Source organism: Salminus brasiliensis, chromosome 20 (genome assembly GCF_030463535.1).
Source record: "Salminus brasiliensis chromosome 20, fSalBra1.hap2, whole genome shotgun sequence".
NCBI lineage: Eukaryota > Metazoa > Chordata > Actinopteri > Characiformes > Bryconidae > Salminus > Salminus brasiliensis.
In genome coordinates this window covers 16,123,543-16,267,721 of record NC_132897.1, presented here as the reverse complement: position 1 = coordinate 16,267,721, position 144,179 = coordinate 16,123,543, and the positions used below count along the sequence as shown (strand labels likewise).

At 40.4% G+C, this 144,179-nt stretch overlaps 2 protein-coding genes across 3 annotated transcripts; one reads left to right on the top strand and one right to left on the bottom strand.

Annotated features, from left to right (window-relative positions):
• Positions 1-25,006: 25,006 nt before the first annotated feature.
• On the bottom strand, positions 25,007-55,952 carry npr3 (natriuretic peptide receptor 3). Of its 2 annotated transcripts, none has more exons than XM_072664625.1 (8): positions 54,910-55,952; positions 40,345-40,467; positions 39,624-39,799; positions 30,861-30,996; positions 29,603-29,697; positions 29,106-29,217; positions 27,020-27,107; positions 25,007-26,381 (listed from the first exon to the last, which is right to left on the bottom strand). In XM_072664625.1, the coding sequence occupies exons 1-8, from the start codon at positions 55,571-55,573 to the stop codon at positions 26,273-26,275; spliced, it is 1,503 nt and encodes a 500-aa protein (XP_072520726.1). In that variant the 5' UTR covers positions 55,574-55,952; the 3' UTR covers positions 25,007-26,272. The 2 variants fall into 2 exon arrangements, with proteins under 2 accessions (XP_072520726.1, XP_072520727.1); XM_072664626.1 differs by having other exon boundaries at positions 27,020-27,104.
• Positions 55,953-67,262: 11,310 nt separating this feature from the next.
• arid3c (AT rich interactive domain 3C (BRIGHT-like)) lies at positions 67,263-137,998 on the top strand. The gene is made up of 8 exons (XM_072664805.1): positions 67,263-67,340; positions 67,932-68,645; positions 113,775-113,847; positions 128,686-128,869; positions 129,834-130,078; positions 132,777-133,067; positions 135,586-135,675; positions 137,244-137,998. Exons 1-8 carry the CDS (start codon positions 67,302-67,304, stop codon positions 137,423-137,425), a joined length of 1,818 nt encoding a protein of 605 aa, XP_072520906.1. The 5' UTR covers positions 67,263-67,301; the 3' UTR covers positions 137,426-137,998.
• Positions 137,999-144,179: the final 6,181 nt, after the last annotated feature.

The window sequence follows — 144,179 nt, the reverse complement described above, 5'->3', positions numbered from 1 at the left end:
CAAATTGTCCCAAACTTGTGAAATAATAAATGCATGAATTTCAAACAAGGGACATGGGGGTCAAAGTCACAACTGATAACGGTCTCCGACATCTCATTAGAGGATGCATTAAGGCCACACAGGTTGTGACCTGTTGGAGAAGACTTTCAAAGGAACTGGGAGACTGCAAATGTCACTGTTCATGCAAGCGCTGGTTCAAAGTGTTGCGATGTTTCTAACGACGCTGATGCTAATCTAGGAAATGTAATGGAGGCATTGCTCACAACATCCCGCCTGGATGATAATATTTACTCAACATCACATGCAATTGTGCAATAAGGCTGAGCAAGTTCATTATGGATTTCCTAATTGCATTACTGATTGCTGAAGTCTTGTGCTCCCAAAAATGTTATGTAAAAATAAGCAAGAGACACAGTTGGTCTAAACAAAAGTTTAACTTTGGAACAACATCAAAAAAGACAAGCTGATCTTTTGGATAAAGATAAAACTCCAGACCCTCTAATAGCCCATTCAGTAAAAACACTGATTCAAAAAGTGAGCTCTACCAGAAGACTCCAGGGGCATGCGTACGGGATGAAAACCTTTAATATGATATGATCATGTTAATAATAATAGGTTATAATAGGCTTAATAATAGGTTAATAATAGGCTGGAGTCAACCACCTGGATAACCAGGTGGGACCAAACTAGTGGAGGCAGGGAGGAAGGAGGGAAAGGGCAAAACATCCGCATTTGAAGGCAGCAAACTAGACATGTAAGTAAAAGTCTTTTAAAGACAGGTGGAAGCTGGGGATTGGTTGGGGTAAAGGTGATGTAGCATTAGAGCAAACGTGGACGCTACATCATGAACAGAGGCCACCATGAACACATTACCCTGACTGCAGCTGGCATTTAGAAATAGGAGGTGCTTTTAGAATAAGTGCTGAGGTAGCTGAAACAAAAGTAACAAAATGACAAAAGAAAAAAATGAAGTCGCAAAAATGCTGCTTGCTGTGGTGGCATTCGCAGGGGTTTGGCGGACAATGGCGAGGTGGAATAGCGACTTTAGCCCTTAATAAATGGGCCACTGCCTGCCCAACGCCAGAACCTGACAGAGAGCTGTCAAAACTGCTCTGCTGAGAGTTAATACATTTTTTAAACTTTCCATTGCATATGCCATCCATGGTGAGCGAGATTCTTGAATCCTTCCAGTGGAAACCCTGCCATTCATATATCTTCCAAAAGGCCTTGAGTGATATTTTGTCTCACAAATTATAAATTAAAAGACAATTACTTCCTAATTAGGCTGACAGTTCATTTGCAGTAAAGGGTCTTCAATCTAGCTTTTAATGGTGTAACCAATGGGAGAGCCAATTTAACTGTATCTACTAGAGTCACCATAGGGGGGAAGAACTGCCCAATTTTAGTTGTTCGAAAATTTTTTCCATCTTGGTTTCCAGCCAAAATGAAATAATAAGAATTATTTCTTTATATTTTTGTATTCTGGATTCTTAGTTGGGTGTTTCCCATGTCCAAGATTAGCAAGCTAGAGTTCCATAAGAATTACTTTATTACACATATGATATGTTACATACTAAACAGACCAGAGACATACAAAGACTATTAACACATATTTAACAATGAAAACATATACACATACTTAAGGTAAAAATACAACACAAAAGAGAAGACTGTATGACTAGATATTAAAAGAACCAAAGTAGAATTGGCCTATTCCCATTGCGTTAGTTTATCGGGGGACATCTGTAATAAAAATGAAAAAGATGCTCAGCAATAAAGCCCTCGCATCTGAACAGCAAAATTACCAGAGGATGAGTGAATTTCTAGCCTGAAGATTTGCATTTTACTGTCCCAGATCACTGGTCGCAATAAACCAATCAAGTCCAAGTTTAGTTTCCTCGCTCCACAAAACAGAATTCCAAAACTTGGAATTTTATGGGCATGGATGTATAGACACATGGACTCATGGTGGCTCAGCGGTTAGAGCGCCGTGATATCGATAACAGGGTTGTGGGTTCGATTCCCGGGCTTGGCAAGCTGCCACTGTTGGGTCCTTGAGCAAGGCCCTTTACCCTCTCTGCTCCCCAGGCGCTGGAGTTGGCTGCCCACCGCTCTGGGTGTGTGTGTACTCACTGCCCCTAACACGTGTGTGTGTGAGTGTGTGTTCACTACCAGATGGGTTAAATGCGGAGGACACATTTCGCTGTACAGTGTACACTGTACAGTGACAAATACGTGCACCTTTACCTTTACCATCATGGACCACCAGTGCTTAATATGCTACTGCTCAACCTGAAACCTCAATGTCGTTTACAGTCACTCAAGGCCTTCTGACAACCTGCTAGTCTTGTTGCAGCCAGATAGCTTCCCCTTTCTGTCATGTCCAGGTACTGTAGCCAATGTTGGAACTAGTAAACTATGCTTCCAACTGTACCTTTGCTTTCTTTATTGTATCCTTTTCCTTGTTTGTAAAGGCACTTATCTCTTCTCTGAACTGTTTGAACAACTATCTTGACTTATTATAATATGTGGTGCTCACTCTTGAACACTAGACAGTGATAGTAGGGTTACCAGCAACAGAGTTGCCTTTCTTAGGACACTAATAGGTGCAAAATCCAAATGGAGGCCACTATGTCAGTTATTTAGTTGTAATGTTACGAGAAAAAGCTATAAAAAACAATCACAACATATAACGGACGGGATCTTTATGTAGTGAAGAGGAGCGATTTTTCAGATGAATTAAAAGACTTGCCTGCTGTTGAGACAGTAGATATGAGCAACTACACAGTTAAAAACATACAAAACTATGAAGGCATACAACTTTTATGTTAGTGGTTGGGTCCGTGACCTTGGTGCCAAGGTGCTCCACAATGACTTCTGTTTGGTTTTTGCCAGGGTAAGTGGCTTTTCTTTTACTGTACTGTCGATTAACCTGGAACCTAGCTCCTAGATCTCGACATTAACGTTATGGTTGGTTACTTAATGCAGGATAGCTGCTCTCTAAGGGCTGGTGAAAGTTAGCTACTTAAACATAGGCATTACCAGACATCACCTTTGCACACTCAAGCATTCTGATTCCGCTCTTCTCGACTGCAGACCGAAGGCATTTCGCTCAAGCTATTTTGCCAAAACTTTTCAGTCGGTTTCTTGCATTTCCCCCTTATAAACAACTTTCAGTAATCAATTAAAAGAGACATTTTCAGAGACTGTAGTAGTGCTTTGTATGTAGACAGTCATTTCCTGTCATCATCTACATTGTGTGCCTCCGCAACGCAGTGATGTATCTTCATTTACTAGCTACTGAATGTGGCAAACCAAGAACTAGAGGACTGAGACTGAATCAGGATCAGGGTAAGGGCATCCTGATGGGGAAAAACAGCAGCCAGGACAGGTGCTAAAGCCGAATGTGTAAGGAGACTACACACACAGATAACACGGCAGTGATCAATAAGACAGACAGACCTGGAATCCGATAAAGCAAGCATGCATCTAAAAAGGATCCAGGGGCAAAGAGAGGGGCTAGTGTATGATGGAGTGAACGTTTAGGCTCCAGGGATATTATGAGCCAGAACATCAGTCAGTAAGGAAAATATGCCTAATATGGGAGCTTGGAATGGGCACCTAATAAAGGGCAGGACCAGAGCAGAAGCAGTAGCGTTCAATGGTAACTGATATCTGAGGCAAAGTGTGAGGAATTAAGTTGCAGGTGGGTGTCCGAGGCAGACAGGATGACAGACAGGGAGATTGGGAGAGAGATGGGAAGAAAGAAAAAGACAGGGAGGAAAATGAGTTTGAGCAGAGATGATGGTAGCACCTGACCTCCCAACAGCTGGTACAATTTGGCTCGGAGGGGAAGCGGAGCAGGATTGCATTAGGAGGCAGGAAAGAAGAATATTTGTCGGACAGGAACACGGAGAGACAAACTAGGGTCGCAGCTACAGACAGTACAGCAGGTATTTAATCAGTGGCAATGCTTTTGCCATAATTGCATAATGAAAACTGCACTGAAGGAATCATAACTGGAGTTATGACATAACTGAATTTTGGGAGAAGGACCACGTCCCAAACTCCTCCTCCTCCTCCTCCTCCTCCTTCTGGCCCTCAAGCCCCTTATGTAACCCCGTATCTTAGTCCAATTTTATGCCGAACACACGTCGCACCCAACTCCACCCTGTCTCCTCCCATTTTTCCACCACTCACCACACCAATATGGGCTTCCGGCTTCCCTTTCCATCTTACAGCGTGGTCCGGGCTAGCAAAATGGCTATTAAAACCTTTATAAATAAATGAATGTCTAAATAAAAATGAAAGGTTTTGTCTGTGTTAAAAACATATACACTCAACATTCACTACAATACTTGGTAGAGCCTCTCTTTGCTCTTGAAACAGCTTCAGTTCTTTATTCCATGGATTCCACAAGATGTTAAAAACATGTCTTTGAGATTCTGGTCCATGCTGATATGACTGCATCATGCAGTTCCAGTTGGACATGCTGGTGGAAAGCAACATGCAGCATGGAAAGCAACTGGGAAAACCCCTCATTTTCATGTCCATTAAACCAGTTTACTTATCATGCTGAAAGTAGAATTGTGGCCATGAAGGGATGCACATGGTCAACAACAATACTCACAAAATAGTTTGTGGCATTCATGCAATGATCGACTGGTATTAACACGCCCTAAACCTGCCAAGAAAACATTCCCGACACAATGATACCACCTCCACCAGCCTGAACTGTTGATACGAGTCCATGGATTCATGCTGTTGGTGCCACTGTCTTTGTGTATCTTTGTACATCTTCGACTGTTCAGTTTTGGTAAGCCTGTGCCCAGTGCAGCCATAGCTTTCTGTTATTTGTCCACAGGAGCCAGAACCCGGTGTAGACTTCGGCTGTTGTAGACCACCTACAGAGTGATCACCCCCTTTATTGTAGCCTTTTTTGTGCAGTTCTAATTAGTATTCGCCAACGTCCTCACTGGAGTCATCAACCATCAGAAGATCCTCCTTGCTTGCTGCATCAGAAGGTAGACTTGTAGGTCCCACAACAGAGACTGTAAGAGATGAGCTACCAAGATGGAAATCTGGTATTACATTAACGTTAACAATGCAAAGGTTGGATGGGGGAGCCATTATGGAACAGCAAAGCTGGCGGTTATCTGGGAGAAGATACCGGGACTAGTCACTAGTCACTTGGCTATAGAGAAGGACCAAACCCAGGACTGTGTGGTTGAGAAACACTTCTAAGTAGCACTGGCCTACATATCATTTGCTTTTGCGACAGATGCTAGGATCACTGCAATAGCTGAAGAACAGCAGACCCCATGAGAGATGAAGTATAGAGTTGGGGACTGTGCTTAATTTTCTTATACTCTATTAGAGTTTTATTAGAGTCAGGACTGGACTGCAGCTGGAAGCTAAAGCTAGTGTAGAAAAGGGGCTGTACAATTCACCAGTCTTTGTTCTACATCTCTTCTCTGAGAGTTTACTTTACCAACTTTACACAGCAAACACTTAAATCTATAATCCATGTCTTAAAAAAAGGAAGACACATCAGTGGGATCCAGGGGAACAGCACTCCAACATGATGAAAAGCAGGTCGCGTTTGAGGGGTGGGTCAGGAGGGGATTTATGTATCAACCATTAAAAAAGAAGGAGAAAGAGATTGAGAACCAATGCTACTTTTAACCTTGTTAACCGAGACTACAGTTATAGCAACTACATGATTTAAACTTTTAGACTCTGACGTTTTGACCGGAACATTAAAATAATTGATGAACTGTTAATAAAAATTGTTATTAGAAAAATCCATGAGATTTGTTTTAAATAATTTATTTTTAACAACTATTTTTTTATGTATTCTAGAGTTCACGAAAGGGCCTAAACAAATAAATTCTTCTTTTACAGTAAAGTTAGAGCAGTTAAAATAAACTGTTAATGTGTCAATAAATCGTAACAATTTTTGAAAAATGTACTCAAACTTCAAGAACAATTCTGAGAACAACTGGCTTCATGGCTGTAAACATTAATAAAATAAGCTTTAAATAACTTTAAATAATAAAATATCTACATTGGCAGTGTTAGACATGAAGGTCACTCTTTAAATCTCATGTCTTGTCTGTCTTGGATCCCTCCTCCTTACTACTAGATTTTATATCAGACTGGATTCAGTTTAATTTCTTTATTAACCACAAACCACAGTGTCATTTGTAATCCGTGGGATGATGGTCTCTTCTTCTATAGCCCTGGCCTGCCATCTTCTCTTGTTTTCTGATATCAAGCCACAGTTAACACATTTCCCACAATTTGTCTGTGTTGGCTAAATATTTGATTTATCACTTCTACTTTTTTTTTTATCACTGAAGGTTAATTTTTTTTTTTTTCATCCGCTGCTCAGAATTGAATCAAATATTGAAATACAGCAGTTATATCTTGCATATTTTATGGTAAGCTGTAAAATACTGAGTTAAAGCATATGTTACAAATGGTCTACATTAGAAAACAATGAAGTGTTTTAAGAAAATCTTAAGAATCGGATTAAGACTTTTTAAAGAGAAATTTCATTTTTGCCAATTGCTTTACAAACATTCTTATGAACATTTAGTGTTTAAATTTAACTCTTTATTCTTGTGTACAAGGTTTGTGTAAACCCCACCTCCAACAGCAGGTATGAGCACAATATTATCTTGGTACACCATATACAACATCAAGTGTGTACTTCTTCTTGAGACTGGTCCACAGACTTGGCTGCAAGATGTGGTACTATAGTTATAAAGGTCAATTAATCAGTAATCTGAAGCCACTGTAGGTGTAAGATTTTATAATACTGTTTCCTTCAAATAAAAGTTCTAAAACTTCCAAACCTTTATATTAACAATCATTGATGTGTGCATTTAAATTGGTATATCAATCTTTTACAAATTGTAGCCCACCAGATTTTATGCAAAACCTAACCTGCACACAAGCTAACCTGGGGTGAATGAAACACTCCATGTCCAAATAAAACTAATTGTAATATTCATAAATAATGTATATAATAAAAGTGTTAAGTTAATGTTAAGTTTACAATAAATTATTGATATAGTACTATGTGGACTTATAATGTGGCATAATCCACATATGGGATATTGTGCCAAACTTTAAATGACTGCAACCTACCACCTGGCCTGCTAACCTTCCCAACACAAGATCCCACAGAGATATTCAGGGCCTGGGCCTAGTGAACAGATTTAGCCACATACTATGCAGCCTTTTGATTAAGAAGAATTCAAGGAATTTTTTCCATTCAGTTTTCCATTTCCAGATGTGAAGTAAAAGGATGACTTTGTATCAAGTGTAATTTCACAGGCCTTAGATACTCTTTTGAAATGTGCTTGTAGCTAAGTAGACTTGCGCACCAGTGTAGACTCCTAACATCATTATTTTGAACTGTAAACATATTTCGTTTTCAGAACTGGGTAAACCTGGGATATAGTGGCAATGCAGATGTGTCATGCTGGAGTTAATCCTATTGCTGGGATTCAGATCATATTTGTATGATGTTGTGTGTGCCATTCTGTGTGTAAATGGCACATTTGTCTGGTGTTCAACCCAGACAAATCCGTTGTACAAGCAGTTGTACCTAGCCAATAAAGTGATTCTCATAATGATATGCAAGTGTTCAACCTTTAGAGATGCAGAACGCTTGTGCATGTGGGTGTGGAAGAGATATTTTTGGTATTTTCATGACCACCAGGGCAGGTGCCAACTTGGCACAGAGCAGTGCAATGGTCAAAAACAGCATACCACGGCCTTTGCAGAAAATAGATGTATTCCATTACTTCTATAAAGAGTGAAAAAATGGACATCTAATAGATTTGACATTGGCTTTTACAGTTGCAAGGATAAATAGATGACCCATTTGGATCCTTTTTACATTGATTACAAGTCCCAGCTATACTACTTACTAATATTACTAATTCACCCAAAACCTTTATAAAGTAATGTTATTTTGTTTCCATGACTTTTCTGTGACTTTAATAGCCTTCACTGAAATGAATGAAGCTGAATGATACGCTACAAACAGCTTGTCTAGTCCCTGTAGAGAAGTATTGCCAATACCCTCTGGAGCAGATAAACATGAACCTATTGGCACCATGCCTAATGCCAGGCGTGGGCTACAGGGGTATAAATCCCCCTCAGTGAAAAAGGCTGCTGTCATTGTTGTTTTTGTATTTGTAGTATGGTGGAGTATGATGTATGTTGCCATCTTTCGTGAAATGATATTCATGTCAGTTTGTCACTGTCATTTTTCTCTTTTGAATCCCAAAATGAATTAGTCATCAGCTTTGACACTAACTATCTGTAGGAAATATGCACTAGAGGATGTTACAATCTTGTGGAAATTAATTAATTAATTAATTAATTGTAATCGCAGTTTTGTTTTATTCCATTAATATCATAAATGTAACCTATGCAAAAGTCTGGACACCTTACACAGCCTGGACTTACCGTTCCTGAGTCCATATATATCTATATATCTATATCTATATCTATATATCTCTATATATATATCTCTATATATATATCTCTATATATATATATATATATATATATATATATATATATATCTACAGACTCTCTACAGTACTTCCAATAGACTCATTAATAATGACAGCTTTTTAAAGATTTTTAAATTTTGTAGTTTAACTATGTATTTATTTATAGTCTGAATTGGAGCTCATGTGTATTATCACTACAGTTAATACCAACTACACTTATTGGGTCTTAATTGTAGCAAGCAGAAAAGCCTCCGAACCTTGAGGTGGACATGCTTCCAGCAAGAGAAGACCCTGTCAGGTTTCACTTTTATCAATCAAGAATAGAAAGCTGAGGCCGCAGTGTGTACAGGCTAGCCAAATCTGGACAGCTGAGGACCGGAAAAGTCAAGAGCATGAATCCATGAACAGAACAAGGCTGGTGGAGGTGGTGTATTGCTATGGGAAACGTTTTCTTGCCACACTTTAAGCCTGTTAATATCAGTCGGTCATCGTTTGAACGTCACAGCCCATTTGAGTATTGTTACTGACCCTGTAAATCCTTTCCGTTTCCCTAGCTGCATCCACATAATCACGTTTTTACTTTAATAAAATCCCTAAATCCCTAAAACAGGAGTTTTTAGTTTGAGTGCCTTTTTTATTGTGGACGGGCACAAACAGAGACCTTTGGGGAAGGGGTTTTATCATGTGATCAAAACAAAGGCTTTAGCCTTGACTAGCAGTTGAGAACCCAACATGGACAACAAATTACCAGCAAACACACAATATACCACAATGCTTAGGAGCATTTGAATACACACAGTAAAAGAACCCAATGCCATTACCACACACTACATCAACAGAAAGTGACAGTCCTTAAAACATGCTTGTGAAATGGCTGGGTAATGAATGACATGACACATTCAAGGCACAGTGTGGCTTTAAGGAGTGTGGTGACATAAACATGAAGGACATTCCTTTTGTTATCTATGGTTGTTTTGTTCTGCACAGCTATTGTGAAGTTTATAAAGAACCTGTAAACAAACAGGACCTAAACGCTGCCCTGCACAGGGACTTCCAACCCCCCAGCAGAGTTAGTAATGTGGCGTGGACAACAATGAGCGAGACGTGTTGACAACATTTCTTGACCCACAGCTGTAGAACACAACAGTTAATTACCCTCAGCTTGCTCTCTTTAACAATTTTGAATAATTTGGTACGTTTACAAAATTGCATCTGGGTACAGCTCTCCAACAAGGTAGCTTAACAGTCTAATGGGAGAGGCTCCATTACTGTGGTATGAAGAAAGTAAGACCAGAGACGAGCACATCAGAGCAGTTTTATAAGGATGCACTAATTTCACTAGAGTTTTCAGTCCATATTTACTGAGTCTGTGCCGTTATCTGCAGATGAGAGCACACTGGCATCTCTTGGTAACTGGCACTTCTCCCCATGTCCTGCCTTTCTACTGTGTTTCATGTTATTCATATTATTACCCGACTGCTGTGCTGCCATGGCTATCCTTCTCCAACTCCACTGAGCTGGGTTTTAGCCCGCTCCAACCTTGCCGCTGCTGTTCCTCTTAGCATCGCCGATCCAACCCTGCTAGGCCCTGCCAATAGCATAGAGGTTATCTTGCCCCAAACTTCCAAACTTAACGCCACATCTTAGCATAAAGCTGCACTTTATCAGTAATGACAACTTCTGTTTACACTTCTCTGGTTGCAGAAGACCACACCTGAGAAAGTTCTGAGAGAGGAGAGGTGGGTGGCCCAAACAACTGACAGTGGGACCGACATTGTGGAGGCAGTCTACTTGATGGGTTGTAGAATAAATCAATAGGAATATTTGATTTAATTGATTTTTCATTTTTAGTATGTTTTTATTCATTTTGCAGGCTGTAATATTTCTGTAATTCCAAAAAAGTAAATAAAAAAAATGGAAAATGAAAAGGAACCTACCTGCCCATTGCTCAGGTGAAACCAGCTCACCATATGGATTCCTACTGGTTGAGGATCATGACAAAAGATGATCCTAAGACTGACTTGTCAGACAGAAACCTTGTCTTGTGAACGGTACTTAAGCGTCTCATACCTCGAGCCAGTCCTTCATCGCTATTCTTGCTGAGGGAGAGTATGCCACTTAACTGCCCAAGGACATTAAGACAACTATTCTAACCTACTAGGATGAAATGCACTCAGATCCTAGCATAGATGACGTGCTAGATTTTTTTTTTCCAAACTACCTACATCAAGAATGGGAAGGTGTATGGCATCAAAGCTGGAGCAGTAGAAGAGATCAAATCACTGTTGACTGGGCAGGCACCACTGGCACTTTATCAGCTTCCCCGGGTGCTCTAGCAGCAGCAGCTGAACCTGAGGTAAAAAAAAAAGACTTTGGCCAGATTTTTCAAATAGCAAGGTAGCAGAAGCACAGCTGAGAGCTAAGCAACTCTTTCAGATAAGGAGACTATTAAAGTGGAGCTGAGAAGCTACCTGAAGACCATGGAGGTCAGGAGTGACCATTTGGAGATGCCAGTGGAAATGCCATCAAACAAAATTTTTGACCATGTTGCAAAGCTAGCCAGAATGCATCTGAGAAAGGTCCCACTGATATCCAGGTCTCCACTAAAACCAGAAGCTGTAAACTGTGGTTTTCCAGGCACGATACTAGAAATGCCTTAACAAGGGTCAGTAAATAAAGCCTGGATTTGTGGTGGGAGATTTGTGAAGGTAAATGAAGAATCAATGGATTTGAGACTGATCAACAGACACTGAAATACCTGAACACCTTGGCATACAGAATGGCATATTGCGAAATTATATTAACCCCTCAACACAGCAAGGCTTATTACACACTAAGGTGTATTATTCATAGTCTTTTTAAGGGGTTAAGCATGTTGTGTGTGGGGAGCATTTCACTGTTAGAAGAAGGAATGCATTTAGTAATAATGCCAGCAAATTCTGCAAGCGAAAGTCACATTGTCGATGATGATGAAAAGAGGATGGCTTCTACAGCAGGATAATGATCCTAAACACAAAATCCACAATGAACTACCTCAGGAGGCACAAGATGAAGGTTTTGCCATGGTTAGCACAGTCCCCCGACCTAAACATTATAAAAAAAAAAGCCACATATGCAAGACGGCCTAAAAATCTCTCAGAACTAGAAGCCTTTTGCAAGGACAAATAGGCAGAAAACCCCCATAAAACCCCTTAAGAAGTGAAAGACTGGCTACAAAAACACATTTACAAGCTGTGATAACTGCCAATGCAGGCTGCTACCAAGAAATGACCATGCAGGGGGGCCAAACCTTTGCTTCAAACTCTTGTGCTTTTTTTTGTCAATTTCAAAGTGTAGAAGATATAATAATTTAGCTCAAAATATTACAGAAATGTTATATCTTTAACATGCCTTTTAGAAACCATGTCAGACGTCAGACTTTTTTCTCAGGGCTGCCCAGTGTTTTGCATACCACTGCATACCCATTCTAACAATTTATTAAATCACCTTTTCCCTTTGCCCCAAAAGTCATGGAAATACAGACAATATTTTTCCAGCTGGATTGCCAGTTGTGTTTGCCAATAGTTAAACTCTGTCCATCTCTAAACTTAAGCTCTAAGCTACAAACCTAACTAACCTTGTCTTCCCTGTTATAGAAAGAACATGAGTTCCAAGCTGGTCCGAGCTGATATATGTTGGATCAAACAAAACTTTTCTACTGGTTTGCACATCAGCTTTCCTTGCATATAAGCATTCAGAGCACAACAAAGCCTGGTCTATGCTGGTCAGCAGTGCTCAGAATACAATATAGGCTGGTTTATACTGATTCCACACTAAAAACACAGCATATGCTGGTGCATATATAAGCATGTTCACCTAATCTTTTCTAAAGCTTTCTTTCTAAATGTAGTTAAAATAAAGAAATCATGAAAATACATTGACTTCCGTTTAAAGTTGCTATTCTGGAAAGACAGTATAAGGTTTTTTCAATTACAGTGATGATATGTTGGTTTTAGCTGGTTAGCAAGGTTCAGAACACAACACATGCTGGTGTATGTTGGCAAACTATGTTGGCAAAACTGCTAGACGAAAAGATGAGCTGGTTAAAATTAGAAAAAGTACTTCAGGACATTCAGATACTACTTAGCTGGCTTCCACTTAACTGTTCTCTAGATGAGCTCATTTGCGGTTTGTCGCTGATCATGGGAGTTTGGCAGTCCTGTGTGCTGCTTCGCTGAACTCTGTGAGGAGACACAAAGTCACCGGGACTGTAGTTTGCAGGCTGAAAGCAGGACGACTCTGAACAATCTTTGTAAACGATGTCTTAGGCCGAAAGACCATAGGACTACACTCTTTTAGCTTCAGCTCTACTCCCTTCTCCTCAGTCTTCTCGCAGTCTGAGGTGTGTATCCTTGAGCTAGCCCCATTTTTAAGCCTTCCCCTACCTCTTATAGAGTTAGCCCCACCCCTGCATCACCTGAGCTGAACCATTCCACTCTGCAGGGGAGTTGCGGCCCCTTAAAGGAGTGGATTAAAAACCAGGGTAAATAAAATCATAATCACAAGGCCTTAACATGTAATATTACTGATGAAGATTACAGATGACTCCTCCACTGAGTACGCAGCCCAAGTAGGAAACCAAACCTCTTGCCAGGTGACACTCCTGCCAGGTGATACTCCTCCCAAGTCACACTGTCGTTTGCATCATCACAGCTTTACAGCAAGCTATCCTCTTCTTGCTAACACAGTAAGGTGAGCTACCCCCCTAGTTAACCCTGTGAAAAGGCACATGCCTTCCAAGTAGGTCACCACACGCTGCCGTCCACTGCTCAGCCAATGCGTCAGAGTGAGCCTGCAGCTCAATGGTCCGATGGCTTCCCTGAACCAAAAGAAGGATTCCCCCCGCTCCAGCCTGTAGGTGCATGATTTAATAGTGGAACTCCCACCCAATGTGAATTGCATGTATGGGTGTCATGTATAGCTTCTCTAGCCAGCATGGATAGTTGCGCTCTATACTTCCCACCCACCATTTCTGCCACTGACACGGCCGCAAACCCTCACAGCAGAAGGCTTGTCCAAGCTGGGCTGAAATGTAAATCAGAGGTTGAGGCCCCCATCTTGTCACTGTTCATGAAGTTAAACGATGCTGCATGAGGAGCCAGAGGATGATAAGGATAACGATGACATTCTACCATGGCCAGGCCTGCTAGTGCTCTAAGCGAGCCTTCCTCTCCTGGTGTTCATGATATGGGTGCGTGGTTGAGCTGCAGCTACATTCCACATTCACTGGCCCACTTTCCAAGGCTGCCTGGAAGTGGAGTACGGTATGTTTGATGGTAAAAGGCTGCCAGCTTGACCTCCGTTCACTAAGCAGCTCCATCTCCCTGTACCAGCAAGTGCGAAGGAGATGAAATTTCGGGACGGACCGTTTTCTCAACACGTGCCTGGCAGGACCTTTTCTAAGCTGGATATTAGTGGCATTGAAGCTCTTCAGCCCACCATAGGTGGAGTTTTCAGTAGCGTCTCACCTCTACCCAAACAGGAAAGCCACTTTCTTCACAGCCAATCTCTCCCTACCTGGAAAAGCAGAGTGCTTCAACACCTTCAACAAGATATTCAGGTCTTTAGCAAGTGGAGCTCCTGGAAGAGATCAGCTATGCTCAGGGACCCCCTGGCATCACTCTCTGGAAGAAGATCTTTGTGGTCACAGATCTCATACTGTGCATATCATACGGAGCCCAGGGTGCTGTAAGGTCCTAGCAGTGGTAGAAAAGAGGGGGCTTTGGCTTAATCGATCCTGGCTGAATTATAGGGAGATGAATTATATTGGATGCTCCTCTGGACCTAAAGGAATTCTTTGTTCCATTCATTGCAGCTGGAGAAGGGAAGGTGATGCGCTTCTCATCTGTCTGCCTTGTAAAACCCATATCTTGCCCAGCATGCATGGTGTGTCCAAAACCCCCACTGCCAGCAAGAAAGCCCATCAGGGAATTCAGAACTTCCAAGTCCAAGGTCTGGCTTAGGTTGCTACCCCGCAATTGGAGAGATCAGCTCACAAGCCTAGTGGCAAAAGGAGCTATGCCGCAGAGGTTGCAGCCAAGCTCCTTTTCCTGCAGTGTTCTTGAAATCACTTATAATAAATGCTTCTCTAGAGCAACCCAATAGTCAGCCGAGGGCACAGAGGGCACCTGCTTGCGTTCTGGGGGCTTACGACCCTTAGTAGCATGGGGTGACTCAACCTACATACTGGAACCAACATATTTTCATATAAACATCCATTATGCTCTTAGAAAGTATGTAAGGTTTCCCTTTAGGGGTGTGGCTTAAGAATTTCTTATGGCCCTATACGGGCTCAGCCTCACACCATGAGTTTTCACCAAGTGTGAGGAAGCTGCACTGGCCCATCTACGGGATTACCTGCACTGTTCTCCAGGTGCGGAATCAGGAAATCTTGTCTCTCAACTCACAAATTAGGGGTTTCACCAAAAGATCATTTATCTGGATCTCAGGATAAACTCGGTCCGACCCACACTATTGGACTGGTGAGCACTTTCTCTTAGGTGCTGCCTGTCTCTGTTTTGCAGAGCACTCTCTGAATTTCGGCACTGTATCTGTGCCCTCTTTGTCACTCACAATAGAAAGTTTGGCAACTCTGCAATAGTGGTGAGACCCTATGGCCCTCGAGTCACACTTGAGTGCAACCTTTGAGGAAGGTAATGATGACAAATGCGCCGCTTACAGATTGGGGTACAGTTTTTCAAGGGGCAGTTTTTCGAGGGGCAGATCTCTCTAGAGGGAATCCAGAGGCTCCGCTCTCAGGTGGTCAGCCAGATCTGGGTGGTCAGATCAGAGTGCGGTAGAGCTGCTGTAGATCTCTTCACCTCAGGCTCAAATTTCTCTATGCGTTTCTGCCATTGAGCCTTTTATCAGCAACCCCTGACAGAGTATGAGAAAACGGATTGTCCCTCCTGCTGTTCACTCCGTATTGTCTGGGGAGACTTTGGCCAGCAGAAATAACTCAGACTGCTCCAAATATGCAGAGACATGCTTTGCTCATAGACTTCACTTGCTTTAACTTGTGAAAGTTAAAACTGAGTGCGATGGATCTTCCTTCAGAGGACTAATTTCTTTCCAATGCTATGTTTTTTTTTTTAGTTTTTTTTTTTTACAAAGGCTGCTGATGGAGGTCGAGCCTTCTTCACCATCAAGGTATATTTGGCTGCTATTGCGGCATGCCACGTGGGGGTTTGACAGGACCACTGTTGGTAAAGATTCTTTAAAATGCCACTATATGAGAGTTTAATACAACGTCCAAACCTTTGGTTCTGTCATGGGATCTCTCCAGGGTCCTGGACAAGCAGCGTTCAAGCTGTTGCAGAGTGTAGAGATTCCCTCTGTTAAGACCATGCTGCTACTCACACTGATGTCCACTAAGTGAATAAGCAAGCTGTGTGCTTTATTGGTGCGCCTTGTCTACTCTCAAACCCTGCATTTATGCCAAAGGCCAGTGATCTTTCCTATACCTAAAGCACTGCTTTTGGGCTGAGCTTTTCAAGCTCCCCCTACTCCGATTGTTTCTCTACTGCAGCCAATCTTGACAGCTAGTTTGGAAAGCATGCAACATGGGAGTTGGCTATATTTTTCCCATAGTGAGATATCGAATGAATGAAGAATGAGACAGGGGTAAGGTGTGTCACCACACTTTCCTCCTAGCAGTTCACTTAGGAAAGAGCATGCTGGAGAATGGACGGACATGGGAGCCACCACAATTTCTAAGGGGTGTTGAGATCGGTCACTGCCAGATGTGGTACCACTGGTGCGTCTGTGGTCGGTCACACAGTGAGATACCTCACTTCTGCTTCAGAGAACCAGAGTTACACAAGTAACCATACATTTTGAGTTCATTTGTGTTGACTTTCTGTTGTTGTTGATAAACAACCTTAACTACTTTTACCTTAACTGTTGTGAGCGAAGAAGAAGAAACTCCATTGGGCACATGGGCTTTACAACAGAGCCAATGAGGAAAGGGAAATGTCCTCTCCAGATGTATTGAAAAACAGGGTCCTTGTGCATTGTGCTAAACTTGTTTGGTGTCATCAGAATAGACCAGTGGTGCAAGTATGATAGTGTGGGGAATATTCTTCTGGCCTATATTAGGGCCCCTGATACCCTTTGGAAAAATGGTATATGGTAAAAATGTGCTATAAATTGTTGCTGATCAAATTTATTCCATCATGGCTACACTTACAGGCAGATCATTTCACATATGCCTCATGTCTGCATCAGTTAAGCTTGTTTATGTTTTTAAACACCAATAGAGATTGTTTTCTATGAGACTCTACGAAACACTAAAGCTTTGCAGTCACTACTCACGGAGATTGGTTTAGAACTCATGCGATGTTGTATCAGGGCCCAAGGTTCCATCCCCAAGGTTTTGGTCGTGGATCTGCAAGCACATTTACATGCAAGCTTGTTGATGTATTTCATGCACATACGTGATTTGTTCAATTTCGCCAGCAGCTCACTTGTTTCCAGGATCGATTAGATAACCTAGATATTGGCTTTTAAATGTAAACATTGGCTTTTCTCATAGAGAGTTTTGGAAAAGGCTAGGCTAGCATGCTCATACATCAAATCTCTAGTCACGTGTACTGTTTCCAAATTAAAAAATTAGAAAATTATTGCACAGGTTTCTATGTCATTTTGTCATATTTAACTACTATTACAGTGACAGCCCTTATCCTGTTAAATCAGGGGTGTGTTGACCTCAACCATGTTAAGGGGGAATCTCACCTTATTTCACATTTGAGCCCACCTTGAGTACTTACTGTCTGATTTCTTGGCACCTCTGGTGGTACTTTTATATCATTTATTTAATTATTTAATTAATCAATGTGATGTTTGAGGCAAGGGCGAAGGATGCAAGTGTGGGTTCTATTTATAAGGTTCACTAATTAAAAACAAGGCACACATTAATAATCAAAACCAGAGCAGAACTACAAAGACCAAATTATAAACAAAAACAGCTCATGGAGCATGAAAACAAATGCAACTGAGACAAAAACAGGGGCAGGGCTGAGCTAAACAAGACAGCCATAATGCCTTTGTAAAAGTTCTGGTTCATAAAATACATTCCAGAAGGCTAGAATCACTCAGTAGTCATATCTAGCCTTTTGTTTTAGTTGAACTTTTTTCTTAGCATCCAGGATGGCTTGACTTTGACCATTCTACCATGTTTTGTGTGTGTGTGTGTGTGTGTGTGTGTGTGTGTGTAGCAATCTCTGATAAAGTCATTTCTTCCATGAAAACATGCTGTCATTCTTAATCTGGTGACTTCACTGGGAAACCCCAGGGCTTACATTTAACAGTGCTTTTGTCTAATTTAATTGGCATTTGCAACCAGTTAATAGGAGCTGGAATATGCCAAGTCGACAAGCAAGATCAATAGAACGAACAGAGTGCGGGAGCTAACGCTGGAGGTACTGTACCAAAATAAGCAACACCAGATTATAGTGTTACTCAGCGACAGCCTTACCATCTGTACATCTCATCATGAAAAAATAGATGCTGCAGTTGCCCGTTTCTGCTGGCAACTCCCTGGTGAACTCCCTGGTCTACAGTTGTCTTTTAGTTTTGACTTTTAAAAAAAGTTTTTATAAATTGTATCCGATTTTTCACCCATTTTCTCCCCAATGTGCACGGTCAATTACCTAACCCGAACATATTCTCTCTAAGATGTACTAAAAGCACCGTAACATCACTGGGCAACCACCGCGTCTGCAGGGAAGCACCGCATACCTGGCTTCGACGGCAGCGAAGCAATGTGGGGAGAGAGCAAGGCCAATCTCAAGGCCAATGATCATAGTGAGAGGGTCTTAGTCTGCTGGTTCACTCAGGACCCACGAGTCTTTAACTTATGTGTTAGTGGAGGATTAGTAAAGAACACAAGACAACACACACATTCACTATTTGTGTCCAACTGGACTGGACGAGCTGAGCTGTACTTGAAGCTTGAAGGGTTCTTGTTACTGAGTGGCTTTTGACCATTGCCATTAAGTACAGAGGGGCTGGTCCAGTCTTGGCTTTGTAGGCCAGCATCAGGGTTTTGAATCTGATGTGGGAAGCAGCTACAGGAAGCCAGTGAAGAGAAAGCAGCAGTGGAGTGACATGGCTGTATTTAGGAACGTTGATATCGACCCGGGCCGCTGTGTTCTGGATAAGTTGCAGGGGCCTGATGGTGCATAAAGGGAATCCAGCCAGAAGAGAGTTGCAGTAATGAAGTCTTAAAGTGACGAGAGACTGAACGAGCACCTGGGCGGCCTCTCTAGAGAGGAAGGGTTGAATTCTCAGGTATAGAAGAAATCTGCATGACCGAGTTATGTTTGCAACATGGCTTGAGGACGATAACTGCTCATCCATGACTACACCAAGGCATCAAGCATTTGTAGATGGAGTGACCCGTGAGTTCTCAAAGGGGGTTGAGTTTGAGGTGGTGAGCCACCATCCAAGAAGACGTCAGTGAGACACGCTGAGATGCGGGCAGAAACCTGTGTGTCAGACGGTGGGAAAGAGAGCATGAGTTGAGTGTCGTCGGCATAACAGTGGTAAGAGAATCCATGGGAGGATATCACTTTACCAAGAGAGCGAGTGTAGAGTGAGAAAAGAAGAGGACCAAGAACCGAGCCTTGTGGAACGCAAGACGTGTCCCCCCTTCCATGTTACCTGGTATGAGTGTCCCTGCAGGTACGATGCAAACCAACGCCATGCGGAGCCGGTAATTCCAAGGCCGGCAAGGATAGACAGGAGGATCTTGTGGTCCACTGTGTCAAAAGCTGCGGAGAGGTTGAGGAGGATCAGAACCGATAACAGTCTGGCAGATTTAGCTGCATGGAGCTTCTCTGTAACTACAATGAGAGCAGTTTCAGTAGAGTGTGCAGCTTTGAAGTCAGACTGGTTAGAGTCCTGTAGATTGTTCAGAGTGAGAAAGAGAGACAGTTGGTTGTAGACGGAACGTTTGAGAATCTTTGAGAGGAAGGAGAGAAGAGAAATGGATCAGTAGTTGTCTAAGCTGTCCAGAGTTGACTTCTTTAGGATAGGGACAACTCTGACTTGAAGGCGAATGGTACATGACCTGACGACAAAGAGTGGGAACAGGGTCTAGGTGGACAGGTGGTAGGATTGAGGATGGTGAAAAGCTTGCGTGGGTCAGATGCAGATGCTTCCAGTTTCCCTCTGTAGTAAGATGCTTTAGCAGCAGCTACTTCCGTTTTAAACCTGGAGAGAAGAGACTGATAGTCTTATCAGAGTCATGAGTTCAGAGGTCAGAGTCATGTTGTAACTTCTTCCACTTGCTTTCAGCCATCCTCAGCTCTCTGCCGTTGTTGCGGAGAACATCTGTCAGCCACGGGGAAGGTGGAGAAGAATTTGCTGACCTAGATGAGAAAGGGCAGAGAAGGTCGACAGAGGTGGAGATGGATAAGAGGAGAGTGTTTGTAATTTGTAGTATTTGGGTGGCTCATAAAATAGTGAATAAAAGAGTTTAAAAAGTGTTTGTTCTCCACACTGGTGAAGTGGTCAGCAAGGATCTGCTGTGGAGTAGAACTTTTTTAGCCAATGAAGGAAAATGGCTGCTCACAGTAGAACAGTTCACAGTCTATTAAAAGTGATTTGAGGTTTGGGTTGTGAACGTTGTGACGTCTGCACACCAGTCACTTCCTTGACTTCCACTTCTTGACTTACCTGACAGGTCCGTGCATGGTATGACATAAAAGCTGGGTAGTAGAAGAGTGCTTTCCAGGACGGATGCATAAAGACAGGTCTTAGTCCCAGTGAGTGGATACTAGCCATGTGGATGCTGGGCAGTGGTGTGCACCAGTGCACTTCCTTGGCTTGCATCTGCTGCAGAGGGGGGCTGCTTCCCCGAAATAAAATGTCCTAAAAAAACTGAAACCAGGGAAATCCAGAGTATTAGACTCATGCCTGATAATAAAGCACTTGCATATCGGTTTTAAATATTTCAAAGTGAATTTTAATATTAAGGATGTGTCACAGAATAAGCTTCTACCCATGTTATATTTATTATATATTTATATATTAATGCAGTTAAATCATAGATAAATGATCTTACAATTGCAGGCTGCAGCCCAGCTCTGAATTGTGAGGGCGTGTCAGATTTAATAAAGTGGTGACAATCACTCCAGTATATATATATATATATATATATATATATATATATATATATATATATATATATACTGTATATATATATAGTATATATATAATTTTAAAGGAGTAAACATAACAAAAAAGGTTTCTAAATACCGTTCTATATATCAGTTATTTTAATCAACAATATTCCACTGATTATTCCATCGATTAACTTCAATCGAACAGAGGAAATCTACAGGTAAAATAGTTTTGAAAATTAACTCCATAGAAAGAACAGACATCGTTGTTTTCTCTGCCAGGTCAGAGTAAATTCATCACAACTACAGATAATAGAAAAGAATAATCATTTAATTTTACAAGCAAAATGACTGATTCCAAATCTGCCAAGGCAGCAAAGGAGTCACCTGATCTGAAACCCAGTGAGCACGCCTTTCACATGCTAAAGAAAAACTTCCTTAAAGAAAAGCTTCCTATACAGAGTTCACACTTAAATCAGTAAGTGCATGCAAAGCAATATGCAATATGCGACAAAGTACATAACATAACCCAAACATTGTGATGCTCCTCTAAGCTTATTAATAGATGCTCACAAAGCAGGTAAAGGCTATAAGAAGTCTGGAGTAGTGAATCATGATTCCATTGTGCAGCAACACCTATACAAGTGTGACCTTCATGGAACAGACATCAGAAGAAAACCTTTCTTACATCCAAGGAACATCTAAACTAGTCTGATGCATTTTGGATGAAATTAGAATTGAGCAAAACCTGGAGAATTTTGAGGAGAAATTTCATGAAAAGAACACCACTCCAACTGTTAAGGTCATAGGTGCTTCAGTAATGATTTGGGCTTGTGTTGCAGCCAGTGGCTCTGGGGGAAAAAATGGTGAAGGAAAGAAAGGATGCAATTTAATACCAGCAAATTCCAGAAGCAAACATTACACTGACTGTAAAAATAAAAAGGTAATGAAAAAGAGGATGTCTTCTCTCAAAATCCACAATGGTAGGGCCCTCACAGTCTCCTGAATCATCAGCACAAACCTGAAAACAGACCTCAAATGAGCAGAGCATGAAGGAATCTCACGACAAATGGGCAAAAATCCCTCAAACAAGAACAGAAACTCTTAGCTGCTACCAAAACATACATTTACAAGCTGTGATACCAAAGGGGTACTTAGGTTACTAAGTACAGCCCAGTCAGGATGCCCACACCTTTGCTTTGAGCCCTTTTCCTTATTTTTTTGAAAGTTTGAAAGATGAACATAAAAAATGTATCTTGTTTAAAATATTGACGAAATGAGTCATCCTTAACTTTATGCCTTTTGGAAATCAGGTCATCTTTCAGCTTGCTTTTAACCAGGGGTGCTCAAACGTTTGTAGTTTTTTTTCATTTTATGATAGTATATTAAAAATGAATGAAATGACTGGAATAGGCATATATCCCATGCTTTATTTGACATTTTGTTATCCCAGGAAATAGCAGCAGCACTTTTTGTTTCTACCTGAACTCTTCTATACCTTACATAGGTCCAGACATGCAACACACAAGCTTAAGCATGCAGAAATAAGCTGTTCCTGCTGAAGGATCAGGTGGAGAACCTCACTTGTATACATACTGAATGAGCTACATGTCTTACATAAGAGTGGAAAACAAAGCAATATATTAACAATTAGTGACAAAAAAGAGATTTACAATCAAATGATGGATTTACAGTCAAAGAATGGATTTCAAATCTAACCATTTAACCATGGAAGTGCATCAAATTTGGAGATTTGAGGGTTATTATTACAAAAAAAATCTGATGACCATGACAGTGTCGTGTCATCCTTGTGAAGCAATAGCTTAGCACTAAGTTTTTTGTTCATTGCACAGATACAGAAGAAATGTAGAGTGTGCTTTCCTGGAACAGCAAAGAGTTTGATATATACATAAATCATGTCATCTGTATGACTGTGGTGCTACCTTTCTAGACTTGAAGTAGCCCAAGCAACGCTAAACGATTGTATCGCCAGGAGTGTGTACGCATGGAAAAATCGATAAGCCTCTTCACAACAGGAATAAACATAAACATACATATTTATTTTTAGCTCCACTCTCTCTCAGACTATACCTGTCTCATAAATGTACATATCAAAAATTTTCTACAGATCCCTCCTGTTTTGTATATTATGTATTTTGTGTATATTTGTTTGTATTTTGTATTTATTTAATATAAACTTTATTGTTTAGTATGTATATAGTTTTGTCCTCCTGTAGAGCATCAACCTGAGCCTCACCACAAGCATTTCAATGCATAAATGTTCTGACATGCTGTGCAAATGACAAATAAACCTGAAACTTGAAACAAGCTTACTGCTGGATCAGCCATGTTGCATCACTTTTTCTCAGCAACGGCATACCTATAAAAGATTGTGATGCTTCAATTGCAGTATGCCTCTAGAATCAGGCACTATATGGTGTTTATCCATATTATCTCAAATGTAATTAGAGTTTTATCACATCAAGTCCTACAATTAGAAAAGAGAAATCCAAATAAACAAATGGCAAAAAAAAGAAACCCATTCAATATGATCAGTTTGTTTACTGGCTGAAATTATCATTATCAACAATACATAGCCTATCTTTGCTGTCCTTTGTCTTCAGTCACTGATGTGAGCCCCTTGACCAGCAACTACCATCCAACATTTCAGAAACTAGTGATCAGTCCTGCACAAGATGGAGAAACTCATAATTAACTATATTTCTGAGGTCCCCAGGAATCTCCTTAGTGCTAGGCATGGCATGTTGATAATGAAGAACTTCATTAATATCAATAGTGAAGACTTGGGTTCTTAGGAGGCCCTGCAAAACTCACACCTGGTTATTTTCCTCTTCATTAAAATACCTGAATTCAAACTCCTGAAGGATCACATACTTTTTCTGACAAAGATATTTAACGTTGATGATTTTTGATCAATAAATAAATGGTATGAACTACAAAGCTTTGTATTAATCAGATTCTCTTGATTTAGTTTTAGGGATTAGATGTAGATTCTACTACATTTCTGGTTAAATTAGGAATAAAGGAAATGCCAAAAAAGGCACTGTAGATTGTGTCCGGCAGGGAAACTGGCACAAAGTTAGGTACTTCTTTCATGTCTTTGCTGTTTCCAGTGAGTGACCCCTATGAGTGCTTCAGTTAACGAGCACACCAGGCCAATCTAAATCTAACTTTGGAGTTTTAAAGCAGAGTAAACTTGGCATTGCAGTTCAGATTCCTGAAGACCTCAGAAAAAAAACCCCAAAAAGATTATGTGCACCTGTTAAGGCCCACATAGTCCAAATAGAGAAAGCTTGGAAAAGTAGTCAGTCTTCCCAAGAGTGGATGCCCTCCCCAAATCTCTTTAAGAGCAAGGAATAGTCATCAGAAAGTGACAAACAAACTAAGAACATCTAAAGAAGTGCAGGCCTCTCGTGCCTCAGCTACATTCAGCGTTCATGACTCGACCATTAAAAAAAACACGGGGAAAGAAGAGGATCCATGGGAGAAACCATTACTAAATAAGAATTTAAATGCTTGAAGTCTCAAGTTCTTTAAGAAACATCTAGATGATCCTCCTCCTCTGGACACTCCTTTTCAAAGTAAGAACCTCGTTTACTATTGATCTATTACACACATTCAATGTATGACCTTATGTTGGCTGATATTACCGGTTGTCGGAAATCATAGTTTAAACCGTGACAGTAATTCAGAACATTTCTACTCGTTTTCCCATGCGATCCAACACAGAGTGTTAATCTCAGTGTCTCAGCACTCTGGCATCATTTGCGCACACCCTGTCTCAGGTCCATGAGGAATTTCTAACCTGTGATATTTGCCATGGTCTCTGTAAAGTACTCATCACTCAATCAGCTCTTCTTCAATGCTTACTTAATAATCAGAAGCATTTTCATCCAGTTATTGAACAAAATAACTTATTTTATATTTTTATTTTATAACACATTTATTTTCATTTATATATATTTTTTATTCATTGTAACCACAAATACCATTTTTTTTTACATTATACACTTTATTGTTGTTGAAGTACAGGACTATGGGGGGAAAAACATGTTCTACAAGCAAGTGGGTAATTTAATTTTGTTTATTGGTACTGTATGTACTGGTAATATAAATAAGTTACAGTTATTGAACAAAATAACATTTTATTTTTATATAAAAATGTTTTTTTTTTATTCACTGTATCCACAAATACCATTTTTTTTTATCAATTTTATACACTTTTTTAGTTGTTGAAGTACAGGACTATGGGGAAAAAAGAATCATGTCCTACAAGCAAGTGGGTAATTTAATTTTGTTTATTGGTCAATATGTACTGGTAATATAAATAAGTTACAGTTCCGTCTGTGTTTGTTTACAAAGCCATGTACACAGTCATCAAGCAAAATACGCTCTGGAAAGGCAGAAACTGTTCTCTTTAAAAAAGGATTCTGTATGTTCCACATGAGGAATAAAAACAATATTAAAATCAACACTAAGGAAACTGAAACCTCTACAAAAACAAAACTCAATAAATAACATCACATCTTACGTAGATACATTTACTTAGATCAGTACACATTTGCCATCACACTAACCTTGAATAAAATCCTAGAATGTGTTTGCACGAAACTAGAAGAAGACACTTTTAAATGTGGGAAATCACATTTCAACATCTATAATTGACACATGGAATATATATATATATATATTCCTATAGAATTAAATCGAGTGTATTAATAAACATTTCCTGACATAGTCAATTTAGATACAGATGATTTTTTTTTTCTTCAAAAATGTACATGTGCAATATAAATTCTACTTATAAACATAGCTTTGTTTCAAAAAACATTTCTGATGAGAAATTCTGTTCTTAATCGTATCTGTATTTTCCTACCTCCTCATATCAGTGGACAGACTGGCCTCCATTGTTTCGATTATGAGCATGTGAAGTCTGCTTCTCTGAGCTGTATCACTGATCTCAATAACGTCCCCTGACATTAAAGTGAAATTTGACATAAAAGCTTAATATCATCCCACCCTTACAGTTCATGTCGCCTATGATCAGTGTTGATCAGTTTCTGTGGTCAAACACTACACCGAAACCCCAAGATGTAAGCAGAATTCTTACCCCTCCCGCCCCCCGTTTCCTTTAACGAGGCGTCTTCAACAAACCACTTCCTCTCCGCTCATCAGAATCATTGAAACACCCCTAACTCCTTGTTGCCAGCCTGTTGTACTGATCCAAACTGAACAGGTTTCAGTTGACTAGCCTGTACAAATAAAGGGCCTTTAAAAATTCCTTCTCAAGGCTAGCTTGTTGAAAAAGCACAAGGCCTGTAGTTGAACCAAAACAGACCTCTCCTTTAAGAAGCCTCAGAAGCAGCTCTCTTTAATTAATACAACTTTCCTGAGTTTACGAAAGTCAAGAACAAGAGACATTTACAAGATAAAAACACTACAGTATGTCTTTAAATATTTCAGGCGTTTGAAGTCTTTGGACCCATCTGACACACACCTTCCCAAGACCTGGACTGCCACTCGTGTGCGTGCGTGTCTGTCTGGTGAACCCTACGCTGCTGAGAAGTTGGATCTGATGGAGTCCTCTCGTAACTGACGGTGCTTTCCATCGCACGGTTCCCGTCTCGTCCTCCTTTCAATGGTTATCCTGTAATTTTTCCTGAGGAACACAGGCATATTCAACTTGGTTAAAAAGTACAAAATCAACAGCAGTCCTTTAAATATTGTTAAATATTTACAAATATGTCACCATAAGAAATATGCAACCTATTCTAAGAGCCACAGAGCCACATTTACCTATACCTTCATAGACTGAGGGCTTTTAATTACTCTATTTATTTAGTAAAGGATTGCTGTATAGGATTTTAAATATCCATATCCAACTCTTTTTTTATATAATTTTGATTGAGGTCCACTTCCTATTATATTATATGTGTGGCTACCACCCTTATGCTTATTTGACGAGGTTCTTATGTTGGAATACCAAAAAGCCCTGGTCAATCATCAGGCTTAATTTTTACATGCCTATTTTCAACCTCTCTTTATCTCTTACAGTTAAACAGGCTGTTTCTGTTACTTGGCCTTTCAGACCAATACAAGATAAATGAGCTTTACTCATTTTCATATATGGACTGAGGGGGTGGTAGTGGGCGAGTGGTATGTTTTGAAACTTTACCAATGTTTAGGTATGTTCTCCATATTTTTAGTACAGGAAATGTACTTTTCCATTATATGGTCCCTTTAAACATATTTACACAAAAAATAAAGAGTTAATTACAGATATGTTTATCATTTCACCTAAAAAAGTAGAATGCCATAAGTAGTGCTGTGCCAAGAAGTCCTCCAACTATTATTCCAGTCGCAGCTGATAAACCTAGTCCACCTGCTTAGGAGAGAAAATTATGTCATTATATCCCATAACGGAAAATCTGTTGACTTGAAAAACACTTATGGACAGGTGCTGATTTTAGTCAGAAATTGTTACAGAAAACATACATTCTTGTGGCACAACTTGTCACATGCAAAGTATGGACAGCCCTATTCAAGTGAGGCATTTTGTTGATTTTGTAAGTGACAGATTTCCTGCAAATTTAAAGCACAACTTCTATTTACTTGCTGAATTTCTTTATTTACAGTGCCTACAAAAAGTATTTACTTTGGATATTTGGATGTTTTCCCCTTTTATTGCTTTTATAAATGGAATCATGGTCAATATAAGTTGGCTTTTTGATTTACCAGATTTATACAAAGTAAGTTCAATGAAATATCATGTAAAATGAATGACTGCATAAATATTCACCCCTTTATAGTAACTCACCTAACTCAACAGAAGTCCAGGGAATTGGTGCTAGTAGTCTCAGAATTAGTGAAATAGACTGCAGTGAATGTGTCTCAAGTGATTGTAGTATAAGTAAATCTTACTGGAAGGTCTAGTCACTGGTTAATCAGTATTCATGTCTATAAATACACCATAAAGACACTGAAGAAAAAAACACTCCACCCAACTCAGAGAAAAGGTTACTGAATCCCCTGCAGTTCAGTTGAATCCATAATTAAGAAATGAAAGGAATATGGCACGTGTGTAAATTTGCCTAGAGCAGGCAGTCCTCACAAACTGAGTGACTGTGCAAGAAGGAGACTACGAGGAGATGTGAGCATGATCTGCTCTAGGCAGATTTACAGATGTGCCATATTCTTTCTATTTCTTAATAACGGATTTAACTGAACTCTGGGGGATGTTCAGTCGGACATTCTTTTGTATCCATTCCCTGACTCTTCAATAACCTTTTCTCTGGGTTGTGTGGAGTGCTTTTTTGTCTTCATGGTGTATTTTGTAGCCAGGAATATCTATTAACCAGGGACTGGACCTTCCAGACATGTGCCTTTATACTACAATCACTTGAGACACATTCACTTTTACCACTACAATAAGCTCCCCAGACAAAATATTTGTCACCTTGCATGTTTAAGGTGGTAGGCTCCTGCAGAGGGCATTGCACAAGGATAATTGGGTTATAAATACCTGTGGGGTGTGGCGGGATTCATAGATTGAAAAAAGAGGTGGTCCAGTGCAGTGAGTGTCTCATTGGATGTGTGGAAGATGGGTCACAAAGCAGATGTTAGTGATCAACAGAAAGGAGTGATTGTATTTGGGCGTTCCAAAGGCCATAATGTGAAGGGAGTAGCTGAATTTGCAGGTGTGTGGAAGCATATGGTCATACAGTTCTACCAGCAGTGGCAAAAATGCCAGTGTATAGGAAATTCTCGTGAGAATCGTGGCTGAAAGACAGACAAGGATCACTGGTGTGTTTCACAGCTTATGAATGAAAACTGCTTTACCTTCAGGGAAGAATTGCTTCTATAAGTCAACGTAGATCTTTCACAACCAATTTCTGAAAGAATACTCTGCAGGGAACTGCACGCCATGACCATATGGTGCAGAGAGGCGCAAAAGGCCTTCTTAACTACTCACTTCTGCTCATGAATGATGAAGATTTCCTGTAGACTGTGACTTTTGCCACTGCTGGTAGACCTGTACGACCGTAAGCTTCCATACACTATGGTCCTTGAGACATTATTAACACATTTTTCACACATCCAATGAGACTTTCACTGCACTGTATCAATCCAGCCCGATCATCCTTGTGCAACACCATCTGCAGGAGCCTGGCGTTACTACCATGTTAAAACATGCAAGGTGACTAACCGCTTGTACAGGGAGCTTATTAAAATTAAGCTGTAACTCCAATTCCATCCATTTTTAAGCTACAAAACTAGCTACCATAGCCATTAAGCCTATTTTGGGCACATAAGCATACAAAACCCTGACATTCTCACTACAAACGACACTTCTACAGGTCTGAAAGCAGCAGAGGTAATTTACATGGTTCGCTGGGGGTTGGAGGCTTGTGTGCATCTTGCAGAAAGAACCGTTCAGTGTTGAAGCCAGGCATGATCTGGATACTGTCATTTGTGCCGAAGTAGTTCATGACAGTCTGAGAAGACACAACAGACCCAAGAACAGCATTAAAGTGAGCATTATATTTACATGAGAGTTATTCTTACATATGCTTGTTTTTTTAATAGAAAGTTACAGGCGCAGTTTGCCTGTGGCACTGTATCATTCTCATTTCCATGACATTATAACTCCTCTTTGCTTACTACTGCACTCACTGCAGTCAGACACAATGCAGAAAATAGAAAGTATTTAAGCATGTGAAGAGCTCTTTAATGCCCCCGCATTCATATAAATCCTATAAAGTTTCTATTTATTACATGGATAATACTGTGTGTATTACCTTGCAATGTTAATCTATCAGTTTAATGTGTCCGATACCTTCCCATTTCAATAAAACAGGCATGATCGGCCAGGGCTCTTACCTCATAGGTTCCAGTTTCATGGTTTGTCATGCTTATTACAGAGAAATCTCCATTTCTGTCACCGTTGGCGTCCATAGACACCTGGCCAGCAATGCCTGCGCATCAGAATGCAAGGAATGTGAAAATTAATTAGCTGGAAGAGTCCGACATTCCAAGTTAAACATCAGCGAGAGTCGACAAAATTCCGGGCGGCCAATACAACAGGAAATCTCATCTGCCTCCTGCCGTTTTTGTTGGCATGGTGTGCAGAAATGGTAATTTCATCCCTGCGTCTGTGTTCCCAAATTCTTGACATTTTTAAAATATTATTTCATTTAACTAGTAAAAACATGACCCTGTTCCTGATAATTCCCACAGAACAAAACATTGTTATTTCACGTTTGGTTCTGGCGTTGCGGTCGATGAAAGCAGCTTGGGCAGCAGACGTGGCTGCGCACCTACTTTGTAAGTGAAGATTATGAATGAAAGTGGAGAGAATACTTGATTGCTTCGTTATGGCAAATTAAATGTTGTTCCGCTGTGAATTCTGTGAATCGCTGTGAGCCTCTTTTTGACACTACGCTCCTCACAAACGTTAACACTTTTGAAGAAGCTGATCGACAAGCAGGCTTAAAATGTTGTTGGATGAGATCCACAACACATCCAGGCATGCAGATTGTCTTACCAAAGACTTCCATCCCAAGGAATATTTCACAGTGAACCTGAAGTTTAGTCTGGACAGTCAGCTCTAATGGTATTGTCGGTTCATATTAAATTATCATCATTGAACCAGTTACATTAATGGTGAACTGGATAGCTGTAGTCCAGCATGTATTACACTCAAAATAAGCATGTTAGCACGAATACATTTAGGTTTAGAGTATGTTGTTAGTTTCTTTTTCTCTCATCACCCTAACATCTGACACCCGAGCGCTGATTCACTAATTAAAAAGTCGATGTGGCACTTGATTACTGACGCATTTGTCGCCCCTGTTTACTTTTTCCCATCCGGTTCCATCACAGAACTGTTTCCCACAAAATCAAACTGGTCAAATTGCTTTTTCTCAGGAAACACTTAAGCATATATAAATAACCGCTGGTCAGTTTATATCAAAAAGGTCATGAAGTAGCCGAAGGCCAGTAGCACAGAAATAACACATTCAACAAAGAGCTGGAATACACTTTTTCTTTCTTTTTTTTTTAAATAAAAAGTAATAAACAAATAACATAAAAAACTGAAAGTAGACAAATGAATCAGATCACAAATGTTACCAGATACCTTCAAATGTTCTGTTCCACATTCTATGTGAGATCTCTGTTCCATTCTTCTTGGTGTAACCACTTTTGATTGCCTCGTCTAAGGCAAGCGCATACAGCAGTAAGGCGTCATGGAACCCCTCCATAAACATGTTGACCTGCAACATAGCCAGTTAAAAACAGGATTAAAGACTTAAGGCACTTCATTTATCACAAGCGGTGTAAAAAAAGCAGGGTGTAGCTTCAGTTTCACACAAACAATTCAACAAAGCAGAATTTCCGTTAGGCATGCTGTACCTTCAGTCAATACCATGCTTGTGCTTGTAAGTGGAATAGGAAATGTTGTACTTTGCTCATTCTGTAACATATAAACATGATTGTTGTGTGCAGTCTTGTTGAAAAAGATCCATCATCCTTTATTTTGAGGATGCCTTGTAGATTATCTACAGATACTTAAGCTGAAACTCAGTTGATTTTCAACTGGGCTGAGGTTAAGGTTAAGGTTATTGGAAATTCTTTTCAGTTTAAGCTTAATCCTGGTCTGGGAAACTGGTCTAGTTCAGTTGCACCAAATAGATATTCAATATTTGTGAAGGGTAAGTGGGGTAAGGGGTATTAGGGTCTCCAAAGCGTCTATGAGAGACCATTTAAAACAAGGTGTTACCAAAGGATCTTTTGAAAAATAAACATTTTTGGGAAACATTGATCAAATCAGACTCAAACCAGGTGATGAAGCCTGTAAATTGAAAGTAAGTAACCGCACATACTTAAACATGGAGTAAAGTAATCATTAGAACAGTATAATAAAACAAAAGTCCACTTTGAATGGAGTTCTAGGTATGTCTAGGAACTCTGGCTAGACAGTGGTTCAGACAGTGATTATGAAGTGGAAATGTCAATGTGAGGAAGGTCAAGTAAAGACCATTTAGAGGAATGAAAATAGGCCCATGATACATGACTGAGAACCTTTCACTGTAAACCAACCTTAAACTGATGTACCATGTCTTTGTTGAAGGACTTACAGTATGTGGTGTTTCAGTTGCAGTTGAAGTCAACAATCTAACTCAAATACTACTCAAATACTCATGTGGCATAACCACATGTGTCAGGATACATGAGCAACCTATCCAAATTCTAATATCATCAACATTTTCACCTCACCTACAGTATAGTCCTGTCATTGTAGAGCAGCGTGATGATACAACGGAGTGTGTTAAGTGCTCATAAATGCTTTAAATAAGGGGGAGAAAAAGCTAACACTAATAGTTGTTTAGTTCTGACTAATGGTCCATTCCTGTGCTACAGCATGTTGCGTGTCTGCTTCCCAAAGCAAACAATAGTAAAACCCAGGGCTTAGTGGGACTGCAGCTTGGGGGGAGATTCAATAACTGGCGGCTGGGATCGCTGTATATTTACATTCACCTTCGACTGCCTAATAGGAATGGAACAGCAGGAAAAGCTGATATAGTTATACAACTGTTTATATACATATTCTCTGGAAGTGAGAGCCACAAAGAAATCTCTCACAGTGTTCTGAAAATAACAAAGCCCACAGTGTTTTCACAGAAAGCACAGTGTGCAATTCAGCAACACAATGTATCCGAGTGGACATTCCACGTTCGAAATATGTCGTGCTTTTCCATTGCGAAACACAGACCTCTGCTGACACTCCAGATTCTGGTGCGATTTGTAAGGACAAGTTCCAGAATGCAGGAAAAAAGTGTCCCTTCTTTATGGCCTGTCTTGTGGAAGAAAACATAAGGAAAAAAAAAAAGAACCAGTCAACTGTGTCAGGTCCACTCCTTCTTCCATTTGGAACCAGACACCAGGTTGGCAGTGTTTTTCGAGAGGAAACATCTTTGATTCCTTGGGCAAGAGCCTGGGAATCCTCGCTGAAAAGAGGAAATACATCACTGAGCTCTGTGTCATGTACAAGTGGCTAAGGGTCGGTAGCCAGGTTGCTGAGGAGAAGCCAACCATGAAGACCACACAAGGCTTCGGCTTCATGTGTCATAAGAAAGAGACATTGAACCGGGGGGGTGACGTCTTCCCTGGAATGAGACCGCTGTCGTGGGCCGAGATTTATGCTCTGCTACCTCACAGTTTGCAGCCTGTTTCGATGGAGCCGTCACCCGGGGTGACTTTTTCTTTTTTTTTTTTGGTGAGGAAAAACACTTTCACGTCTCTTGTGCCTACAGAATTTTGTGCCTTGGGTAATATACTGACTGCAGGTTTTCTAAAGTATGTTCACGGTTGGCTAAAACAGACGCTATAAGACGCACTCTAGCAGACTAAACTTTGTGTTATTATTGAATACCAAAATGCCTTAATTGCATTTTTACACCAGTTGATAATGAAGAAACTGTCCAAACACTAAATCTTAATAAACGTTCATAATAAAGTTAATAGTTTCATCTATGACAGTCTGTGAGTAGTCAAAAAGGTCTGTGTTTATTACGGCCAGAGTTTTTCCTTCAGGCTGATTAGCTTTCGGGACAGGCACCAAAAAAAGCAGCCGCATGTTACTTTCCTCACTGTGGTGCAGAATTACCCAAAGCAGGGTAACCCTTACTGTCAGTACTGGATGGTGCATGCTTCCTTTACCTACTAGAACCAAGCAAGTTCTATCCTGCTTACCGCTGTAGCTTCTGTAAAGGTACATCACACAACGCTCCTCACAAGCATACCCAGCTTTTGCAACTGTTCCAAAGGGACTTGCCGGCATATGGTGTGTTCACCCTGTCAACTACAAAGAAAACACCATCCTCGAGAAAGAATAAGAATCAGTCAAACTTTGTGTGACAGTGATTGTCCTGAATACTGATATCCTGCTTTGTTTATCAGCTCGAGATGAATGAGGCGGAATGAACAGTCTGTAATAACGCTGGGTGTGTAACTTCCTTTGTTTGTCTCCTTCTTGCAAATTTGTCACAGCCAGTTCAGGTCCTGGGAGCCTTCAGGTCAGCTAAATGGTTGAGAGAGGAAAAAAAAAAAAAAAAAACACAACCAGCTCGAAAAAGTTGTCTGTGCATCTTGTGCAAGATAAGAGATCACAGTTCTAAGGAAAAAAGCAATTATGGGTGGTTTTACATTCATTTGCGGTCTGTAGAGACTACAGTTAATGTCCCTTATTACCTCCACTGATTCTAAGGACAAACTGTTTGAGGCGCAACTGCCCTGTAAATTAGCACTTTGGTTTTTTAGTTATCTGATTTCTAAATACTTAAGTTTAGGCCAAAAAATGATTTGTCTGAAAGTCAAATGTAATGCAAACTGTTTTATCCTCAGCTAGCACTTGTGCACCTACTCATTCATGCAATTCTCTGATAAACGCAATCAAGTGCAGTACATAAAATCATGCAGATATGGGACAACAGCTTCAGGTAATGTTCACATCAACCATCAGAATAAGGGGGAAATGTGATCTCTGTAAAGAAAAAGCTACGGTAACTCAGGTAACCACTTCTGGTGAGCAGAAAAGCTTCTCAGAATGCACAACAGCAGGTGGGCTACAATCAAATCAAATCACATCGGGCTCCAATTGCAACAGAAATCTGAGACTGCAGTGCAGATCTCTGCTGAGGCACACAGATGGTAACATCAGAATGAATGCATGGGCCCAACCTGCTTTGTGTGGTGGTGTGATGGTGTGGGGAATGTTTATCTTGGCACCCTTTGGGTCTGTTAATGTTAAGCAATCATCAGTTGAATGTCACAGCCTATTTAAGCACTGTTGCTGACCATGTGCATCCCTTCATGGCCACAATTTACCCATCTTCATAGCAGCCTTATAATGCATCAACATTCCAAACTGCTTTCATGAACATGACAATGTGTGCATTGTGTTTTAGTGGCCTTTCCAGTCACCAGCCCAACAGAACATCTTTGGGATGTGGTACAATAGGAGATTCACAGCATAAAATGCTGTATGAATGTATATTAAAAACTTTTTACTGCATTGTCAACCTGCAGCGACACATGGAAATATGAGCCAGGACAGGGGAAGAAAAAAGAAAAGAAAAGACTGGCACAATAAAAGTAATTATTAAGATGCCACTGACAGACACACACACACACTCACACATTCATCTTTCCTGTTTTTGAACCTTCAACAGGAAACTGTCAGCTCCATTCATACACAATTTCTGCCTCACATCAAAACTGTCTCCTAAGTCTTATATAAACCTACAGTATGTTCCTTTTTTTCCATAGAACTTAAATGCTCAACTACTGTAATCATATATTACACTTGTCCAATAACCATGTAGTAATCCAACACACCCACCTACTGGTCGTCCGAGCATACAAATATTTGCCGTGTGCTCAGCAACATCAATCATTTTAAGGATGTTGAGTCTAGTAGGGATTGACTTTAGACACGGCGCTTGAACAAGTGGCTGGGTATTGTGTAAAAAGCTGCTGCATAATGATGCGTGGGCAGTGAGCTTTGCTGGAGCCAGAACATGAGTGTCTTTGTCCCTTATCTTCATCTTTCAGCCCTGCTCTCTCATCTCAGAAATCGCTAACTCAGACAGAGACCACAGTTGTGGGTCAGGCCAGGGCCCCAGAGAGGCAAAATTCCTAACATTAACAGATCTATTTCTACACAAAGAAGCAGTAAAGCATTGAGTTCACTTCTTTCAAATGTGTACATCATGTTACTATGGAACTGTGTACACACACATACGTACATACATACATACAATACAGTGCTTTACACAACTGAGAAAATAAATCATAATTATATATAAGAATAACATAAAAGGTGATTCAATATGTTTGAGCAGCCATTTCAAACCTCAAGGATTTTTTGCAGTTATCTAATATATAATTTGGCTAATCAGTATTTTATTAAGTGAAATCAGATCACAGATCAGACAAAAAAACTGAACAGCATGAGATTTGTCTATTTTTTTTATTTATATGCAAACTCACTGCTGAGACAAACCTAGTTGCGTTTTTTTTTTTTTTTTTTGCATTTTTTAGATCACAATTTCCATTTAATAGTAAGGAAATACTAACATGAGCCATAACTGTGCTGGATGGCTATGCATAAACATCTGATTTGATCTGTGAATAGTTAAATAAAAGATGACCTGATTTCCAAATGGCACACAGTTAAAAGTGACACTTTTTAGTTTTTAATATTTTATAATTTACAGTTTAAATAACAAAAGAGAGAAAAGGTCTGGGTGCCCAGCATGGTCAGTTAGTAACACCCCCTTATCATTACACCCACCCTATTATAGCTTGTAAGGGCTTCAGCAAGAGTCTTTCAATTCTTGTTCATGCCCATTCTTCTTTGTAAAAGGAGTCTAGTTAAATAAAGATTCTTGAGCCATCGAACATAGTAATATTTTTTAAATAATACACTAATCTTGCTTAAGATTTTTGAAAAGGAAGTTTCACTCGAAAAGAACATCTCTCCAACTGAAAAGGGTGTGAATCAACCATGCTTTGGACTTGCAGCCAGTGGCACAGTGAGCATTTTACTGGTGAATGGAAGAATGGATTCAGTAAAAGGCCAGACAATTTTGGAAGCAAACATCATACTTTCTGTAAAAAAGCTCAAGATCAAAAGAGGAGGTCTTCTACTACAGAATAACAATTCTAAACCTCCCAGATGGTTTTGCCAATACCCTAGCAGTGCCTTGACCAGTGCCTCTATCACGGAAAATGTGTGGCTAGACCTCAGAAGAGCAGTACATGCAAGAATCTCAGAGAACTAAAAGCCATTTGCAAGGAACAGTAGGTGAATCACCTAAACAAGAAATGAAAAAGGCATTTACAAGCTGTGATACTTGCCAAAGGGGTGACCATGTGGGGTACCTAAACTTTTGGATGATGCTCTTTTACCTTTTTATTATAAAAAAAACAGCCATTTTTACTCACTTAGATGTTCATAGCAACAGATTTTAACTTTTGCATGCCACTGTATATCGCTGCTGTCCAACGAAAATCATGTCTCTCTATTTTTGTCCTTTTTTAGTTTTCTCCATCATAATTTGAACACAATGAAAATCATTTTGAATGAATAGACCAATAGAAATGCTCTGAATGACTTGGAATAAACTCTTAATTTACACTGACTTCTATTCAGAGTTAATCCCTTTTTTGCCTTCTCCTAAAAAGTCGATGTATAAAGTTTCTATATCATTTTGATTCGTTCTGATCTTAAATGAAGACATCCAGTGTGTATTAACATGCGTTTTCTCAGAAATTAGTTTTTTCCACTTAGAAAATCAAGCATTCAGTTACGTTAGAAAGTGTAATTTCTCCTGCAGCTTTTACGTATGTGATGAGTACTGTGCAAATGGCCAGGCTTGCATTCCCTGGCAGCATGCATGAATTGCTGAAAACAGGCTTGGGTGCCCGTAAGAACACGAGCCACTGTAAGCCTATCCAAAAAAATGTATCACCTTCCTTAATGAATAAAGCGGGCATTCTTCACCCCAGTCAGTCATTTAGTATGCATCGACACAACGTCGGACTCAGCAGAAATGAACAGATGCTACCAGCCTCCTCTACAAGCAAACCCGACTACTGACACGTTTGTGATCTGGCAATCAAGCTTAGATTTCTGGCCACTAAGGGCATATTTTCATAACGGTTGTGTAACCTGAAGGCTTTTGCACAATAAAGTAATTGTGCCTGGCACAGAGAAGGCTTGACGTTCATATCTGCATTCAGAATGCTCTTTGTTCACATGCCACTGGTTCCTGACTGTTGCTCTTGTGGACACTACTCCAGGCCAATGGTCCCCAACTGGAGGCCACCTCTTGCATTCTGTGGCTCCTGTTGATCCAGCAATTGAGGCGGTCGAAAGTGGCAGGGACCCCGCTGAGCTTATTAACCTCAGCAAGTCGATTTATCAACGACTGTTTGTTTCGGCGTGACAGCTCCCACTGCCTGCCCTGACAAATCACTGATGGCTTTTCAAAGTAAGCTGACGTGCCGCAGACAAAAGAGTCAGGCTGAACAGCCGTGACTCCACAAGCACTCATATGAGCACTTTATGAAACCCCAGGTTACCTCATTCAGTCGTTCACAAGCGCTCACAAAGTGAATGGAGTGGATTTTGCCTTCAGAATATGGGGCTCTGTCTGAGAATCTGCTACTTACACTCACCCAATCAAATACAGGCAAAAAAAACATTCCTTGTCCAAAACTGCCCTCTGTAATGGACCATCTGTCAGTTGTCTTCAATATATCCCATTTGAACTATGCAAAAACTAGGTAAAAAAAGAAGACAGCAAGCCTCAGCAACTCTAGGGGTGGAGTGCTGTTTCAGTCACATTTGGATGGCTTAATGATTGACTGCATTGTGAAGCAAGGTCAGAAAGAGGTGATGTTTTGAAGCTACCTGTCAAAGTATGTAGTCCTGTGAGAGGTTTGTGTTTGGCATTTATAGGTGTAGGTGTGTAAATCTCCCAAACTCCTTTAAAACCCTTCAAGTGATAGAACCATTTAAAACAAGCAATATCACAAAAGTTGCTCTATGAGACAGAACCCTGGTTTAATTATTTGTGCCTGTCTTGTCTTGATTTTTTTGAGCTTGTTACATTGACTGTTTTTTGGGGCATTAAAAACACTTGGACATTTTTGATATTAGGCCAAAATAACAATGTATAATACACTCAACTCATATCACTGCAGTACAGCTGCAATTTAGGTTTCTTAACAAAATGTACAGAGCACACATCTGCATATCAGGTGTCAATCAAAGGATGGGTTGTATCAGGTGTGCTTGAGATCATCAAGCACGTCAAATACCTGGACTTTCTAGAGGTTTATTGACTGTGACGGTTGACTGTGGATGGTTGACTGCAAGAAACTGTCAAGAGATATGTCAGAAAGGGGAAGCTATCACTGGCTGCCACCAGATTTGGAGGCAGGTGATCAGAAACCCTTGAGTGACTGCAAAAGATTAGGTGGCAACAGGCACTGAAGTTTCGTTTTGCACAGTAAGGTGCATTCTAAGCGCTGAAGGTCTCCATGCCCGAACATCTCCACTGACCCAAAAGCAACAAGAACTGTCGGCTCCAGTCTGCTCAAAACAATAGAAATAAGCCACAGAAGGTGAAACGAAACTGGAACTTTTTGGGGCCATTGATCGGTGGTACGTCTGAAGGAGAAAGACTGACGAATGCGCTGCCTATAGTGAAGCATGAAGGTGGCTCTGTGATGTTCTAGGGGAGCCAAGCATACCTCAAAATGCACCAAGGCTTGGTTTCAGAAGAAGTCCTGGAAGATTCTGGAGTGGCCGTCACAGTCGCCTTACTTTAACCCCATAAGAAATCTTGGTGGGATTTGAGGAAGGTGGTTGTAGCACGCAAACACAAAAATATTAGTGAACTGGAGGTCATTGCCCTTGAGGAACGGGGCAAGATTCCTCAGGAATGCTACCCATAGCTGGTGTCTGGCTATGTATCACGTTTGCAACAGGTCACAACAGCAAAAAGGGGCTCTGGTAGATAGGAAACGGTCATGAATGGTTTTGAATAATTCTGAGACTGCAGTCATCATTTAAGTAGCATATTGTGTTGAATTTGGAGAAGCCATTTGTTAGATTAGTTGTGTTGAGCTGTTTAAATTATTCTGTTTGATTGGTTTATTGCAAACAGGTGAAAGTTTATACTTACTTTTGAAAACACCTTACAATTTAACCTAAATAGGAAACCTAACCTTTGCAGTGGGGGTTGTGATGTCAATACTGTACTATACAACACCAAAACATTGTTATCGTCAGACATATTGTACTATTAGGTTTTAAAGACTTACGTACATCATTGCAGCCTTCACAAACATCGACACCTCTCTTCTTTTGAGACTTTCTCATCTCTAAAGAGAAATTCTCAAACTCGGGCTTGGTAGACCTCATAAGTGTGACTGTGTTCAGGAAAGCATAGGCTGCTTTGGCCTCATAGTCATACTTGTCTCCTCTTCTCCAAGATCCATCACCTGTAAAATAATGACTTGTTTTTGCCTGAACAAATCACAACAGATAAAATACACTGATTGCTGTCTTAATCAATTAGGCAATAAACTTTAACAGGAGTACATGCTGTATATGTCGATATAAATGATGTTATAGTAAAACGTAATGAGGGTAAAACACAAAAACAGCGAAGCATCTTGACCTAAACGTTTGAATGGGCACCGGTGCACTTGCTTAGGTCGGGAAAGATTAGGTCAGGAACAATCAGGGGTTTCCTTTTAGGCAGCGATTGTCCTCTAGTACAATGAAACATCTTGATGGCCTGCCCACACCACACACAATATTCAGGCACCTTTTTGCTGACCCAGATGTTTCAGAGCCTGCAGCTCCTGAATGTAATCTCATTTAGGCAGAAGAGCTGGAGGACTTGGGACTTAGTGGGCCTCATTGTGCCGGGGGTCAAATCGGGAAAATTGTACCCTGCCACGGACCATCTTGACCAAGCAGATAAGCTTAGTAATCAGCATACAGCCAAAACAGAAGTGGAGACCAGATATGTGAGCTTTACCATAGGATGAAGAGTTGAAGAGCTCAATGTTGAAGAAGAGCCTGTTGCTGCTGGTTAATCCTCGCCGGTGTGCCATTAGCATGACATCTCGTACTACGTCTGCATGAAGGCACATGATCACCACTGCAAAGTGAAGGAAAATAGTGTTTGTAAGAGTCAGGGCATAGGAGTAAAATCATGAGGCTGGTTTTTAACATTGTTTGCTTAAGGGGTTAAATGTGATGACCATGATGATATCACTATATTTTCCCAGGCGCTGGCAGGATAGATGCATTTCCGTATTTTTACAGCCCCGTTCCTGAGTATAAATTGTTTAAACGTGCTTTTCTGATTATGTTTATGACATAAATGGGAGGACAATAAAGCACTCTGTTCTTGTAAAAGGTTTATAGGCTATGAATCAAACATGCATATTAGAGGTTACTTTTTGACAGAGGACTCAGTGCAGATTTAAAAAGAAAAGTTAACGTCCTATTCTCTGGTTCGTAGAGGCTTAATTCGCCAGTGGCATGTATGTAAACCTCATGTGTACATGGTAACTCGAGCTCTAAATTCAGAAATTATGTCATGTAAGTACTGAAGAGTAGCTTAATTTTGGCCAGACTACCCAGAGAAAACAGATTGGTGAGTAAACTATTTTCCCATGGAGCAAAGGGTTTGAAAATAAATAAACAAACAAATAAGCATGCAAACAGAGAGTTAAAAAAAAAAAATTAAGGTGTCCCATAAATAGGAAGATTCAGAGTGCTGGAACATTCCCTACAACTCTGTCAGTGTAGCGTATCGCCTGAAATATCCTCAGCTGAGTGGGACAAACTTCACCTCAGTCCTCCTGCTCTATGGCACCCTTTAATTACGGAGTGCGCAGCACACTACGGGCCCTGTGTCCACTCTCGGGCGATTCCATGGGGTGCAGCCCCAGCCAGCAATATTTCAAAAATCTGGATTTTCCCACTGACGCTAGTTACAAATGAGCTGAGGAATGCGAGGGGCAACACATGGCACACTTACTGTCGGCTGTGCCACATTTGGTGTGCGTGGGGGTCATTTTAAAAGCGCAGTGTTGCGAGCGCATGCAAATAAGCTTGCTCTGCAAACTTGTGGCCTGTTGGAAGGGATTATGAGTTTATGGTCTGGCCTCGGTGCAGATCAGTGCAGAGCGCCATGCGAAGCAAGCAGCAGTATAATAACCTATCTCCGCTCAGTAAATTCCCTCTTCTATGCCCCCAAGGACCACTCTGCAGGCCTGCACTGGGCCAGCTCATGGCTCGACGTGCACGTCATTCGCTGTGAAAACATTGCAACACTGTATTCCGTCCTCATCAAAGTACACTTGATCCATTGTAACAGAAACTCCCAGTCAGTCACAGTCTGGCTCGCTGGTCATGCCGCATCGTTAAGGCCGCATACAAAGAACTGTGTTTTAAGCACATCTTTTACATAAACACACAGAAATCCTGGTCAAATTCCAGAATCTCCCCTATAACCATTACATCAGACCGAGAGAAGTAGCTGCATGTTTACAGAAATAGAGAAATCTGACTTTTTGTTCATTTACCTTGTAAATTTGCATACTCTTCTCTCAAATGCATGTGGTTTGCTACAACACATTAATCTGGTCATGAAATGTCAAATTGTATTGCTTTAACATTACATAGAATACAGAAACTATTCAACTATTCGCACAATAGATGAATGTAGACAATAGAAACAATACATCAAGAATTTTCCTGAATGTTGTTGTACAATACATTATGTTCCATTGCTAACTACTGCAGGTCAACTAATATTAATATTGAATTTTCAGCCTCTACCGTTGACATGTGCTTGCAAAGCTACAGTTTGCTACTTTATTTTTGCTCTGGGGCCGAGATTAACAAAAGTTGCTCAATGTGGAGCAGTTTAACTTCCAAAATCAGCAATGTATGCATAACTGGAGTATCAATGCATATGACTTAACAACTTTCTACAAGCTATTTCTGTTAGTTATCTTCCAGAGGTTGCAATTCATTTTAAATGCCACATCATTCTGACATTCTTATAAGCACCTGTGTGTAAAAGACCCACGCATCATTCAAATGCCCAGCCCTTTAATGGTAATTTAATGCATGTACGCGTTCACCTGGGCCTCTGAACCGTTCTGCACAGTAACGTACTGACTTTGGCCATGATGTCTTCATTCAACTGGCAAAACAAACAAAAAGGTCTTCAAATGTGGGACCAACGTCACATGTGCATCCCTTTAAAATACCGTTTCTGAAATATTTGCGTAAATCAAGCCTGCTGAATACTTGGAAAGAAGAATTGAACACTTTGGACTTCAGCCAGCATTAATTCCAGAACGCAATGCGATTCTTCAAGTTTAAACGACACCATGACTAATGAAGCTTCAGTCTTCAGACTAGAGGTGGGCAATATGACAATATTTTATCGAAATTGTGATAAGTTGTTATTGTGATTCACAATATGCTTCTCTGAGCATATCATGGAGCTCATCAGTGCTTTATGAACACTGACCAACAGCACATTTCATTAAAGAGGGTACTCTGAGAAGCAGTTTTTAGGAATGTCACTACTGATGCATTTTGCCTGTGTGAAAAACTATCACAATAAACTATTTACCAATATGTACCAGGATTTGAGTGTGACTTAATGGCAGGAAACAAATGCAATCTCTCACATTTTGCACATTTTGGAGTACCTCAATGGTGCTCATGATGTCTGAATGATGCAATATGAATAACTATTCATGACATTTTACAGACTTAGAAGAAAGTAGAAAGTAACTGTGCACTGAAACGCAAGCCAGTTTTCAGGGAACTATTCCTTTAAGGTATCCCTGACCATGGGTGGCACTCTGGTTCTAGAGTTTTGCTCCAACCTGGTTCTAACATTGAGCTGCGTCAGAAGGCTAAGACGAACTGGATCAGGTGATTCAATGGGTGTTTAAATTAGGGTGGAAACAATACTCAGAGTTAAACACTATTGACTTTGAAATAAACCAGGTTTTTTATAGGTTTGTATATTTGCATAATATGGAGACTTCCCACGACTATTACAGCAGAGGCTTTCTTTTTGAAACTAGCCAAACAAGCTAAATTCTTAAAACGTCCTGAGTTTCTGAGTCACACTGCCGGTAGTAGAGCACAGAATGTTCACAGAATGCTTCAAGTATTTTTTAATGTATTCTAAATGGCGTCATGGCAAAGAGCTAGGTTTTCTGTGAAATTAACAAATGTTTTTAGTCTGAGTCAGTCAGTATGGTAATTGGTCTGTTGAAGAAGGTGCAGAAAGCAAGGCAAATCTTTATCACACACTGCTAAAAGTTACAGTGAAAGAAGAAATGGAGTCACTAGCTGTCATCAAGAAACCAACCTCTGGCAAAACACACTTAAACATTTAAAGAAGGATTTAAAGTTTGGACTTCTGAACCGGCATCAAATCCAGGAACCGGACCTCAGGCAAGCTGTCCGTAATAACTGAAAAAGCACTGCTAGATACACCTGCTAGAAAGAAAGCTTGCTTTATAACATTCCAAAATCAGCAAAGATATCTGGAATATTGCATCGATAAACTAAACCCATAGACACCACTGTGCGGTTCCCTCTAAGGGATTGTCTCCTATATGTTGCTTTCCATATGAATTTTGAATGAAAATTATATGCTTTATGATTGTGGTTTTATCCTTTAATGAATGTAAACATGGCACTAGACTCAGACATGGTAGAAAAATCTAAAATGCGTCCCACCTACTACTATGGCTAGATATGAAACCATTCCCCTTCAATAAAAAAAGTCGTCATGTTGAATGAAGACATTAGCATTTTACAACGCAAGAAAAACAAAAAACAATTAACAGAAACAACATTGCTGAGAATTGTAGGATGGCTCAACCTAGAAATATATATTTATTCTTAATTAAATTATATATAAACCATATTTATCAATTTTATGGTGTATTTGACTTTGAATTTGACTTGAATATTGCCAATGTTTTTTGCACAATGTGCAAGTGTGACCAATGCAGATTTTAGGAAACTAAACATTTAGATTTAAAAAATATATATGTATTTATATTATCAATTATCTAAATCTATCAGATCTGTTTTTGTTTCTTAAAATCTGTATCGGTCACACAATATGCAAGTCACATCCACCATAGAAATGATAACTGTTTATTTGTACATTTACTTTTATTTACTGTTGTATATTGGTTGTGTGTTTTTTGTGATATGTCATGGTGATTTCCTTGTTTGATTGAACAGTATCTAAAAAACAAACAAAATAACTTTCTATGGTTTGATTTTAATTACTTCTCATAAAAATGTAATGACCAAACTGGTTTAATTTAGGCACACAAACATGCAGAGAAACATCATCTGCAATCTACTCTCGCAAGTTTTGACATCAGCGGGAAAGCTGAACAAAAATATCAATTCATAAAATGAGGCATTAGACAGCTTGCCCCATTTTTAGTACTTCCAAGAAGGCACACTCATTTTCAAGCAATGTGGGAACTAAAAAAGGCCATAAAACAGGATATACAAGTAAAAATGCCAGAATACAATTTAGTGAGGGACTGTCTTGAAGCTGTATTTATAAGGAAAGTGTGCCAATAATACTTTTCACTAATGTGCTTTCACTGCACCATGAATAGTCTAGAACAGCCTTTACTCTAAATCACTGGAATATTTGGGTCCTGCAACCTATTATTATATTGTAAGTAATTTTATGAATTTTCAGCACATCCATCCAATCTTTTCTTGTATGAAAGATCTGGCGTACGACGATATGCATACTGAGCAGATGTTCTTGCTCATTCGTGCCATTAACGTTAGCCTTGTTTTTATTATTATTACAGGCGTCATAGCTGTCAGCTGTACCTACTGATATGCTGCATATGCCTTCGCAGCAAGTTCAAGGTTGAAAAGCACACAGAGGTGCTGATAAAACCACCAACACGTCAATGGCTTATGAATCAAATCAGACGTCAGAGGTCCTTGGAAAATGTCCCAGTGACGACTTTCACCTTGTTTTCCAAAGATGCTTAACAAGGATGACTGCAGGCGAGAAAGAACTATTTGGCGATCTGCACAGGCTTGTAATTAGGATAACGTATTACAAAGTCATAACAAAAGCTCTTACTAGGAGCAGCATCCAAAATCAATGGGCTTGCTTATGAGCGTTTAATACTTCAGCACAGTTCTTTAGCATTAAGCCTCGAAATTAAGCGACAAATGTAGAACAGTTCTGATAAGCCCTTATTTGGGCTTATTATTTTCATAGTACTATTCCGCCGACCCTACTTACTGTTGTATGACCTTGCAATGCAAACAATAAAAGGCTGGAATAATATTACCAGAAGGCTCCCTCAAGGTAAAACTGCATCCTCCTGCATTTAGAATATATGCTAATATATAACAGGAATGATCCCTATAATTTATGGTAATATAAACATTAACGAGTTGAATTGCTAACCAGTCAGGTGGTCTGTTCAGTGCAAGTTAAAGATTGCACCAGTGCTGCATATATTAACTTGCCTTATATATATGTTATCCGAATGGAAAGTTTTAGAATGACTCTTAAAAGCCCGAATAAGAAAGATAATACCTGAAATAAACAAGTTACATTATACAAGTTAATTTACACAACTTGTACAATACATTTACACCTGAAAGGATGATTCTGTAGTTGTGTAATTTTGGCTGTACTATGAAGTGGATGCTCACAGGCCAGCCATGTCCCTAGCAGTTAAAGTCAATGTGAAGTGGATATCAGAAGGCTTTTTTAGGACTCTCATTTAAAGTGGCGAGAGGGAAATCATTGTGGGCGGGATCATTTTATCCACCAGGATTTGACTGGATGTTGAAAAGCAGGCATTTCAAAACAAACACTGAGTCAGAGTCAAACGCTGGTGGAGTACTCGCTTCTTGCTACACCGCACTGGATAAGGAGAACAAAATACTGATGGAGGAGGAGGAGGAGGATGATGAGGAGGAGAAGAGGGCTTTCATTCCAGGACTTAGGTCATATTTATTTGAGCCTGTGCGAGCAGCTATGAACAGAGGTAACGGCTGGTGTTTTCACTTGATGATAGGTGGGCGTGGTGGGAGAGGGAGGGAAAACCGGCTGTGATCTTACTGGTTACTGAACATTTTCCTTGCGTACACGACTACGTAGCCAAATGTCAGAAACTGTTTAGAGATGGGGAGAAAATTTCTCTTTACAACCAAGATTAGAGAAAAACAAGAACCCAGTGTATTGTGTCTAATATAACCAACACCATGAGTTAAAAAGGTAAAAAAAAAAAAAAAAAGGTCTTTTGATTTCAACTTTGACTTTAAGTTGATTGAAAAGACTCATTTGATATTAAATTCAAAATGAAAAAAAAAAAATTTAAAAGACAACAGCCAAAAATGAATAAGCAATTGTCTTAATAATTATGACTGTCTGATTTGAATTTGGTCATGCATCAAGTTATGAGATGCATTAAGAGCTAAAGCAACAGGATTCAAACTAAGTCAAATTGATTAGAATCAGGAACAATACAGGGCTGCACATGGGCAACAGACAATGAAGAGCTGTCTGGAACGGTCATGGTTAGCTTTAAAAATGGCAGGTATATTACAAAGTCACTTTAGTACAAGTAGGGGTATATGCAGCTTATCAGAGACAAAAAAGCCTTGGGGAATTCAACCTCAAGCTATGCGAGTAAAACCACCCAGTAGACGACTCCACAGTAAGAGAGCACACCTGACCACACCTTAAATTTAAATGTGACTTTGGAAAAGTGTCTGATGCATGTCTGATAAAAATGCATCTCAAAAAAAGTCCAAAACCCATGTGGAACTCTTGATCAAATGACTGAAGGTACTGCTAAGAGTTTCTTCATCCACTTTGAGCAGATCCCTGCAACGTGCACAAGGATGGGCAGATTGTATGATTGTACTTCCTTTCCTACACTAAAGTGAAGAATGCGTCTTAACTTAAGCTTCAGAACCTGAATCAAAGACCAACTATGTTGCTCATAGGAACAGGTGGCTTCAGACAGGCATCAAAATATGATATAGGGTGTGCATGTGTGTTTTTACATGAATGTACAGTATGACATGCATGCATTTTGATTTTTTTCTATCAATGCATTATATTTAGATGTTTTTTTAATAGATGAAATAGATGAATTGATCTACCTATTTAATCAAAATATAATATTAAAAAACTACAATTATTATTAAAATATAATATTCAATTCGCCTTGCAAATCACCCATGTGAAAAAGCATTTGCCTCCCTAGTTACTCAAGCAGCAATTGTTCTTATACAAATGTAACTTATGTGTAATGAGATTGATCTGATGAACACCAACAGGCTTGAAGGCAGTTTCTGAGCTCCGAAATGACTTTCCTGCCGTATTATGAGTTTTTTGTGATTTTAGGCTGATTATCAAAGACATGCCATAAACCTGCTGTTTTGGCCCTTCTGTCACTTTAAGCTATTCAACAACAGAATCAATATTGTTCTTTTTCTGGGGCACAATGAGTGTTCAACATACATCTTCAATAGAAAGAACAATAAGAAAATACACTGAAGTTACACAAGACGTACAATATAAAATATACAATACAAGACATACAATACAAAATATATATGTGCACCCCAATTAAATATGTTTAAACATACATTTAAACAATTAAGTGATTATTGCCAAAGCCTCTTATCTGCAGGTTAGTGATCATGATTGAATACAGCTGGTATCTTTGTAAATAACTGCAGCTGGTAGCTTTCAAAACAACTGCAGATTCCAAGATTATCAGCTTAAAGAATTGTACGTTATTGGGAGGTGAAGTCACCTTGGTCACATGGTCTGAAAAGAGACCCAAACTGTCACTCTCAGGTAAGCGGAAATTGGTTTGGATGGTCGAAACAACCCAAGAACGACCAAAGCACAGGCCATGAACTGGAAGCTGCTCCAACACCAGTGTCACTGTCTACAGACAAGCGAGAAAACCTGAAATCGACATTTCTAGTTTGACTCAAGTCTGAAACTGACCACACTGATAAGGTAAAAGCCTTCTAGAGGAAATGTTATGGTCAGATAAGACAAAGACTAAGTTGTTTGGCCACAATGACCAGAGGTATGTTTGGAGGAGTAAAGGTGAGGCTTTTATCCCAAAGAATGCTGTACCAGCTGTTAAGCATAGTGGTGGTAGCATCATGCTCTGGGGCTGGAGGAAAGTGGACGAATTATAAAGGTTGACGGATGAAACTAGGACATATTTTAACAGGACAGTGAACCCAAACACAGCAAAGGCAGTTGTGGAATAGATGAAGCAGGCTAACATTAAGCTTTTTCACAAAGTTCTGACCTTAACCCTATCACAAATATGTGGACTGTGCTAAAATCAACAAATGTATTTGAATTATGTCAAAAACCCAAAAATGTAAAACTGGTGTGGTAATTGATTTTTTCTATTTAAGATGTATGTTGTCCCTCAGTCTGCCCAAGAAAAAAGTTCAAAAATTAAACTGCTGAAAGCACAGTATTCCCATGACATTAGGACTACAACGAATGACCATGGTGATAGTTGTTTGAAAGAACAAACAATAATTAAAACATGTAATTGATTATTCAGATTAGGAATTGCTAAGTTACCAAATAACTGTTGTGCAGCTATTAGCTGTTAAATTTAGCTTGAGGTTGTTTAGGCATTTGCTGACCAACAATGAAGACAATAAAGATGAATAACTTATTCAGAAATTCAGTGTTTTAAGGAACTTTCCTGCAAATATAAAATATACATAAAACTCCAACATGTTTTCCCTGTCAAAATTTAAAACCAAAAATGTGCAAAGTAGCAGCGATAAAACATAACAAAAGTAAATTAGTTTTCCTTTAGACAGTTTTCCCAATTAGAAGTGCTTACAATCAGCAAAAAAACAACAAAGGGAGACAAGTTAAAAACAAATTTTAGCTCTCAGGTTCAAAGTATTTGGAGTTACTGCCACGTATGTATTGGGACTATATTGTTTACATGGTCTGTTTATGTATTGGTATTATTATTTTTTTTGGCACATGCATTTTGTAGTTTAGCGGTTGCGTGAAACGATTACCTCTCTGTTGTACTTTGTTTATTTCACTCCATTCCACAGTAAAAGTCAATAGTGAACTCTGTTGTTTTGAGATTGACTTGCTTACAGATTACTCCTTGTCACAATTAGCCTGTGTTCATACAAGACTCCTACACCTCATACCGTTTTCCACACTGTTATGGTTAAACTTTGGCCATTAATCTGCAGTTCACGTTTGTCAAACCACAATGGCAGATGCTGTGGGCCATTCAAGCTTGAACTTTCTTATAGGATAGTCACTAGCCAGTGTTTAAGCACCTGTGAGCAGGTTGTGGGCTGCAGAAGGGACTACTGAGTGTGGGCCTGTCACAGTAATTTATCTTTGGACAACATTTTGTCCCAGTAATAATTGTGATAAACAATATTATTTTTGTTTTAAGACCATTGTATGCCACTGATATAATGATAAGATAATTACACGATGATGCCATTACTCCTTTTTAAAGAGCAATGAACATTTCTTTATAAAGAATATATGAAATATTACAAATAGCAGCAAAGGCTCTTGAGTAACTGAAGTGGAGACTGGAATAGCTTTACAGTTCCCCTACAAGTGGACCACAGAACAGTAAAGTGAAGAATGTCCACAAAAATGCCAAATTCTGAACATGGTGAAGCTATCTGGCTTTTAAAGTTTTCCAAATAATTGCCGAGCACGCTTTCTTATAGAAACAATATTTTAATAATTCCACACTAGAGCATTAAATTTGATGAAAAGTATCATAGAGAACATTACAAATTAGTTAGATCTCGACCACAGTGCATGAGTAAGTGGCAAATAGAATTTGTTTAAAAATCTTCAAGTGAGTTAGTCCTGAAATTTAGCATGATCAGAACTGTAGGACCGTTTCATTTTGTGTCTGACAGGTGGCAAATAACATTTTAGTCTTCCAACGGTTTGCTTATAAAATTCATGACAATTCATCACAACTGTAAAACTGTTTAATTTAGTTTCTGATAAGTGGGCAATATCACTGCTTTGGTTCTGAAGTGGGCTACTCCTGAACTTCTGCACGAGTATAACTGTAGAAATGTTTAATGTTTATTTCTGACTGTTCTTTAACCCTGCTCTTCTGTAGACATGCAGTGGGAGTGGTGCATCATGGTAATACAGATTACATTCCCTGTGAGTGGGTGGTTCTCAGAGTGGAGAATGTAATGTGACTTATGAGTAGGGTGTTTTTATTCTAGTGTTACTTCTCTAAAATAAGTGTGACTAAACCATTAATATAGATATAATAAATAAATTACCAGAAATAAAGCTGTGTTACCTGACCCACTGGTCTCAGTCACTTGACCTGTTGTTTTTCTTAATTTACATTTCTTTAATGTACTACTTTATTGCTAATCCTTTCTTGGTCACTAGAGTAAAACCGTTTTTGGGACTAAATTTAATTAGGCTGGAGATTTTATTCAGCATATAAACTGCCGGCATGAATACTGACAGAAAATGTGGCCAAAAGGGGTATAAGGATATTTAAAGAATGTCAACCCATAAAATTAAAAAACTACAAACTGTACTACACCTTATTTATGAGTAGTTATGACTTTTTTTTCCTGAGAAAAGTCCACAACAGTGCCCAAACATATACAAGGGAGTCGACCGCCGGTCTATGTCTCAATCTGCACTATACAAACGCCAGTGGTCCTAAGCACAAGATTTGTGTAAAATTCAGCATAAATGCAAATACTGTAACATAGCATTTGTTATATTGTATTTAACTTTTACTTTAATTTAAAAAATACATTCTTCATTAATGTATTAATAAATAAATGTTAATGTTACTGGATAAGTAGAATGCCTGATTTTGGCTGTACGTTTACCACATTTTTTTATATAATTTAAAATTTTCCTTCCATTAAACAAGTTCATTAAGCTCCACTAATCCTGTTTAAAAAAACAGTCTAATGACGATTGCAATCATGACTATCTAATGGCTGTAAGCCATCCTCTCGGGTGACCAGAAATGATTAAAGGAAACAGGCAAAGTCAACTCTAGCAGATTAATGTGTTTTCGCTGGTAATTCCAACATGCTTGGATTCCTAAGCATGCACAAACGCCTCATGAACAGCACCTACACAACACCCAGTCGCTTTTGGGAGTTATTTTATGTGCTAACAAAGCCTGATGGTGCAAAACTTTGACAGAAAAGCTAGGATGCCCAGAGCCTTGAATAGACCGAACATACGATGTAACAGTATTTCACAATTTAAAATTAACAGATCATACTTTATTTCACACGTTAGCTCACCTGAGGCATTCCTTATAACATCTTCCGGCTTTAATCCCATCAGTAGATTATACACACTGACAGTCAAATACAGTGATCATATCAAATTGAGTGTATCGTTACACACACTACTCGTATTTATGTCATCATACGGAGGAAGCTATGCGAGGGTAGGCTAAGAGCTGATATGTGGTACTTATGTACTGAATTTGGATCATGATATTATCACTTACTGCAATAATTCGATACGATTATCATTTGGTTATCCTCGTCGCACATACAAGCTGCTGGAGCTTAAGGGGTTAAGAACAGACCACTGGTGAAGAGGTGCAAAGGAAGCAGCTCTTTAAAATCTGTAATGAAAAGGAACGAATATCTGAGATTAAATCAGTGCAGCTGCAAGTTAAAAAAATGTCTTTCATAACTCAAACCTAAATGGCTTGAAGAGTGTTGGAGAGCGCTGGAGCTCCTGGAGGGCTAGTTAAAAGTGGCAGGACAGACAACACATGACACTGCTTCTCATACTTCTCTGTAGAGCTATGGGGGGAGAGAAAAGAGAATGTCTGTTAATGCTTAGGGGAGTGCTCAATCCTACGGATGGTACCTAAAGCTTGCCCAGTGCTGCGTGCCTATCAAAATTCTCCTCATTTTTTCCACATGCACTCTTGTGCAACTCAGCTGACCTCTTACCCGTCTTGCAAGACATGTCATGGTGTCTGGAGCAGCCCAGCCTGAGCTGTTATGGAGAGAACATGAGGCTCAAGGCTAAATCATATCCTCAGTGATTGTTTACATAATAGCGAGTGACCACAGCAAGGAAACATTCATTATCTGACCTTTAAAAACACTCACACTGAGTCATCCTGTAGATGTATATGGTTCGGAAAGTCCAGTCAATACCTGATGCATGTTTCACTTTTGACTCAGGACTCATAAATGTATAATGTTCTTGGCAATCATGTACTTAAGAGGCTGTAATAAAATGGACAGTCTGCTCGGTTTCAGTCTTCTGGGATGCTGCTGTGGATATTACTACCCAGGTATTCCCCTGTAATTAAACAGGATTAAGGGGTTAAGTGGGAACACAAGCTAGAGTGGAAATGCAGGTGAAGTTGTCCCAGCCATCTATCTGCATGAGATCTAGGTTGACCAGGTAATTACCAGGCCGGGAAATCCAGTGGCGTCTAGATAACAGCGGACAAAATGGAACATTTCTGCAATATGACAATATGTCATCGAATTGAGATTAATTTTATCATTATACACAACTTAAACGCGCTTAAAGAAGAAGAATCATTACTGTACTAAATACAGGAGAGTATTTGGATGGTAGCTTAAAAAAAAAGGTCACTGCTGATGTATGTTGTCTGCGATCACTTCTATCGTGTGATCAATATCGTGTCGAGAAAATGTCTTTGAATATCGTGAATTAATTTTTTTCCCATATCGCCCAACCCTAGTTTCCGGTCTAGTCTTGTGAGTGAATACGCCACCAGAGTATTATAGCATTTAGTATGCGCTCCTACAAGGAAGCAGAAACATCTATATGTGTATCTGGTGCACATGAGTGATGCAGTGTGACTAACTGAGCAAATTTTGGGTTCATTTTTTTTTTCACTCAAATTTTCATTTTTTTGTGAGGAAAAAAGTGTCAGAAATGAGGGAGTTGTTGGCAGTTCAACCTGAGGATGTTTTGTTTACTGAAGCCTTCATGGCAAATATATTTTCCCAGTGAAAATACCAAAGAGCTGTATGAGCTGTATGTGTGAATGACGCAAAGCCTGAACATTACCAGGTAAAGTAACCCAGCAATTTCTTGGGTTTCAAGTGTGGGGCGTTATTTGCGGGTGTTGACCGGTTCCAGATCTTGGGGACCTCACCTTCCGGGACAGGTGTTTCTTGCCCCAACACACTCAATCCAAACAAATGACCTACTCATTAAGCCCTTCATGAGGGGAAACAGGTGTGCCCAGACCAGGATAAATTGACCTGAGTTGAGGACTCCTGGTCTAGGGTGCTGAACACAAAGTGAGGACTGAAACTGCATTGCAACTGCATGATTCAGCTGTCGGGATGTAAACAAAGTCATTCAGAGTATCTTGGCATGATACACTTCATAGTAAAAACGCTTTCAGACTCTACTGACGTCTACAACAACAGCATAGTCATTTTATTACCCATTTGAGACATCCGGCGTGTCTAGACCCTCCGAAAGCCCCCATACAGAAAGCTTTAATGGTGTGAAATGGTTTTGCATGTTGATGTTGGTGGACACTATTTGCAATATACTCCATAAATAAAGTGGCCATAGATGAAAAATCCAAGAAAGCATATGATCAATTTGAGCATGATAGGCTTAGTCTAAGTACACCCAGACTGGATGGGTACTGGGTTTTACACGCAATGCTGATAATGACAAAACAGCGATAAATCTAGAGGACACCCTGCACGTACCCATCCACTCTGGGTGTACTTGGACTAAGACTATCATGCTCAAATTGATCATATGCTTTCTTGGATGGTCTCATAATATCTCATATGTTTTTAAATAAGCGTGCTACCATGAGAGATGTGAGTGTGAAGATTTTTCAATTTGGGAAAGACCCCTCTCACACTCACATCTCTATTACAAACATGGTTCTTTATGGAACCAAAAGTGGCTCATCTATGGCCACTTTATTCATAAGAGTATATTGCAAATAGTGTCCACCAACATCTGTAAAACCATTTCACACCATCAAAGCTTGCTGTATGGGGGGCTTTCGGAGGGTCTAGACACGCCGGACGTCCGGCGAGTTTCTCTAGAACAGAGCATTTTGCATAAGACCACTCTGAATGGCTTTGTTTGCATCTTAACCATTAAATAATACTCAGAACTCACACTCTAAGAAAATAAGGTGCCCTCAAAGGCTGGTGCCCTCAAAGGCATGTTTTCAGTAGCTTTAGTTCATACACCTGGACCTCAAAGACCATGTTGTCATTTACACTGATTTGAGGAACTTGTCGCTGCACAGTACCTTTACTTCTGACAGTGCAGCTGAACCCTGTAGCTTCAGCCCACCTGATTCAACTCACGAGCTGGATCAGGTGCGCTGGGGCTGGGGAACATCTAAAAGTGTACGAGGGGAGGGGGAGGGGGAGGGGGGGGTCCTGGAGCAGGAGTAAGGAACGCTGCTCCGGGATAGGATGCTGCCGTGGTCAGTACCTTGATGGTGGAGCATGATCTTGAAGATCTCGTCGAGGTGCGCCAACGACTCTTTGGGGTCCAGGGCAAAGGCAGTGGTCTCGTAGTCGCCGTCCAGTAGGAGGTGGACCCCCTCGGTGGTGAAGTAGCAGTTCCTCTCCTCCTTGTCGTCGTGGTAGATCAGGTGCGCGTCCGTCCAGCCGAAGTGCCTGAACATCGCGGCGAACGTCTCCGCCATTTTCAGGTAGCTGGGCGCGATGCGCGTGAGCAGCGCGTACTCGGGCTGCTTGTGGCTGAAGCCGGACGCCAGGGCACCTGCCGAGACCACGGGGATGTCCCAGTGCGAGGCCACGCGCACCACCGGCGCGGCGGCGTACTCGCACACGGGACCTATGACCAGGTCGGGCCGCTCGTCGCGCGCGGAGTCCACGAGCGCGAACAGAGCCTCCATGCCGCAGTTGGAGTTCTCGTAGCGCAGCGTGAAGTTCACGCCGGCGTAGGGCCCCGCGGAGAGCCGCTGACTCGCGTACTCGAGCGCCGGAGCGACCCGCGAGACCGAGAAAATGTACGTGTTGTTGTGCGGCAGCAGCACGAGCACGTCGATGTTCTCGCGCAGCGCGCTCGCGCGGAAAGGGAGCGCGAGCAGCCACGCGGAGACGCAGAGGGACGCGGCGAAACACAGCATGTTCAGAGACGCTCTCAGACCTCTACCCGGTTTTACTCGTCGTCTGCCTCCCCCCTCTCTGAAGGAGCCCTAGTTCTGTCCCCGGACCCCAACTTGTCTTATTCCAGGGAAAACGTGCAGTAAAGCTACAACCACAGCGTCTCCCTAACTTAATGTCAACAACAACAACAACTCCACTCTGAATGAATGGCGTGTTGGCTGGCTGGTCTTTCTCACGCTACTACTTCACGCCTCCACAGCCCTTCTTCAGCACTTGGTGTGTTAGTCTTCAGTGTCCCCTGTTCCTAACTCCCCCCACACACCCCGTCTCCTCTTTGTATTCCCTCTTGTGTGAGTGTGCTGCTGGTGCTGGTGCTGGTGGTAGTGGTAGTGGACTGTGCTGCCACACATGCTGCAGTCGGCGAGGAATTTTGAAGCATCCTTTTCATTATTATTCCTGCGTCACCGCGGCGAGACCACGCCCCCTCCTTAAAGGAGCAGCTCCAGCCCTGCCAAAGCTTCAGTCTCAGCCTCGCCTGCAGCGCAGCACCACGCTGCAAGAGAAAAAGGGGGGTATGCAGTACTGAAGAGAGAGAGAGAGAGAGAGAGAGAGAGAGCAGAAGTAGGGTTTGACCACCTGCAACAGGTTTAGCATCCATGTAGGTGTGCAATGCCCAACTAATTAGCTGTAGTTTTGGGCAGTTTGGTTTTGCAGAGGTCTAAATGAAAAAAAAAAAAAAAAAAAAAAGAGTAAAAGAGACCTACACGTATAAATATATACGCCATTAATAATACTTAATAATGCAAATCTTCCAGAATTGGAAAAAGTTGTCCATCTATCCAACTGTCTTCTTACTCACTTTGTCCAGGTCAGGGTCACGGTGGGTCTGGAGCCTGCTATTTGAATGGAAGCATTAGGCGCAAGGCAGGAACACCCCCCACCTACGACCTGGACAGGGTGCCAGTCCAGACGTCTTTACATGGTGTGAAAACAACATCAATTAATGGACCAATAGAAATGCACACTTGGAATAAATATTGTGCAATAAATATATGTGCAAAGGTTTTCTGCACCCCTGTTCTCATAATACTTGCATGCCCGGAAATATCAGCCCACGCAAAGCTTATCCATTTTTTTTTTTATTCAACCCCACAAATTAAATGTGGTTTGGTCTGTAAAACGAAAATACACTTCTTCTCATACTTTGGCTTTTTGATAGATTTCTGAAGTGTAAGTGTTTACTGAGAGGAGGTCGGTGATAGTCTAATTCCACTGTTTGTTAGCGATAGTAGCCTAGTATCTGCCATTCTAAACTAAACTAAGTCAACTTTAGATACCAGATATCAAACACATCTTGGCTGATTGTCCATCTGGGGTCGTTGATGAACGATGAATGAACTATTCCTTTAACTGCACCAAGGGCACTTGGAAAACGTACTCCATGGCCAAACAATTCCAGGACATAGTCTGAGTGATGTTAGTGATCCCTGTCCTGGGTCTGTAATGCCACGCACTATGAGTAGTATTCAACTCCTATAAGAAGTAGCATAGAGTTTACACTATGCACTCTAGCAGTTTGCAGTGCTGGTGCAATTTAACAGTACACAGTATGCCATTTTCAGTTTCTCCTGCTTTCAGCACACCTGATGCAACTAATGGCATAATTAGCTAGGCTTCCTGAGGTGAAGTGTGTGTGTTAGAGAAGAGAACACACTACAGCATGCAGGCCAGTGGCACTCCAGGACCAGGTCTGAAAACCATGGCTTTAGGAAATGGACTATGCAAGTGCAAAGACTGCACCAGTCGCATGTATTGTCGCCAGCTTGTGTCTGTTATGGTTCCCGTCTACTGATGAGACAGGAGCTTGGAAATGGTCAAGTGGTAAGACTCTTACACAGTGGCATCTAGTGGAAGCTATACTACAATACACCAGTGATCTGATCATAACGGCACAATCTGGGCCCCGTTTAAAAGGACACTCTGTGACCGGGGAGTTGGGCTCTTCCAACTTTATACGGCCACTGTTGCTTGAGAATACAGTATGTTCTGCCATAGTTGACGTCCAGTCTTGTCCTGAGACAGCATGCAACAGCATTCGGTTTTCCGAACCGAAAGGAAACATGGCAAGGTAGGTTTAGCAAGGCCCATTAGGGTCAGCTGAAAACGGCTCACCCACGCTCTGTGGACAAGGCACAGTATTCCATTCATGTACCTTCTACCAATAGGTGTGCCAAGGTTGGGCAATTGAGCAATTTATCTGCATATAGCGTTCTCAGCCCATTTGTGGTATTTTGAGCTATTATATAATTATGGGTAGGGAAACAGAATCCTTACGCATCGTTTAGTGAACAAGCGCCTTACTTAGTGTTCTCTTCAGCCCGTTAACGTCATTCAACCCAAATTACTCCCCTGGTACAATTAAGTGTTTTGGGATCTAAGTCAACCTTGAATATTAGGCGCATTATTACGTAGGATTCTGTAAGACATGGGTGTAGTTGGGTCTGTTGGGATTAGTACAACCACCGCTTGATGAATTCAGGCACAATTTGGGCTTCTTGGGCATCTAAATAGATTGTATTACACACACTTCTTACAGTCCTCTTGCGAGCCTTCCATCTAATCAGGAGGGGTTGTGCGAGTCTTGCTCTTTTAAATATATTAAAGTGCTCACGTCACTAAAGCCATCCGTCATTGCTGGTGGATGGAGGAGGATGGTTTCCCATCCAAAATGCTAGAATGCATTTGTGTATCTACAAAGAAGATGCCCTATTAGTTACCTTAAAAAAACGATTGAATTATAAGGTTTTTTTTGGGACAGTGGTTATCAAACTGGTTCTCAGAGATCCCCACCATGGTTCTCCTCATTCAATTACCTGCCGTTATACCAGCTTTACTTTGTTTGTCAGATTTTTCCCCAATTTGCCAATGCCAATTAACCCACCCACCCACCCACCCGTAACTTCATCTTGCACTAGCAACGCACCGGACTCCTCCAAAACATGCAAAATCAGCCACCGCCTTTTTTTCAAACTGCTGCCACATTGGCCAGGCAGCCGACCATGCCAGCTATGTCGGCCAACATCGCCAGTTTTGCTCTCTCTGACTCTGGCCCCTGATGGCGAAGTGCCATGGCTTGAGAATTGAACTTGCAACCCCCAGGTCAAGTCAAAGTCAAGTCAAATGTATTTGTATAGCACTTTTTACAACTGTTGTCACAAAGCAGCTTTACATAATTAGTAATTAGTAAAAGACAAAGACAAAAAAGAAATAACATAAGAAGACATGAAGGATCAAAGACCCCCAGTGTGCAAGCCAATGGCGACAGTGGCAAGGAAAATCTCCCTCAGAGCTGGAGGAAGAAACCTTGGGAGGAACCAAGACTCTTCCTCTGGTCAGAGCTATTTAAACATTATTGATAAAAATGACCAAACCAGATACAACAGATAGTTAATAGTGGTGATATCAATAGTGGCAGATAGTCACAGGTCACAGTGGTAGCGTTTTAGACCACTGAGCCCGTACCTATGCCTTTTTTTTAACATGATAAATCACACTGTGTTTTGGTGCAAAGGACAAAAGAGAATTGTGGTAAGGCTAAATTTACAGCGATTCTCAACCTGATCTATTCTGATCATCAGAGATCATCAGAGAGATTTTTATGACACTATCAAGATCAAGCCTAGGCGTTCTTTATTAAGCTATTTGGATATCCACGGTAGGTAAGAAAAGTACAGTGTGCTACAAGAGACATCTGCTGGCCACTTCAGTGAAAAACACACTCTCGCTGTTACCTTCACAAAGGAAGTGTGTTGTTGCCTGTTAAAGGTAATAAAATATAAGCGTGAATACATTCATTCTTCATCTCTTCTTGTCCAGGTCAGGGTCACGGTGGACCTGAAGCCTACTGGGAATCATTGGACACAAGGCAGGAATAACCCCCTAGACAGAGCACCAGTCCATCAAATGGTACCACACACACCAGGAAATGTTAAACTGAGCTACCTTAAAGCACAAAGGCCTGGTTCACAAAAGTTCTCTGATGCTTCCAGCCATCACATGATGCACACGCGATTTAACATAATCAAGCATTGATTAGCCAAGTGACATATTGGCCAATAAGGCCAAATAAAACTGGGCTTCCATAAGAAGAACTTTGGAAATGAGTATACAAACACGTGTAAGTGGTGAAAGCCCTGCATTATTGTTCACAGAGTTGTGAGTCTAATACCTGGGTTTGCTAAACTGCTGCTGCTGGGCCACTCTCTGCTCCAGAGGGGCCGTAGCATGGCTGACCCTGTACTCTGCCAAAAAAAGGTACTTAACATATAAACATGCAGTAGTGTATTGTATTGTGTGCAGTAGTGTTATTTGTAGTTGTTCTATTGATGGCGTGCTGGCCAGAGGCATTTCTGGTACCTCAGTGTTTGGATCACAGGAAAGCAGAAGGAAATACCTTTGCTTGTTGCATCACAGAGATTTGTTAACTACACTAAAAAAAAGAGCCATGTTTGTAATAGGTGCAAATGTGAAGAACTAAGTAAAGGTTCTTTGTACCTTTAAAAGCCACTGACCTGCCACCTCAGCTTCACACCTAGGTCCCTACCTGAATTACACCTACACCTGACACCAGTTAACATTACACACTTATAGTCCGAACAGATTCAATGAAAAGAAGCAGGCCCATTAGATCACGTTTCCTATTCCTGTGCTTATACTACATAATAGAAAGATTAAACCACACTGATCTCAGCCAGTCTCAGGATACCTGTGCGCACTGTAAAATATTTGGGCTCTATAACCTTTAAAGTAAAATTTTAGAAAGTATACAGCAATACAAATTCTTATCAGCATTTTTAGCCTAACCCCTTTAACAAGCTATAGACCGCCTCCAGGCCAAAAGTGTTATTACAAACTTCTATTACCAGAGAATAGCCCCACCAGTTTGTACAGAAGTGCCTGTAGTTGCTGAGTAATACGCCTTAGTGTGGAATAGGCCTTTCTGAGACCATTTTTAAAATGTTGAAATTTTTTTTAAACATCTGTACTCATAGGGGTCATAGTCAGTCATCTCCATCAATAATTTCCAGTTTACTATTTTTAAAGTGATACAGTATAACTAGCACGGTTATTTTCCAGATACATAACATTGTATGCAGCGTGTGTTTTATGCATGAACCAAAAACCTAAACCTAAAATTGTGAAGGACTCCCATGTGCAGCCAAAAAAGCTTTGACCAGTTGAGGCATGGTCTCCACAAGACCTCTGAAGGTATTTTGCCCCAAGACGTCACAGCAGATCCTTTAAGTCCTGTAAATTGAGAGATGGGGCCTCTATGGATCACATCAATGAGCCTAAGGCATCCATGTCACCCACTCTTAAAAACGAAGGTACTTTAAATGGTTCTTTGAGCAAGATAAGGAACCTTATGGCATTGCTCAAAGAACCATGTGAAATATCTTTATTTTTGAGAGTGCCGGTTTACTGGTTGTCATTTCTTTGGGCCACTTTTGATAGGTACTGACCACTGGCTACCCAGGAACACACAGAGTTGTCTAGCCATCACAGTGTGTGTAGAGACTATGGCTTATTAAATATGTTTAATAGTTTTGTTTTTTGTTTAAGTTTAAAAGAAATTGTAGAAAAATGCAGCTTAAGTTTATTTCAAGTAGATGATTCGATTGTAGGATTTGATGAATTTCCTTTGTTATAGAATGATGAATTCTTGAATTATGTTCTCCAGCATTAAAACAGGTTTATACATAAACAACTTCTTGCATCAATGAGGGCAATTAAGTGTGCTGCATTGAACATTTACACAATGTCTCATCTATTATCGTGTGCTTAATTTACCTCTTATTAAGGTGGGTTGACTAATGCCCTCGGACAAAACCTGTTTCCATTTCTGCTAGGTGATCAATATCCCTGATCAATATTGATTTCTTCATCTACTGTCCTTTTTCCTCCCTCCATCAATTGCTCTTCCCTCAGCTGAGCCGTTTATCTCCTGACCTGAGTGAAGATGCTGATATCCTCATCCAGCATCATTGTAGGCGCAGTTGTGTGTTTTAGGAGCTGTGTTTGGTTAAGCTGCTTCGAGTAAAGGTCTATGTGAAAACGCCAGTAGTGAGTACACGCGGCTAATCTGCAAATCTTTGCTAGAAATGAGTTCTACAATTGCCAGTCTAGAGTGCCTGCTGTTTATGAATCACTTACCTCATTGGTGGAGTTCATTGGAACAGACTGGAGAACCAACATACACATGTGAATCAAGTTGTTTATCAACTCTTCATCTCATCTCATCATTTACAAGCATTGTTCTTTAAACAGCCTGTTTAAACTTATGGGATAAAGATAGTGAGAAAATGGTTATTGGTGATTATTTTTGGAGTATAAAGCCACATGAAGGTCATAAATGGACAAAATGGAAAAAATGGGAAAAAAAGAAAAAAAAAAGTAAAATACAAGAAAAATATAGGACACAGGGCCTTTAAAGAACTAACCATTGAACGATTCTTTAGAGAACCAAGTTTTAAGGTTCTGCTATTGAAATTACTCTAAACAGATTTGAATTTCACTTGCAAAAACCAAACTGCATTGTGGAAACATAGAGCTTAACTGTACAAAGTGTGTCTAGTTTAATAACACAGTGGGCCTTTAATGATGCATTATAATAAATCATTAACAGTCCACCATTTGAGCAGTCAATTGCTAGAAATCTGCAGCAGACTCTTTTTCCTAGTGCACATTCCCAGTCATTCACAGTTAATTATTGTACTCTTTAACCGTTTTTAAGCAGCGCTTTATTTAATAAATGATTACACCTTATTAAAATAACAGATTCATCCAATTTCACAGCACATTACTGTAAACAAGGACACTCGTAGAAAATGGACAGTGATGAATGTGAAAAGGGCAATGAAAATACAGTAAAACCACAAAAGTAAAATGTGTTACAATAACAGAATTAATGTACCCCAGTTCTAATCATTTCCGAATCCCACCCCAGTAGCTAAGGCTCCCACTATTACAGAGATAATGGTACTTTCTTGATGCTCCAAGTTGTACTAGTCCGAAACAGACTCAGCGAATCAGCCATAACATTAAAACTAGCATGTGAAGTATATGGCATTGATTATCTGGTTACAGTGGCACCTGTTAAGGACTGGGTATTACAATATGGCATTGAAAGCCATTGGGTTTCATTAAATTGAACCAAGGCCTAAGTTAACAGATAAAGTGAACAACATCGACTTCATTGAAAAACGTTGAGCTGATGCTGTGATTTTTACATGTTTAGGCATAAGGGAAAGTTAACAGTTCAGAAATGGTGTACTACAAGAGGTCACATATGGTGTGTTCTTGGCTCTGAGATGCTGAAATTCCATTCTCGGAAAAGCACTGAGTATGTGTTAATCATTACGTCTTGATGAATAAACCCTGTATTGCTGTGTCATGTACAAAAAAGATTTATTATTTCTTTTAAGAGATGACATGCTGCACTAAGTGCTCAACAGTGGAAATCACTTTGGCGTCATGGAAAATGACTGAGTCAGATCTTCTGATCAGACGTTGAAGTCATTTATCTCCTCCCCTTGAGATACACTTACCTGAAGCTGATCTATCGGGTTGTGTATTAGTCTGATTAAATTTTGTCCTTTCCAGCGCCCACCGTGTGCCAAGTAGGGTCGCCCTAGTCTAAGCTCTTCAAGGACATACTTGAAATATTTATACTGGATCTAAAAAAAAAAAAAGAGTGTGTTTAATAAATGAGATTGACCCCTAAACCTGCAGGTTTTTTTCAGTTATTAATCAAGGTTATGTGGTTATGAGGTTATGAGAGTGAGCAGATGGTGTGGGTGGATGTATGGGTGTTGATGAGAGTTTTAGGAGGAATTTCAATCAGATTGATTGACCACCACTAAAACAGCACAATTTCAAAGCAAGTAAATAACTCATAGTAAGAGTTTATCAGACTAAATTACCAGACTTTATTTCTGTCTTATGTTGGAAAGCCCAGATGGGTCAAACAACATACAACTGTGTTGCCAGTCGCCTTTCTGCCTGCTACAAATAACCCCACCTATGGGGTAAGGTTTTGCGTCTGCGTTCACTCCACCTTTGGCTACGTTGTTCCCAAACTGTAGGTGCAAATGTTAACTGTGTGTGGGTTGCCTGCATAAAGTTTGATTATCAAGCTTTCTCAAATACTTTTTAAATGTCATGCATTTTACAATTCTACCACACTTTGTATAGGATTACGGTCACCCATCATTCTGCAGTCCATGTTATGTCCATATCTGGCCCTCTGGGTCCAAAAAAGGGGACATGTTGGGTGTTTGTGGAGCTAATAGGTAAGATGTTACCTACCTACAATCTAGAGCCTCACAAGCAGCTGACATGTTCACCGGAGCTCTGGGTTATTGATGACAGGGTTGTGGGTTCGATACCCGGGCTCAGCAAGCTGCCACTGTTGGGGCTTTGAGCAAGGCCCTTAACCCTCTCTGTCCTCCCTGGACGCTGGAGTTGGCTGCCCACCACTCTGTGTGTGTGTGAGAGATTACTGCCCCTAGTTTACTAGTGTGTGTGTGTATGTGTTCACTACCACGGATGGACACTTTTCACTGTACGTAGTTCTGTGTCAAATACGTGTCCCTAAACAGAGCAGAGGTGTGGATGTTTGAGTAAGGTGTTTTTAATTTCGTGCATCCTATGGAAGTCTTCACATCTTCCAATTTCATATTATACTACTCACTGTATGTTTATCTCACTGTGGTTGTAAAAGAACTATATTCACTGACAAGGTAGAGTAATACTACAGGCTAATGCACAAACATGACATTACGCAGTGTTAGGCAGTTCTGGTGAGAGGTCTCATGCAGCTCCACCAAAGGTAAACAGTGGGGTAGTCGTGTTCCGGCCTGGAGTGGCAATGACAGAGACAGCATTCTCCCTGTTACAAGTCTATGATCAGCGTACCATCAGAAAGATTATGAAGGTCAAATTGCTACACAATGTGCTGAGCAGACCCAGCTGATCGAAATGGCAAGGGGAGGATATCTAAGTGACTTTAAAGGAGGATTCATTATTGGGGCAGTCTCAAAGACTGTGCAACTGCCTAGTGTTTCTATAATGACATTTGCATATCAGCAAACAAGGGTGTTGGAAAGTGCATATTCATTGAGCATGAAGCTTGTGCATTAGAGCAGTATGGGAAAAACTGAAGAGCAGCTGTTAGATGTCAGATGACTCAAAATGAATGTCAAAGCACGACATGGTCAGACTGTATGAGGTGAGGACAGTCCGTCCACAACTACACAGAGAGGGGCATCGCTATAAAAAAAGAATGCACATCGGAGAGTTCTGTAGAGGCACTGCCCTACAGCCACGTCTTCCTCCCCATACTCTGCATAAGTGGGTGAGTGCATGTGTGGCGTACACCAGGAGCAACTGTACAGGCATGAATGTCTGACCTGGGTCCAGTTGCTCTGTTATGCTGCAGGGGGGCATTTTGCTGGCATGGTTTAGGATCACATGTCCAATTAGAAGGAAGTATCACTTCAAATCAGCACAAATCAGTTATACTGACTGATCACTTTTGTTCTATGATGTAACATTTCTGTCCTGATGGGATGGGTCTCTTATTATTAGGATTATTAGTTATATTTATGACCCCAGGTCTTAAACCCACAGCCCTGTGATCAACAACCCCACACTTTTATTACTGAGCCACTATTCTTATTCTCTTACTGTAAGAAAGAGAGAGAGTCTGGGCAGTCATTTATAGGCATTTTTTAATGAAGTATTTCAGAAGGTTATTCATGTATTATTTTTATTATTTAATTAAGCTATTTTTTCTGATGTATTCAGTATTATGTGATTAATTGTAATCAATTGGTAATTAACAGACTACTCCCTATTTGTTGGATTGAGCCAGTCTGTGTTCTTTTGTAAACAGTTATAGTTATTGTAAACTTCCTTAATAGGAGTTTGTGTTTAATGTTTTAGGGCTGATCTTTCATCCCTCTGTGAAATAGGAAGAGACTGTATTTAATGCTAATGAACAGTAGATGGCGCTCTTTGAGCATTCAGGTAAAACTCAGTGTGCCTTGGCCGTTGGCTCTTGACTACTGTATTAATGTTAGGCTCTCATTTCCATTATATGAATATTAAGTATGCCTTTCTCTTAAGATGAATATTGTCCTGTATATTAGGTTACTAATATTAATGCCGCCACATGTTCATCATTTCACACTGTGGAAGCAGATTTCTGCTGATCACACATCACCTATTGATCACTGGTCACTATAACCTAATCAAGGCGTGAAGACCTCAAGACCTTTACCCTGCCACTATATCTGTGTGTCAAATGCATGGAAATAAATTGGATCGCTTTGGGAGTGACACTGAGTCAAAATTAAATAAACAAAAAGCCTCATTTTAATGAACAAATAATGAAATGATCTGTGTATGCAGTAAAATCCACAATTTTAATTTAACATGCTGATAATTTCTTGTTGTACTTAGTTATCGCCTGTTCATCTATTCAATTTACAGATAGTTATGGGTGTTATGGGTGATATACATCCATTCATAAAGCACTGGAATATCTTACGTTTGTGTAAACACATTATACCGACAGACAACGTAGCTCTGAATGCATTTTCCAAGTAACCTCTTTTATATTCCCTTGCCTTTATATCTACTCTGCAATCCAAGTGTAATACGAAAACACTGCTCCGAGGAGCCGGGCTACAGAATGCTCCCCACCCTATCTGACTATCTGATCTCTGTAATGGTGATTAATTTGCCTTGCTAAATTACACGAGGCCACTGAAGGCCTGTGAAATGGCTTTATAATTACAAATCTCAAGTAACTGAAAGGCACATGTGCGATTATACGTTCTGCGGATAGTAGGGTGTATTTATAGACAGCCAGCACTCATTGTGATTTCATATTTCAGCCAGCTGTTTAGGGCCCATTTTCCAGTGGAGAACCTGCTGATGCTTCCACAGATTCAGAGGAACTGTTGTATGTATATGTATATACAGTATATATATATATATATACACAGTATATATATATAAACACAGGTAATCCTAAAGATTATACGCCAAGTTTTAACCAAAGTTTAAACTAAGAGGTTTTGCTCACTAGCCTACATAAGGTCAAAGGCAATGGCAAAACCTTTTAGCTACTAAAACAATAAGGCAAACACAGTGGAAGGAGGCTTAGACTTAGGCTTTTACTGTAGCTCAGCACTGATCTCTAGATCTCTAGATCTGCTGTGTGCCGTTTCCAAACGGTCAGGTGTAAGAGCATCAGTTAACCAGTCGCTGTCTGGTCGTTGAATGTTGAGCTGGGTGGTGGTGGTGCTGTTTTTTTTTTTTTTTTTTCTTTCTTTCTTTCTTTCTTCTGAGTGACTGAGACCCTGCCCTCATTGTTTATCGCCCCATTGACGTGCTAGAAGCGAATGGGAGCAGGAGGGCTTGTCTCTTGCCTCCAGAGGTCATTCCGCCCACAGCTGCCACTTGTTGCCAAAAAAAACCCCTCAGCACCCGTGGACTCGCCGCGCAACCAGAGATCTGTCTATCTAGCTGCCTGCCTACCTATAACCATATATTTATACACTTTTCTATCATTTACCCGCGATCGCCACACCTCGATGTTGAGACAGGAACAGGCGCTCTCTGACTTTGTCTGAAGAAGGGATCCTTTTAAACAGATTAATTGCCTTTGACGGGAGAAGCATGGTGGACAACGCGAGCATAGCAACTAAATCTGCGCTGGTAAGCGTCCGATGTTTCTAACATACCTATATTCTTACATAGGATATCAAATAAAGTCTAAACGCTTTTTGAGGATGTTTACGTCGTCTTTAGGGCTGGGGCTTTTCGACAGTAAGGTGGGCTACTGTACTGTTTACGGGCGATATTGCGATATTGCTCCATTTCCCAGTCATATATACACTTTTGCCATTTATTTGAATAACTTAGCTTAATATTTGGCCAAATTTCAGTGCGTTAGCTTTAGCACACAATGTTAACGAGGCTTTTAACGCACTTCTGCCGGCTGGTCGTGTTTTCGCCAACAGTTTGCACACTTTTCTAAACCCATTCGTAGGTTTTGGCAATTTTCTTGAAGAATATGTCTTATAAATGATGATTTCCCACCGAAAAACGAGCCGTTTGGCCGGTTTAGCGCTTTTCCCCCGCTCCCTAAACTAGCGCAGTAACTCTGGAGCAGATACGCCAGTCAGACTTCAGCAACTTCTGTAGATACCTGCCTATCTCATCTTTGCTGGTGTGTTCAGCAGCATTTAGCTTTTTTTTTAAATAATAATACTGAAAAAAATGAGTGTTTCCTCTCTTTTACCGCAGCAAGCGACGTTTTCGTCGGCTAGCAGCCTCCCCCTGCTCGTCCCTTCCTCGGCCGCCTCTCACGTCCACTTTCCCGGCGCGTCGCCTCAGCAGCAGCAGCCCCACAGCGGCGGCGCTGGTGGTATGAAGCTGGAGGCGGTCATGGAGAACCTGCAGCGGCAGCAGGCTGCCCGCCTAGCCCTGGAGGAGAAGCTCCGGCAGGCCGAGCGAGACGGCGACTTCAGGGCGGCCGTCGAGACTCACATGCAACAGCAGGCTCTCGCCTTCCGCCGCTACCACGCGTCCGTCCGCGGAGCGCTGGCCGGAGCGGGGGCGCCCGGCTCTGTGGAGAGACACCGCGGTGGAGTGGGCGGCGGAGGGCAGCTCGATCTCCGGCGTCCCCCGCAGCGCTCCGACACGGACGAGGAGCAGGACGCGGAGGAGCTGGAGGAGCAGGAAAACGGCGGCGGCGAAGACGACGACGACGACGAGCTGGGTGAAGGCGACAGCCTGAACGAAGGCGGCTTGGAAGAGGAGATGGAGGGTGTCGAAGGAGTCCTGGGGCATTACCCGCCTCGCCATCCCCTCCACTCCCCGAACAGCGCTCTGTCCCTGGCAAGAGTGCAGCAGCCCCAGTACGTGCCGGCGCCGAGACAGCCCGGGTCACCGAGCGGCCTGGCGGCTCACACACACCCGCAGCAGCACGAGTGGACTTACGAGGAGCAGTTCAAGCAGGTAAGAGTGCAACCAGCATGAGCCTGAAGTACAGAAAGTAGGGTAGAGACACTCTGGCTGAGTAACCATCAGAATTCACTTTGGGATACTAATAATACTGGTAAACAGGGTGGATTCAGGTATTATAGCATATCTGAAGACAAAACACCGGAAGCAGACTGAATTTCATTGCTAAAACATGATCAGTGGAGACATGCTGCCATCCCATATTTCATCCACTTTGATTGAAACAAGAACCATCAAAAACAGTCTGGGTTCAGATATTAGAGAGGAGAGTTTTGAAATGTGCCTATTCCAATTTCAGCTTATGTACGTTAGCGTTTACTTGCAAAAAAAAAAAAAAAGACATAGTGCTGATTATGTAATCTATAGTCCAAATAATTAGAAATACTGCCTTCATTCACTTATATATCAAATAGAAATGCAGCGCACTATATGATAGGAGACACTAGGAACATGTTTATTGCAATTTCAGCTCATGTTTATCGTGTATGCATTATAAGTGAGCAGGAATAAACACTGTTAATAGGCTTAATTACATTAAAAGAGAACGTTACCTTCCTCTAAACGCCTTGCTGAAAGGGGTGGCAAAGTCAGACATACTATCTTCATCCACTCCTACAGAGAGAGGTAGGGTGGATTCAGGTATTATGGGACTGGTGATCTGGTAACAGGAGACACTTTATAACATTGCTCTGGGGTCAGTGCACTTTTGGGCATTTTTAGTATTGGTTTTGGGGTCTTCTTTATGTGTCAAGGTTCCTTACACATAAACTTACAGAGTGCTCCGGCAGCAAAGAATGTCAGTGCTACTGAGATAAATGTAAAATGAGGCTGTCTTTTTAATCCAGCACATTAAAAAAAGCTCTGGATTATTTCTTTAAAATACACTTTATTTGTTCTACACGCAAGAAGAAATTGATTTGGAAAGGAAATAATTAGTATATATATATATATATATATATATATATATATATATATATATATATATATATATATATTGTTTCCCATGTTATCTAATACACTGTCCCGTAATACATACTCTAGCCAAAGTTCTGAGACTGCCTAAGTACGACAGACTGTAGACCTCATTCCTCTTACTGGCTGAGCTAAAGTCAGCGCATCATGAACTTTTCCTTTGCTGTATGTTCCTGGAAGGTCTCAGCATCTTTCCCCTTCCTGTCACCAATTCAGTCATTTCAGATCAGCTCACGGATCCTTGGGTTGTTTCAGAATGTAGTCGCATAAAAATGTAAATCCAACAGCCAACTCACAAAGCGTTTGGGCAGTGTTTTCAGAACTGAGCTCATTTCCATTCAGTCAGATTGAATTAAATAAACTTCTATGCAGAATTTAGTCTCTGAGGAAATGTCGGCATGAGAGAAGTGGGTTATTTGTTATGTACTGCATGTATGTATGTATGTAATGGCATGGCAGAGTTATGCACTTCGATAGTGTTGGCATAGTGCTCCTGTAATCTCCCCCAGAAGATAGCTCAAGTGTATTCTCTGAGGATAATTTAGATTGATATAATGAGGGCTGAGCTCTTAAGCTAACAGAAATCTATATAGAGTAGGCCTGGATGGACTTTTCATTTTTTATTTATGATAGATCATTCAGAGCCATGGCTAAATGAGATATGTACATTAGGGGGCTGCATTAGTGTATGTGCTGGTGTAATTTAAGGCGTAGAAATGCGATTCAAACAAGAGCTCAAGCCTTAATTGAGGGTCATAAAATGGAACATGGCGATATAAGAGCCCTCTCTTCTCATTCGCACATGAAACCAGCTTTCAGTGGGAAAAAAACAAAACAAAAACCCAAAGGGTCGAGGCTATGGCATGAGGTTTAATCTAAAATAATAAATAAACAAAACAAATAAAACAATAAACAAAATAATAACGGGTGAGGAAGTTTATGTTACGTGATTTTAAGAGTGCAGATTTCTGATCGAAAAGAAGCAGCGCTGTCAACACATGCAGCAACTCCGAAGTATTGTTGTCGAACTGAAGTCGAAGGCATGCGCTTTGTAATCAGTCGTAAGATATTTCCACAAATCAAGTCACACGCAGGAACAATGAAAGGATGCCGGTGGCATTTGGCAGACTGACTGGAGCCAGTATACTGCCTGTTTTTGACATTGCAAAAGAAAACCACATTTAAAGGCAATAAATGCCTCTCTGAAATAAGAACAAGATGTGGCTTTGGGGGTGGGGGTGTATGGGGGGGTGGGGGGATGCAGTGCATCTGACATTGTGTTGCGCTTATGACAGTAAATAATGGCAGTCTGTTTAACTTTCATAGATCAATACACATATGGCTGATGAATCAATTCAATTGAATCAGGGGTGATTCTGGTGAAATTTATATATACGCATTGCCTACGGATACACTGTAGAACGTTACTGTATTTACGTTTATTTGCCATTACTTTACTCAGTAGCTACAGTGGATTGTTACTGATATGTTGGTTAAAAGAACACAGGTTTGGGTGCTGACTTCTGTGTGAACTCTGGTGACTGTATGGCTGTGTTGTGCTCCACCAGCCTGCATGTAGTGCTATGTTTCAATAGATGGCAATTAATTTTTTTTTTTTTTTATCAATTTGCATTATTATTGGTCTGTCCATCATGAAATTTGACATAATGTAAAGAAAATACTGCTAGATTATAACATATATGTATAATATATATATACCTTTATTATATATGTCTAATATATATATATACCTTTACCTTAAAGAATGACAGAGCAAGTGCAAGGAAAGGACAGGCAGGGAAGGGAAAAGTGGAAGCGCTCGCCATATGATCGCTTGTTGCTAAGGCAAAAGCGAGGCAAGGGAGAAAAAAAAAAAGTCAAAAAGTTGCGTAGAGTTTTGGCAAGAGTGCAGAAAACTAGACCTGGTGGCATTCCAGTCTGGCTCCCACCCAAAAACGCTGGGATCTCCCTCTCTGGCAAGCGCGCGTGTGTGTCGGCTCACGGCCAAGGCATTACGAAACACGAGCAAACTGCATACTTCAACACAATCCAGCCATACAAACGTGCATGCCTGTGTCCACAAAGAGGAGTGCGTAGTGTAGACGTCCATGCCTGCCTGCCTGCTCGCTCAATCCGACACCCTTTCACCTACAGTCACGCGGACTTTTTCAGGACAGTGAACGAATGATCAACACAACTATGGCCAATTATACATGCAGTGAAAGGCACAGTTGTGTTGATTTGTTTGTTTTTCATTTGTTTCTGATCTGTTTAATACTAATTCCAATCTTTCTGTTAAAGATAAATCCGAAAATCTGCGTGCTGTTTTTTTTTTTTTTTTCCCTCCATGTACCGAAAACGCTTGATTGCTCTGTCCAGCCTGAACTCTGGACTGGGGGGGGGGCTTGTGTTTGATCTCTCTGATGCCCTTGTCGTCCCAATGCCATGTTTTGCAAACATGAAAAACTCACAGAATGGCTTTTTTCCCCCCCATAACAAGCCTTACTCACTAGGCCATAGAGGGGGCTGGGAGGCGATGGAGGGGGTGGAGGGAAAGGCAGCAGTGGTGTATGGTTTCACTACAGAAGCCTGCAGAGAGGAGGTTTGTGTTTCCCTCTTTTGTTTGCTTTGGCAGATCTGGGCTAATGGCTGGCTTCTTGACTCTGAAAGTGTTAACTCTAAAATCGGAGCAGTATTTAGGATCGGATTAGTGCGGGCATGTTTGTTTTCGTTCGTTCGTTTTTTACCAGAATAAATTAATTAAATTATTCAAATTATTAAATTAAACATTATATATATGCAATACTACAATATCTTCTACACATATGTCTCATTGAGCTTGTGAGTCAGTAATCAGTAGTGGCTTTGGTTTGGTTTGTATGACTAATAATAGTGCATAATACTTGTAACAGAAATCTTTTTCTTGGTATATCTTCTAACGTTTAATTACCGCAGCTTTAAATGAGCGTTTTTATATATCTCAACACCTCATGCTCAGATTCGAACATGTCAAAACCAGATTACTCAATATAGAAGTAGTCAGCAGTGACCTAATTCATATGGTGAGGAACTGGAGGTAAAGCTAAACATCTCTTGGACCATAAAGGAAATGAGGCAATTGTGAAATCACTGAAAGGAAGACAAAGTTCCTCCTTAGCCAGGAAGACGAAATAGCCGATGTGATTAAATAGGCATGGTTTATTACTTCTTTGTTTTGATGGCACCTTAACAATTTCAAAAATGTTAGAGCGTGAACTCGAGAAAGACGTTCTGTGCAGCCCGAGACCAGTCATAACACACCCTACTTTAACAAGCATATCATTGGTTGCACGTCCAGAGAGTTTCCCAAAGCTTCCTATAGCTCATAATTAATGTAGTCCTCTTTACTGATGCATAGCAATAGCGCGAATGCAGCTTAACTCATTGAAGTCTATTTGTCTTGGTAGAATGTCTAAACATATAACAGAAGCACAATTGCGTCTTTATTGTTGGATGCACTGCACTAGTTTTTGAGCAAGCGTTCACACAGATGCAGAAGGCAATTCACATGGCTATGGAAATGTTTTAGAATAACAGTAAGAGGCAATTGAAGTGTAAAAGACAGTCCTGTTAAAAAACTGAAAATGCAATTTATGAACCAAGGAAAATATATGGAATTGCCCACATGTTTTGCCTTGACAACAAAGGGTTAAAAAAAACCCACTCTCATAAAAACACCCGTCCGCTCTGTTTATACGCACGAATATCTTCATAAAACTCCTTGCCACCTCTCATTGACTTAGACACAAGCAGACACTTGCACACACAGACCTCAGTGTCAATACAAGAAATTCTTTCCTTTTTTTATGGCGCCCCCTCCACCTCTCTGGTAGCCCCTTCAGCTTGATTACCGAGCTTAGGCCGTACCTTTCGAGTCCGGAGATCCATTAAGTCACTCAGCATGCAGCCCCTGTCAAGCTGAAACACATGCATGGAGCAAAACCTTCCATATGGCAATGTGATTTTTTCTTCTTCTTCTTTTTTTTTTTTTTAACCAAGCAGCGGTAGTGCTAACGTCCTGTGGAATGAGCCAACGCAGGCTCGCCCGACAGCTGTGGCCTCTCGCTTTTGAATATGTGCCATCACTGGAAATATTTAATAGCATTCTTGTAGTGCCCACCATTCAACATGGCTTTTTATAAATAAAAGGTTGCTGCAGAAATGGTCATAAGCTGGCTGTAAAACAGAACCTATGTGGTGGTCAAATGTAGCCTCCTGTGACCAGCCCTTAACCTTAACTGTTGTGAGAAAACCTCTCTCTGATCTGCAGGGAAAGCTGTGTTTACAAACACTAAACGAGAAGAGGCTGGTAGCTGGGTAACCAGTCATAGTGTGCTGTTTTAAAGCTGTGTTTGTCAAAGCCTTGCTCTTCACTCAAGTTCTGTCAGTGAAAGTATGCATGGAACTTTTTTTGCCATAACTCAAGCAAGAAGTGCCAATAAAATGCCTACAGGGATACAATCTACCATTAAAGCTCTCGTGTTTTTGTCAGCGAAAGGGCTCTTTATTCATGAAAACATGGGCAGGCCGGCTTGTTTGAGCAGCCTTCCTAAGAATGTTCAGTTTTATTTGTGCTAGCCCAGTATTTCTGCAGCTTTTTGAGGAATTCCTGCAGGGTTCTTAAAGAACCCTAGGCCTCAACCCTCAGTCTTCTTAACTTTTAAAGGTTAAAGGTGTGTATGACAGACGACAAATCGTTCATTCATTGTTTAAGAACTTTGACTCAACAATCTAATTTCTTGCATGGTTTTTTTTTTTAAGTTATCCATTTCTAATTCTACCCAATTTTCTACCTAATTTGGAGGCCCAAATATCCAATCCCTGTTCATCACTAGATTGTGTGCCCCTTACACTAGGAGTTGCAACTGCTGTGTTGTGCTGACACAACAGCTAACAGACGCCTGTCCTGACCAGCATCATGCTAGGAGTGATGTGGGGAGGAAGTGCCATCAACCCACCCATTAGAGAGCAAATTGACGCCTGCTGCTGATGGAAAGCAGCATCACCCGGGATTTGAAACAGCGATCCTTGGATCATGGTGGCAACGCCTTAGTCCCCTGGACCTCCCGCCCAAATTCTGCCAGAAAATAAAAGCTTGAAACCGCCTGTTACTGAGAGGGCTGTTAATGAATCCGTGGCTACTCCCACTGTCAATCACCGTGTGGTCTGCAACACCCACACACTCGAAATAGTGTTTTTTTGCTTTTAACTTCATTTGCGTTCGAATTTCGAATGGAATTGATCTCCAAGTCAGTAACATTTGCAAGCTGACCACTACTTTTTTTTTTCATTCAGCGTAATTACAGTATTTCTGACTGCGGTTTGGTGGTTCCGACTCTCGCAGGAGACCTTTTCTGGCCTTCGGTGGTCTATAGGATAGAAATCCACATGCTCATCACATGAAGATTAGGTGTGTACCACATATAAGCACTGTAATTACAGCTGACAGAAAGTGATGGAAAGCCACAGTGGAGAATCAGTAAAAAAGTAGGCTAACTTTCATCAAACCAAAAAAGGCTAACCATAGGCATAAAACAGCACCACCAGTCCAGTACGCTGTAAAACACTGCCCTTAGTGTAAAGTAAATAACACAGACATGACATTTGAGGTTGTATGATCTAAAACCTGGTGTACTAAATTCAGTGTTCTTTATTCTGTGTGTTATATGCTCGTTTTTTAGATTCAGGTCTTGGAAAGGGAGCCCCTCAAAAAAAAAAGTTTCGGCATTACAGAACAGTGCTGCATTGTTTACCGTTTTGAACGCTAGCATATGTTGCCACACTTCCTTAGAGCACCAGTGTGTTTTGAAGCACCACGCACTGTAACCCTTTCCGTCATTCCCATGTGTAGTTAATGGTCACCGATGCTTTTTTTAACACGTCTCCAGATTTCTACCCTTAGTCTGGGAGGAAGGTGTGATTCTGAACAGCTCATATGCCACATGGCATCATTAGCCGGAGTTTAACAGAGTGAGACCCTGCATGGTTTCCTCTAACCCGGTGTTGAGATTATAGAGTTGTTACTGTGAATCGTGGGTTCCGTAGTATGATAGTCTATTTGCCTTGAGCAATTCTGCAGTGGATGCATGGCATATAAGTGCTGCACAAATACAGTGCTGAAGAAGCCATGCTTTGTACATACATTTGTCTCTATCGGTTGCTGTATATATATCATCGGAAAAAGTCTGCCTCAGCTGGTTTTATAATAAACTTGAGCATAGTCAGGGTGCCTAGATAGCACATTGCAGTCTGCAAATGAATAAAATCCAGGCTAAGCAATACGTCTAGAAATAAGCTCTCAGACTGCTCTTGTTAGCTGACCTTTGACTGTATTTACATAGCATGGCCATGTTACAGTTATAGCTCAGCAGGTTTTACAGTGAGGTAACACCACAAGGCAAGGTTTTACACCATCATAGTAGGACATCCAAGATTATAGTCTAGCTCATGGTCCACACAATGCACTTTCATACAATTTCAAAGGTATATGGCCTTTGAATAGACATACAATTTTCTATTTGATATTCAGACCTACTGTACTTTACTGTCAGCAGCAGTAGTACTAATGTAATATGTTGTTAGAGGCAGTCCTTTTTACTTGATCCAGATGTTAGTCTCTGGATTTAAGAGAATCAGCGCTGAAAGCCCAATTTCCAAAGGTAAAAGTGAATTGATTTTAAGGTGGCAAGGACAAAGCCTGACTGCAGGGCCGCTGGGTGTGCGCTGCGGTCAGGACAGCGGAGCACAGGAGTAGGCAGCTGAGGCCGCATGTCATCGGTCTCGCTCCATATGGCCTTGCATGTCAGCATTCATTAAGGACAGGAGTGGTAACGTAAGATCGGCAGGAATCAAGCATTGAGTGTCTTAGGCTCAGGGCCAGCATCAGATATTCACGTTTCCAGGATTAGCTTCTTCTTTACAGCCCCAGCACACGCTCACAAACAAACCACTCTCACACATTTCACATGTTGGAATACTGTAGACTGATTGGTTTGCTTCAGGGCACCGAGTGATACACCTCAGCTTTTATGGCACATATGCAAGCCTTTTCTCAGGTGAGGTCTGTAAAATCCAACATCTGGAAGTGTGCAGTTTAGCTATAAACAGTGAATAGTTCTCGATGTTGTTGATTTGCTGTACCATTCATATTTAGTTGATATAGGTAATATGTAATACATTTTAATGAAATTTGTTTTAAACAAGACTATAATCACTACAAACTATAATAACTTGTCAACAAATTCAAATCACTGGCAGCGATCGTCTCCATACATAAAGGTGGTTTCAGATTCCGCATTTCTAACAATGCAAGAGGAGCAAGAAACTGTTGATTGTGGGTTAAATGGCACCTATACAGCACATATAAAACTGGATTGGCAAGGGTTGGTTGAAGCGCACATGGTCTTGTGTAATGCTGTCGTCAAGGTAGCCTTTGCCCCAATTCCTCCACTACTAAATAATGTACGAGATTTAGGGTAATCTCAGCCCGCCCCATTCACTGGGCTTCAGAGGAACAGTCGGGTGTAAAGATCAGATGTAACGTAAGTCAATTACCTCTGCTAATCCCACAGGCGGAGCAGGTCTGTTTGTTTTGATGATGGAGTAGCTGAATGATTCACTTCAGCATCTGGTCCCTGTGCACTGTGGAGAAAGAGAACGAGAGAGAGAGAGAGAGAGAGAGAGAGACCTGAATAGAAAAATACAGAGCAAAGAGGAAGAGAGCGAAAGGGAAAGGAAGTATCATTATCTCTCTCTGAGAGAGGCTGGCATTTTTTGCATAGGATTCACATTACGGACCACTTTTATTCTTTCGATTTGTGACATGTGTAATCATCAGTGTAATTGCTCTTAAATGTCACATGCTGCTTCTCGCCCATTCTTCATTTTCATGCTTGCAAGCACAGGTATTGTAGTATGTAGAAATAGCGCCTGTATGAGGGGGGTAATCTAAAGATGACCTGATTTTTATTAAGTTCAAAAATGTGAATAATCTAATTTAGCAATATTCTAATATAATTACTGAATACATTTACTTCAAAACACACATAACATTGAATGCATTAATTCAATTCAATTCAATGTTTTAAGTAGTTATTTGATTTGAGCGTATAAGCATGGTTGGGGTGAAAAGGTAAATGAAGTGAAATGCTCAGATGCAGTCGTACAAGCCTATTTACAACCCTGTTATTTTGCCTCAGAATGAAACCGATCTTCTCTGGGTTCTCTGTATGCAGTTAGCCAGCACAAGAGATTGTAGTAGGGCCTGGTAGGGTTAGCTTTTAGCCTAGCACCCGCAGATTGGCTAAGATTAGCTTTCAGCCTTGTTAGCCTCATTTCCTTATAAGTGGCTGCTGTGTTTAGCCGAGAAAGGCTTCCGCTAGTGGATGGGGTGTTTGTAAATGTGAGGGGTGGGGTTGTGTAAATATAGTGAGTCAAGACTGTTACGTAACAGTATTGAGGTCTTGGAATTGGCCTGTTTTACAGCTCTAGTTTGGTCATGCTGGATTTTCCTCAGTGAGGAGACAACGGTGTTTGAGGTTAACGGTTTCTCATGGAACTATGCCTAGGAAAACTGAACTGAACCAAATTGAACTGAAAAACAAGCATAAAAAAGACAAATAAAGTGAAAAATAAAGGTTTTTAAATAAACACCGGAGAAAGAAATTGCTTAATTGCCCAGCTCCAGTATGTTCTCCCACAATTCTGAGACTTTTCAACCTTAATGTATTCTTGCGGTGTTGTCTGCATTCTTCAGTGTGCTTCAGAAAAAGCTCTGGGTTGTACTAGACAAATAAAAGGGAATCATATTGTAGTAAAAATTACGATCAATCAAGAATGACAATCCTTGCGCCTGTCTGAAGTGGATGATTTTGTCTATCAGTAACCACCACTGCCGTGATTTCGACTGTGCCCTTGACATTTGTTCAGTCAGGAAAAGGCAGCGGGCCAGTGAGGAAGCTGGGAAATTCAAGTGTTGCTTTGGGTGATGCCGGCGGCTCCTCGTCTCTGATTCAGAAGGTTAGTAGTACCCCCCCCAACCAACCCCACTCTGTTTCTTTTACTCTCCCCTTCCGTCACTTAAGTCTCACTAACACCCCCCCCCCCACACACACACACGCACCCGCCCTGCCACCTGCTTTACAATGAGAAACCTCTTACTAGTAAACCACCTACCCCCAATGCAGTGACAGTCAAGAGAACTAACAATAGCCTAATAGCCTGGTGTCTATCCTTTGACGCTCTTGTCCTGATGAGACGGTGAAAGACGATACTCCGTTCTGATGCGCTGGGGTGTCTGCTGCTGCAGTTCAAGCACTCCACCGTAATTAAGCCAAATCCAAATAAAACCATAGCTTATCTGTGGTTATCCTGGCTTATCTTGACTGGTGAAGCTTCTTCTGTCACCGTCCGGCATGGCTGGATAAGCAGGTAGCGCAGATAAACATGCGCTGCGTTCGGGCTTTGCATGTGAATACATCAAATACTGTTTTAAACAGAGAGAAAATTGCTATTGTCCGGCATGCTCAGCTGCAAACTAATTTAACCCCTTCAATTCTTTCATTCCTCACTTGCGTGACTTACACATTAATATTTTGGTATTAACGATTGAAAGAGTGCTGGTATTGCAATTCCTATGTTTCTGCATTTGGGATTGTGGAATGCCTTACAGTGTATTAAGATCACCATCTGTATTGTGATTGGTCAAGGTGCTGGCAGCACCTGTGATTGGTAAGAGTGTCAAGTTACATTTTGTAGTGTTTGCATTAATATTTACATATTCATTTACAGTAAAAGCCAGTGTCGTCATAATGAGCATGCAGCCACAGTAGGTTCTGAATGACTTAATATGCTACTTGATCTTTAAATGAGTAACAAAAGTATAAACCCACAGTACAAGGTGTTAATCTGGCTCAAGCATATCTCAGTTTTCGACCTAGATGAAGTTGAGAGGCCTGGCTTAGTTTTTAATGGCCTCCAATGATTTGGGGGGTCAGTTAGAGTCTGGATTCCACACCCATGTGATACAACCACCCCCCTACCTTCACGAAAGAATGCTCCATCATAGTCTCCAAGTTTTGTCCCAAGGGCAATCACCAGGCAAAAAAAAAACGAACCTCATTTCACTTTTTGTTTAAAAAAAAAAAAGGGGTCCAGGACAGCAGCAAATGGCATTCTCTCGCCATTGAAGTAATTGAGGTTTGTTTTGCTGAAAACAGAGATAAACTAACACCTGGGTGCTAAAAGATTTGCGGGTCAGTGAAAGAAGTGGAGGGGAAAAAAAGAGGGGGAACAGCACCACGGCAGCAGACAGAGACGGCCCACAATTAATAGAGAAAACAGCGTCCGGCAGGCCGAACCCCGGCGGCTGTTTGTTTAACAGATTTTCACTCTGCACCCAATCCCTCTCCAGCAGCTGTAAAGATGATTTATCAAGTCTGAGGGGAACGATGAAGCATTCAGGATAAAAAACAAGCATGTTTTCGTTTTCCTTTGATTTCTTTTGCTTGTTTTTCTCTCCTGTAGTTCAGTGGGTGATTATAGCCAGAGAAGACGAAAAACACTTATACGCTAAAATAATGAACGAACCGAACCATACATATAATAAAGTTGTCACATCTCGTATTTTAAAATCTGCTTAAATTATGTCTACACCTCTGTGGACTTTCCTATGGGGAGAATTCCTCAAGCGCATATCCGGAGAAGGCAGGAATGTTTTGATTTCTCCACAACGCCGCTGAACGCATTGTTTCACATTCTGTCTGCAAAAATAAACAGTCGGGCAAGGTCATTTTTTTTGTCATGTTGTCATTACCAGAGACAAAAAAGGACTATTGTCTGTGCCTAAGCAAAGACAGTGGCTCTATTTATTGTTTTAGATGAAGGTTTACGGCATTAGAAAAGCAAAGAAACACGCTGCGGACACGCGGATGAGCGTCCAGAGTGAATTATAGCAAGTGTTTTGTTTTCTGGGGATAAATCTCAATGACAATAAACACAGACATGGAGAGATTTCATCCCGGCATCATTCGAATGTTTAAATTAGAAAATGCTACACAGGCAACACAGGCAACAGGCAGGTCGCCTTTTCCTCAAGGTTAATATTACACTGTGTGTAAGTGTGAATTTGATTCGCTCTTTGGGATTTTAGAAACACTTCAGCGTTTTTAATCAAGAGCTGCTTTCTGCTTCCCCCCCAGTTTTAAATGACAAGGTTTCCATCCCAAGGTAACTGTCTGTAGCTGCTGTTAGCTGTTCGAGTCTGTGGCTTAAGAATAGGAGGATTAATTGGGTTAAAACCCATATCCGTGGACATGGGATTGGTAATACACCCGACTTTCTTCTGGTACCTGGCACCCTCAAACGGGCAGGGAAGCAATCAGTACGTTTAGATTGAAGTCCACATGAAATCAATACAAACTAGATACATCTCCTAATGCTGTAGATCTTTAGCCAATCAGGACAAGACAGTTCAGGACAAGTGCTTCCTCACTTTGTTTCTGCCGGAACCACGCAGGACAGTATATTAAAGAAAGACAACTAGATCTGCCCCTGTGCTAGAAGTGACATACGCCGTACTAATCGAGCCATCAGATGTCCTCGGGCATTGTACATTTCATTTTTGCCGTCTGTTAATCATTACCGGGATACATGCAAATGAGGTCTTTATCCTATAGCGTAATGTTGTTTTTTTGGATTTTTTTTGACAAATTCCAGTTCCAGATACAGAGTGATTCAGGCCAGGCTTAAACCACGTATTGCAATACTTCTCACAGTCTCAGCATGCAGCCATTTTTGACCACCATCAGAGATAAATATTTCAGGCGTCGTAGTCGAACATGTCCCATCGTGACTGAAAGCAGGTAGTTCTATCAACAGAGGACATTATCCCCATCTCCTAGGATAAGGCCTAATGACGTTAAATAGAATTTTGACAAGTTAATGGATCTGTTTTTCCTTCCTCAATTCCATTCTCTTCCCTTCGGTGCCCATGACAAACGTATTTGTGTAGGAAGGAACCTAGCAGGAAAAGGATTACTCAAGGTTACTCACAAGGGGGATGAAAGATCAATATTGACCCTTTTGGACGAAAAAAAAAAAGAAACAAGAAAAAAAAAACCCAATGGAGGCCTATAGAATTTGGGACAGAGTCAGCACTTAACGTAGAAGACTAGGGATCTTTTGTGTTATCCAGCGGACCATACGGCTAGTTCACTGGAGCTGGGCCCCTCTTTAGGGGGTGATCCCTGACCAATAAAACTTTATAACAGATAGCAGAGAGGAAGTCGTTTGCTGGGGAACCCTGCTGAACAATTAAGAGCTGAGGTACTTTTAGCCATCATCGAGAATGTATATTTTTATGTGGCCTAAAGTGAGACTTGGCTCACATTAATGATTTGATTAAAAGAGGGCAGTAAAGAAAGCCAAGCACGGCCGTCATTTAAACGTCAGACTGATATCAGACCGAGCCTAAGAGTGGGCAACATAGCATAACTACGATGCCATGATACTTGAAGGAATTTGCACGAAACGATGTGGCTTCAGCAAATAAAAAAAAAAAATATATATATATATATATAGCAAAACTCCTGCCCCTTTAAGATGGCAGAGTAACACAATCCTCTTTAATCAGCATTTGCCTCTGTGAAATCTAACATGGGCTTGCTGACACTTTGTTTCTGTTTAGCATAAGCAAAATCTGATGACCTTTGACCTACTTAAAGCCCCCTCCCCCCCCCTTCCAGTTCACCATAAAACAGCGTCCGCAGCTCATAGATTCCTTACTAGGTCAGAGATCATTAAGAGGATCAAAGAGGTAGGAGTAAAAAGAAAAGGTCGCTGATGGCACACGCAAGGCAGCAGTGGCTGGAGTGAGGCTATTATAATGATGCATGAGAACAGCATGTATAATAGAAGAGGAATATGCAGGAATATGAGAATGTTCAAAGCTTGTTAGAAATTTGTAATATAGAGTTATTTCTATGAGATCAGTTTCTACTAAAATATAAGCACAGGGATACTAGTTAATAATTGTAATTATAACATTTTTCATTATTGCGCTGCCTATTATTTAAGCTCCCGATATTTCCGTGTATTACTAGTTTGACATAACCAGGATCTCAATAGTTTGTAATCACACATCATTTGTAAACGGCACGAGCAAATATTCTGTTGTCCACTCACAATCCCCTTCTTCAATTATTTAGTGCCTAGGCCATAAAGCTGTTATTTAAGGGCTTCCTCATTCAGTTTCATTGTGTAGGCTTACATGTTGTCCCACAGCATTGCGTCATCTTTTGCTCGAAGGGGGTTCAATTGTCATTTGGTGATTAGCAGAAAACAGTCGTCGATAAGTATGATAACTGCAGATCTGCATGTCACAAGCTGATGGTGAGATATCAGTTATACCACTTGAAAAAGTCTCAAAGCCTATTAAATATAATATAGTGTGTGTGTGTGTGTGTATACACATACACTATTATATATACTATACATAGATTCTAGGTTTAGAACACATGTCTAATATATATATATATATATATATATATATATATATATATATATATATATATATATATACACACACACACACACACATATACACATACACACACACTATATTATATATGATATTTAACAAGCTTTGAGACTTTTTCAAGTGTTACTGATATCTCACCATTCATGCCTTATATGGTTGTATGCTATTTGCACAGTCAGATTGTCCTCACTAACGAACTTCACTGCTTTATTGCAGAGCAGCACATTTTTGAAGGGTGTTACATACTCCTTCAAACGCAAACACGCACTCTTAAATGAATTAAGCTTCTCCTTTTTACTCTGAACAGATATGCTATGTCTCATTTTTGAGAAAGTGTGATGACACTGGTTTTCAGTGCTGATAAAACCCAAGAATAAGATAAGAAAGTAACAATCTGTTTTTTATAAAAGTGCAGTGTCTAATTGCTCGAAGATTCTTCCAACCAAAACAAGTCATTTTCCTGTTTATATAACGCCCTTCATAACCACTAGGAGCCTGATTTTTTTTCATAGATGTGTGTTGGTGGAATGTTTCGACCAACAACATGGAGAAGAGCCTTCATCTGGGTGTGGGCCTACAGAGGATTAGATGGCAATCACGGGTGTTCTTTTTCAATGCACCACGAATGGAGGCACGAGTAGAAGGTATAATTTGTGGTGATATCTTCAGCATTGGCTTACACAATGCCTGACAGACTCGTCCTCTGGCAGGAAGGAAATGGCAACCCCCCAACTGATGATGTGGCGGTCCAAGTCATAAATTTAATAGCCTGCCCTCCCCTCCTTTTTCCTTGCTCCTCCTTGCCCATTGCCTCATCCCTTCTTTCAACCCCCTCCTCTCAGGACTACTGACCTCCTTCCTTCAATTATTTGGCCTCCCCTTTATTTTTCGCGAGCTGTTCCAATTTGTTTAGAGCATCGGAAAGTGGCCACAAGGGATGTATTTGCCGGCTTAGCCACACTCCTCCCCATCCCAGCCCCCCCATCCCTCACCCCATGTTTATGCTCTGATATGCAGATTCTTCGTCCTTACGGATCGGCTCGTTGGACCTTTGTGATCGGCAACAGGAGGAGAGAATTGATGAGAGGAATCCAGCGATTTCCTGTCATTTAAAGTCTTGTTGTCGTGTGTCTGCTGATTTATGACCTGATTTATGGTCATCTATTATATAAATTAGGTTATCATAATGAAGTTAGAACTCCTGCAGCGGAGGGAGGGAGGAAGGGTTATTGGAAGAATGGTTGCGTACGCATTTAGAAACTAGATTGCCATCTAATCCTTACCTTTCTGCTTGAACCTACAAAGCAAGACAAGTGTATTTACTCACTTTAATTCACTAGATAAACTTTTTTTGTAGTTGAGAAGTTGTTCATACAACCTTTACATACCTTTAAGATCCTATAGCTCTTAAGATTTTTCCTAATATCACTTGCCCACGCCAATAACCTTTTTGTTTTAATATTTCAAAGATTTGCATAGACCACTAACATGAGTTTGTTATTTGTATAGATGATAACCTGCTCTGATGTAATGGTTTTAAATTGAGGACTGTGTTATAAAAGTTACCTAAACTCATTCACACATGCACTCACAAGCTAGACTAAACAACACATGGGCAAACGGGTATTTACTGTGGCCTGCTGTATGAAAACAGTGCACGTGGTTTGCTTAGCTGTTCAGACTCAACATGGTCTGACCGGACAAACACACCAAGTAAACTGGTATAAGATGGGTGAGAAAAGTAGTGAAGAAAAAGTGTCCCCTAGCTGCTGATAAACCCCTAGGTTCTAATAAAGTTGGACCCTTAGGAGTCTTAATAACAAATGCCTGGTGTATCGATGGGTAATATCAGTTTTTTTGTCACTCATAGTGTTATTGCATCTGAAGAGCCGATCCTAAACTTTAGATCGGTAATGCATTTGTTTAGAAGTAGAAGAGAGAATTACCATTGGCGGTAGAATTTTTGGAATTTACCTTTTTTACCACGGTTTTGTCATTTCTGAAAACATGAAATGGAAATTTAATAGTAGTAGAGCAAAACTAATGGAATTAGAATTAGCAAACGAAAGTAAACTCTTGGCTTGTAAGAGTTCAATTTAGCGCTCACTGTGTTGTAGTACAGATACACCCAAAGTCAAGAAAGGGTCCAGAGCAATGGCAAGTGCACATGGTGTAAAATGTTCATCATTCCCAGTGACTAAGATACCAAACAGTCAGTGTGGGTATTGATCGAAATGTTACATAACGGAACCAGAGTGTGACATGTAGTCAAGGCTGTGTGGAATCTGCCTGTGTGCAATGATAGGAACATTTCGAGAGCAAGATGGCTGTTGGCCAGATGAGGATGAAACCGCTGTATAGGTAGTGAATGCGGATTATAGGTCCACTAGTAGAGGCATGGCAACCATCTCGAGCCCTACTGTCAAAGCCCATAAAAGGCTGCCTCACACAGGAGCCAGATTGTTGATGTCAGAGTGGCCACTCCTCTGTACATGCACATCCTCGAGGGGGGGAGGGGGGGGAAGGGGGTGTCTTTTGCAAGTAGCCCACCCATGCAAACACAGAGCTTACTTATTTTACAGGTCAAAGCACTGGGCAGTGAACTCTCCCTCATCCACAGTCAAACTCAAGGCCAAATGCGTCTTTGTTGGAAGAAACTGTACAAAATATTTTGCAGGTTAATTTGGAGTGGAGTGCTGTGAATTCAACAACGTTAATAATAAAAAGATGAGTAATACGTAATACGGCGAAATACGTATTTATTTTCAGTCGTTTCAAATCCAGAGGTGAGAGATTAAGAGTAGAGAGAAAAACGAGCCTATAACCCACACTCTCTACATGTGGCGGGAAGAAGAAGAGAGGCGAGAAAGCTGTAGATGGGGGGGGAGGGCAAACAAGACTACAGTTACTATAGCACAATCCAGTGGCTTACAGTCTGAGTCGGTGGCATGCACACTTATAATAATGCATAATGTATTCTCTGTAGAAGTAGGTGCTCCAAACTGTGACCCCCCTACTGAAATACACATACAGTTACACCCCTAATCAATATGTTTGGAAAAAGGACAAAAATGATAAAGACGATGTCTTCAAGTATCCTGAGGTTAAATTTTTCCATATTGCCCAACAGATAGTTAGTAGGTAGTAGTGTATGATAGTAGTCAGTCATCCCTAATATCACTGGCTTCTGCTAGAACCAGGCATGTTTGGATTCTCCGTCAGCATTAGGACTGCATCTACAAGACAGGCAATTATTTTTGAACGCATCGCCTCACAGAGGAAATCACCACTACACACTGCAGGGTTTAGGAGTAGCAACACCTGGCCAACTGATTTTTTTTCCTGACAAAAACAAATGTTCTGAGGCTTTATTCTGCCACTCTGATTAACTGTGCTTGTACCCAAGAGAATAACAGGCAGGAAGAGGACATCTAATGACTAATCCAGCCTTCCCTTCTACAATTTCCACATTTATTGTTAAGAATCAGAGCCCACTGATAACCTAGAGAAATAGAGACTCAAGATTTATGGGATCAGTTGCTTGAAAGCACATTTGCAAGGAAAATGAAAAATGTCTCCCAAGTTCTTTGCATGGAAATGTTTGTTATGCTATTTATGATGCTGGTTAAGTTGTATCACAGCAGGGTCTTAATCAGGTTCTCAGTGTTGGTTCTAGACATTGGAGTACTGCACATTTGAGTTTTCTCTGCTCTCAGCACATCTAATACTGAAACTAATTAACAAGCCCTTCCTGAGGGCGTGTGTGAATCGGGGTAAATTAGAACAGGGTGGACACTCCAAAATACAGGCCTGGGACCAAGTGCAAAGGCCAATATTGTGATAAATAACACACAAAATGTTGTGCACCCCTATTTAGAAGCTTCACTCAGCTTTTTGACAGTTGTTGGAGAAAGTCTGCTATTCTACCAAACCTTACCCTAGACATCATAGTGCTGACTGCTTTCCACTTCTTGCTGCCAAATTGCTTTTTTTTGTAAATAGCAAGCAATCAAGTCACCAATCTGAGCGTAAGACAGATATTGTCGCCGCACCCTTGTTTTTTCCACCCCTCTTATACAAACCTAGCATTGTTGGAGTGTCCTTAGATTATAAATGCCACAGTTCACAATGCTTAAAGGGATATTTCAGTAAAATAAATGAATAAATAATAGTAGCTAAGAATTAATGAAAGCTTATACCCACAATTTAGCATGATACACATCCCTTAAACCACGTCCTTGTTACGTAATCTTAAATTGAATGGCCTTGGTTTCTGAAACTGGTTCTTTGTTAAGTAGTTTCTGACTTTGCAGTGTAATTCTGGTTATATAAAAACTAGATAAAATTACACTTTACAAGCAAACTAGTATTAACTAGTAATTCTAGCAGCCATGTTACCAAGCCATACTAGCAAGCTATAGTTTCTTGTTAATTGGTAGGGTATATCGTGAATTGGAGATGTTTAATTACCAATACTAAACAAACATAATCAAATTGAAATTATTTATAGCCAAGACAACTATGCTTGGCATCTAAAATGTGCTTCTTAAGTTAAAAACAGGAGGTTCAAGGCTGACATTTCTAGCATTGCTGTCAGAAGTCTCATCTTCATTAATAATGTCTGAACTTTATTCATTTTGTGAAGATAAATCTTTAAGGTTTAGAGGTAGGTATGATTTACATTGGTCTATAAATGCAACATCAAACAGAGAAGAATGAGTTGAATGTTGGGCCAGTTAGTTTACCAGTAACCAAAAACACTTTTTTAACCAGAAACAATGTTTTTTTAAACTTTTGATTCATTTCAAGTGTGTATTTACCAAGATAAGTTTGGTGACAGATGTTCTTTTTTTGTATTTTTAGCAAAGTTAGCCTCACAAAGCACACATCAGATATCAAACATGTTTTGGCTGATCGACTGGTCAGTGATAAATCATGCTAATTCGATTTTTTTAACCGAACTGTTCCTTTAAGGTCACGGCTCTTGCAAGACCTCTAATGCTTATTTGAGCACACGTGCATTAGGTGCAAATTTATCAATCAAGCAGATTAGAAAGACATCTGTTATGACTTTGTTCCGAGCGTTTTCCACATTGTTGTCTTGGACAGTCCCATTCAGCACCGAACCCTGTTTGCACAGCTTCTTCAAAAGCAGCTGCAGCTGCTTGCATGAAGCAGCCATCCGTCAAAACTGGCTTCCAGAGCCAGCCCATACTGAGAACAGATCCCACCCCCCACCAAATCCTGAGCTTTTGCCAAGGTCTGCGTCACGCAACACTTTGTTTGACCTCTCTCCATAGTGTTTGCTCACACTTGTGGCCCGCTGACTTATCTGGCAGCGTTTAGTTGGCCTGGCTCCAGCTGGCTGCTGCTGCTGCTGCTGCTGCTGTTGCCGCTGCAGCAAGCAGGCGATCCGCTGCAGATGCCTGATGGCAGGGAGCGAGATTTGTGCTTTACAGCAGAGGGAAGCAGAGGTTGAGGGAATGAAAGTGTACAGTGTGAGCCAAGCGCTCAGCTGACACCAATTTTCGGTGTATTTATTTTTTTTTTTACATGGAAGTGCAAGAGTAAGGGAATTCCTCCTCATGTATCTGCGGCCACTTTCTTTTGCAAGCCCACAGAAACATCAAACAGGAGGAACAGGACCTCTGAGGGGAACTTTAGAGATTTTTAGTTGGCATGGGTCAGCAGTTGAGTTTGTTAGGGGTGGACAAATCCAAGAACATGATGTCAACTTCACATCTGTGAGCTGCACAGTCTGTTATTTGTTCAGTATTTAATAATAAATATATATATATATATATATATATATATATATATATATATATATATATATATATATATATATATATATATTTAGTAAATTTCATAAACTGTGACCAGGTGCATAAATGTTACATCATTGTGCATCATTAGTGAGCACTGAACTTCTCCACCTCTGCCTTGAAGCATCTCTATCCATTCTCCTCTACTCCCTCTATCTCACTCTCTCCCCTTTTTATCCTCATCCACATTCTAAAAGGTTACTTAGCACAAAGGGGAGGGGTCCGGCTGACAAATTGAGGGGGCCGGGCTAGGGTCAGAGGGGTTAAATTGAACAAATCTGCCCATTGACGTCCTGTCTCCTCCACCTTCCACTAATATCATTATTGCTGGGTGTCAGGGGGCCAGTGGGCACGTCGCCAAGACTGACAAGACGGAGGCCTGAGTGGCCACTTACCCAAGGAGGACCTCCCACCATGACAGACCCCTTTTGTCCCGAGATGTGTCAGCAGATGTAGTAAAGGGAAAACATTGAGTACTCCCTGTTCATCTGGGTAAATATATTTCTATACAGGCAGGGCCTGGGCTGCAGAGGGCTGAACTTGAGCAGTAAACTGCTGCATTGTGTAAATCAATGGAGGCATATTTTTAGAGTGGTCAGATCTCTGAAGTTATAGTATTGGAATGTATTGCAATTTTGAAGGATGAGTACAAAGGTGCTTCTTCTTTACCACATATCACATACCACCCTGTTGATTATAGTTTTACCATTTATCAAAACTACCTGAAAGGTTAGGTTTAAGGTCTATTTTTTTTATCACAACTTTCCATTGAGAGGAAAAAAAGGATTGTAGTTGAACAAACAACCATAAAACCACTGATTAAATTTTGCTGCCTGGTTAATTTTGTCTCGACGGCTCAGCTCTTCCATCATATAATCAGTTGTGATCATTGCACAGTAAGTACATTGGCCACTATCTGGTTTACAGCAATAACAAAGACAGATGACACCTCCTTGAGCTCAGCCTAAAATAGCCCAGATGTGGACTCTTTTAAACTGTGGTTGAAGTCTTAAGTGTCAGGTCCCCTTAAGTGAAGGCCTTGGTATACTTGGTAAAACAAAACTCATTAATGAGTGCTCCAGTACTGCAGGTGGCGCAATATATTTTATTTATTAATTTATTTTAAATAAATAACTTTGTTGTATTTTTGCTCCAGGCACTAGGAGGGTAAGGACTAAACACACGTCTCCTCCGATACATGCGCCTCTTTTGGAACTCAGTTGCGCTCTCTCAGACTCTGGCTGCTGTTGGCAAAGAGGCCCAGACATTGCTCAGTGGCTTTGTTCTCTTAATAGTCATGAAAATACACTTAAAATGTCACAGTGCTACCTTCAGTACTGGAGCTCAAATGCAACAAACTGTGCCCCCCCCCCCCCTTCAAAAAAAGATACAAAGAAATCCCACAAAGGTGCTTTTGACTTTACGCAACCCAAGTGAGCTTTGTTTCAGTGAGCATATTAAGGTCCTGAAGACCTCGGTTAAATGGCAATGTGTTGTTTTTCTTGATTTTTCTCCAACCTCCACAGCATGTCAAGATTTTTTTCATAACAAATGAGCCAATAACTCGACTTCTTTCACAGTGGTGGAGCATCAAAGAGCAAGACCTAATTATCTGAAACTCCATGGCTCTGAGTGCTTTTTGGGTTTGAGGAGTGGCCTCCCATTCCATTCCAGCCATTTATTGTGTTCTAATAAGGACCAGTGAAAGCATGTTCAGACACGCAAGGCTGGAAGTCAAAGCAAATGGTTGCATAGTGTCTTGAAGATCTTGTAAAATGGTGTTCGGAGGTATCTGCCCTTTTGTGACTTCAGTGCAGTCTGAGAGCTCTTCGGTCAGATACAAAGTTCGAAATTGGCAGAGGCGCCAAGTATAAACGAGATAAAATACTGTTTGGTTGAGATTTGCCTAAATAAGGCCTCTCTCTCTCTGTTTACAGAAAACCAGACTACTGAACATGTAGTCTGTACAATAGAGTCTGGTTTAGCAATGGTCTGGAAAAAGAAGAGGTTGAAGGGGATTGCTGGGAGCTATTTGGTAGCAAAATGTACACCAAAACATGTTTCTTTAAGCTTTTTTTTTTTTTAAGATTGCCCATAAATACCAAGGTCATGCGCTGACAATGCAGTGTTTTGATAATCCGAAATGAATGCCAGAGTTGAAGGGATTCTTGCGAACTCCTGCTCAGTGCGCACACGTCTACACAAATGCACCGCCTCTAGACTATAGACACCTTCATTATCATTGCTGGAGCAAGCCTTCATTGAGGAGCAGTCAAGCATGTGGAATGGGTTTAGGGTTTATGCCTTTCTCGCACGGAGCATTTGACTTGTCTGTCTCAATGTCTGGGTGTGGTTCCGTGCGGAGGGAGGTGGGGGAGGTTGGGGAGGTTGGTGAAACTGACCAAATCGCTGGTGTGGATTGCAGGTTTACAGCTTTAAAGCAGCACAATTGCCCATCATCTCATCCTGCTAGCTCCTTTTGTCTCCTCCATTTGGCTGGCCTCAAGATTTTCCGAATAGAAGGTAGCCCGCCAGAAGAAGTTTCCGTTCCTTTCTGATCGTAGGAACTTGGTCCTAACGAACGAGTCCTGTTCTACGTGATTTCAATTGTACGAAGCTCACGATTTAAACAGAGAAGCTGAGGGACACTGAGCTGAGGTTTAGTTTTCAAGGACAGACTTTCTTTCAACTACTCAAATGAAAATCATCTGCATGGCTTGTGCAAAAGTTTAGACACCCAAACGGGATATATATATATATATATATATATATATATATATATATATATATATATATATTTATTTAATTATTTATTTATTTTTATTTTATTTTATTTTTTTTCATTATTATTAAGCAGTAGCATCAGTTGAATCGAGTTTGCCAAACTTTGCTCAACTTTATATTCAGCAAGCATGGGCCCCTTTAAGCAATTGTTTAAATATCTGGAAACCAAAGGAACCAAAGCCCACAAGACAGGGGAAGACTATAAAAAAACGATAAAAAAAAGAAAGCCAGGGGTATATAACATGGGGAATTTTATTAAGAAATGCCAATCTAGAAGCAACTTGTAATGGTTACAGCTGTGCTGGGCCTTTACCTCCAACTCCAGTAACACTGCTACGGAGCTCCATCCTATATCCTTCTTTTATGTATGAACGGAATGATCAGCAGACGTGTGACCTGGCATAATATGGTCTGGTGTGATAAAATAAATGAACTAACCCTTCGTATAGCCCACGTCATGGTGTGTGTGGTATCCTGAGTGCTAAGCTTACGGCTCCTCCGGAGCTTCCTGGCCTGTACTAACGCTGCGATAAGTATTTCAAGTGTTATCAACTGCTCATATTCTTTTAAGACAGAGGTGAAGCAAATCAAGAACCTCATACAACAATGCCAAGGACCTGCAGTAAGGTTTAGCTGAGTCGAGAGGGTGGTGCACCGTTCCACTGTGTAGCATTATTTGCACACACACGTGATCCTGTCATGACAAGGAAATCTTAACCGTGACCTTGTCACAAAACTCAGTGTGCTACAAACCATCTAGAGAAGCCACCGTAAAGGGACATTTGGGGGGGGGGGGGGGGGGGCAAATAAGAAACTACATTTTAAGAACTGCACACCTTGCCAACTGTGAAGCATAAGGCTGGATCTATCATGCTTTGAGGTTGTATTGCTGCCAGTGGCATTAACTACAAGAATTGAAGGACTGCAAGCTGTGATTTCTGCTGAGAGGCTTGTTAAGTTGTTAAGTAGAGTGCTCAAACTTTTGCATAGGGCAAAACTCTGTCCTCCTAATGAAGATGCTCCACTGGAAGAAATGGGAGATTAAGACTCAAAGGTTTGTTGAAGTATCATAGGTAGGACAGCTCTAAGAGATTTCCCAGCAGCCGGCCACCATAGCGAGGGCTGGGATGGCCGCCGCGGTCCCAAACCGAGAGTAAATTACTGCTGCTCACATTCCAGCTCTGACAGAAACCTATCGACTGGTTTCCATCTCCTGCACAGCAGCAGAAGACATTATCTCAGCTCTTGATAAGGCATTTGTATGTCCCCCTATTCCAGCATAAACACGCATGGTAAACAGTTTAAGTGAAAGCAGTATAAAACCCAGGGATCACTTAAAACCGTATAATTATGAATAGAGGTGGAACAGTAAGAAGAGCTGACATAGTCTGGCCCACTGGGAAGAAACAGCACTGGACTGCAGTAGATTCAATCTTCCTGCATTTTCTACTGCTATAGATACCCATCGACACAGACATGCCATTTCTAGTTGTGAATAACTGGTCATGAATAAACCTCAAATAGTTGCATTCATTTTCTATGTTTACATATAGAGTAGTTTGGATTAGGGATGGGCGAGATGGCAAAAATATGAAATATTTAATAATTAAAGATGCTTTTACGAGAATGTGCATAACAATACAAATGTACCACAGTAGTGCTTGATTTTATTAATGGTTTAAAAACTTTTTTTTCCAGAATTTGCTGCAATGCATCCATTTAAACAAGATTTATTATGCTCTTTGCAATGACAATTGATGTTCTTTAAATTCTGACAATATCCACGATATTCTTAGAAAACCGTATTAATCACAATAAGGCATTCTCATTAAGGCATATTATGGCTCAACAAAGCTAATAAGGATGTAGATTGATATAAACATATTCAACTGAATGGAAACACCATGTGCTACACATCCAACGTCACGGGACACTGGCATTGTTTAAAAGGCATTGTCTGGTGCATTGCGTGCCACAGCGCTATTGCGTCGGTTTGGCAATGAGATCAGATAGCACAGATTATCCGAATAAATAAAAAAAGGTAGGTAGAATGCTTCAGGGCGGACTAGGCATGAATACGGTGTGACATGCCAGGTGGTGGAGTGAAAACTGGTCTGATCGGAGCATGGCGACGTCCGATCGAGTCTGCTGCAGTTACCTTAATTAGAGGATAAAACCAAGCTGAGCTTCGGATGTCAATATCCAATGGGCTCAATAACGTCCAGTATTTCATTTCTGTATATTTATTCAATTCCACAGCACAGGGCTATAGGGAGCATGGATTTTTCTGACCTTGGGCGCTGAGAATTCGCCAACTGAGCAGTCACAGAATTCACGCCTTCAAAGAGCGCTGATAAAATTCCCCTGATTTTTGATGAAAAAAGCCTGTGCTGCTTCCAGTGTCCCCCATGCTAAGCTTTAATCTTCACTTCTTATCATCCGTTTAACTTTTTCTCTTCATAAAAGCAAGCGTTATCTGTCACAGGAAAGTGCACGGATGGCATGTACAGTGGTAGTGTAGCGGATCCGCTCGATCTGTTTGTCCTTTTTCAAGAATAAACTACAGTTGCTTCTCTTGAAATAAGAAAAGTCACGCTAAAAAACACAATGCATCACATACAGCGGCCCTTCAGTTGTGGTATATTTTAAAACGACAGCTTTCTCTCTACAGCCTTGTATGATTGATAGGACTAATTCTTCAGCACATATTAAACGCAGCTATCTCTCTTATAAAGGCAGTTAAACTGAAATCACACCCTTTACTTTACTACCTTTACTTAAGAGTACAAAACCCTAAGCTCCCCTAGACTTTGTCTCTCTTAAACCCAGTGGATATGTGCCATTATATCACGCCAGTGACGGCATCGCTGAATGTGCAACGTGTCTTTGTATGTGTGTGTGTGTTCTCACTGCAAATATTTGCTTTGAGAAAGAACCAAGACACCTTAAAGAAATGCCACGACTGTCTACAGAAGCCACAAATTTCCCTGATGTTGTTGTTAAGACATGAAATAAGTAAAACTAATCCTCTATTTGTTATTCAAAGGCCTGATTCACAAAGCAGGACAGGTTAATTGTTATTTCAGGGCCAGGATACCACACATCTGGCTAACTACAAAGTGAGACAAGGACATGTTCTTGGTTTTTGGAGTTTTTTGGGTTGTTTTTTTTTTTTTTTTTTTTTTTAGTTTTTTATCCTCGCTTTACTTTAGTGCTCTGTCTGAATGTGATTTCAGGTTAATGTTTGTATCGCAGTTAAGCAAGTCATGGAGGTCATGGCGTACTTCAGATAAACATGCTGATTTCTTTGCGAAGCTTAATGGACCGCTTCTATTAATAAGCATATAAATGAGGGCTTCATCACTGTACATTAAACCACTCTCTCAATCGGAACAGTTAAACATTAGACAAGTTGCTGAATGGTGTGACCATGCAAAGAGGGCTCTCTTAAACAACGGGCAGTTTATAGGCAAACCAATTAGATTTTTTTTTTTTTTTTTTTTTTTGTAAGTTACTTACTTTTATTCCTTTTCCGTTGTTGAATCACCGTTGATTTGTGGTTAGGAACAGGTGGTCAGTTCCTGAAGCGTTACTGTGAAAAAATACTTAGTAATAATAAGACCAAGCAAAACAGAAGCATCAAATATGGCTAAACATTGAACAGTAAGTAAGTCAGCGTGGGAGTTAACGCACTTTTGCATGAGGGCATACCCCTCAGTCCCAGACCCTGGCTGTGTTGGGCCGGTGGGCGTCTGTGTGCCACTGGCCCCAAAACCCAAAGTACACCGGTCAGAGAGCTTTGATGTGGCTAGTCCCCCTCCGTGTCACTGGGTTTAAGCTGCAATGAATAACTTTTAGTGTTTGGTTTTCAGAGGTACAAAATTAGTCAAAGTCAAGCACAGCTGATATCCACTCTTGGAGTTGTCCTTTTGATCAAAAGCTTGGCGTGCTCAAGTGAATTAGTGACACGCATTATTATTAGCATAAAAAATTGTATCAGCATAAGTTACTAATGAAATAAACGCTATTGCAATTTTTTTTTTTTAGCAATTTAAGAAATATATTATAGGTATTATAGGTATAAGTGGCATAACAGGTGGTCATCTATTCAAGCCCTTGTTATTATGCAGCTAGAATATTGTTGCTATCACTCAAAAACCTTGTAAGTAATTTTTTTGTTTCTGTTATTATTTATTTTTACGATGACCGGATCGATGAAAATAAAATGCTCTAAAATGACCTGGAAGAAACTTCAGAGCTATGTTCTTGTTTACTGTACGATGAATGCGGTTGTAATCCCGCAAAACTTAACAACTAACTGCATTGTGATGTCTTTTATGACCGTAGTGGTAACATAAGCATAATATTGCCAACATCTAGCCCAAACTGGGAGGTGTAAGAATGTAAAGACTATCAGGGCAAGTCAAGCCCAATTGAACTAACCTTTCTAGACAGGTAATAACATTCTTGTTAGACATAGCCTGGATGTTTCTCTGCTCATTAAACATAAACAGCTGCGTTCCGCGTGGCTTCTGCAGGCATTGGTCCTTATCAGACTGCTGGACATTCTCCCTGATGGTCGTTCTGAGCGGTTACCATGTACAGAAGGTTCTCAGGCAACTCTTTGCTTTACTGAAAAAGAACATTTTCATAGTATGTGGCAACTAACACTAGAACTATACATTTGCACACGTTATCAAATATATGTGTACTTTTGCTCTCAGCTAAAACAAAAAACCTGCCGATGCATTTTACTGTTATTCGTTACGGTAGCCGTAATCACAAAAATGCCAGTTTGTTAACGCCAATAGAAAGTGTCACCTCCTTATCAACAGAACCACATGACGTTCTAAAAGCTGCAATGCCACATCCCTGACCACTTCTCCATTTCACTGACATTATTTAAAGCGTTTGCTATCATGGCTTCATTCGGCTGAGATGTTTGTGGTGGTAAATGTTGAAAAATTAGTGTTTTTTTTTTTTTGTTTCAGTTAATCTTCACACTTGCTACATGGAGACTCTTGAGTAATCAAAATTACTGGCCGCAGGCATTAAACAGTGAGATATTTTTCCTCACACATCCTTTTTTTTTTAAGTTATTAATAGCCATTTTGGTGTCGCGTTTGCAAAATTGATGACTCCAATGCACAAGACAGATACAATGCACTGCAAAGTTCATGCCATCTGTGACCCTGAGTGGAGAACGCCTGGCAGTTACTTTTTTTTTTTTAATTTTAATGAAATTAAAAACATTTCCGTAATAAACAAGTTAATAAACAGTCCCTCCGGACTTTCACAGGCAGTTGAATCCTACAAAACCTTGAAAAAATTATATTTTTCTTTCCCTTTTTATATCATCACTATGATAAAATCATATAGTTTGTTGGCAAAAGCACACAGAGGGGACAATTTCATAGTTAAGCATTAGGTGGGTTAATTTCGCATCCTCCATATTCTTGGAAACCCATTAGCACTAACTACACATTTTCCGTACTTGTCCAGACATCACATGCCTTTCATTCAGCTTTAACCCCTAAACATTAATCCAGGACAGGAAGCAGTACGCAGGGAAAACAGGGCAATTTGAAAACATTAAACTCAGGCTGCGTTCTTTCGCAGCCGGTCAGCATGAAGCAGCACCTCAATATCAAATGCAGAGAGCTTTATTCCAGGTACTCATTAACATTGACGTTTGGTCAAGGTGTTCTTTGTGCCTCTTCTGGTTAGTCATTTATATATCTTGAAGAACATGAGAGCGACAGCACTGGCCTTAATATGGCTCATGGCTTGGGTCTGGTAGGTCAGCTAACGGGCGGTGAGAAATGGCCTTTTGGTGATTGGAGCTGAAGGTATTGTTTACTGTATCTAACAGCTACTGTGCAGATGTTCAGGCAACTAAACAAACTCATATGGATTAGTTCATTTCCATCACCAGCAAATCTTAAGATAAAGAAGCATTGATTAGCCAAACCAGGTACTGGATGATGACTACAAGTAATATTAGGCCGTCACGTGGAGATGGTCAAATGGACCCAATACCGTACATAAAAAACCCACTGCTTATTGCGTCAATAATGCTTGTAATGTTTTAATAAGCCAATAAACTGCCAGATAAGATGCTTATACTGCTAAAGCTGACTGTACCGCATGTAATCTCAGTTGCTTTAGTTTGTACACGGCCAGGCATTTACACTTTGCCGCATTCATCCTCCACATGCCAGAGTCTAAACATCATTGAGCAGGTACAGCCTATACACATGATAGACGCACAGCCCGTAGCCGCATTCAGTGGCATGAAAGCCAGTTGTACCAGTACTCTGCTGTGAATGAGAGATCCAGTGCAGTCAGCTCCCACCACACTCCCCACCCCCAAATGAATTATATCAGACCCGTGCACGTCAGCGAAACCGAAATATGGAGCAGCTTCCATGTAGGCGCGCCCGGCGAGCAGCTGCATTGTTGTGGCCATTGAGAGCTCCTGCTGAGGTTGCATTTGCACTGTTCTCCAGCCACCGCCACTCGTGTGCTGTGTAATGTTTGCGCATTAAACATTTGTGCGCTTTGTTGCGGAATCAGCCGAGGCACACTAGCTTGCATTCTGCGGGGAAACAACCTAAATGGATCTCCTCCGATCTCTGACTACAACTGGAGAAAGTTTGGCGACTCAAATGGGACTGTATAGGGCTGCCAATGACTCCAGTCGAAGAAATAGGTTACAGTCTACAGTTACATGCAATAGTCTGCAATTATTAATTGCCCAGATAATAATAATAATAGATTTTACATCCTCCTAATGATCCCTCTTACGCGAAGGAACATTTTTTTTGCCCTTTTTTCAATAATTTATTTTAGAATCTTCGAAAGATTGTGTTTTATGAGTTTATTGTTTGGTCAAGGCAACATTATCACCGGCCCGCTTTTAAAAAAACCCTGATTATTCCATTAACGAAGTAGTAAGTAATCTTTATAGCGCTCAATCACTTATATAATCAGTAGCAACAGCCTAGTGCTATAGTGTCAGAGGCAGTGTATTCCTTACACAACAATAATTGTGTTTTATTGACAACCGAAACCTCTACTGACGTACCCCAGAATCTAATAATTACAATATTAGCATCATGGATTACTATTGATTCACTAACTGTGTAGGATTTGGGAAATGGACTCTTTTATCTGTTGACCCAATAATACAGCCTCAAACTAGGTCTCGAGTTAACCTAGAGTTGAAGAAAAGGCAGGGGGGAAAAAAAACAGAAGTTTAGGATATAATGATCACACCTGTTTTTGCTGCTAGCCGGTCTTTGGGCATTAGCGCTCTATTTTTAATGACAGTGCTGGACATTCCAGTTTTCATGTGGGGATAATTAGAGACACGGCCTTGGGCTGAGAGGGTAAACATCATACAATTACAACAGGATGGAGGAGGGGCCCAAGCACCGGACGAAAAGGGGTGTGTGGTGGGGGGGGGTAGGGAAAGAAAAAGCTTAATGATGGGATAGTGTGTACAACTGTATCACTTAAGCTCCAAAGATCATTAGACCAGGTTTTGGCACTTTTGCTGTCCTAATGCATTCTGATAATCCCTGCTTTCTGTTTTTTGGATACATAGGTCTGCTTTCTAGCAGACAAAAATCTACTGCCGTGCTGTCCCATTACATTCTGATAAATATATCTAGAAATGCAATATATATATACACATACACACATATCAGGTTTGTAGTCTGTACTTTATGATCATCCCAGGTTTATGGTAGGTTGACGTTACAGCCTAGAGCTAGCAGTGCCCTTATCTACTGGCCCTTTGCAGTGTGATCAAATACTACATGTGCTTTGTTGAATTTGAAAAGTGACATTCTTTGCATTGCTTTCTCATGCTGTCACTGGAGGTAGGAATGAGTGTAAGGTCTTATGTGGTAGAGAGATCATACTGACTGCACACTTACCATATACCATTTTACTACAGATTCTACAAGGTCAGTTCATTCTTATCAACAGGAAACAAATTCTAGCTACCCATTTTTCAGACATTTTTTCATCCATTAAAAACTACTGTTTTTAAGATTTTATCAATTATGGACAGTGATCCATAGTTTTGTCAAGTTTCCTTCGCATTTGAACATTTTGTTCCCATCATTTTTACACCATTTAAACATCAGGACATTTCTGTCATCACTCAGACACCTCTAGCAGCAGCCTTTCGTTTCCCATGAGGGCCTTGCAACCTCCAACAGGCACATTATTATCACTACAGAGCTGTAGCATTCTCCTAATGACCCGAGGTTGAAACACAGGGACGAAGGGGTTTAGGGATGCCCTCATTGCTTCCTCAGCAGAAAATCGTTTTTGATTTCCAAGGCTACAGTCTTTTTATTTTTCCATAAATTAATGATTGACAGCGGAAGGAGTCAATATAGCAATCCTGCCATCTTGCCATATGTTGAGGACCACCCTTTATGCTTGTACTTTGAGGCTATTTAAGGCAGCATGAGGTGATTATTGATTGACATTTAAATGCTATATGCTGTATTTTACTCTTTTTTTTTTACGTCTGCTTTCATGAGCCTATTATAGTATTTGCACATCTGTACTTAGAGCTTATCTTGTTGTTTTTTTTTTCCCAATCTACAATCATAACATAATAACGCAGTTACAACTAACCTGTATGATCATTTAGGCCAAGCTGGATGCTAAACATTTTGTTTCGGGTGAAAAAAACAGCTGTTCGTAGATCATTGATTTTAAAGTCATAAGAAGATATTCATATTCATATGATTCAACAGGGTTAACGCCTGTTTATTTATGTAGTCATTTTCACATTTCTCAGGCGACATGATACGTGTCAATGAAATAATTAGGAAATAAGATAGTCGAGATAGAGAAGAGAACTAGGATAATGTGAGACAGCAGGTGAACATGAGGAAATCTGATTCTGGAAAACCTAACTGAAACATTTTATGTTGTATTGATGTAGTTGTGATGAGGTCGTTTTCAAATGAAATGGCCCTTGAAATCCATGACTATGCTATTAGATGCTAGACGTTGTGTGTGGGCACATTCAAATGTAATGACTAAAAAATTCAAAGATCAATTTACATAAGATTTCCTTACGCAAAGGTGTTACATTGCGTGATTGTGAATTGTGCCCTTTTGTTTAATGGTAGCAATGTGACTAGCTGTTTGCTGTTCAGAATGGTTGGGACAAACAAAGCGAACCAGGCAGTTTTTTTTAGCAGTCTTGTCCATTTTGACCAATTGCAATTAATCTTTACAGGTGGCTGCATGCTGTTGACCAATTCTTCCCCCATACCATCTGAGATTGGTCTCTCTCTAACTCGAACAGTCAACTCTTTTTTTTTTTTTTTCTTTTTTTTTTTTTTTTAAGTCGTGAATCATTAGGTCCCATATAGTATTTGGGGTTCCGTTTTGCATAAAAACGGAACATCGGAGAGCAAACACGATCCATCAAACACGCAGCCAAGGCATTTGTCACATTAATTGCACTTGGGAGGGGGATCTGTAGCGTGTCTAGGGCTACCTGGATCTTTGAAAATGTGTGTCATGATTCAAACCCAATCAAATTAAGCCAGCGCCATTTACCAGAAGTCAGATGAAATGTCTGGGGGCTTTCTTATCTATCAAGATTAGATGTCCCTTTCTATAGATAATAGAAGGCAGGTGGGCCTATGTCTTGTAAGCCCGGTTTCACAAGAGCATATGATACGTTCGCGTGGGTTGTATTTAATTCTGAGGGAGTGGCCAGCAGGAGCATGGGAAAGGGGCTTGTTTTGTGTTAACAGGACCAGCAGACATCAGACAGGATATCTCACATGATAAAAGGCAAAAAGGAGACAATAAGCTGATTTGACGAAATGATTTACCGTGAGCTCGAATCTGTGTTATAGGGCCAGAGGGCATGGGGCTTTGAAGTGGTGAAGATTAAGGGACTTGGGTCTGCATTGGAGCAGTTTGAAAGCTTGTAATAATAGGACCAGGGGGTGGAGAGAGAGAGAGAGAGAGCTGAGTGTGGGAGAGGTTGGGTGTTATTTGCTGACCTTTAACCTTACCAGACACAGTATACAAGCTACTCACTTACATTCAAATTATTAAAGAGGCATCTTCCAGTCGTTCAGTGTTTTTTTTCTTTTTCTTTCCAGTGTCATCAGTTCGGTATGAATTGAAGAAATAAAATGTCAATCCACGTGGGTGTATTCTGCACAATGCAGTTGGTATTTGAAGTCGTTGGGTTGTGACAGAGTATGTCCTGACTGGAACAGAAGTTGACTGGCAGTTGAGACAGACATATTGTCCTCAATGTATTTAAGTTTAGAAAGCTTGAGATTTTAGATAGTGAAAGGTTACCTGATTCATTTAAAAATCCTTACAGGTTTCTTGAAATTTCCAGCCTTAAATTGCATGTGCTTGGGAAAATGGACGAACGTCAAACTTTGTCTAGAAATATTAATATTTGTATGTTTTTTAGGGGACAGTGTGGTGCTACAGCTCAAACATTTAGAAATGTTAACGCATTCATCAATTATTATCTCCTGAAGAAGACAATGGGTCAAACTGGCCGTTCCTTGGTTTTTGCCTAATCTGTAACTCATGGTTTTGCTATATAGTCACAGAGCTGACTAGGAGGTGGATCCACATGCCTACCAGATCAGGTTAAAACAAGGACAGCAGACAGGAAAGAAGGGTTTTTTTTTCAACTGTTCATGTTTTGCCCTGTCCTTGCTTTTCCAAAATGCCAGTTTTGTGGTAGACAATCTGCCCATTTGTTTGTTTTCAAATGCGCATCACCTCCGGTGTATAGTTTTGACTAGGCGTTGATTATTCATGTCACGATTGGTATGATGGCCTTAAGTTGCATAAAAAAATCCATACAAAAATCCCATTTGCTTTTTTATAGCCCATATTTATGTATGAAGAGAAAACTGTTCGACTTGTCTAATAGCAGATTTGATAACCTATGCATTTAGCACCTGTCTGTGCAGGCCTTTATATGCTCAGCATAGTGCCTCAAAGGTCAGGGTTGATAAGGGGCATATAAACTCCCCCACACCCATTGTAAAAATGTCTAGTTCTTGCTTGATTTTTCCTTATTTTAACCAAAGCAGTGTGGACCTATTGGTAATTGGCAAGAGAATTCAATTCAATTGAATATTGCCGTTTGAACATAAGGCGGGAATACATGAAACGTCCTGTGAAATCGGAAATTTACTTCACAAAAAAATTCAAATTGTTCAGATTACATCAATATTTGTGGTAAAACATGTTTATTTCATGGGAAAGTGAATGCAAAACTGATGAACCCAAATCCAACCCTCATGAGTGCTCACTGTTCATGTGTGGTTTTTCCAGTTTGCATGAAAAGCAGGTCTGACCTCTCATTTCTCAGTAGTGACCTCTCAGACAATCTAATCTGTTGCTTTTATTTTCTGCTCTTTCGGTTATAAAACAGAACCTTTTAAGTTGAACATTAGCTGAAAAGTATGAACCGTCTTGCTATATTCTGACTCAGCCTTATTGCCTTAAGGAACGGCAGAAAGTCACTGGACACATCAGTGCAATGGGTGTACAAGCTATAATGCTGAATTATTGATAGAAAACAGACATAAAGAAACAGTCCCCAATCAGACAATATATAATTCATGCAGTACTGCTTGACTGGCTCTGAATGATTTGCTGCGTCTTATGCCCCTGCCTTAATTAAAGGGCAAAATGTGAGTGCTGTGCAGTTTAAGGTATAATCCTTAAATTACGCTATGGGGACACGCTATTAAAGTGTCTCCATTTTTGTCAAATGACCCACTTTCTGTTTTTTAATGAATGAGGTCAACGTGGAGCTCTTGCGCACACAGAATCTGATTCACATTAAACTTCAACATCGCTAAAGGTAAAAGTCAATTTATCAAAACCAGATGTGGAGTGTGTCAATGTAGGGGGTTAAAAAGGGGGGCTTGTGCCTCTTTAAGGAGAAAAAAAAAAAACATTAGATGTGCCAGAACTTTAATGTGTCTGCCATGGCCATTCATGCTAGCAGTGTCTTAGTGTTTGCACTGTGAACACATGGGGAAATTGCTAGGTTGTGTATGAAAAATGAATGAGATAACGGATAATTATTTCTATGTTTGATAACAAGTAGGTGGATCCGTACGTCTTTCTTTTCAACCAGGTTACACCCTCAGAGGTGGATGAGGTATGCTCTCATAAAACAATGAGATTAAACAAAGATGAAGATCATCTATGTAGAGGCAAAATAATTATATTTAGCTTTTTCAGATAAAAGAATTTCACCCTGTCTAAAGAGCCTGGTTCAGAACGGTCGGTTTGAGTGCCAGATCCTTTAAACGATCATGAGCCACCACTCAACCCACCCCCACTCTTTTTCATAAACAAATTCCCAGACTTTACCTCTACATTTGTCCCTGTTTGCACTAGCTAGCCAACATTTACTTCACCTTGAGTTCAAATCTCTCTCTCATGCTCACTTGCTCTCCCGCACCCCACCTCTCTTTGCTGTATCTGCAATTCTTACTCAAATCAACATTGACTTGACAATTTTGACCCACTGCTGCCTTTGGAACTCTTGAAGGGGGGGCTCTGTAATTCTAATGAGACGAATTGTGACGTACGAGAACAAGCTGAATCTGTTTTCTGACTTCGGCAGCCTGTAGAAACTGACAGCGTTCACTTTTTTTTTTCCACAGTTTTAGGGCTGAAATACAAATGGATCTGTACAAGTGCTGAACTATTTTGCATAATATGCCCCCTTGAAGTCTCTTCTTTTGGCAAGGGAAATGTAATATTTCATGTGGGCAACCACTGGACACATTTTTATTTTGTAAACTCAAACCAATTTAGGCTGACGGTAGAAGATCAGCATTTAGATCTGTCATTGAAATGGAAAATCTGAAAAATTATGCTGATATTAGCAAAAAAGGGCTCTGTTACCTGTAAGAAAAGTGCTTCTCCTGTTCTGTGCAATAAAGAACCTTTAGACCTTTTTTTTTTGAAGGTTCTTAAACAAACCAGCTTCAAAAGGTTTTCCATCACTGTAACAAATCCTTAAAAAAACTGAGTTTGATATAGACATTTGTTTAAATGTACTCCAGCTCCGATTTAAAAGCACATCTATTTTCTTTGAGAAAGTCACATTCACAGACCAAGCACATATTTAAAAATGTAGACATTTTAAGTGAAGACAGATGATATTTGCTGTGCTAACCTATGCCTTCGCATGCTTTCCCTGACCTTGTAACATGCGCACGAGTTATTTGTGTATCCAGAATAACCTATCTGATACTTCCACATGATTAAACCGACTCTTCTCTTTATTTGCACAGTGTCACCACATAAACTGTGGTTAGCATCTTTCATAACTTGGAGATGGGAAGATAAGGCCGCATGAAATGATTTGGATTTTCTCTCCGCCGACTGGCCGCTGATTTCCGCGATCGGCTTCTCCCTGTGCTCTAAAAATAAACAGACACACAGCACCTTCTCAGGCACTCCCAGTGTTTTGCCGTAGCAGAATAAAGTTATTTCAGAGGTGGACGAAAGGAAAGGAGCTGCCCCTGGACATCGGTTGTAACTGTACAGATAAATTAGTGCCACGCTTGACTTGACTGATCCATGTGTACTGAAAAATACCACGCAGGGTTAAAGGAGCTCAGCTTTCACCAGTCACGAGAACACAGCCTCTCTATATCAAGGAAGACTTTATGAGATAAAGGGGTAAAGCCTAGAGAAAATGTTTAGGTGGCCATGCTTGGAGTGATTCATGCGGAATATGAAGGGTCAGCTCTGTAACAGGCTTCCCGTTGGGATCCAGCCAAATCTGGCGAGCTGTCTAGAAGACACACCGTGATGTAGCTGTAGGATGTACTTATCTAGTTACATTGATTTGCTGCATGGTAGGATTTACATGGCAGGATGACCTGTTTCCTTCATAACTGTGGCTTTAAGATTTTCTACTTCTACACACTGTATCCTTGCTTGTTGTTGTGATATCGGCGGCAGCAATACTGGCATTGCATCTTCCAGATCAGTGTTTTGAGGGTGATTTGTAAGGATGCACAATGATTACATGTAAAATACAGGGTCAAAAATGTACATACAGCTCACCTTAGATGCTTTGGGTAGCCATCAACAAGCTTCTGGCAAAATTCTGGTTGGACATTTCCCCACTCTACAATAAATGTCTGTTTCCTTGCATGGAGCTGAGCTTTAGGCACAGTCCATATATTTTTGATAGAGATAAGGTTGGGACTTAATGCTATCCTGCTTAATCCACCCCACAACAACCTTTAAGGTGTGTTTGGGGTCATTGTCATGTTGCAACACCCAATTGTGCCCTTCTATCTTGGTAGTGTATTAGCTGGAAACCGCTAAAAATGCTCAGGACAGGGGGTCCTCCAGGACCAGGGTTGGGGAAACACCAGTCTAGCTAATGGTGTGTCTCATCTGTGCATTCAGGTAACAAATCCATCACATCTGAGACCTGCCTGATGGTGGAGGTCCCTGCCCCAGTAAAATAACACTTAGCCCAGCCAATACGCGCTCAACTCACTGCCACGTAATCCAGTCCATCAGCTCAAGTACTCAGACAAATCCCATTAGGAGGAGCTCTGCCGACCAAGGAGAGACAAAGATCGCCTTTTCATATTAGCTTAGACGTCTCATTATGTCAGCACGCCGCTAGGAGGAGGGTCGTCCTGGGGTACGCACGCATGCATGTGTGTGTGTGTGTGTGTGTGTGTGTGTGTGAAGGAATGGGAGTAGAGCTGGCACATAGCCATTTGGCCTGGTGCCAGCATGACCAGGCGCACTGTTCTCTAATTAACTCCTGCTCCCTTACACCAGAGCAGCTCACACACTCGCACACATCCGCCCAGTCCAGCAGTTTCCCACAAGATCAGGGACATGACGAGCGCACGCACACACTCACGCACACACTCACGATGAGAAACGGGAAAAGATGGCTCTGTGATTGATCCCGCTGTCACTTTTTTTCCCCCTTTTCACTGCTGTTCAAAAATTATGCTTATTGCCTGCTGTAGAGAGTAGCGCTTGCCTGACTGTTCAATTTGTGGTCAATTCTTAAGCGTAGTTTGCTCAGTCGTAATGCTCCTATTTAACGAAGGCTTTAACCTGTCATGTTTTCTCATGCATTTCTACATTCTACAAGTTTTTTAGATATTTAGATATTAAAGTCACGTTATTTACTCCCCAGTTTATAGAAACTATCTATCCAGATTTGTGTTTGTAAGGAGGAGAGTAGATACTTTTGGATTTTTGGTTAGAATTAATGTCAAGTTTGCAGTTTTGTTCTGTCAATTGAGAAAAAAAAAGATAAGTGCACAATTTAAACCTGCTGGTACAGAAAAGGGATTTTTTTCAAGTATCCATAAGTGTGGAGCTATATGCTTATTTTTTAGGTGATAGTGCTGGTGTGAATATGCACAAAAATCAGTGGTGCAACTGCAGTTTAGCAGCAAACAGAGGAACCCTTTAAAAGCTTGCTTTATTGTTCAACAGTAGCTGAGGGAAATCGGTAGGCTTTTGGGTTGGGGTAACAGAGGCTGCCTCTTCAGACGAGCTAACGGAGTTAAACAGCGCAGTGTTGGATGATGATGAGGATTCGTTGTCTTCTATATCATGAGGTAGTTTCTCCTCAGTGGGCAAAGTGAGACATACAGTGAGTCCAAGAAGTATTTGATCCCTTGCTGATTTTCTTTGTTTGCCCACTAATAAAGACACTATCCTTCTGCACTTTTAATGGTAGATATATTCTAACATGGAGAGACAGAATATCAAGACAAAAATCCAGAATATAATTTTAAAGAATATATTTTAATTAATTTGTATTTCAATGAGGAAAATAAGTATTTGATCCCTCTTGCCAAACACACTCAATACTTAGTGGCAAAGCCTTTGTTTGCAAGCACAGCGGTGAGACGTTTGTTGTAGTTAACCACAAGTTTAGCACACACACCAGGGGGAATTTTGGCCCACTCTTCTTTGCAGATCCTCTCTAAATCATGAAGGTTGGTGGGCTGTCGCTTGGCAACTCTGACCTTCAGCTCCCTCCATAGATTTTCGATCGGATTGAGGTCTGGCGACTGGCTGGGCCACTCCATGACCTTAATGTGATTTTTCTTGAGCCAATCCTTTGTTGCCTTTGCTGTATGTTTAGGGTCGTTATCATGTTGGAAGACCCAACCACGGCCCATTTTCAGATCCCTGGCAGAGGGGAGGAGGTTGTCCCTCAGGATTGTGCGGTACATGGCTCCATCCATCTTCCCAGTGATGCGGTGAAGTAGCCCTGTACCCTTGGCAGAGAAACACCCCCAAAACATTATGCTTCCACCTCCATGCTTGACGGTGGGCACAGTGTTCTTGGGGTCATAGGCAGCATTTTTCTTCCTCCACACATGGCGGGTGGAGTTGAGGCCAAAAAGTTCAATTTTGGTCTCGTCTGACCACAAAACCTTCTCCCAATAACTTGGTTCATCTTTCAAATGATCATTGGCATACTTGAGGCGCGCCTCCACATGTGCTCTCTTCAGCAGGGGTACCTTTCGGGCACTGCAGGATGTGAATCCATTGTTGCGCAAAGTGTTGCCAATTGTTTCCTTGCAAACTGTGGTCCCAGCTGCCTTCAGGTCATTTGCTAACTCCTGCCGAGTGGTTGCAGGACGATTTCTGACTGTTCTCAGCATCATTGCCACCCCACGAGGCGAAATCTTCTTTGGAGCACCGGGCCGAGGTCTGTTGATTGTCATGTTATACTCTTTAAACTTTCTGATAATTGCACCAATAGTTGTTACTTTCACATCCAACACCTTACTAATCTTTTTGTAGCCCATTCCAGCTTTGTGAAGGTCAACAATTCTGACTCTGAGGTCCTGTGACAGCTCTTTGGTTTTACCCATGTTGAAGACTTGAAATCTGTGTGATCTGTCTGATTCTGTGGACAGGTGTTTTTCACACAAGTGATTAGTGAGAACAGGTGGCTTCAGGTCAGGTAACAAGTTGATTGGGAGTGTCTAACTGGTCTGTAAAAGCCAGAACTGCTAATGAATACTAAGGGATCAAATACTTATTTCACTCCATGAAATACAAATCAATTAATATATATTCCTTAGATTTATTTTCTGGATTTTCTTTTTAATATTCTGTCTCTCCATGTAAGAATACATCTACCATTAAAAGTATAGAATGATCATGTCTTTATTAGTGGGCCAACGAAGAAAATCAGCAAGGGATCAAATACTTCTTGGACTCACTGTATATGCTTACTGTTTCTGAAGCTACGAACAGTCAAACGAATAATGTAGTAGTAATAATAATGGCTATGTTTACAGGCTGTGTCACCATAGGGAGTTTTTAGGAATTAACTATGTATTTTATGTATTTTGTGTTTATGTAGGTCTATATAGAGAACAATTACATTTATAAATGTGTTTTTATAGGCTTTAATCTGTTCTCATAAAAGTTCTACAACACATGGAGTTTTGAATATTTATAAGTCACGGTTACCTTCAGCGATAACAAAAGCATGATGTAGCTCTAGATTAGTTCTCCCCAGCTAATAGAAACTACTCCATCAGATACAGTTCATGAGAATGTGCTTGAAATTGTGATGCAAGTCATTTGTTTTTCAGTATTTAATCTGCACTATTCCTATTAATTTATATATTATATATAATATATTTAATTGTAGTATTCTTCTATTTAAAGATGACGTGTTTGTTTGTTTTTTTCATCCACCATGTTTAATTTTTCACTTCTCATATCATTGTGGCATCATCCAACGGTTTTACTGAGCATTGCATATTATATGTCCATATCATGCAGCCTTAATGCAAATGCAGTTTATTGTGTAACTAGCTAAGTAAGTACATATGTAAGTACATCTTGATGGTTTTAGGGATCTTACGTGTATTTGTTTTTCCAGAAGTACTGTGTTCTGTGGAAGTGATACCAGTATCAACCCTGTTACCCAACGCTATGCTGTCAACATTATTCATACGCACTATTAATAACTCAACTCCGTCTTGCACTTTATTTAGGTTGTGTGCCTACAGTTTCACATGGGAGAGGCCTGCCCTGGTTTCTTCCATGATGAAGCGTCCAGTGTATACAAAAGTAAAGAAAACAGCAGCGAGTGTGCTAATAAAAGCATCACCGCTGTCATGCTAAAACCATGCATCTCCAAAATGGCAACTTTGCTGGAGAATTTCAGGAAATAGCATTTCTATTGGCTCGTTCATCGGGAAACCTTGACACAATGTAAAGAACAACTGATTCAAACCGAATTGAATCATGTCAAAAAGTGAGAACCGGCAATATTTGACCAAAGCACAGAGGTGGAGTTGTTCAAATAAACTGTGGACATGTGACTTTGAGGACTTTTCGTTTTGTTTTAGCAGTCCCTCGAGCTGGACGCTCAAGTTTACTCGTCGGTTACAGACTGTGCAATATTTTCAGTGTCACGGAGGCGACAGGTGACGGAATCAAAAAGCATTTCCAAATTTCTGTCAACAAGCCGTCTTTGTGTTGACTGGCCAGGCTCGTGATGTGTTCCAGGACAAGCTCTCAGCGCCTGAAGGTTCACTCGAACTTCAGCTGAAAGTCACATTCCAGCTTTTGCTTTCCAGTGCTCGCCCTGCTTTTAGTTCTTTTTGACAGTGAAAAACAAATGGGGGCAATCAGTATTTCAGTGGGGAAGAATGTCACCCAGTCGCTTTGTCCATCCCCACCCCCATTCTATCTTTACAGATATGAAGCAGTGTCAGCTCTTGCAAGACGTGTGCTAGTATAAACACAAAGAATCTGTTCTCACTCTGCTTTTTAGGTAGAGACTCTTCAGCACAGCCTTGTATGTGGAACCTTTATTTGTGCACATGATTGTATTGTATTGCAAAGAGCTCCCTCTACTGAAATCTGTCCAAGTTTAAAAGAGCACTCAAAAAATGCACCCTGATTACTCTACTACTGACTGATGGACATGCTTTAAATAGAGGTAAAAATCTAATTCTACACGACTGCACAATCTTTGTCTCCAATACGTCAGACAGGTTCCATCCAATTCTCAGGTCGATGCTTTATTAGAAATAAATAGCCCATAAATTGAGCCAAACGAGTCCACCCACATTTTTGTGTCTGTACATGCACAGAGAGCCGACCGTTCAAGGTCAAGCCCGAGCACGACCGCTTAGCGTTGAGGCAGCCGGAGGTGTTTGACACACCAGGCATCCCATGACATTCAAGACAGGGAAGAATAATTTAGAAGCCTTGTAGTCAACACACACAAACACACACAGAGCAGCTGACTAGTTGTTAAAACGAAAGACTGGGTCACCGCACACTTCAGGACCCACTGCCCTCAAGCATTATTTAGACATGAGCCCCCCCCTTCCCTGCAACAACAGTGCATTGCCTCTTCATTTGATCGCTTGCCGGACGCCAGCGTCTTTTGCATCTCCTGCAGCTTTTCACTTTTTAACCTAATTTAAATCTTGCAGTTGTTCTTGCCATTGGGTCGATGTTTCATGATAGAAATGCTCCAAAATGACTTATTAATCCAGTGAAAGTTGGCATTTGGAACATTCACAAGGTTTTTTTTTATATAGTTTTTGACAGTGAACACAGTGTTACAGCGCCTGTGTCGTACTAATACTCCATAATTCAATGGAGATGCTTCAGTTTGTCCTTTTAGATAAAAAAAGAACACGGATCAAAGCAGTTAAAGTAGCAATGTCTGTTGAGTTGCTACCTCGGTTCTTAGTGGACTGCCCGTCCCCTTTTCTGCACGTGCAAGCGGAGTGCTCTGAATAGGGCATCGAAATGCAGCGTAGGCTTCCAAAGAGGAAGCAGAAGCCTAATGTGCAGTATTTTCCATTGGTTAATATTTAATGAAATGTTGTGGACATGGTGGTGTAAGGTATTGTGACATATGGATCGAAAGCTCATGGCGTAATTACTCCATCTCTTGCTGGCCCGGCTTACTGGTGGCCTATCTGGCAAGCAGAGTCACTGTTGCATCATCTACATCCTGATTAATCTATAATTCAGTCTGTCAGCTCTAGTAATGTGTGTGTGGCCTAGGCCGAAGTGGTCAAGTTGTGGGCGAAGTGTGTATTTCAGTAATCCTCAGATTTAGCTTCTCCTTTAGCTTGAAAGCAGTTTAGCTTTAATAACATGTTTTAAGTGTATTAACTGATGGTAATTAAATAGAGCCACCTAAGGCCACCAGCATGTTTTCTAAGACATGACCTTATTTTTTTTTCGCACCAAGACAATTGACGTGAGATAATTAAATCCACCTTACATGGCTACCATACTTTCGTAGATATGACCTTTCGCATGTTTTTTTTTTCCTTTTCACTTCAGGACAAGCAGGATTATCAAGTTACACATTCTGTGCCTCGTGTTTCAATGATTATGTTCACCTTGTTTACAATTTTGGCAGTTAGTAGATCCCATAGCCCCCTTAGCAGTGGTTTTTATGTGCATTACAGCACATTTTAATTAATGTTAACATTTAATTGAACAGCTAAAAGCTTAAATACATATATTGTACCAAATAAATGTATCTTAGCCCCATCAGCTAGCTTTCTATTGGCATCGGATTAGACGTTATGCATCTATATTCAACCTAATATATTCGTATGGTTATTTTTCCCCCCATCTTTAAATGTCACTCATGATTCAGAGCCTGTTGTGCCTTCACACTTCCAGCCCCACTGTAGCTTTTTCTTTTCCTTTTTTTTTCCTTCCTGAGGCATTGATTGCATTGGTCCTTTAATATTGGTGACAGCTAATACACTTCTAAATGATCAGTTATTATCTCTGGGGCCTCGTTCCGTGTGCCCCGCTGTTTCCAAAGGTCATCCTTCTGTCTTCCTGTATCGACCCGCTCGCCCGGTAACATGGACTGGGACTTATTGAAAGTGAAGGCAGAGGAGCATATTTCCATCAGGTTGCAGGCCAGTCTTTCAGGAGGTGGCTTTTAAAAAGGCTCTTTGACTCCGCGTCCATTCAGCGAATAGGGCAGAATCAGGGGGACATAATGGAGATGCCGATATCAGGGAAGGTCGCTTAATATAAACCAAGGTTCACTAGAACTAGGATGTGTATTGTATACTTGAAGTCTGACGCTGACAGAAGGGACAGTAGGGCTGCACTAGTTTGGGCGCACCATCGAATTTCATGCTTTATTGAGTTTCTAATTGAAAATAAGGACATCCTTTTCAGACCAGACACAAGGCAGCATATTTAGAATTTGACAAAGAGGAAAATGAAATCATAAATAAATAAATTATTGTGCTCCACACGAGGGCACTCTCCTGAAATACCAGATGTAAGTGCCTGCAGGTCTTATGAGGGTCTGAAGGAAAATTTGGATTGGAGCCTAAGTAAGCTTTTTTTCCCCTGGTAACAATGTGTATGTATTAGATTAGTTCTTATTGGTAATTGCCTATAAGATTGCAGGTTTAGGGACATGCAGATATCACGTAAGGGTATGTGTCTTATGTGTTCCTTAGAAATGAGCATAATTTGAAGGAGCCAGTGTTACCATTCAGCGCTAGTAAGTCTCAGGAGTCTAATGTCTTTAAACCAAATCTCTCTATGGCAAGTGATGGACAATTGATGATCATTTAAATGTTAATATCTACCATGCAACAAAATTGCTGTCGACCTCATAGGGATCTAGGAGTTGAGACGGTGTTGCTCTGTTATATATATTAAAAGCACATGAGAAATAAATTAATATTTAATACACTGATTTATCTAAAAACACTGAGCTGAAACTGTAGTTAGTCAGGTCAAACTGCAGTTGACCATGATACGACGCAGCCCTAATGAACAGTTGTTTAAGTAAAACATCTTTTCAAGAAAAGATTGTTCTATGGATTGTATGAAAGCATAATTCCTGTTTTTCTTTTCTTTTTACAGCTGTATGAGCTAGACGATGATGAGAAAAGAAAAGAGTTTCTTGACGATCTCTTCAGTTTCATGCAGAAAAGAGGTAAGACCAGCTCTGCAGATTCTCTGCAGATTGCACCACACTCAACGCACCCAAGTATGAGTATGGCAAATTGAAGAGTATAGTGTTGCTGCAGTAGTGTTGCTGAGTGTCATGAGGTATTGTGACGTACCTCTGGTGTTGTTATAAAATGAATCGTTCCAGTTATAGAAACCTGAGCCATGTTTGAAGCAGCTGTAAGATACACAATATACACACTATGGCTGCTTCCAGAAACAGAGAGGAGCAGGAGGAATGGAGAGAAGGAGCAGTGATTGGGGAAATGGGACAGCTGATCCCTTTTACATATGATGTTGACTACAGATGAACTGAGCCAATCACAACACTCACTTTTAACACACCCCTAGTACTGCCCAGCCAATCACAGCTGTTAAACTCCTGCTCATTGCAGAAATATAGTGAACAGTATAATCTAAATAAAATACACATATATAAAAGACAGGTGAATTAGCAGGGGAGCGTGTTCGTTTATCTAAACTCTAAATTTATATGATCAGTAGGAAAAAGCAGTAACTTTTGGCCATGTGTCTATACTAGCACCTACAACAGATCTTCTGGATTTCTTCTGGATTAGCCTCTAAAAACAAAGAGTCATAAATGTAGTCACACCCCCGTCCTGTCAGCAATGGCTGGCCGAGCATCATTGTTTGAGTAGAATTGTCCAGATTGTGTAGATGGTATTGTGATAGTTCAGTCGAGTTTCCTGCCGAAAGCCAAGTTCCAGCTCCGTGAAGCGTGGTTGCCACCACATTGGCATGGCTCACCATTGATGCTATCAGAAACAAAGAGTTGCTGCTGTTTGTTTTATAATTATGCTGAGATTATGTGAAAACCGCCCAGAGAGGGGAAGACCCTGCCACAGAGGGGAGGATAACATCCTGGTATTATGTTGGCCTGCATGGTGTACCAAGCAGCTACATCACCAGAATGCTTTCTTTTCCCAGAAGCCGCTTCAGTGGGCAACGGCCTCAGACACTTTGTAGAACGATTCTTTAAAAGCCTTTCATAATATGAGGAAGCTGGCTACCTAGAAGTGAAAGACACAATGACAGAGCTATTTTGAGAGACGGTTTGGGTGTTTGTATTGTATTACGTAGCTGAAATTGTTCTGACCTTAGTCTGAATCTAAATGACAGAAGGTATGAAACTAGTTTATTTTGCTCCCTTATGCATCTGAGGGAGGATTGTGGCAAAATAAGTGGTTACTGAAAGTGCAACAGTCTTACATTTTTTAACATTTCTATCATTTAAAGTGTTTATTTGTTCAGATTTGTTCTGGGTGCACAATCAAATCGGCCAGGACCTGGATAAGCTTTGCTCCTATAAGTTGTTTTTAATCAGATTGTTAGGTGTGCTGGTCACTCTGTGTTTATACAGTTAATCAAAAAATGTGCAGTGCATGATTAAACAGTTAGCATCCCGTCATGTTCTGTGGCATCGATAACAATGCTGAACAGATCCAGTTGACCTCTTGATCTTGATTTGGGATCAAGATGTCAGAAGCAAAACAGAAATGTCATAGCAGGGCATGCTCACAACCACACAGAGAGGGGTATGATAGATATGATAAGAGCTGCAGTAAACAGACCTCACATTACAAATACAAAAGCAGTGCTTTACAGAGATGTGGGAAAAGGTCATCTGGTCAGATGAGTTTCCCTAACCATGTCCTTCACAAGTAGTTGTGTGTATGTGTGTGGTATACAGCTACAGAACAGTGCAGGGTCCAGGGACTGTGTTGTATTCTTTGGAAGGATCACTTTTATCATATAATGGAACTTTTCGATCCTGATGGGAGTGGTCTTACCAACCCATATACAAGTCACAAGGGGTCACCGGATAGCTTGATGAACATCAGACCCAGTTGAACACCTATGCGAGATTTAGACACCATGATCTATACACCAACTAAAGTTATATCCTTTTAAAGAATGGGGCTCCAGTATCATCGCTCAAGTACAGTTTCAGCAACTTGTAAAATGTGTGCCAAGGCTCAGTGAAGAGCAAACAACTAAGACATTTCATGTTGAATGGTCATTTCATTTGTCACTCAAATTATTAGGGTGAAGTTTGCTGTTCTCTCTTAAATGGTAACTTCCAAAACTCATCTGGCTTCTGTGGAATAGTACAGTATATACTAAATCTTCCTGTATGTTGATGGCAGTCCTAGCAACTTGGGGGGGTTAAATATGTTTAAAAAGGATAGTGTAACAGTACAATAAGATTTGATCATGTAAAATTAAGATTAGGGATTAAGCCTAGTCAGACACCACACATCGATCTGAATGGAGATTCTTCATTGAAAGGAAAATATAGAGCTACACTAGTCTTAATCCCTGTGTGGGAAATCTACCCATAGTGCTTTATATTTGTGTTTTATTCTACAGAGTTTATATTTACTACTTTTCATTTTAAAAAAAAGGAAAAATGTGTCAATTAACCAAGGGTACGTTCCTCTACGAAGAACACGTCAGCACTTGTAAGTGCACAGTTATTGTTTATTTGCTGTAGCGTGCTGTAGGTAATGGCACGTATATTATGGTGTGTTAATTTTTCCCAATATGTACAGTTCAGCAAAGAAGTAGAAATTTGTGTTTAAATCTTTATTAAATTTGTTTCCTGCCGAGAATCTGTTCACTTATTTTCACAAAATCGACGAAATATTTCATTTCACCAAGGGTGTCCAAACTATAACTATTGGTTATAGGTCAGTTTCTCACCTGTGGAAAAGAAGAGGCATAGCTTTAACCAATGGTTTTGAGATCGCCTTGTTTTTTTTTTTCTCTCTCTCTCTTCTGTGACTCATAACCTGCAGACAGATGGATATATGCATTAGTTGGAACTTGCTCATGTGAGGGATGTGTGTGTGTGTGTGTGTGTGTGTGTGTGTGTGTGTGTGAGTGAGTGAGTGAGTGAGTGTGTGTGTGAGTGACATATTTGACATGGCTTGCTCAGTAATCTGTGAGCATTTAGTAAGTGCACTCAGATGGACTCCCACAAGTTCCTTCAGGTGAAAGAGTGGGGGTGAGCGGAGAGAAAGCCAGCACTTAATCCATTAATGACAGCATTGTCTCCCTGACAGTCTGAAGCGTTATGCTTTTGACGGAACCTCTCCTTAAACTTTGTGGCGATGACATCAAGCCTCCTTAGGCTGCATGTGCATCTATAGCCCTGCATTCATCAATCATATAAGATGCACCCTCTGAGCTGTTGCAGCGTATGCACCAATGGCGCAGCTTATTGAAATGCATTGCAACACTCCATTTCCTGCGTGTATGCCCTCCGACGGTTAATAATGTGGAAATGGCGAACCTACGCATGCAGCGCTTTACACTACTTGTACCTTTGTAGCATTTACGGTAAATGTACGAAACAAATGAACCCTTGGCTGTTACAGTTCACAAATGATTGCTGTGCTTACAGTTTGTGACCTTTGCATGTATGACACTTTCTGTTAAGGTGACCTTTTTATGTGCATTCTGACAAATGTTGATAATCCAGTTACCATAGTAACAGTCACAAAGTTGATCATTTAACTGCAGACAACAAAAAAAGACGAATTTCATATTCTGATTCTGATGGGGCTGTAGACTTACTTTTAGGGAGGGACGATTTGATCTGATCCAAAGGACTTCGATCAAATCTAACGTGAAACTGGAAGCTTACTTTTAGGGAGGGTTGATCAGATCCGATCCGGTGGACTTAGATCAAATTTAACATGTAACTGTAAGCTTACTATCAGACAGGGATGTCCTTAACTGATCCAGTAGATCAGGATCAGGGCCAATCCAGGCATTTTATCCAGATCTAATCCTTAGTTTTTTTTAGACCACTGTGGACATTTTGCATTTGCATTTGAGGAACATTCTCAGGAGGCAGGGACACAGTTTGCAGTGCGAAACATGAAAGATTTTCGTATTTGCGCATGTTCTGCCGTTTCCCTACACCACCTAAACCAGGAGGGGAAACACAATCCCGTCACATCTTTACTCCTAAATTATAGCCGCTTAGAACCAAAGCTATTGCAGAAACCTTCAGTGTTACCAGCACACACGTTTTAGATAAACAAAGCATGGCATAGCAACCCTATCATATAGTTATTTGATGCATCAGAATGCTAGAAATATATTTTTCGCTTTTTCAGAACCCATCAAAACATCAGTTGGAGTAGTTACAGCGGTGTTATCTCAACATGTCAGAAGCCACCTACTGCACACTTCCTTTGACATTATGTTGAAGCTTCTGTCCTTTAATCACCTTAAATCACACTGCAACCAAATTCTTCATTTTAAAGTAGGGCAAGACATTTTTTCATGATGCACAAAATGTATCATGATACATGTAATCACAGACTAAATACATCAGTAGCAATCATCAACATCTGCTGCACTTCATGTAATTAAACCAGTCTAATTACACTGTTTGTAATGAAACCTGCAACTGAGCAGCGTTTATTAAGAACTGACAATATCCTCAATACGCTTAGAAAAGCCTATTGTGTATCACGCTAACAAAGTGTATCACAATACGAAAAAATGTCGTCATATTGCCCAGCTCTAATCTAAACACATTTGGTAGTGCTTATGCTCATCTAGTTTAAAAGAATATTAACCCATTTTATAGGCCGGAACAACCCGCTAGATGTATTTGCATGAATGTCTTAGTTTAGCTTTGCCCTCAGGCCATCTGATTTAGCGACAGCAAGAAACAGAGCAGACATGAGCTAGTCAGAAATCAGGTCTGTGTCCTGTGGTCAAATTTCTGATGACAGGAATGCGGGGGTCGCTTTTATCATGGCTCACGCTGTTGTTGTTGGGCCATCGGCTAATCCGAGCGAGACAGGCAGTCAGGAGTCACTGTGTCTAGTGATGCCATGCCATAAAAATGTGGGAGTGGATGAGTCTGATGTGAGTCTTTTCACTTCAGCTCAGGCATGAAGAAAAAAAATATGATTAACCGTTCTGACGTCACTTGATGTCAGACTATACGTACACGCTCATCAGACCTAAAATAGACTCGTGAATATGCTGTTTTTCAGCAAAGCCTCAGTGTTTGCTGTTTTACACTGTTGTACAAAGTTGAACAGTTTCTGAACAGGCTGTAGTTTCTACTTGTGCACAAAAGAAACTGATAATTTATATGGTTATATTATGTATATTTTTATTATTAAAAAAACTTTGCTGCCATTTTTAAAAGAAGGAAGGTTTTCCTCTTTCTCTTGTCCCAGATTATATGAAGCGTAATTCATTTAAAAGACAAAAAACATTCCTGTGACTTTGAAGAGACTCGTTTTCTGACTTTTGATTACATAACTGTGCACCAGCGGGTGGGGGAAATATTAACTGGTAATATCATGTTTCTCCTCCTCCTCCTTCCAAACCCAACCTATCATTATGCAAGACGCTCAGCTAACCCCCAGATCCTCCCTTTGAAAGAATCTTGCATAGTTTAAGAGGGCGTGCGTAGTTTATTAATATTTAGCCTATTTGTATTGTTTGTATTGTGTATTGTTAGTTTCATCTACTTTTACTTCACTTTAGAAATGCCATGAATCCGGGAAATAACCAAAATACTTCTATTTGGATTTTCCAAGAAATAAAATGTCTAAATGAACAATGTTATGTTGCTTACAATTACTGTAAATGCTACAGCGTTGATGTTTTGGGAGGTTCCTGGTATGCAGTGGTCAGGACCTGTTTTTCAGTGCTCCAAGGAAGGACAATTGGTGAACTGGCAACAGAGTTATGGGCAGCAAGGCCTCACTGATTAATCCAAGAAGGCTCCGGCTCGCAACTTAACTGACAAGACTTAATCAGTCTGCTGCTAACGCCTTGGTGCCAAATACCACAGAACACCTTTAGAGGTCTTGTGGAGTCCGTGCCTCAGCAGGTCAGAGCTGTTTAACCTACCCACCGTTAGGCTGCTGGATTTAATGGCCAAACAAATGAACTAGAAGGCTAAAAGCTAAAAGCATTCTTGGGTATGTTGTAAATAAAAAAAACGATGCATTGTCAACATACAGAGTGCAAACTCATCACTGCAGATGAAATTAGAAGGTCAGTTTTAAATCGGTGATTCTTTAACAGTCAAGTTACCAGTTGATAAGATTGTGCTTGAGTAAGTTGTCAGTTTGTGTGTCGCATTGCTGTTGTCATTGTCAAATACGGTCATCACCCTTTTATTAGACTTTCTGTGGGCACACACATTTGAAACTGTGACAGGTAAGAATGAAGGAGATTATATGTTGCCCTGCCTGTGGTTTGATGGATAGCTGGCATGCATGCTACGCGCCGAGTCAATATACTCTTTGGATTACCTTCTTATCAAACCAGCTTGGCGGGACTGAGTGTCACCCACTGGCTCTTTATGTGAATGATGCTAGTTTCTGACATCGGCCTTCACATTGTCACTTCTCTCCTCTTCTGCTCGCCTGAATAAAGAGCTGTGTGTATTTAAATTTGATGAATGTTATAGGAGATCACAGCATACTCCACCGCCACCCAAGATTTTGAACTAAATATGTGGAAGAAATATATATAAAAAAAAAAGGTTAGTACACACCAGTGACTCACTGGTGTGTACTAACGTTTTTTTTTTTATATATATTTCTTCCACATATTTAGAGCTGAATAGTAATTTAACTTAACTGATTCCAGTGGGGCAGTCAACACACCCACACTTATGCTCAACATTATTCTTACATTTCCTCTATGAGACCAACTCTGAGTATCGGTTGGTACTGATCCAGTTTTCAGTATTAATCTGTACAATTGTATTATTCTTCTTCTTATTATTATTAATAAACAGCAATGACTGGTTTCCTGGACACCCAGTAACCCTAGTCTTGCACTGAACTGCGGTGTCAGTTGTGGGTCACAGTTGGAAGTTGATTTACTCTAGTCTAAGCTTTTTTCGTACTGCTACTCTGCTACTCTACAGGGAAAATACACAGGCAGCGATATGACATACCCAATGAAATTTGACATTTTTATAATTTGCATTACTTTTATTTTCATTTTTTTAAATTACATAAAATAGTTACTTTTAATACAATACTACTTGTTGTGCCTTTATATTTCAGACTAGATTTATTATAGAATTATAATCAGATTTGTCTCGATTCACCCAAAAGTGTTTCTAAATGTACCTTAAAAGTGATCCAAATCTCTATCAAAAAGAAGTAACCTAGAACAGCCTGGTGTATATGGACTACTTAGACTACTAGGCAGCATATTGTAGCGTTTCCTTCGTTAGTAGACATGACTTTAATTCTAATTTAATTCACACCTTAATGTGCAAATTGCTGTAATTGCTTGTCAGAAGGATCAACATTAAAAACACCACATGGCTCTTTATTACGATACCTTTATGTGAACCAGCTAGTAAAATCCAAACATGTGCCAGACTGTTAAATTTGCTGAATTGTTTCAAGGAAAACACCTTGTTTCTGCTTGGCAATTTGAGCAACAATTTCGCAAGTCGGCCAAACATCCTGCTCCTTATACCAATAGTCATTTGAAAGGCAAATTTAGCCATATGAACTGATCAATGCTAGACTGCCAGAGATCATATTTATATCTCTGGCCACAGTAAAATACTATTTGGGCTTTAACCAAGCAGATATTTTAGAGTGTAATTAAAATATATACTACATGTGTATGTGTTTGTTGACCTGTAGTGTGGATTCCATATATTTTGACCTTCTATATATTTAGGTACATTTCTATAGCAGCTTTCATGCTTTAAATAGCTGAAATGTTTGTCGAGCGTCACAAGAGCTTATACATTTGATTCATCATCGCTCCAAACTTGCGCCCATGTCGCAGAAGGGGCTATAAAGGCTATAATTATCGCTTTATTTTTTCTTCCAAATCTGAAAGGTAGAAATAGAACAGGCCTGTTACCCAGTGCTGCTAAAATGATTCAAACACACTGAAACCTAACAGTTTTCACACAAAGTTGTGGTAGCCTGGTGTTTTAAAAAATACTATCTGGGCCCCACTGGGCTAAGGCTATTAAAAGCTTTCTAAACACAGGGACAAAATTCAGGTCCTATTACATCTTCATGCCACTGTGGCTTACAGGACTGCAGTGTCAGTAAGCTTTAGCCTTTCAGTACCTCTAGTCATCAGCCAGGTAATCCAGACAAACCAAAAACCTCAGACCGGCCCTCGAAGATGGGCATGTTTACAGAAGCCTGCTGAAAGACAGACATGTAAAAATAGACACATGCAGTTGGTATTCCTGAAAGCAGGAGTCTAGCTTTTTATTTTGGTGATTGTAAACAAATCTAATTTTGCTAATATTTGACATTAACCAAATTAAGAGCAGAAATACCTTTAGAGCACTAGTTTAATTTCACAAATAAGTAATATTTACTATAGTGAATATATAAATATATATAGCTGATGTAAATGTTGTTTACAATACACGTAAATGGGTGTGTCCATGAAATGCCATTGTCCACCTTTGAATTGTGTGGCCTTTTGCCTCAGGGTTTCCTCTGATCCTCTAATTTTCACACTTCACTCACTTCTTTCATAGCCTTCTTCCTTATTGTCTTTAAGCGTCTTCACAGATTAAAGTATGCTCGTAAAAAGGTGAGGAAAGGAGCTGATGTAGTTTCTGTAAGAGGGGATGCATTTGAGCAAAATATGCAGCCTACAAATTACAGAACCCAACCTGAAATGGCCTTTTTTTTTTTGGTGCTATACAAACTCCTTCTCCATGCAGATTTCTTTCATTAGTTCAGAATGACTGGGCCACATTACTGGTAGATCACATATGAAAATGAAAACCTTTGATGAAAATCTCTTCCACTTCAAGGTGTCAAGCTCCCATCAAAAATCTGTGCATTTCAGGGGCTCCCCTGCTGTGCTGAGCCTGAAAGTGAATTTGTGTCTCCAACTTTGCCGTCCCCTGTGGGCCTGGCTTGAGCTCAAAGGTCAGTCGCCTTCCCAGCATCCCTTGGCCCCTGCCATCATCAATCATAATCTGCCAAACACCGTTCGTTTGTCGCAGGGCCCCCTGTGGACTGAGATGGCCATATCTCTTTTCAGATCAAAATGTCCACCGCTTCTTTGCAGCTTAACACAAGAGGTCCTGTGTCTAAGCACTGCTTGTGGAGTCATACTGATCGTGTGCCATTACGTTTCCTGAACATTTCATGAAAAACATATCAATGCAAATAGTATTAGGGGAGAGCAGGGCTCAAACTGTACTAGCTTTTTGCGTGGGTCAGGTCCAAGCAGAACGGAGCTGTATGTTTGAGCCACAGATTTGTTATTGTAATATCTCTCTCGGTGGCTGTAAGCACAATTTTGACATCTAACCACACTGAAGTACAGCCTTCACATGGTGGGGTATGTTTGAATGCAGCGTTACTACTAAGTAGGGCTGGGCGATATGGTAAAAATACTAGAGCACTATACTTAAAGACTTCGCGATACACAATATTCATCATGATACATCTCAGACTAAATACATCAGTAGAGACAGATCCTTAAAAAGTACTATTTAGATACTCCTCCCTATACTGAATAGGGTGATGTTATTTCTTCTTTTACTTAAACCACTCTAATTACACTGTTAATAATGAAACCTGCAGCTGATCAGTGTTTATTACAGCACTAACAGCATCCTCGATGTGCTTAGAAAAGCATATTGTTATCACGATAACAAAATTTATCATGATACAATAAAATATCATGTTGCCCAGCTCTACTATTAAGCTTTTTAAAAACAGCAAACAACAAAAACAACTAGTTCTTCCCAGTGTAAATTTAGAAAACCAGAAACATTCTATACATGTCATGTGAATAGATGTTAATACTTGTCAATAGCTGACCATTTGTGGTCAAAATATATATGAGCCATGTTTGGCCCTTTTTTTTTTCACTAGATTTAATGTTTTTAGCAGATTTGTTTGAACACAAGTATTTATATGTTTCGACTGTAAAACTCATTTAGCTCAAACTACATAGAATTCCAAAGAATTCAATGTAATTTAACAAAATGTTTTAATGAATGTTACAACTAGCTACAGTTAACCACAGTAGAACAGGTGAAGCGCACAATTTGCTTACACCCCAGTTATTTATAAACGCTTGGTGCTGGAAACAGAGTTTATGTTTTTGTTTGCAGCAGAGATTTGTATAAAAACATTGATCTTGCTGAAACAGTTTTTTAAAAGAAAAGTTTTCACCACCTATAAACATAGAGGTTCATATATACACAGGAAAACATACTTAATTACTACAAGAGAGTATATATGGCAAATCATTTTTTACATTAAACCTTCAAACGAGACCTTCAAGGCCACTGCAGAAGAATAATTTGCAGTTGTAGTGAAATGCAGAAATCTTGTGGGGAAAATTTGCAGTAATGTGGTCTAGGACTACCGCTAGCAATACCACTAATAACTCATTCGGAGTAAAAAAAAAATACTTTCACACAGACATAGACTCTGCAGTGGTCAGGTTGGTACTTGAGAAGCTGAAGAATGAGGTGTGTGAACAGTGTGTGTAAATCCTTGTAATGTAACCTTTCTTCAAGGCATCTTGAGGATGAAACCTAAAGAATGGATACGTCAATCAGCTCAGCGGCTTTAAGCGATGGGCCCATTTACAACTTTTGATCTTTAAGCAACAGGAACAATGCAAGTGTTATAGCCCATTGTATACTGATAAATACCCAGTGTGATTCATGATTTCCTGCAGGCCCCAAACATAAATTGACCACATCTTAGTCGACCTCAGCAATTTCTGTTAAGACTCAACCTTTTTCTTCTCGCCTTTGGCTAAATTACCTGAAATGTTAAGGGGTGGCTGGGGGTGAGTCTTAACAGAAAAAGTCCAAGTCTAATGAAGGACTGAATCAAATTGAAACAGTGGCACTCAAATATCCAGGAAAGTCACTGGTATTCCTGTATTTGTCAAAGTTCGCCCCTTATTTCCTTCCTTCCTTCCTCTGAGCCTCTCAATTCGAGGCAAAGATACTTGGCCAAATACATACCTGAAATCCTCAAGTGGAAATGTCATGCTGCCAGCCATATAAAAAAATCTGAGGCTGAGTGGATGTTGTCACCTGACTCATTTTAACTATTAGATATTTAAGGATAGGCCTAGATATTCCCTTATCATTTGAAATGACTACATCATTTGAAAACGGCTACATCTCTTCTGATAAGAATCTTGACACTCCACCCAGAATCTGTGCTTATCTTCTCTATATCGGTCACTTTTTGGACTGTCGTGATTTATTCTGGTTGATGTGGATGCATTGATGCATGATTGATTTTGCTGATTATAGCAGAATGACAATTGACAAACCAAATGAGGAAAAGGTGGAGGAGATTAATGATGCCACATTCATGCTGCGGAAGAGCTTCTTTATACATCCAGTATACAGTTCTGCTAGAAAGTTTGTATAAATGTGTCCTAAAATGTGATCAGAACTTTTTCTATTTTAGTCGTTACAATGGAGGAGAGGCTTGTAAGTGCTTAAATATTCAAAAAATAGTCATTTTTGTTAGACGACCATGCCTTGGAAGAGTACTGTTGATGCTGGATTTCCTCCATTTTCATATATATACACACCTTGCAGTAAATTGATAGAGGCTTTTTTTGTTTAGTCTTCTTCTTCTTGCTAACTCCAGATTGGGTAAAGCTGCTTGGTGACAAAGAATTGTGATACAAATAAATTTCCTTTGTTCAAAGTCTGACACACTTCCATAAATCTGCGTGGTGAAAACCAGACATGTATAGAGAAGATCCAAAGTTCGTTTTTGAAACATGGAAGGGACTGCTAAAGCCACACCTGATTATTATTCCTCTCTTCTGAAACACCTTCAACTTCAATTACCCCTTTAAACGGTTCCCATCATTTGGTTTAACAAAGATATGTAATTTTGGATAATTTTGCTTGAGCAATAAATGCAAAACTAAAATATTATTGCATCATTTTAGTTATTTCAGTGGATAAGCACTGGGTACTTGTGCATACCCATGTATTTGACCACCTATTGAAAGGAAACCCATGGATCCTTCAGATGAGATATGCATGTCTGTAATACAACACCAACAACTCATAACCTTCCCCCACAGGACAAAGCACAGTGGGCGTTAAAGATAATCAAATGCTTAGCCCTTCAACAGTAATGTGCCAGTACTGTGTTTGTCTACTGACACTGTTTTGGTTATTAAAATGGATATAAATGAGTAATTGAAATGATAGTGTTCAAGTTATATTTTTCAGATTTATTATTTAACTTTGTATGTAGCCTACTTACAGCAACTAGTCAGACTTAAGCCAGCTGACTGGCCACTTGGCCTTGTCTGCAGTTCCAGACTGCTTTCATCTCACCCCTGGGAGAGCATGCTGCAGTGAAGGATACAGACAGACCACCCCTCTGTCTCTGTAGAGCTGAATATATATATAAATATCAATATATTCAAAACTATTTTATACAAGATATTGTACGCAGATTACACAGGCTGTGTGTGATTTAATTCCCAAAAAGAACAGGCATGGCTTTCAGAGGGATGACGCCCAACATTGCAATGAAGGCAGCAGCATGTCCAGTGCAGTTTGCGGAGTCTGTGAAATACCACAAAGAGTGCAGTTGTGTTACAAATAAATACGGACACGTTAACATAATACTTTTTTAGTCATACGGTCCAGCTGTATGCCTCTGAGGCCTTCTGCCTAGCACGTTAACGGAGACTTACTCAAGCAAGTTAGCCCAATTTCCTGTTTTATACACGTGAATGAAGGTGGGTTCGGTTATTCATACGTTTCACGCATTGCAGGAGAGTCCTGTTCCATTATCTGCCTGAAGTGTGCGAAGAAAACGCACATTACCAATGAAGCAAGTCGCGGAGATGATTGGCTCCCACCAGCAGCTTATTCCCTTCACCGCTTCGTCAATTACGCACTTTTAGCGAGGAAGCAATTAACAGGCGGACTGCACGGCGGGGTCAGCTGAACATGGTCCTCCACCCCCTCCACCCGCAATCCACAATCACTCATTGTCATAATGATGCATGACTGCATCAGGTTCTTCAGGCTGACAAAAGCTCGTTCTGGCTTTTATTCGCTGTATCTCTTTCAGGGAATCAGAGGGGACAAATGCATCACCCCAGCGATCGAGCACACATAAATCTCGTTGTAAAAGGGGCTTGTCCCAGGTCAGATTTAGCCAGACGCTGGCTTTTGTCGAGCCAGCTTTTATTTATTGCCCTGAGCTCGTTTGGGTTAGCCCTTTGTGTATGTGGATAAATAATTGTTTTAAAGATTATCTTTGAAGAGCTGTGTATTATGAAGGCTATTGTTGTAAAGTAAGGCCGGGGAGGGGCTATTTGGCATTCTTTCCTTTTAATTGCTAAGCTACTCTTAAATTACAGAGTGTAATTAACCCTTAGAAGAGATATGATCATTGGTTGAGTTGGGGGGGGGTATATAGACCAGTCGTCCCATTACTTTACAGTACCAAAAGAATTTTAAGAAGAGAGCAACAAACAGCAAGCAGCATAATGAATATAGCAGTTCATCACTGTACAGATTTAACCATAGCTAAATTGCTTATACCTTTTAGTAATTTTTTTAATTTCTCACAAAGACACAGACGAATACACCTTAGTGTTTTACAAATCAATGAACAAACTCCTGAAAGCACAGCTCACAGAGAAATCAGCCAAAAAAGGCCAAACTTTTTCTTGCTAATGGCAGCGTGATATACGGACAGTTTAGGGCGAAGTTAGAAATAGCAATTGATTGTTTTAGATGGTGCCACTAGTTTAAATGTAATTCCATCACTGTCCTGTGCAGGTGCGCGGATAAATCTGTTGTTTTAATAGTGTCTCTTAGTTCACATGCCAGACCGGCAAAATGAAGCCGTAATTACAAGGCCTAATTGATGTGTTTTTACTGTTATGGACCATCTTTCTACTCCCCTCTCCCCTTTTCACAGCGAAAGGCCCGCTTGCTGTTGTTTGCGCTATATTTCTCTGCGTATTGATTGCTATTATGGTAAATCCGATGGGCACAATGGAACTCTATCAGCAAAATACAGGTTAATTATCTTGAGGTCAGCCGGCCTCCGATTCACACAAAGGGTCGGTCTCCTTCGCTCTTTACAACCTAGCATTAAATTGTGAGCACAAATTATCACTGTTCTTGTACTGAGGGAAATTAGGAGGTACAAAATGTGTGTGATAGGAAGGCAGGGTTTTACAAAGCACTTTTTTGGGTTTTTTTTTTTTTGGGGGGGGGGGGGGGGTTCTTTTTTATTAACAATAAACAATTTCTTTTTAATAATGAGCATTAGTTAGGTGCTTGCAGAACACCAAAATGTAGGAAAACCAAATGTGGCCCGGATGGCAAAAACAAAGCTAAATTTAGAATCTATGTTGAATTGTTCTCACATGGAAATCTTGTAACACCTTTTTCAGTTTATTTGCAACCATTTGAACAGCTGGTCCAAAACTATTCACATTAGCATACATTGCAGTTATGAACATTCACCTTTTTCTCCTCTAAGGTTTAGCATTTCAAAAGATTTTTTCTTGGAACGGCAACAATATGGATCATGAGAATATACACTGTGATAATGCACTGTAATAATTTAAAGTAGAGACTTGTGACCGAGCAATTAAAAAGTGATTGTTTTTTTCCAAAGTGGAAGAGGGATGTCGGACATTTTACTTATGCCAGACTGATTGGTCTTATAAGCGGCGGTGAGACCCATCGATGAGCTGGAGATAATGCCATTGATTGTGGATATTGTGTGTGCGTGTGTGCGTGTCTCCCCCACTCCTGCAGGGACTCCAGTGAATCGGATTCCTATCATGGCCAAGCAGGTGTTGGATCTCTACACTCTCTACAAGCTTGTCACCGAAAAAGGCGGCTTAGTGGAAGTCATCAATAAGAAAATATGGCGCGAGATTACCAAAGGCCTGAACCTCCCTACCTCCATCACCAGTGCAGCTTTCACTCTCCGGACCCAGTGAGTGCGATAACCTTTCACACCTTCAACCTGTTGATAACCTCGAGTTGCTTCTTGTCCATCGAGTCCAATTCAATTATCTGCTTTTAAGTAGAGAGAGTCGAAGGCTGTGTGTGTATATATATGACACGGCTGAAGTGGACACAAGACATTTGCATAAGAACACCATTTCTCCTTTCCAATAAACATCAAAAACACATGCATAGAACAAAACATGGATTTAGTTCACATCCATCCTATTGTTTCCCATTAAGAATACTACAGAAATGAATTAGTTGTTTACTACAGATTGTGTTTTGACAGATTGTTAACTATTCTGGTCTGGTACATATGTGAAATTTTGACCTCTTCAGTTGAAGCAGAGCTTGTTTGTGCAAGTCTGTTCTTTAAGCCACAATTTAAAGCAATTACATCACCCTCAAAGAAGCCATATTCTTCCATATCCCTGTATAGGCTACCATAAACAAATACATGGCATTCTAAGCACTTGTGTGCAATCAGCTTAACCTGGTCATGAACCCATCTCGTAGAAATAGGCTCCCTTTTATGTGGTCTTTAAAACAGATGTCCCTCAACCACACACATGTAGATCAAGGGAAGGCAAGAGACCCTGAGGTGGGTTACAGTCTTATAGGCAGGGAAACATTACATTACATTTAAACATGTCTTTAATAGGCTGTAACTGTAAATACTTTCCCAGAAAAACACATAAATGCTACAATGATGTGCTTTGTCAGTTTTGTAAAGATTGATTGAGTGGAATCAAATATAACTTGTTTTAGGAGATTTTTAGGCTAAATGAAATGAGGTGAGACTGGGGACAGTCTAAGGCCAGTGTTTGTTGGCATTCTTAGCCTTGTTAACTGAAGAAGCACAGGTCAATAATAAAACTGCACTGCACCACACCAAGATTAGTAATGCTCAAACATGCTTCTTAACCTATTGCCTTCGTCTCCTCTCTCAGGTATATGAAGTACCTATATCCCTACGAATGTGAAAAGCGGGGACTCAGCTCGCCTGGGGAGCTGCAGGCAGCTATCGACAGCAACCGCCGCGAGGGCCGCAGGCAGAGCTACGGCTCCGCCCTCTTCAACTACTCTCCCGTGGGCACGCCCACCCTGCTGCCCTCCCCTAAGCTCACCATGCCCCACATCAGCATGCCCAGCCCCAACGGAGCACAAATGGCCCACACCCCCGTCATCAAGAAAGGTGGGAAACTTTTCTGTTTAGCGTGGGAACGACGGTAAAGACATAACGACATAACGACACAAAGAAAAATCACACAAATTATTCATTGTGTTGCTCAATGTGTGCTGTCCTTTTAGATACAGAACACATTCCCTTTTTAGCTGAAAATATAAATGAATACATTTTGGTAGCTTACTTGCAGAAATCAAATAAGCACTATTTTTAATGAATCACAAATTGGCAAAAACTGCATACTGCATACTAATATATATACTGCATATAGTCATTTATACATGATGAACAGAGCCTAACTGAAACTGCTCATTTTAAATAGCGGATTGCACAGTTCCACTCTGTGCCAGTGCTCATTATTCAAATTTATTACATTAGTCACAATTATTACATAATAACATTATTGCAATTATTTGAGCTGACCATGAATTTCCACAGCTCCTAGGTTTCATAATCATATCTTTCATCGTTTGGTTGAGTCAAATTCTTGGAAATAAAAGTAGGCAGAAAACGGCATTATTGAGACATGTCAAGGACTTGGTGTCTAAACACATTTAGAGGCTTGCAGTGAGTACTGTTTGTGTACTCAAGCCTGAGCTGTTGGAGGCCAGCTTGGTCAGTTGATGCTCATACTTTCTTTACTAGCACCGCATATAAATGTCTCACTAATCCTGAAAGTGGCCTCTGTATCTGAATTAGGACCTTACATGATGTTAGTAAGACAGTAACCCAATAATTATTCAGCCAATTAATCAGACTTTTAAAAGCCATAACAATGGCCATAGTCATAACTATTGGAGGCTTTTAAAGACTTAATTAAAAATGTAGAAATGTTATGTTGCAAAAGGGCATGCAAATGGGTGTTTATTAGGCTCTAGTAGTACTGTAGAAGAGAGCAGTAGGGAGAATTTACAAATGTAAAAAAGGCTATCGTCACGCAGATAGCTAAGCAATGACTGTACATCATCAAGAAGGTACATTGTAATCAAAGAATTTTGACTAATCCGAATGCAAGCATGCTCGGAGAACAGGTTGAACCATGTCAGAGTTCATTAAAATCCATATCACAAACCGCCTGAAGGAGAAGTCATTTCACTTGCGCAACAGCACAGCCCGTCTTTTACTCACGCTCATCGTGAATTGTGGCTTGCAGCTGCAGACAGGAAACAGCTTGCAGGACTTCCTCTTGCCCAGGCTGGCAGTTTCCGCATCAAGCTGGTGGGAGCGATGGAGCCCAGCGAGATGTGATTCACTACAGCTCCCATATGGAAAAAGACACAGTCACGCAAAGCTTCCTACTTAAGGGATCAAAGGCGCTTTTTTCAAAGTCTGTCGGTATTTATAGGGTGGTCACCATGGTGATTAAAATAGATCAGAGCGTACATATTGCGTGATTTGGTGTTTTACTCTCGTGACCACAAGATCCAGCTTTCTGAAGTGCTTACACTGTATGGAAATGTATGTTTCTGGTGTATGTGACTTGTGACTGTGTTAAAAATGAATGAAACGTTTCCATCTGAAGAACACAACTATACATCCGAGGGCAAATAGAGCACTAATGTGTCTCTAGTGATAAATCAAGACACTACGGACAGATAAAAGTACAGAACTTGGGGTGCTTTCAGTCATATCTTGTTTGGTCCGCGCTCAAAATAGCAGACATGAAAGGGGCCGCGGACCAAGGACCTAAATACAGTCCGACCAAAAGAGGTAGTCTTGGTCGGGAGCAACTGAACCATGGTTCGTTTGCAGTGTTCTGGATGGTCGGCAGTATGGGCACAACAGATTCCTCTTTCTACTGTACCTGTAGAATGTTAAAATCTTATTTATAAACATTTATAAAAGGGATATGAGGGTAACCTGTTGCGCTCATTTTGCTACATGACGCGCGTGTACTCAAAGGAAGTCGGTTTCTGGTAGGGGGGCAGAATTCAGATCCACACCTAGAAAAGCAAGTCTGCAAAACTGACAACACGCCAACGTCAGACACACCCCCGCCTGCAAACCAATCATCGTCTAATATAGGGAGAAGTTATTTATTGTGCTCATTGGACTGCAATGTACACGATGTACACAGTGTAACAGAAACATGAACCTGGGTTCAGACTATAGTATTTTAAACTGCATTACTTGAATTTACTTTAAATGCATTTTAAAGGTGCTTTTCTTTAATGTGTTTGCTTCTCACTGCAACTGTAAAGTACCTCCCTGGATTACCTGCAAATAATCGGTACTATGCTAACACTGTAATAGTATCTGTAACCGTGACACTAACTGTAAAAGTAACTGTAATCTTATAACTACTCCCATGTTGTACATTTAGCACCTAGGAACAGTGAAAGTTGGTATGTAGATAGATACAGTATACACACACAATTTTCTATTCATATTATTTTATTTATTTAATTTGATTATATTTGCATGTATTTTGCTGGACCACTGTAATGTAACATCTTACTAATATGCTTACCAAATTAAATATAGAGCAATTACTTTTAGTATAATATTATTATTGTATAATATTACTTTGCAGGGGGTTTACTGTTATTGTTGGGACAATCACTGATCATGATCAGTGTAGAATTGTTTTTTTTTGTTGTAGAAATTATAATCAAATTAAGTTGGCGTATTGAATCATATTGTGTGAATTGCACGTTCTCAGGGCTGTGCAGCAGGCCTTACGGTGTCCCTCCACTCTGTTCTGCAGAAGACCCCATGCTGTCAGGCTGTCTGACAAACAGGGTGGGCATCCCCATGTCTCTGGCTGGACATCACAGTGCCGCAGCTCAGGCCGCAGCAGCGCAGGCTGCGGCAGCGGCAGCAGTTCAGGCGGCTGCGCTGGAGCAGCTGCGGGAGAAGCTGGAGGCCGGAGAGCCGCCAGAGAAGAAGGTGATGCTGATGGCCGAAGAGCAGCAGAGGATCATGCAGCATGCACTTCAGCACAACCTCTTCGCCATGGCAACCCAGCTGCCTATGAACATTAAGCTGAACAACAGAGGTGTGTGTGTGTGTGTGTGTGTGTGTGTGGAAGCATCCTCCCCCTGTACAGAAAGAATATATATGAGAGTTCTATTCCTGCTAGATTATAACGTAGTTTAATTATAGCACAGTGCACTGTGGCCCGTTAGTGTCTAGTCCAGGATTCTCATTAAAGATGTAATGATATTGAAAAATCATGACAAAAAAACACAACACCTACCATTAAAATGTATATATTTCACTGTAATTATAGTATTTGTAGTAGGGTAATAATAGATCTGTCTGCGTTATGCTATGGCACTATAATTTGAGAGCTGAGATTAGTAGTGAAGGTCTCAACCATCACTTGATGTGTATTTTTTAATGTCCCTGAGAGGAAGCTTTAGCTATCTCACACTATATTTTACATCACATCTGGTCCTACAGTTGCTGTATGTTGCAGTTGCTGTATGTGTAGAATTCTGCGTTGTTCTGCACATACGATATTCAGATATTTAAAAGGGGAGTCATGTTTCAGTTTAGTGTCACAAGTCAGTGGAAGTAGTCATAGTTTCATGTAAGGCAGCAAGGTCATTTAGTCTGGAACTGTTGTTACTGTTGCCAGGCATGGTTTAATGAAGGTCATTAACCCTTAGAAGTTAAAGTTATCGCTGGCATTTTAATATCTAAAATGATAAAGATGAGAAATTGAGTCCAAAGTGCAGGTTCTAGGCTTAAAAAGTGAAGTCTTCTAGTGTAAAGTTAGCATTTTGGAGGTTTTACCATTTAAACTAATGAAAGAAGAAGCAGCAGATTTGAACTTTTCAGAAATAAAAGTGAATTAAAAGTGATTAATCGCATAGACAGTTAGGGAACCAATTACTTTTCTAGCAAATTTGTAATGTAAATGAATTATAAAAACTAAAATAAGGTTAAGTTTATGTATAAACAGTAGAACGATCCCAACTGAGTCTGTGAATCCCGGACAGTTAACAGCAGTTGGCAAATCCCTTAATCTAGAGCAGGAAACAGAGGGTCGATGTAATATTTACCCCTACTCAGGCCGTGCGGTTGATGAATAACTCCTTTAACTCTGTATATAAGCTACAAAGAGTAAAGGATGGCAGCCTCTGAAACAGTTTGACTCATCTGTCTCAGCAGATGCCTTAGCTCAGGTCATAACTGCGAAATATTAAGCTTCCAACGATCAATCACATTTAATTCATTTTATGTGCCAGGCATGAAAATGTTATAGAGAAAGAAACCTCCTAAACTCTCCTAAATCCGGGTCAAATACGAGCCGTTTCTAAATGAATACAAATGCTGCTGTCTGGCTACGAGCAAAATGGTAATGATTTCACTACACCTGGCTTAAAGATGAGCCATAAGTCATGCACTTCGTAATGACAGAGTCCGTGAGAAGATTGCGGGGTCTATCTCTCCATGAGCAATATGTTATTTCTGCATGAGTGTTACTCTTGTATCAGTCATAATGATAGACTGGGCTTTATATACTGTACGATGGGAAAATGGCAACGTAATTCCACAGCACTGGGCAGGGCCTTGATGTAATACAGTCAAACACTCTGCAATTTAAAGATTATTTTAAATGTTATTTGCTTCAACCACGTCTGGAAATACATTGAGGCGTCTCTAGTAATGACACATGAGATAGAAATGATAGACATTAAAGCGCTCTTTATTGTAGCTGCAGCCCCTAAAATGATGCAACAAATAATTTAGCCTCTGGCAGGGCAGTCAAACCTCAATATTGCATTTTCCCTCAATAAACAAAAAATATATATTATTTTTATATATATATATATATATATATATATATATATATATATATATATATATATATATATATATATATATATATATATATATATATATACACACACACACATACACACACACACCGGTTGCATATAATCGGCATTCACCCACTGCAGCAGGCATTTTCAAAAGATAACCTGAGATTTTCTTAAGACAGTGTCAATTTGCAGATCTAGATTCTTTCAAGAGGTTCTTTTAAGCTTTAGGAGTTAACATAGTTCCATAGTCATAGCTGTAGATGATCTTAGTCTGGCGGTAATATTCAAATGTAATATTGTAGTTTAAAGTAAACAACCTTACTTCATCATTTTGTTGAATTCCAAAATTCTCCCATTTCAGAATTCCACTTGTATCAACAGAGAAATAATCTAAAATCTCCTCTTTCCTTTGCTAGCGTCAGCGATACCCACGATTCCTTCAAAAGGCCCTGTGTTTTATGATACAGACCCTCTACAGAGTGCCTTCTCCTGAGATAACCAAAAAGTTCAAATGAATAAGACGTGGTTTTGACAGACCCCCCCCCCCCTTACTCCTCATCCACCTACCCACCCCACTTCCTCCCTTTCCTTCTGAACTCTTTTAATAAACTGCTCCTTATCCTGTCACTCATGAGTTATCGCCGATAGTCAGCGGCGCGCTCCTCTTGCTTCTTGTGTTCCTTTTATAAATGCTCATATTGAGTTTTTCTCTCCCTCGCTCTCTGGCTCCTCTCTTGACAGATGATAGACAAGAGACCGCATTGAACCTGTCTACCAACGGCATTAGCAGCATCAACATGTCAATAGAAATAAATGGAGTTGTCTACACAGGTAAATAGAGCGGCCGTTTGCTGATGTAATTGCAGGCAGGAAATTCAATAAGTTATAGCAGCACCCCCTGCGCTTAGTCCTCCACACAATTTGATGTCTTTGCTATAAAATCCATTGTAATGAAGTGGCAAGTCCAATAGAGTTAAAAAAGTTAAATATCTCGAAATTGGGCCCAGGCGCTGTGAGGTCGATGGAGCTTATTGTCTTTCGTGCCTGAGAGGAAAGGGCCCTTGCTTAGGGTGGATACAGTGCTTGTGCCTGGCAAGGAAGCCACTGTAATTACCTGAAGATGGGTCATTGGAGTGGCCACCATAAGTGTGCTGGGAAAGTTTTGTGGGGGTTTTTTTGTCTTTCTGAGAATGAGATCAAGCTAAAGTATGCCAATTTTTTTTTTACCTTCTTCCCAGTACAGGAAGTATAAATTTAGTGAATGAATCAATGAAGATTTCTCCGCCACTGCCGCAGTGCCCAAAACCATTGTGCAAGCAATTGTAGCAGGCACGATATTACTCGATTTGCAGAGGGGCTGCTATCTCTTTGTTTTTTTCTTAGGAAAGCATGAGGCTGTTTCAACATTGCAAACTGCAATTTTAATAGTCAGTTATGTCGGTCTTGTTATTCAATAGTTGGGCAACTTTTTACCACATTTCCAGAATTCATTTGTCAAGCATCATTTCACAATGTTTTCTACACATTTATATAGGATTGCATACAGTACTTTTAAAGGTTGTAGTTTCCTATAGGCAGTAGATATATCCTTTGTTCAGAATAAACACTAATATTAGAATAAATACGGTTAACATTCCTACAAAAAGTAGTGATTAAATGTGGAAATTATTGTTTGTTTAACCATTTCCAAACCTCTCCTTAAGGAAACCCAGCATTATTTGTAGTCATTATCCAATATCTGTTTAGGTTAATCAATACTTCATTAAGTTAAATCAGGCGTTCTGCTGGTGGATTTGAACAAATCCATGTAGTGGCTAGAAGCTTCTCAAGGAGAAATCTGGAATTAAACCTGCTGTTCTGATTGGCTCATAAGATATATAAGTACTTTATAACAAGAAATGTACTTTTGTTGCATGAATGTTTAAATGTATTCATTGCATCAATTTAGAGTGTTAAACAATTTGCTTCTGTGCCTAAAACCTAAAAGCTCAGTGCTATACTAAAATAAATGCATTCAGAGATTAATTAGACAAATTAGATTTTGAATTTTGCAGTGCTGGACATGCCTGGATTAGCAAAAAAAGTTTGATCAGTCCAGCACCAGTCTAATGATGCTGGACACTTGCTCTCTAAAAACAGAATTAGGGGTCTTATCCAGTTAACATGTAAAAAACAGCTAGTGTACGTCTGTATAGACTGTATAATAACAAGTAGCTGATTAAATGTCTGTTCATTATGTGCACTTTTCAAAGCATGTTTGCAAAACTTTACACCTCATAGAGGTAAAAATGCCATCAAGTTCGGAGTCTTTTGAGTTTGTATTCATTGTAGATGTTGGTTGTATTGCACAGCTAAATTGCCATTCACTGAGACTTCTACTGTGTTTCCACCGACCACAGGGGTGCTGTTTGCTCGCAAGCCGGCCATTTCGGTCATGCCGGGCAGCCAGCGAGGCCAGCACCACACCGGCTCTCAGGGAAAGAGCAACAGCCCCGGGCTCAGCAGCCACCTCCCGCCGTCCTCTTCCTCATCCTCCTCCTCATCAAGTTCCTCCTTGCACGGACCGGCTGCCTCGCCTTGAGCCGCCTCTTGCAAAAGCCACCGAACCTGCTCCCCCTTTTCTCAAAGACACAGTGCAGGCTGCTAAACTCTCCACTTTCTTTTTTTTTCTTCAGTATCCTCTGATGAGGACTTCCTGCTCTTTTTTTTTTGTACACGTCCTCCAATGATCCTTCTGTGACAGAATCTGACGTCTATCTCCGGAGAAGTACTTACACGGAGAGAACAAAAGGTTACGCTTAGTCCCAGCGGCTTGCGGCAGCACATGTGAAGTGCATTAAATATACATACAAGGCACGCTATTATTTCCCCTCTGAGGACACTTTTTTTAAGCGTGAAGCTTCTTTACGAGGCTCTCTGTATGACCGTGCCACAAACAGGTGAGGAAAACGAAAAGAAAGCTGAGGAAAAGAGCGCTTCGACTGCTCGAATGAAGCGCTCCAGCAGGATTCTCCACAGAAGTATGGACTCTACTGGCTGTTGAGCATGAAAAAGTACACCTCGTCCCTCTTTAAGTACTTTCCAAATATCTTTTCACGTGAATTATTAGATTGAACAACAGACTAGCTCTACTTTCAGCTAATACCAAAGAGCATATGGGTAACATTGTGGTGTGCGTGTGTGTGTGTGTGTGTGATGTCCTTTTTTGCATATGCACAGCTTCTCCCATTACAAATCATGTTTAGATGATGCCAATGCAGAGATGGAAAAATATATATGTATATCTATATATGCAATGATGAGAGTTATCAAACTAAATTACTGAATATTAATATTTTAGCTGTAGTCAAAGCACATGCCATTTAATTGAGGGCATCGAAAAGTCAGGGAGATAAACGTACAAGAGAAAACCTCAATCGAATATCCTTTTCAAGCCCTGCGTCCACAGAATCTTTCATAGATTGGGACAATCATAAAAAAAATAAAAAAAAATCCTAAAAGGAGGACCGCCGTTTTCGCATCAGTTATTATTCCCTCATGTGAATAAAACAAGCACAGAAGGGAACTTGGGTGGTATTCTGCATTGCCTCGTGGCTGGTTATTGGTCAGAAATATGGAGAACATTGTTTGGGAAAATGTGTTGAAGGAGGCTTTCTCAGCACTTCAGCTTCAGTTTAATGAGCAGGCTCGCAAGTGTTCATTAAATGAAAGATTCTGTAATTAAAGGAGCATCAATTAACATCGAGAGCTTGTCAGTAAAGGTTCTCAATGCAACTCTGTGGATTACTTTATTGTTTAGCTTGGATGTTGTTGTTTTTTAATTAATCGTGAAAAAAATCTGGATGAGCACTTCAATGCATTTCCCTCCTGCAAAAACAACCCTTGAGAAAAAGGTTAACGAATATGGCGAGTGGCCTAAATGGGACTACATTTAAACCAGTAGTTAATTGAGACCACAATGTCTTTGTTGTGAATTGGATCTGATTTTTAAGTCCAGCCCCATGATTTTTAAAAATGTATCCCTCCTTTCGAATATTGCTCACGCTCTTTGATACCTCTGCTTTTCTGTTTGTAAGGGAATTTTTTTTAGAAGTCTGTAAACAAATGATTTCAAATTTTATTTATTATTATTATTTTCATCTTACTGCTTTTAATCTTTTAAGCAGTTCTTATATATATATATATATATATATATATATATATATATATATATATATATATATATATATATATATATATATACACACCCCAAAAGTTATTTTACATACAGCCAGATACCTCACAGATCTACCTGTACATACATTATAATAGATTATGAATACAAGAAATACCTCATTTATTTTATTTCTATTATTTCTTTGTGAAACCACTTGAAAATCAATGCTTTTGTTTCTACAGATCACTGGATTTTTTTTTCCTATTTTGTATTGTTATACCAAAGAAGGGAATATATTATTAACACACATCTACCTCATTTCTTATAGACTGTGCCAACAAACATGACCACGATCGCCAGTTTTTAAGTGTAACCTTTTTTTTTATCCTTCTTTTTTTGGTCCAGGATCTGCTTTAAAGCATGATGACATCTTGTGAGACAGGTCTATCCCTGTTTAGTGCAAGATGTAATTTGCATCGCTTGAGGTCTTCTTTTTTTTTTGTATGTGGCATTTTCCTTTGTTGGTTTGTGTGTGTGTGTGTGTGTGTGTGTGTGTGTGTGTGTGTGTGTATGGAAACAAATGCCAGAAGGATTTTATTGTATGTACACAATCTGCTTCAAGCTATTTAATATAGATTTGAGGTGGGGTTAGTAAACACATCTGATAGAAGGGTTTTATTCCACACCAAATACTTAGTAATATACTGCATAAGTAAAGCTGCAGCCACTGAGATTTCTTTGGAAATTAAAGGTCATGCATATGCACGGTGGCGAGGAGCACATATTTTATAAATAATACCAGTGTTTACTTGAATCACTGTTTTTCATGCACAACGTGTTCTAGGCGTCAGTAGAAGAAGGGCTAGGTTTACGAAGACGTTTCATCGCTGTCATATCAAAACCTTGCTACTCCAAGACATTCACCTTTGGGTTTTTTTATACCAATTGAAAACGCCAGCTGCCTCCTTTACAATTAGAGTATTTAACGATGAAAGGACCGACAGAAAGGGTCCGATACAAGAGAAAATCGTGTCACGTTAGCTTACATTAAAAGTTAAGAAATGTCATTACCTTGTGAGAAGAGTCACCACTCGAAATATAGGAGGTTTTGTTACGACAGCAGCAAGAGCGCAGCACAGCTCAGCGATCTGAACCATGAGAAGTCTCTCGCTCAGTCACTCAAAAAGGTTTTGCATAAGCTAGGAAAGCATGCTCCTGCAAATGGCTGCAGTAAACCTGGCCTGGAAATGAGATCTGAATGTTGAAGCAGGACTTTTTGGTCAGATGGAATCGACCAAGCCAAAATGTAGTTTTTTAAATACTGTTCTGCCTTTAGCCTCCATCAACCAACCAATCAATCAATCAATCAATCAGAGCTTAATAATAACATTTACTGTTGTAGTTAACATGGAATTTATGGCACTTGGCTCAAAAGATGAAAGTGGTGGTGTATTCACTTCAGGCCTTGGTTGACAGATGCTAACTTCAGAAATCAAACCGATGTTATCACTGTTTAGCGCAGCGACACAGCAGACCGCAGCTTGACGATCATTTTTGCCCTTGTATAGAAGCAAAAACTGAAGGAAATATATGAATATATTTGTGTGTAACGCCGAAATTGAGCACAATCGACGCACAACTGTCACAATTCCTAACCGTTCATTAGAATTTACTAATTTGCAGACATATCAAGGGATGTGTGCTTATTGTTTGTTTGTTTTGTTTTTGTTTTTTTTTCTTTTCCACAGTAGTGGCACAGTCCGTTCTCTCACACAGCCGTCACCCCCCCCCCCCCTTCCATCCGTATTGCTAGGCTGCGGAGATTTGTGCTGAAATCTCTGGGGTGTGTGTCGACTGTGAAACAAGAACAATTCCTGTAACCAAAGCTTTTCCAAAAAGAACCTTTATTCGCTGATGTTCACTGATTCTTGAAATACAAGCTTATTTATCATTTTTCTGAAGGTTAAGGAAAAAGAAAAAAGAAAAAAAAGAAAAAAGAGAGGAGGGTTAACTCATACTTACAACAGAAAAGAAATATGTTTACTTTGTTAGATATGTAAACAATGCTATGCTGGTAGATTTTAGATCTTATTCGCTGTGTATGAAGCTTCAAACATTTCTTTCGTTTCCCTTTTATTTACTTTGGATAAATCCAGTGCATTATGGGAAAGCTGGATTGTGGTGCTCAGGGGTTAAAAAAAAAAGTACAAAAAAAAAAAAAAAAAACCAGGTGAAAGATTTTTTTGTTTGTTTGTTTTGCCATTAACTTGTAGCATAATTAGAAATAAAGTACTGCTTTCAACTTAACAGACTGGATGTGGCCATTACTTCTTATTGCATAATGATTTTTTTTTTTTTTTTTGGAAAGAATAAAAGACATGTAGTAGATACACAGTACTAAAGCTCCTAAATGCACTGTTCATTCTCCAGTCCATATGTGGAAACACTGTACACGTACACTGTACACGTTCCAAACTCCAAGAGAGCATAACTTTGTTTGATAGCCAATGTAAAACAAATGGCAATTGAAGTTCTCTTTGCGTTAAGCTGCCCGATGATGCTGCGTTAGTGCCAGTTAAAAAAGATTCAACTGGAGAAAGTGCATGCTAGAATTTACTCTCCCAGTAATGGTAGCATTATTAGTAGCGTGATAACTGAGAGTCCTAGCTAGTGGGTTGGAAATGGTAGTGATTATTATTCACAGTTTTTGTGATGTCACGACTGTTCATATTTCAAATTTCTGTTACGGTAATTAGTTGAGTAAGTATATAGGTACGATTAGTGTATAATTTTACAGTGAAAAAAAGAAAAGGAGGGAATCACCTGGGTTTGGTCGGTTCACTTTTTTTTTTCATCTGCCAAGTTTTGGCAAATCTTAAAAACCTGAATAGAAAAATTCCAAAAAGTACCTAAATAACATAAGAATTATGCTAGAAAGAAGTGGAAAGGTTTGAATATCACTAAAGCCAAACCAAGAATAGAATAGATAGGACAATACAATAGTGCAAGGTCAATAGATAAAATGTGAGACAGTGTGCATAGACAGTAAGTTCAAAGACAATAAATACAATTATATACAAATACAAATATGTGCATGTGCAAATGTGAGCATGAAAGCTGGGTGATTTCAAGAGCAAAACGGAATAAATATGTAGAGAAGCGATGTGCTGCGCATGTAGATGAAAAGGAAAGGAGTTCAGGAGTGTATGCTGAGTATGCTACGTAAACCGAGTGTACAGTGGAGGAATAAGTAGCAGCTAGTGCTCAGGTAAAGAGAGCACTACGCAGCTTGTGTCCAGAGAGGAGTTCAGTTAAAGTGCATACAGTCCCTGAGCTAGTGTGGATGAACTGGAAGTGTGTGGTGTGTGTGTGTGTGTGTGTGTGTATACACATGTTCAGGTTGGGGTTGGTTATGATGATGTGTGTGTATTCAGGCTGAATATTTGAATGTATAAATCTAATGGAAAGGTTAATCACAGCATACCTTTCTGTATAATTATATACATTTTAATTTGCAATATCACGACTCATTGATAGAACACAACTTTTCAGACAAATTTCGTAGTTGCCTGTAACATTTGCAAAACATTTGAATGGAAAGCTGGCTATTGTTAGGAAAGGTCAGGAAATTCAAATGCCAATGCTTTATAAACATCCGACTCCTGATGGTGGAGGTCAAGTTCTGAAGGTCTGGAATCTAAACAAGCCTTCATGCAGTTTTAAAACATCTTTAAAAAGTTCTGTGAACAGATTAAACGTTTTTTTTTTTTGGTTGGAGGAAAAAAGGTGCAGAATTTCATAAATAGAACAACCTCTCCAAGCTCAACAGTTGGGGTAGACTGATCTTGCCTTGGGCTTGTGCTGCAGCCAGTGGCATGGCAGGGAAACATTTCACCGGTGGAGAGAAAAATTTATTCCATAAAAGATCAAAAAATTTTGGAAGCAAACACCACACTGTCGGTTAAAAAATAAAAATTAAAAAAAGCTGAAGATGAGAAGAGGATTGATTCTGCAGCAAGATAATGATCCCATGATCAAACAAATTTTGACCAGGGGTGCCCAAACATTGGCATGTCAATATATTCAACCGTCTACAGCAGCTTAGCCCTGCCAACTCCCACTGCGGATATAAAGAGCGTTTCATCCAGGACTAATTTTTTGCATAAGGCACCATCCAGGGCAGCCAATCAGAACAGAGGTCAGTCTTAAATGCAGGGTATCTACAGTAGTGTGTTGACCGTTTCCCCCCCTCATATACTTTAAGTCAAGTCAAGTCAAGTGGGTTTTATCGTCATTTCAACTACATACAGAGTACACAGTGAAACGAAACAACGTTCCTCCAGGACCATGGTGCAACATAGACAGTGCATACAAGACACAAGTGCAACACAAACAAACAAGTGTGGACAGACAACACAACACAGTACAGACCAGAGAATAATAAATAATTGACGGTAGTGTGCAATTGTGCAATGTGTAATAAATAGAGTCCAGTGAGGTAGTAAAGTAAAGTTATTAGTGCAATGCTTTGTGCAAAAATGCTTCCCCTTTTTTCCTGGGGTAAATGGTTGGAGAGAGAGAGAGAGAGAGAGAGAGAGAGAGAGAGAGAGGGAGAGTGTACATGTACCAAAAAGATATCAGTTCAGAAGTTGAGTTGTGTTGAGGAGTCTGATGGCTTGGGGGAAGAAGCTGTTGCAGAGTCTGGTCGTGTTGGCCCGGATGCTGCGGTACCTTCTTCCTGATGGCAGGAGGGAGAACAGTCTGTGTGAAGGGTGGGTGGAGTCATCCACAATGCTGGTTGCTTTGCGGATGCAGCGGGTGGTGTAAATGTCCATGACGGAGGGGAGAGAGACTCCGTTGATCCTCTCAGCTGTCCTCACAATGCGTTGGAGGCTATCATGTTTTGCGTTACAGCTATCATTAGTGGACCTCAGGTGACAATAACTGTAGATGGGCAAAATGTAGAATATGGGCCTTTCTAACCTTAAGTAGTCTTATTTTGTATAGAAGATGAGTAATGTCAAATGTTATTATTAACTTATGTACTTTTTAGTTGCACACCTCTGTCCCTTTATTTAATCTGTATTTCTTTAAGAATTAGAAGGTCCTTATATCATGGAGCAGGACTCTTCAGTCAGCCAGATCATTTAAGCATGAAGTTCAGGATTGTTCAATAGAA

What these genes read in the sequence shown, in the direction of transcription:
- arid3c (XM_072664805.1), top strand. Translation starts at nt 67,302, where the DNA reads ATGGTGGACAACGCGAGCATAGCAACTAAATCTGCGCTG. An exon ending in TAGCAACTAAATCTGCGCTG is followed by an intron (nt 67,341 to 67,931) that starts GTAAGCGTCCGA and finishes CTTTTACCGCAG; the next exon opens with CAAGCGACGTTTTCGTCGGC. An exon ending in ACGAGGAGCAGTTCAAGCAG is followed by an intron (nt 68,646 to 113,774) that starts GTAAGAGTGCAA and finishes TTCTTTTTACAG; the next exon opens with CTGTATGAGCTAGACGATGA.
- npr3 (XM_072664625.1), bottom strand. Translation starts at nt 55,573, where the DNA reads ATGCTGTGTTTCGCCGCGTCCCTCTGCGTCTCCGCGTGGCTGCTCGCG. An exon ending in ATGAAACTGGAACCTATGAG is followed by an intron (nt 29,218 to 29,602) that starts GTAAGAGCCCTG and finishes GTGTCTTCTCAG; the next exon opens with ACTGTCATGAACTACTTCGG. An exon ending in TCCAACCCCCAGCGAACCAT is followed by an intron (nt 27,108 to 29,105) that starts GTAAATTACCTC and finishes TTCTCTCCTAAG; the next exon opens with CAGGTGGACTAGGTTTATCA.